Source organism: Mobula birostris, chromosome 4, assembly GCF_030028105.1.
Source record: "Mobula birostris isolate sMobBir1 chromosome 4, sMobBir1.hap1, whole genome shotgun sequence".
NCBI lineage: Eukaryota > Metazoa > Chordata > Chondrichthyes > Myliobatiformes > Myliobatidae > Mobula > Mobula birostris.
The window spans coordinates 10,556,485-10,700,663 of record NC_092373.1 but is presented as its reverse complement, the minus strand read 5'-3'; the positions used below and the strand labels follow the sequence as shown (position 1 = coordinate 10,700,663).

The 144,179-nt window shown below is 44.6% G+C and overlaps 4 protein-coding genes and 1 pseudogene across 4 annotated transcripts in view; 4 read left to right on the top strand and 1 right to left on the bottom strand.

Moving 5' to 3' along the window:
• Nucleotides 1-14,389, bottom strand: part of LOC140196982 (extracellular calcium-sensing receptor-like) — a 25,690-nt gene extending 11,301 nt beyond the window's left edge. Inside the window, exon 1 of the mRNA XM_072256917.1 lies at nt 14,286-14,389. Coding sequence (XP_072113018.1) covers nt 14,286-14,389 — 104 coding nt within the window. The remainder of the gene's footprint in view (nt 1-14,285) is intronic.
• An 11,134-nt stretch (nt 14,390-25,523) lies between these two features.
• On the top strand, nt 25,524-32,172 carry LOC140195838 (extracellular calcium-sensing receptor-like). Its single transcript, XM_072254475.1, has 5 exons — nt 25,524-25,793; nt 26,504-27,337; nt 27,911-28,138; nt 31,056-31,179; nt 31,265-32,172. The coding sequence occupies exons 1-5, from the start codon at nt 25,539-25,541 to the stop codon at nt 32,170-32,172; spliced, it is 2,349 nt and encodes a 782-aa protein (XP_072110576.1). The 5' UTR covers nt 25,524-25,538.
• Nucleotides 32,173-38,863: 6,691 nt separating this feature from the next.
• On the top strand, nt 38,864-74,405 carry LOC140196981 (extracellular calcium-sensing receptor-like). Its single transcript, XM_072256915.1, has 7 exons — nt 38,864-39,064; nt 56,032-56,249; nt 61,222-61,513; nt 63,354-64,187; nt 66,724-66,951; nt 73,291-73,414; nt 73,498-74,405. Exons 1-7 carry the CDS (start codon nt 38,864-38,866, stop codon nt 74,403-74,405), a joined length of 2,805 nt encoding a protein of 934 aa, XP_072113016.1.
• A 2,438-nt stretch (nt 74,406-76,843) lies between these two features.
• LOC140196980 (extracellular calcium-sensing receptor-like) lies at nt 76,844-104,488 on the top strand (annotated as a pseudogene).
• A 22,743-nt stretch (nt 104,489-127,231) lies between these two features.
• Nucleotides 127,232-142,835, top strand: LOC140196979 (extracellular calcium-sensing receptor-like). Its single transcript, XM_072256914.1, has 5 exons — nt 127,232-127,516; nt 129,205-130,038; nt 131,489-131,836; nt 141,721-141,844; nt 141,928-142,835. The coding sequence occupies exons 1-5, from the start codon at nt 127,259-127,261 to the stop codon at nt 142,833-142,835; spliced, it is 2,472 nt and encodes an 823-aa protein (XP_072113015.1). The 5' UTR covers nt 127,232-127,258.
• The last annotated feature ends 1,344 nt before the right edge of the window (nt 142,836-144,179 follow it).

The window sequence follows — 144,179 nt, the reverse complement described above, 5'->3', positions numbered from 1 at the left end:
AACTTACACTTATCTGGGTTGAACTCCATCTGTCGCTCTCAGCCCAGTTTTGCATCCTATCGATGTCCCGCTGTAACATCTGACAGCCCTCCACACTATCCACAACACACCAAACCTTTGTGCCATCAACAAATTTACTCCCTCCACTTCCTCATCCAGGTCATTTATAAAAATGACAAAGGGTCGAGGTCCCAGAACAGATCCCTGAGGCACACCACCGGGTCATCGACCTCCATGAAGAATATGACCCGTCTGCACCCACTCTTTGCCTTCTGTGGGCAAGCCAGTTCTGGATGCACAAAGCAGTGTTCCCTTGGATCCCATTCTTCCTTACGTTCTCAACTAGCCTTGCATGAGGTCCCTTAAGTAATGCTTGCTCTAATGCATAAACACTGCACGTACTGCTCTACCTTCATCAATGTGATTAGTCACATCCTCAAACAATTCAGTCTGGCTGGTAAGGTACGACCTGCCTTAATCGGTAACTCCTGAAAAAGAAAATGTATATGCGTAAGCTTAATTATTACCAAATATTTCTGAACGCTGTTTCTGACTGTATGAATATATTTTGCTCTTAAACCAAAACCGTGAAATAGTGAAAGATCCTCGGCCAACAGTAGAAGTGATGCAGACCACTGGCTGTCAATTATGATGATGGTGCAGTTGTTACGCAAAATTTTCAAGGTATCTATTTTGGTTTCATAGCACACTTCATGGCGAATAGTGAGGAGCGCAAAAGAGATGGGAGATGAAAATACGTGTTAAATGGGTCGATTAGTTAATGCCTCCTGTTGAAATAAACAATTATAATATATGCAAGCCATACAAGCGAAGAGTTTCATAGTACATCAGTGGCTGTGCCATGAATAAACTCAATGACTAATTAGTATACCAATTTACAATTGTAGGCAAACTAACCATAGAATTTGGATGAAATGCATGACAAACAACAGCCGTAGGGAAATGTTGGAATATGTAATCAAAGGTAGAGAAATATACATCAAGAAATGTAATGTGTTAACAGAGACTTATAAATGGGAATTCATTTCACGATTTGTATTAGTTTTCTTACAGGTTGTGGATATTAGAATTAATGAGGAAGATGTGTTGTTTCTTTTCGATTTTCAGAAGAATTTCAGTAAAGCTCCCTGCATGGAGTTGTTCCACAACGTTATAACATACAGAATTAAGGATAGTACACTGTCACCGAGTCCATGACTGAACAAAAGACAAAATGCAAAAAAAAAAGTATAGTTACATCTTTCACGGAATTTGTCAAGCTGCGAACGGTGCGGCAGTGAATTGTGCTTGGACTACATTACTTCGGGATCTATATCAATGAAGTGAAGCCACATATCATGCTTCTGGTTCTGGTGTTGAGACAGATTTATGTGGTGTTGCGAGTAGGTGGCGGGGGGATGTCATTTGACTTCAAAGAGATCCGCACAAAAATCAGGGTGTAGGTACCGATATGCCGAATAAATCCAACATGAACAAGTGAGGCCATTCAAATTAATGCAAAAGGAAAATTTGATCTTAGGGTCAAAGATATTTTACTGTGGTTACAATAGGCAGAAGTGAGTATTATGATTGGTTCGGGATTATTAAGGAGTATAGGATTTATCTGAGTATAGCAGAAATTTAATTTAAACGAGAAACAATGTTCAGATCATTATGTATGTTACAGAAATAATCATTTTCAGTTTAAAAGGGACATTTAGGCGGGCTGCTAAGACATATGTTTTGTAAAGTGGCAAAGACATATTTTGGCATGAGCCAAACGTTGTACATTGGAGTTATATTCATTGATCTGCATCAACCCTAGGAAACTAAGGGATTAAGTAATTTGCACCAGTGGAAGAGAGAATTTTGCAAACCACTCTGATATTGACACTTGGCACATAAATTGCTGATCTATTGAAAGTTGAAAATTGTGTACTTAGCGTCGGCCCTTGCAAGACGTATCTTGCCTGTCCGGCTCGCTGTCCTCCGAAGTAGACTATCTGTGTGAATCTCCGTGTCCCAGCAAAGACATTTGAACCTTCAAATGTGTCTTTTAAATTACAACTTGGTCTATTATGACTATCACGCCAAACGAACCATGTGCCAGACATAACATATTGAAGTAAACGATGTCGTTGTGCCTATAAATAATCTATTGAAGCTCTTTTTGTACCCTTGACCATAATAAATATGAATGTGATGTGCTTTGAGTTTGGAATATTCTACAGAGTGGGTCTGCATTAGAATGCCTGTTTGTTGTAATGAATAAATACTTCCATATCTCCAGTCTCCTTGTTGTTTCAATCGCAGTCACAACATTACAGGTTCGTCCGGGATACGCTCGGAACATAATTGTATGGCTCGCAACTTCAGTAGTCTAAGTGGTGGCGGGGTGGGCAGTATTCTGATTTCTAACACCTCATTCTCGGATCTGCTTGGGCCAATAGCCATGCGATTGCGAAGTAACAAAGAACCAGGCAGAGAGCACAAGAGGTAGATGCGAACGTACAGTTTGGCTCCTGTTGTGTTTGTACATTTGTGCATAGGACCAGCTACCAGAAGTTCTGGGTACTTTGTCGAGAGAAGACTACCAATTGCGCAAGTTTTTCGGGAGCCAAATGGGTGCGCGTATACTCGTTCGATGGGCAATGAAATGAGTGTAGTGTGGCTAGTGAGAATGTGGTTGTGTGGATTACATTGTTAGAGGATTTGAGTGCACCTGGTGGGTGAACAACATTGCAAGGCTATACATGTAAGCGTGTCCTACTGCGTGTGGGGAAACCTTAGAATCAGAACACAAGGTAGACCACGGTGCAGAAAATTCAACTTGATTCCTTTTATTAAATATTTATCCCATTTATGGAGAAACTGAAATATCCCTGCATTATTGATTCTACGGTTTTCCCACACAGAGTAAGACACTAATACATCAAAAATGTGGGCTTAATTGTTAAGAGGGGAGAGCTCATAGAATATAGACAGTACTTCCTGAACACGATAAGGATGACCAGGAAATGGAGAAAGCGGGTTGGTTACGACCTGTAACCCGGAGTAACACTGTCGGTGGTCGAAAAAACGGTCAAAGAAGAAAGATGTATAAAGTTTATGTATATTTGCAAGAGAGAACGAAGTGCCAGGAATGACATAGTACAGAAATACTGGAGCTACAGAACGAAATGGAAGAATACAGAGTCAATGTAGAAGCAGAAGCACCTAGGAAGTGGGAGGGAGAGAGTGAGAGACGGGTGAGTAATTGAAGAACAAGTTGTAAAAATCAAAAACGAATTAGTTAAATTAGTTAAGGTTGTGTGTAGACTGAAAGGGAAATTGAATAAGGCCGAAAGGTAGATTGAAGGAGGTAGCAAGCATGGGAATGACGAAGGTGATGAGATGAGTAGGGAAGCATTGAAGCAGGACGTTGTCAAGCAAAGTAAGCAGAAGCAGGAGAAATTACTGTAAATCTGCCTATAGGATTGACACATTTTCTCCAGGCCAGCCATTCAAATCATCACCTCCATCCACAAGCCCTTCACTGCAGAGGAAAATCAGAACATTCCACTCGAACTGCCTTCACTTACAGTTGTGTGCGCCAATGCAGAAACTTGTCGTAAGTTAGAAGAGGGACTCGAAATCCAACAGTGCGCCCAAAGGCATATACACAATGATTATAGTTTTATGTCGAAGAAATACTGTATGTTGGAAATTATGAACCCAGAGACTCAGGGTGGAACATGGGCAACTAGTGGAAATATTTAACAAATAGGAGAAATATTTCTTGGAGAAATATAAGCAAATTAAGCAAGAGTCTTTTAAGAGACTCCTGTACATGTACACGGAGCTTAGAAAAATAGATGGTTATGGGTAACATGAGGTAATTTATAAAGTAAGTACATGTCCAGCATAGCAGTGTGGGCCGTAGGAGGGAGTAACTGGGGAATCGTAATTTCAGTTGTTTCGAAAGCCGATGATCCTGCCATAGATTGTACAGAGCGAAAATACTGGTCCTATGACGAATCCTCCGGGTTGGACAGTCCAGAGTGTAATGATATATTCTTTCTGAAAATGTTCAAGGAAGTGCTGAGACCCACCCCATAGTGGGTCTTAGATTTGGGTATAACTGTGGAATCCACCTGCTTCACATGGGTTCCTTGGACCGCTGAAAGAGGATGAAACAACGGAAAGAAACTTAATCAAGTTACTCTTTTAGATATTCTTGTGCAGTTATTTTCAGTCATTTTGAATAATTGTGTGCCTGCTATGTTGCTTAATTCATAATGATTATATATCCGGTACGTAAATGTAATTCGTCAATACAACACATGACACATAAGTGCCTCTCGTAAAAGTAAACACTAATTTAGACTCGCATTTCTGACTCTCTGCATTTTGCTGTAAATTAGTTTTAAGCTTTCGTGTTACAAAACACAATATCGGCAACGAGGAAGCTTAACCAAACCGAGACGACTACCTATCTGAAGAACCGCAGCGAGACAATCCAGGTAAAAAAGAAAACGCAGTGCAGCTCTGGTCTCATCGGAAGAGAAATAGAGAAACGAATAAGTTAAAAATACAGCAAATCACGAGTTAACAAACAATGACAGCATGCACTGTTTGTTAACACTGATAGCAATCAAAGATATTTTTTAAATATCAGAAATTGCTGGCTGCATCGGAACGATCGACGCGTTTCATTGCACAAAACTAATTGAATGCTGTATACAGAAACAAACTGAGCAATATTTTAAAACAAATGGAATGGGGAATGAGAAAAAAAGTACTAATTTTGCTGAGTGTGCTAGATTTAACAGTTTGCTTAGGTGTTGGAATGCTCCAACCAAAGTGACCGAAATGGGCTTTGCTGATATCACGAAAATAATGCAGGAACTTTTGGAACCGGAACGATTAAAATACTTTACACTTTATTGTCGCCAAACAATTGATACTAGAGCGTGCAATCATCACAGAGATATTTGATTCTGCGCTTCGTGCTCGCTGGAGTACCAATCGATAGCAAATAGTAAAAATTTAAATTATAAATGATAAATAGAAAATAGAAAAGAGAAAGTAAGGTAGTGCAAAAAACCGAGAGGCAGGTCCGGATATTTGGAGGGTGCGGCCCAGATCCGGGTCAGGATCCGTTCAGCAGTCTTATCACAGTTGGAAAGAAGCTGTTCCCAAATCTGGCCTTACGAGTCTTCAAGTTCCTGAGCCTTCTCCCGGAGGGAAGAGGGACGAAAAATGTATTGGCTGGGTGGGTCGTGTGCTTGATTATCCTGGCAGCACTGCTCCGACAGCGTACGGTGTAAAGTGAGTCCAAGGACGGAAGATTGGATTGTGTGATGTGCTGCGCTGTGTTCACGATCTTCTGCAGCTTCTTCCGGTCTTGGACAGGACAACTTCCATACCAAGTTGTGATGCACCCTAGAAGAATGCTTTGAATTGTGCATCTATAAAAATTAGTGAGGGTTTTAGGGGACAGGCCAAATTTCTTTAGCTTTCTTAGGAAATAAAGGCGCTGGTGGGCCTCCTTGGCAGTGGACTCTGCTTGGTTGGACTAAGTCAGCTCATTTGTGATATTGACCCCGAGGAACATAAAACTTTTGACCTGTTCCACTTGCGCACCACCAATGTAAATGGGGTTGTGCGGTCCGCTACTCCTACTGAAGCCAACAACCAATTCCTTCGTCTTGCTGACGTTGAGGGATAGGTTATTGTCTTCGCATCATGCCAGCAGGTTCTTAACTTCGTCTCTGCATTCAAACTCATCATTACCCGAGATAGGCCTACAATTATGGTGTGATCAGCAAACCTATATATTGAGTTCGATGTAAACTTGGCGACGCAATCATGGGTGTACAGTGAGTACAGCAGGGTGCTGAGTACACAGCCTTGTGGGGCACCGGTGCTCAGAGAGATTGTGGAGGAGAGCGTATCCCCTATTTTTACAGCCTGGGTCCTGTCTGTGCGGATTGCTAATTGAGGATAATAAGTGGAAACAATAGGAAGAGGACTCGGTTTCATGGCACGTGGCTGAATTAAAGGGATAGTCTGAGGATTGTCAGTGCGGTTATTGTCCGAACGGCGCACAGAATGATAGATTAGTTCGTAGAATCTTACACAAGAGCATTTAAGACATCTCCGTCCTGGAGCACAACTTATGTTTAAAAGAGCAATTGAAACAGCTGTTGAAATGCACAAAAAAGGGGAACAGCTGAGCTCCAGTCAAGCGTGTAAGTGAGCATGAACAAATTTTCAAGTCTAAACAGAAATAGACCTTATCGAACAAATTATCCTTCCGTTGTGACAGGGGATCATATTTAACGGACAAATGTCCGTTAAAGGCAAGACTTGCAGAAAATTCAACAAAGTAAAACATATACAAGGAGTACGTCGGATATACAAAAATAAATGGATGGCCCAGGGAAGAGGCGAAGATAACAAGTCAAGGTGTAGTTGCAATAAGCGCACTGATCTGCAAGCTGTTTATGAAAAATCTGATAATCATGAAAGTGGCTGTTACACACCAAAGAAAACTTGTCTAAAATCTCTTAGCACTTTAGCGTAATGTGATGCGTCAATTATCAAACTTACAAACATGAAAGCAAATAGTGAAAAGACAACTGCCAATATTGACAAAAAGATATCTACTAAATAGTTCCGTACTATTCTTGTCTAGTGTGACCTCCTGGCAGCACCTGCAGTATTTCACTCCCCCTCCACAACATCAGCTTCTTTTGCTGACATGTAGACATACCACTTTTAATTACTTTAAGACTACAAACCAATTAGAATATAAGACCATAAAACCACCAGATATAGGAGCTGAGTTAGTTTTGAGCCATCAAGTCTGGTCCGCCATTTCATCATGGCAAGGGAAGAGATTGATGAGCCTCTGGCTAGGATCTTTATGTCCTCGTTGTCCACGGGAATGGTACCGGAGGATTGGAGGGAGGCGAATGTTGTCTCCTTGTTCAAAAAAGGTAGTAGGGATAGTCCGGGTAATTATAGACCAGTGAGACTTACGTCTGTGGTGGGAAAGCTGTTGGAAAAAATTCGTAGAGATAGGACCTATAGGCATTTAGAGAATCATGGTCTGATCAGGGACAGTCAGCATGGCTTTGTGAAGGGCAGATCGTGTCTAACAAGCCCGAGAGAGTTCTTTGAGGAGGTGACCAGGCATATAGATGAGGATAGTGCAGTGGATTTTAGTAAGGCAGTTGACAAGGTTCCACACGGTAGGTTTATTCAGAAAGTCAGAAGGCATGGGATTCAGGGAAGAAAGAGTTCCCTCTGCCCCCTCTCCCAGCTGCCTACTACCTCCCTTATGGATCCGCCTCCTTCTACTACTCATTGTGTTTTCCCCTATTCCTTCTTCACCTTTCCTGCCTATCATCTCCCTGCTTCCCTTCCCCCACTCCGTTATCTTTCCGCTAACTAGTTTTTCACCTGGAACCTACCAGCCTTCTCCTTCCCACCCTCCTCCCCACCTTCTTTATAGGGCTTTTGCCCCTTCCCTCTTCAGTCCTGACGAAGTGTTCCGGCCCGAGATTTTGACTGATCGTTTCCACGGATGCTACCCGACCTGCTGAGTTTCTCCAGCGTGTTGTGAGTGTTGCTTAGACCCCAGCATCTGCAGAGTATTTCGTGTTTAGAAAGTGTACTTGATCATCGCCGGTGTCTCCCACCACGTAGTTTTGCCTGATCTATTTGGACTGAGCATAAGGATGACCATGATTATCGGTGCTAGGCAAAATAAGATCTTTTCACTGACTTTTATGTATAAATCTTCAATTAAACATTTCCTGAGATGGCTTAACACTGTGCTGCCGCACAGACAGAAATGTTGAATCTAGATGATATTAGCTGAGTATGTACCATGCTAACATGGATCGGTTAACCGGAAGTGTCTGGATCCATAAGACCATAAGACAAAGGAGCAGAAGTCGGCCATTCGGCCCATCGAGTCTGCTTCGTCATTTTATCAGGAGCAGATCCATTCTCCCATTTAGTCCCACTCCCCCGCCTTCTCACCATCACCTTTGATGCCCTGGTTACTCAGATACCTATCAATCTCTGTCTTAAATACACCCAATGACTTGGTCTCCACTGCTGCCCGTGGCAACAGATTCCATAGATTCACCACCCTCTGGCTAAAAAAAATTCTTCGCATCTCTGTTCTGAATGGGCGCCCTTCAATCCTTAAGTTATGCCCTCTCGTACTAGACTTCCCCATTTTGAGAAACAACTTTGCTACATTCACTCTGTCCATGCCTTTCAACCTTCGAAATGTTTCTATGAGGTCCCCCCTCATTCTTCTAAACTCCAAGGAATATAGTCCAAGAGCGGATAAAAGGTACTCATATGTAAACCCGCTCATTTCCAGAATTATTCTAGTGAATCCTCTCTGTACCTTCTCCAACGTCAGCACATCCTTTCTGAAATTAGGAACCCAAAGCTGCCCACACTACTCCAAGTGAGGTCTTACCAGCGCCTTATAGAGCCTTAACATCACATCCCTGCTCCTATACTCTATTCCTCTAGAAATGAATGCCAACATTGCATTCGCCTTCTTCACCACCGACTCAACCGGGAGGTTAACCTTAAGGGTATCCTGAACGAGGACTCCCAAGTCCCGTTGCATCTCAGAACTTTGAATTCTCTTCCCATTTAAATAATAATCTGCCCGTTTATTTCTTCTGCCAAAGCGCAAAACCATACACTTTCCAACATTGTATTTCATTTGCCACTTCTTTGCCTATTCTTCCAAATCTATCCAAGTCTTTCTGCAGACTCTTCGTTTCCTTAGCACTACCGGCCCCTCCACCTATCTTTGTACCATCAGCAAACTTAGCCACAAAGCCATCTATTCCATAACCCAAATCGTTGATGTACAACGTAAAAAGGAGTGGCCCCAACACGGATCCCTGTGGAACATCACTGGTAACCGGCAGCCAACCAGAGTAGGATCCCTTTATTCCCACTCTCTATTTCCTGCGAATCAGCCAACGCTCTATCCACGTATGTAACTTTCCCGTAATTCCATGGGCTCTTATTTTGTTAAGTAGCCTCATGTGTGGTACCTTGATAAAGGCCTTCTGAAAATCCAAATATACAACATCTCCCTTGTCTAGCCTACTTGTAGTTTCCTCAAAAAATTGTAATATGTTTGTCAGGCAGGATTTTCCTTTAAGGAAACCATGCTGAGTTTTGCCTATCTTGTCATATGCCTCCAGGTACTCCGTCACCTCATCCTTGACAATGGACTCCAACAACTTCCCAACCACCGATGTCAAGCTAACAGGTCTATAATTTCCTTTTTGCTGCCTTGCCACATTCTTAAAAAGCGGACTGAGATTTGCAATCTTCCAGTCCTCCGGAACCATGCCAGACTCTATCGACTTTTGAAAGATCATTGCTATTGCCTCGGCAATCTCCACAGCTACTTCCTTCAGACACGAGGGTGCATTCCATATTGTCTGGGAGATTGATCTGCCCTTAGACTATTCAGCTTCCTGAGTACTTTCTCTGTCGTAATTGTAACTGCGCACACTTCTCTTCCCTGCCATGCTTGAGTGTCCGGTATACTGCTGATGTCTTCCTCAGTGAAGACTGATGCAAAATACTCGTTCAGTTCCTCTGCCATTTCCTTATCTCCCATTACAATTTCTCCAGCATCATTTTCTATCGGTCCTATACCTACTCTCACTCGTCTTTTACTCTTTATACACATGAAAAAGCTTTTAATATCCTTTTTGATATTATTTACTAGTTTCCGTTCACGTTCATCTTTTCCCTCTTAATGACCTTCTTAGTTTCCTTCTGTACGCTTTTAAATACTTTCCAATCCTCTGTTTTCCAATAATTTTTGCTTCCTTGTATGCCCTCTCCGTTGCTTTAACTTTGGCTTTGATTTCTCTTGTCAGCCACGGTGTTATCCTTTTTCTATTCGAAAATTTCTTCTTTTTTTGAATATACCTGTCTTGCACCTTCCTCACCTCGCATAAACTCCAGCCACTGCTGCTGTGCTGTCCTTCCCGCCAGAGTCCCTTTCCAGTCAACTTTGGCCAGTTCCTCTCTCAGGCCACTATAATCTCCTTAACTCCACTAAAATACCAAAACATTGGGTTTCTGCTTCTCTTTTTCAGATTTCACAGTGAACTGAATCCTGTTATGATCACTGCCTCCTAAGGGTTCCTTCACCTCAATCTCTCTAATCACCTCCAGCTCATTACACAACACCTGATCCAATACAGCCGATCCCCTAGTGGGCTCAACAACAAGCTGTTCTAAAAAGTCATCTCGCAGACGTTCTACAAATTCTCTCTCTTGACATCCACTGCTGACCTGATTTTCTCAGTCCACTCGCATGTTAAAATCCCCCACAATTATCATAACACTGCCCTTCTCACAAGCTTTTTCTACTTACTGTTGAAATGATCAATGCTCTATCGTTCTATGACGCAATCACTCTCTATCCGTTGACACCTACCTTGTGGTGTTTGCAGAACAGCTTCGCTACTGAGGTTCCGTAGAGGCTTGTTTTTGGGTTAGGCTGATGCATCCTCAACAGTTTTCCATAGTCGCTGTATGTTAACACACATCCCGCCGATGTAGTGGTGGCAGAGATATTCGGAAAAGTGACAGGTGACGATCCACCTTTTTTTTGTCATATTGCTTTACTGGTACCGGCACATTTCTAAAAGCAATGTGTATAATCCTGAACTAATGTAAATCGGAGGTAAATTTATTGTGCCAATAGATATCAGGGTCAATTTTAATATCACCAACATATGCCGTGATTTTTTAAAAAAAAACTTATGGCAGCAGTACAATTCAGTACATAATAATGAGAAAAATAACTGTAAATTGTATTAAGTATATTCAGCTCATATATGTCCTGTGTGATGGGGATCCTTCAAGACGGACGCAGCTTCTCCGCCATCCTGCTCCACTGCTGTTCAAAGTCTTTAGCGCTGTTGAAAAGGGCCATGAATAGTGAATGATGTTTCTCCACCATTTCTTTTGGCTGGCACATGATGATCATTTTTACGTGTGGCGAGGTACTTTGAAATACTTTGCATTGAATGCCATCCATAGAGATAACCTTATCACAGAACACCGCAGTAGTAGATGGGGAACCAACAACAGAATGCAGGATTTAGTGGTATATTTAGAGAGAAAGTGCAATGCAGGTAGATAGCTATGTGCATGGTCGGAACGAGGTAGGCTGCAAATCGATCTTATTGCACTACAGAACCATTCAATACCCTTCTAGCAATGGGGGTAGAAGCTGTCCATCACCCTGGGTGTACACAAATCCAGATGTTCATTGATGAAATAGTTGTAAATACACTGTCAGGAACCTTCACGGTGATTTAGTCTGTAGCAGAGAATAAAGAGAAACCGTTATTTGTTGATTTCGATTAGATTTGCTACCGTTCGTTGATGCTACATAGACTAATGTTGTATTCAAATCAAGTGTGGTTGCTGCCAGGTTGTTTTAAGACTGCAGTTTGTGTTGGATCAAGGCTGTGGTGAGTTCCGAATGTGGTGAGCCCCATGCAAATCAGTTGTTAACGGATTACAGGAGAATAATTACCTGAATGAAACACAGCCAAGAAGGGCAACACCTGATAGATGTTTACAAAATTTTACGAGAGATAGTTATCATAGATAGTCAGCACCTTTTCCGCAGGGCAGTGATTCCATAAATTCCTGAGCATGAATACAAGATGAAAGAGGATAAGTTTAATGGAGACCTGAGGGCACGCCTTTTGCACAGAAAGTAGTAGCTGTCTGGAACGGGATTTCGGAGTTAGTCATAGAACCAAATACGATACAGACATAGAAAAGGTTATTAGGTGAAGCATATGCATATTCAAGGATGGCAGAAATGGCTGATTAACATTTTAGTCTTGATCAAACATTATTTTCAGTGCAAATTTCAGAAATGGATTATTAACACAGAACAGGTATGACAGCACAGTACGGGAAATTCGGCACAGGATGTTGGATATTGTGCCAACCTTTTAACCTACTCCAAGTTCACTCTAAACTTATAGCAGTCTAAACTTATACCTGTATAGCAGTCAATTTTTTTCTGTTATTCATTTGCTTATATTGGACTTTCTTCAATGCCTCCTGTTTTCATGTCGGGGCTCTGTTCAAAGCTCATTTTCAACGGCACATCAATCTACCACGTTCCTCACTATGCTTGGTCCAACTAGAACACCTAAAATAGCTTTCTGGGAATACAGCAGCAAAACTCAAGAACAGCTCCAATCCTACTGTGTGAGACCGGTAAATGGCTCAGATGCACGATATGTTGGACTCCGACCTCACAATATACTCCGTTATGATCTGAAAGCTTATTATTTACCTGTTCTGCACTTTTCTGATTTGCATCACTGACGACTTGCCGTCAGTCCAGATGGAGTTGCTAACTGCTACGTTCTTTAGTTTGTTTCAACAGGTAGATAAAATGGGAAAGGATGGGAAACATGAATGGTAACATTTCTAAGAGTTTGATCAGCCAGGTTTGCAGGTCGGAAATACAACAAACCGGAGATAAATGGAATGAGATAGAGATAAGCCATGAAATGTGCCAAATGGGGACATTTGAAAAGTGTATCATGGGCAGCATGGAGGAGCTCGGCAGAAAGGCCTCCATTAATGCTATATTAATCTATAACTCCGAAAACTACTGTATATATCGTATGAACTTAACCATTACCGAAATAGTACTAGTTCCCAAAGCCGTTTGTGACTATATGAATAAATGCTGTTCTTAAACCAAAACTAAGTAAAATTGTGAACGATGCTTCGACCACACATATTAAAGTGGAAGTTTTGTTGACAACTGATGATCGATTATGTAATAATGTAACTGTTCTGCAAAGTATTAATAGAATCTATGTTGGTTTAATCTTGCTTAGAGCAGAGTTCAAGTGATAACTGAATATAATAGATGGTGGGTGCAAATACGTTCTGTAGTAATGAACTATTCTAATATATAGAAGTCGTACAAGACAAGCTTATCAGCTTTTTAAGGACAATTGTATCACAGTAAATTAGCGTGAGTAACATGAGTAAACTAATTTATCGACACGCTGGATCGGGGCCCAACCAATCCTTCTGGGATAGGGTCTTTTCCTCTCGAGGATCCCGCGGCGCATTTTTGGGAACGTATTTTCCCAGAGACTCCAGTTCGTTCCCTCACTGATTCCCCTCTAAGTTTCCCGACCCCCCTTTCCGCTGGGACACCCGGGAACTCTCCCTCCACATTCCCGCTTGAAGTGCCCCTCTTCCCCGCAGTTATAGTACACGCCTCGCCTCGCCGGACCCCGGCCTCCGCCTGGTCTCAGTGCCATCCCTCGCTTCTGGGAGGGGCCTTCTCCGCTAGTCCCCTCCCGCAGAGAGACCCCACCTGCCACGACCCCCTTTTATGTCTCGCGCGTGTAACTGGCCCCGGTCATTTCACCTCAAGAGTCTACTACCGAGGACTGTACCTTGTTAACAGAGCCCTCTTCCGCTTCCAATTCGTACTCCTCCTCCCTTACCTCTCTGAGCAACAGAACAAAAGATGTGTGTGTGTGTGGCGGGGATGGGGGGGGGGGGTGTGGACGCGCTCTACGAGACTGCCGGAGGTTCTTAGCGATCGCATCATGTCTCTGCGCGCCCCTGACTACCTGGTCGATCCTTATCCGATCCACCTCAGCGGCCGAAATGACTCCCCGGCGCCTCAAGCAATTTAGCTCATGCTCAAGTCGAAGAAGATACTCAGAAAGCTTTTCCCCTTTCTCCTGACGCAGATTCTGAATCCCCCCTAAAAGACCCACCCGGCTTTCAGTCAGCCTAAACGCCCCACTTAATACGCAGGCATGAGTAACCGGTATATCCGTGATCTCATACCAAAGTTCGATCTTATCCGCGCCCATCCATTCTAATTTAACTCGGGCGACTTACCCCTTATCCTGACAGAATTCAAATCCGCGAGACGAGGCCCAAAATGTAACGGCCCTTTGCCCCCACTGACTCCCGTTGCCTAGGCTGAATCGCCGTCGACCCTGCCAAACAGTGCAAATGCTTTGGCGCCGATAAGGTGTGAGTCGCTCAATGATCAGCCAACACACAAATATGAAACAATATACAAAGTGGGAATAAAGAATTATACTTTATAGCTAATTTTGGTGATGGGTTAGTAGCAACAACTAAATGATAAGGCGCCACATAAGTAACTTATCAGTCTTGTGCACATAATATATTAATACGTTGGAACTCACGCCTCCGATTCCATCCACAACGTCCTTCCGAGATTCCAGCCACCCTCCGAACCCCCGAGGTCCGGTATCCGCCGCCCTAGAACCGCTGTCCGTTCCTCACACATCCGTCCTCTCCGCTCGCCTCCTAGAAAAGCCCGCGCTCCTCAACTCAGCACACATATACAAGATAACAGAACATGACTTCCATTAGCTGACAAATAAATACAGTTTCCATTATCACATTGTATAACCCAAACATTGCTGTTACAGAGAACCCCTTGCTCAGCAGTTAACAGTAAGAGAAGCCATTTTGGTAATAAGCAATTAACAGTTAACTGTCTGTCTAGTTTTACTGAGAGCCCTACAGTATTGATGAACTTTTTCTTCAATTATGATGACGTATTCTTTTTTTCTGGGATATGCTCTCTTTCAAGCTTAGTGGTGTCTACTTCTTATCAAAATTGCATATGCTTGTCTGGAGTGCTGATTCTTCTTTTGGTTGATGAAATTATATTTTTAAAGTTTTAACTGACTATTATGTAGATCTTTAATATCTGTTATTCCTCTCCCAACTTCTGTCCCAGGCCATGTTAATCTACGTGCATTGCAATGTGTATAATTTTTTTTGAACTTTGTCATTTCAGTTATTATTTTTCTTTATAAGCTTTCCTGTTAATATAATTATTTCTTTACGTATTTACGCATTTTGTTGTCTATTACACACAAGTTATCCGTCATGGTCTGTGTGTTTTCCAATGATTCTCTGGTGTTTCTTTGTATTTACTCTGAAGTGACCTCAAGAAGCATAATCTCAGTATAGGATGACATAAATATACTTTGATGTTAATATTACTTTGAAATTTGAATTTGGGATGTTAACTCCTATGAATCTCTCCATGCTCTGAAGCTCAGCATCGTTGAAATAAAGGAGCAAGTGCACCATCGCAATTCCTGAAGTCAACAACCATCGTTTTTATTTTCAGCATATCTTGGAAGTTTTTTTTTTAATCATAACACCATGTAAGCACACTGTTTCGTTCTCGTACACTGCCTAATCATTTGTGTAATATTGCACCCTCCAGTGGTGTCATCGGCAAATGTTTCACTGGATTTCAAGCAGAATATGCCCACAGAGTCATGAATTTACAGGGAGTAGAATCGGGGGCAAAGGACGTAGCTTTTTCGAGGGAGCAGTATTAAGACAATTCGCAATAGAGACTTTGTTGCCTCTCGGACAGAATTCCTGGTCAATAAAAGACTCCCGCTCTGGTTCCTCAATACATCATTATTGGCTGATTTTTTCAACTCTTCCCAAGTGCGAGTCGTGTGTGAAATTATCAGTGATACTTGTATTCTGCTGGGGAAGCAAAAGAGTGCAAATGCTGGAATCTGGATGGGATCAGGTGTCTAATGACAAAATTGCATATCTGGATTCAATTATTAACAGTACAGAACCTTCGAACTCTCCGGGGTTCCTTTGGATTTCATTAGAAAGTCTCGGCCCGCTGCTGGGAGAGCACATTGCCCTTCTTCTGCTGGAAGCAATTCATCTTCTCTGAGAATTCCCCCAGCTGCTTCTCTGTGAATACATGTGTCCCTATACACCATGTCGTCTTCGGAGATTAAATGTATTGCAATAGTAGCTGAAGTGGTAAGCCACTTTGGGACGTCTTCGGATCTTGAGAGAGACAATATAAATCCAGGCTCTTCCCTCTGATCGTGAAAGGTCCCTTCAGCAGGACATGTCTCCGTTTCTGTTTATCCTGTTATTGGTCGCGAAGCCACAGACACATGGAATAATCTGCAAGCGTCGAGCAAAAGTCAGTTTACCTGTTTTGTCCAAAGATGGAGACATCACCATCGGCGGGATATTCACAATACATCTGGATCCGATTCACGACTTCCATACATTTACATTTTCTCCGAAAAGCACTCTGTGCAAAACGTGAGTTAACTTGTTGAAAACTGGCAATTCTTCAACGCTCTTTCTTGTAGAATTCGCTATAAACCATTGAGTAGATAACTAAATTCGAGAGCTAATTATCGTCTAACAAGCTTGCGTCCACTTGTCACCGTCTTTGCAGCGTGTTGCAGCGTGGTGGAATGGTAATTTTAACATTGTACATCAACGTGAAATGATGGGCGTCGTGTTCTCTTGTGTATTGCCAAAATATGTATTTGTTATTCAGCACTTTGATCACCACTTTGTCATTAAAACAATATCGTGGCACTATGCAGGTTTGCAGGGAATAGTCTATAGATATCTTGCTCTATGATACTGTTGTCGCGTAAAACATTAGTGGTTCTGGTATTCAGCTTAGATATCGCAGCAAAAAAAAAAAGAAAAAAGAACGATAAGACATTTCCCAAGGGTGTAGGCGTTAGTTGGCCTATTGCTCATGTGTGTGTAATCAGGTGGCAAGGGCCTTTCATCGTGCTGTAGCTAGAAATTAAAAGTACAACAATTGAATTAAATAGTTTGACGGCTGGAGGTTCATGTTTTGTGGAAAAAAAGTTTTTGTTGAATTACCACAACGGCAGATGAGGATTTGTGTCATCAGCTAAATAAGGACATTCCCTTCTATGCCGATACCACGAAACTGCATCGGTAGTTCTGCGACGATCAATGGTTGTCCATTTTGATGTTATATATTGTTAGGTGTTGGGTGTACTGTGAAAGATATTTTTGTATTCTTTGGAGAGATATGATAAGTGGCGGCAGCAATTACGTGAGATGCTGAAAATTGCAGTAAAAAAAACAATGAACTGCTGGAAAGCTGGGAAAAAACTTTGAGAAACAAAAAAGAACCACTGAGGAAACAATTGGAAAACTGCAGATAGATTATGAAATTAAACTGGGACAGAATATAAATACAGACTGTATAGTTACATTGGTAGAATAAGGTGGATGAAGTGAACGGATGTCCCTAGGAAGACAAGGAGCTTGAATTAATATTGGATAGTTTGGAACTACATGAGTCCTAGGAAGTCTACTTTCTGTCGACCCTCTCTGTAGAGCAGATGTCCAGCACGCCAAAGGTGATTCTATGGATTGGTTGGGACGTGAGACATCAGTACAAATGTCGTATCTGAAGAGATAGCGATGAGCAACCTAATGGGTGTCAAGGTGGACAAGTCCATTCGTCTGAATAAAATGAATCCCAGGCTATCGAAAGTAATGGCGGAGATTATAGTAGACACGGTGGTACTAACTAATGAAACAGTGAAATCCACGCTTCCGTTTATAACAGAATTCATGACAAAGGGTGGGTAACTACACTTCATTTAATTTAATTATTGTTGTCGAGAAGATGCTTGAATACTTAACGAAGAAATAGCGAGACATCTGGATAGAAGCGGTTTCATCAGGCGGACGCAGCATAGATCCACGAAGGGTAGATGCAGTTTGAGAAACTTCCTGGAGTTAGACCATGAGACGATAAGATATAGGAGCAGAAGTGGGCCGTTCGGCCCATTGAGTCTTCTCCGCCATTCAATTATGGACTGATCTAATTCTTCCAGTCATCCCGACTCCTCTGCTTTCACCCCATACCCTTTGATGCCTGGGCTAATCTGGAACCTATCTATCTCAGTCTTAAATACACCCAATGACCTGGCGTTCACATCAGCTCTTGGCAACAAATTCCACAGACTTAACACACTCTGACTAAAGCAATATCTCCGCATCTAGTTTCAAAATCCTGAAGTCATGCCCTCTTGTCTTTGAATTCCCTACCATCGGAAATAACTTTGTCAGAAGAAGAGAGGCTGTATTGGATCTGGTATTGGGAAATGGACCTGATCAAGTGTCAGATCTCTCAGTGCGAGAGCATTTTGGAGAAGGGGATCACAATTCTAACTCCTTTAGCATGACATCGGGGAGGGATAGGAACAGAAAAGCATTTAATTGGAGTAAGGGGACATATGAGGCTCTCAGGCAGGAACTTGGAAGCGTATTCTCAGGGAAATGTACGGAAGACATGTGACAAATGTTCAGGTGATAGTTGCGTGGCTTCTGCTTAGGTACGTTCCAATGAGACAGGGAAATGATGGTAGGGTATAGGAACCGTGGTGTACAAAGGCTGTTGTAAATCTACTCATGAAGAAAAGAAGAGCTTATGAAAGGTTCCAAAAAAATAAAAAGGACAGGTAATGATGAAGATCTCGAAGATTTTAAGGTTAGCAGGAAGAAGCTTAAGAATGAAATTAGGTGAGCCAGAAGGGGTCACAAGAATGCCTTGGCGGGTAGTATTAAAGAAAACCGCACGGCATTCTCCAAGTATGTGAAGAGCAAAAGGACAAGACGTGAGAGAATCGGACCAATCATGTGTGACAGTGGAAAAGTGTGTATGGAACCAGAGGAGATAGCAGAGGTACTTAATCAGTATTCGCTGCGGAAAAGGTTCTTGGCGACATGGTTATTTCTTCAGCGGTTTGAACGGGGCACGACTGTGCAAGTGCGTGGAGGTTGGCCGGTGAGAGCAGCTGGAAGAGTTTAAAAAGGAAGACAGATTGATAGTACGGGCATGGGAGGTGCCGTCGACGGAGTAGTGGGACACAGAGTAGGGAGGTTTTGGCTCAACAGGGTTCAGGCGATAAGGGGTCGAGGCCAGGTGTGTTATCTGTTTAAAATAAAGACAGAAAAACGTTGAGAAGCAGAAACTCAAAGGTAGTCATTTCAGGATTACAGCCTGTGACACGTGACAGTGAGTATAGGAATAGGATGAGGTGGAGGATAAATGCCTGCTCAGGGATTGGAGCAGGGGGCAAGGATTCAGCCTTCTGGATCATTCGGGCCTCTTCTGGGGCAGGTGTGACTTATACAAAAACAACTGGTTGCACTTGAATCCGAGGGGGCCAATATCCTGGTGGAAAGGTTTGCTAAGGCTATTAGGGAAAGTTTAAACTAGAATTGCTGGGGGGTGGGAACCGAACTGATGTGACAGAGGAAAATAGGATTGGCTCACAAATAGAGATATATTGGAGACAGTACGAAAGGGACGATAACCGGGTGATAGAGGAGGGACGCGCTCAGTCCGACGGTTTGAGATGTGTCTATTTTAATGCGAGGAGTATCATGAATAAAGCGTAAACACAAAATAATCTGCAGATACAAGGGTCAAACCGTCTCAACTTCAACACTCCTCTCTCCTGTTCTAACCTCACTCGTTCTGAACGCATTGCCCTCCACTCTCTCCGCACTAATCCCAAGCTCACCATCAAACCCGCAGACAAAGGTGATGCCGAGTAGTCTGGCGAACGGACCTCTACCTCACTGAGGCCAAACGGCAGCTGTCTGACACCGCATCTCACTTGCGCCTGGAACAGGACCCCACCAAAAAACATCAAACCACTGTCTCCTGCACCATCAGCGCCCTTATCAACTCCAGAGACCTTCCATCCTCAGCCAATAAACTCATAATTCCCACACCCCGCACTGGCCGGTTTTACCTCGTCCCCACGATCCACAAGCTTAACTGTCCCGGTAGACCCCTAGTCTCTGCCTGCTTCTGCCCCACTGAACTTGTATCTGCCTACCTGGACTCCATTTTGTCATAGTTCACTACCTCCTCACTTACTTCCGGGATACATCCCATGCCCTCCACCTCTTCAATAATTTCCAGTTCCCCCGTTCCGACCTCTTCATTTTCACTAGGTATGTCCAATCCTTATACACTTCCATTCCCCATCAAGACGGCCTCGAAGCCCTCCGCTACTCTCTGGACAATAGACCTCACCAGTTCCCCACCACCACCACCCTCCTCCAGTTGGCAGAACTGGTACCCACACTTAATAACTTCCCACTTTCTTCAGACCAGGGTTGTAACTATGGGCACTCGCATGGGCCCCAGCTATGCCTGCCTCTTCGTTGGGTATGTGGAACAGTCTATGATCCCTTATTCCGTTTATTAGATTAGGATCCCTTTATTCCCACTCTCTGTTTTCTACCGACCAGCCTATGTTACACCCAGTTCTTTGAAAATATATCGAGTGCAGTGGATGGAGAGCAATAAGTATATGTTGTCTGCGGATTTGTCAGTGGATTTCCAGAAGGCACTCCATAACGTGCCACATACACGAATATTCCACAATTAAGGATTAGAGTGGAAATATACGTAATGGAAGTGAGATAGCTTTTCTACAAGGCGGTCATTGCTGTATGGTGTGAGGCAGATGTCGTTGCACAGCCCGCAACTGTTCTTGAAACACATTAACGAATTTTAAGTGGAGACCGGGTGCAGCGTATCTATGTTTGGTGATGAAAAAAAGGTTGCTGATATAAATAGAGCAGAAACGCAACTTATGCAAAGATTGGTTCATTTCTGCTTCGATTTCTTATGTTCTTATGTTTTAATGGGTAAATAAGTCAGTGTACTGATGTGCAGCGAAAAGTTTCATTTTGCATGCCGTTCATGCAAGTCATTTCATTCAAGATGCATTATGTGGTACAAGGAAAACAGTAAATGTTCACGGAAGAATATGCGACCGTTACAGAGAAAGAGCGGTGAGGGAATTCAGTTGGGTGTAAATCCCTGACCCAGTAAGTTGGGATGCCAAGAGTTCTTCTAGTGTACAAATGCCTGTTCAGTCTTCTCTTAATATTGGAATAGAAGTTCTTCTTGAGCCTGTTAGTGCGTATATTCAGACGTTTATATCTCCTGCTCAACGAGAGGAAGAGTATTGTCTCCTTTGCAGCGGCAGCAGAAGAATAGGCTGAAGCCATGGAGAGGAAGGTGTCTTTTGTGACTGCTAATGTGTGTCCGCATCTCCTGCATATTCTTGCTGTCAGATGTAAATTATTTGTCACGCCAAGCGAGGATGTATCCAGAAGGGACACTTTCGAAATAATTAGTAATTGTCAAACGGGACCGCCGAATTATGTCACTCTCTTAATATAATTAACATTCATCTTAACGCTGCAGGTAATAGAAACTTTGTTCGAGTCCTAGTAAGATAGAAAAATAAACGTTCATGTCAGACAAAGCTATCATTTCGGCCCATTGTGTCTACGCCGACTGATTAGGTGCATTTGGTCATTTTCCACCTGCCATTTACACATGTAAATGACTATCAACGCTTACATTTGTTATGAAAGGCAGTTTCAACTACACGGGACGATGAACCGCCTGGTATTTGCGTATACTTGAATTTTAAGATTATGCTATTTTACCATAGCGAAAACAACTTCTTAGAGCGTGCGTCACGATTTAAACGTTAGATATACATTAAAAAAAATCTTTTTCTTGTGCATATAAGTCTAGCAAGACGGAATCTGGAGCATTACATTCACTTCCAGTGGTCGCATTATGGGAAGGATATAGAACATAGAACATAGAACACAGAATAGTAAAGCACAGTACAGGCCCTTCGGCCCACATTGTTGTGCCGACCCTCAAACCCTATACCCATATAATCGTCCACCTTAAATTCCTCCATATACCTGTCTAGTAGTCTCTTCAATTTCACTAGTGTATCTGCCTCCACCACTGACTCAGGCAATGTATTCCAAGCACCAACCACTCTATGACTTCCTCTAATATCCCCCTTGAATTCCCACCCCTAACCTTAAAGCCATGTCCCCTTGTATTGAGCAGTGGTGCCCAGGGGAAGAGGCACTGGCTATCCACTCTATCTATTCTTCTTAATATCTTGTACACCTCTATCATGTCTCCTCTCATCCTCCTGCTCTCTAAAGCCCTAGCTCCCTTAATCTCTGATCATAATGCATACTTTCTAAACCAGGCAGCATCCTGGTAAATCTCCTCTGTACCCTTTCCAATGCTTCCACATCCTTCCTATAGTGACGTGACCAGAACTGGACAAAGTACTCCAAGTGTGGCCTAACCAGAGTTTTACAGAGCTGCATCATTACCTCGCGACTCTTAACCTCTATCCCTCGATTTATGAAAGCTAACACCATATAAGCTTTCTTAACTATGCTATCAGCCTGTGAAGCAACTTTCAGGGATCTGTGGACATGTAAACCCAGATCCCTCTGCTCCTCCACACTACCAAGTATCCTGCCATTTACTTTGGCTCTGCTTTGGAGTTTGTCCTTCCAAAATGTACCACCTCACACTTCTCTGGGTTGAACTCCATCTGCCACTTCTTAGCCCACTTCTGCAACCTATCAATGTCTCTCTGAAACCCTAGACAATCTTCTACACTATCTACAACACCACCACCCTTCGTGCCGTCTACAAACTTCCCAACCCACCCTTCTACCCCCACATCCAGGCCGTTAATAAAAATCACGGAAAGTAGAGGTCCTGGAACAGATCCTTGTGGGACACAACTAGTCACAACCCTCCAGTCCGAATATACTCCTTCCACCACGACCGTCTGCCTTCTGCAGGCAAGCCAATTCTGAATCCACCTGGCCAAACATCCTCTGATCCCATACTTTCTGACTTACTGAATAAGACTACCGTGTGGAACCTTGTCAAATTCCTTACTAAAATCCATATAGATCACATCCACTGCAGTATCCTCATCTATATGCGTGGTCAATTCCTCAAAGAACTCGATCAGGCTTGTTAGACACGATCTGCCCTTCAAAGCCATGCTGACCGTCCCGGATCAGAAAATAATTCTCCAAATGCCCATAGATCCTATCTCTAAGAATCTTTTTCAACAGCTTTCCCACCACAGACGTGAGGCTCATTGGTCTATAATTACCCGGACTATTCCTACCTCCTTTTTTGAACAAGGGGACAACTTTCGCCTCCCTTCGATTCTCCGGTACCATTCCGGTAGACAACGAGGACATGAAGGTCCTAGCCAGAGGCTCAGCAATCTCTTCCCTCGCCTTGTGGAGCAGCCTGGGGAATATTCCATCGGGCCCTTGGGACTTATCTGTCCTAATGTATTTTAACAATTCCAACACCTCCTCTGCCTTAATATCAACATGCTCCAGAACATCAACTTCACTCATATTGTCCTCATCGTCATCAAGTTCCCTCTCATTGGTGAATATCGAAGAGAAGTATTCATTGAGGACCTCGCTCACTTCCACAACCTCCAGGCCGTTCTTCCCACCTTTATCTCTAATCGGTCCTACCTTCATTCCTGTCATCCTTTTGTTCTTCACATAATTGAAGAATGCCTTGGGGGTTTCCTTTACTCTACTCGCCAAGGCCTTCTCATGCACCCTTCTTGCTCTTCTCAGCCCCTTCTTAAGCTCCTTTCTTGCTACTCTATATTGCTCAATAGACCAATCTGATCTTTGCTTCCATAACCTCATGTGAGCTGCCTTTTTCCACCTGACTAGATTTTCCACCTCAATTGTCACCCATGGTTCCCTCACCCTACCATTCTTTATCTTGCTCACCGGGACAAATTTATCCCTAACATCCTGCAGAGTTCTCTGAACAACGACCACATGTCCATAGTACAGTTCCCTGCAAAAACATCATCCCAATTCACACCCGCAAGTTCTAGCCTTATAGCCTCATAATTTGCCCTTCCCCAATTAAAATTTTTCCTGTTTTCTCTGATTCTATCCGTTTCCATGATAATCCTAAAGGCCAGGGAGCGGTGGTCACTGTCCCCCAGATGCTCACCCACTGAGAGATCTGTGACCTGACCCGGTTCGTTACCAAATACTAGATCTAGAATAGCATTCCCCCTAGTCGGCCTGTCAACATACTGTGTTAGGAATCCGTTCTAGACACACTTAACAACATCTGCCCCCTCTAAACCCTTGGAACTAATCAGGTGCCAATCAATATTAGGGAAGTTAAAGTCATCCATGATAACAACACTGTTATTTTTGCACCTTTCCAAAATCTGCTTCCCAATCTGCTCCTCGGTATCTCTGCTGATACCAGGGGGCCTATAGAATACTACCAAATGTGTAACTGCTCCCTTCCTGTTCCCCACTTCCACCCATACTGACTGAAAAGAGGATCCTGCTACATTACGCACCCTTTCTGTAGCTGTAATAGTATCCCTGTCCAGAAATGCCACCCCCTCCTCCCCTCCCCCCCCAAACCATTTTAAAGCACTGAAATCCAGGAATATTGAGAATCCATTCCTGCCCTGCTGCCAGCCAAGTCTCTGCCATGGCCACTACATCACAATATCATATATGTATCCAAGCCCTCAGTTCATCACCTTTGTTCCTGATGCTGCTTGCGTTGAGGCACACACACTTCAGCCCTTCTACCTTACTACCTTTACACTCTTTATTCTGCTTCTTTTTCCTCAAAGCCTCTCCATATGTTAGATCTGGCTTTACTCCATGCACTTATTTCACTGGTCTATCGCTGCGGGTACCATCCCCCTTGCAAATTATTTTAAACCCTCCCGAACCATGCTCGCAAACCTCTCTGCAAGGATATTGCTCCCCCTCGAGTTCAGGTGCAAACCATCCAATCTGTACAGGTGCCACTTTCTCCAGAAGAGATCCCAATGATCCAAAAATCTAAAACCCTGCTCCCTGCACCAACTCCTCAGCCACACATTCAACTGCCATCTCCTCCAATTCTTACCATCACTGTCACGTAGCCCTGGTAGCAATCCTGAGAACGCCACCCTTGAGGTCCTGTTCTTCAGCATTCTGCCTAGTTCCCGAAACTCACACTTTCGGACCTCATCCCTCTTCCTGCCTATGTCGTTGGTGCCGACATGTATCATGACTTCTGGTTGCTTTCCCTCTTGTACCAGGATGTCGTGCACCCGGTCACAGACATCCCGGACCCTGGCACCCGGGAGGCAACAAACTGTGCGGGTGTATTTCTCAGGTCCACAAAATCTCCTGTCTGCACCCCGGACTATAGAGTCTCCAGTGACGAAAACTCTCCTCAATTCCGTCCCACCGTTTTGCACCGCAGGGTCAGACTGAGTGCTGGAGGCCCTGCCACCGTGGCTCACATCTGGTCGGTTGTCCTCTCCAACAGTAGCCAGGACGGTAAACTTATTATTCAGGGGAATGGCTACAGGGTGCTCTGCACTACCTGTCCAATCACCTTCGCTTTCCCCACTCTGACTGTCACCCAACCACCTTCAGAAATAGTGAAGCAGAGGTTTACCGGGATACTGCATAGGTTAAAGTGTCTGTAATAGAAGGAAATGATGGAAAAGCCTGTGTTGTTTCCTCCACGGTGGGGCGGAGGCTGACATGACACCTGCTAGAAGTTTAGAAGATAATCAACTAGCCGAAAAGACTCAATGTGTAAAATGGCTTAATTGCACTGCTGAGTGTAATGGGCACGTGCTCTCGAACATTTATCCCACAGTTTTGGCTTTGAAAGCTTCCGACTGGCGCAGACGATGATTTTTGCCATTGAAGAAATAAATCGGAATGGGAATCTCTTGCCGGGGATCGCACTGGGGTATGAAATCCTCGATGACTGCTCATCCCCCACGATCGCGTCTGAAGCAGCGCTAGAGTTGATCAACGGAGAAGATTCAATTGAATATCCGGAATGTAGAGGCTCCTCTAAGGTCGCTGCCATTATTGGCTGCGATAAATCTACACACTCCATCGTAACCGCAAGAGCAGTCGGATTATTTGGGGTTCCGCTGGTAATGTATCAAATAGCTGACAGCATTTTTAATCTTGCGGTGAAGTCACTTTGTTAGCCCAAACATGAGCATGCTATTCTCATGTCAGGACAGAAAGGAAATGGGGATCTGACATAATTTCAACTAATCGTAAAAACACAGTAAAATGATACTTTATACCTTTCGATTTTATAATAGTCAAAATCCGCCAGACTTTGATTATGCTTTATTCATAATAATATATTCTACTTACATAATTCTAGACTTTGTTAAATTTTGTTTTACTGAATCACAGAGCACAGAACATAGAACAACATAAGCCTAAACTATAAGATAAAGAGTATCTATTGACTACTCAACGTTCATATTCATCAGTTCTCTGAAAGCCTCTTAAACGCTTCTGCCATCAGCACCAACTCTGGCAATGTATTTCAGGCCACCATCACTTTCTCCGTATAAGGTTGGCCATCGCATTGCATTCGTATTTACCCAACTCAACTTAAGTGAGTGTCTTGTGGTGTAATAAGTAAGTAGTTTATGAAAAATTGTATATTATGCCAGTAATTTCCGGTTAATGATTTTATATATTTTTTCTATATTTCATGCTGTATTCTAAAAATTACAGTTACGTGGTAGATAAAGGCTATCGGAATGAAACACTATTGGTGCATCAGTCACTGATAGTTAAAAGTCAGATCCAGGTACTGATTAATTTATCTCCTTCTCTACAGATTAGTTACTACTCCACCTGCTCCTGTCTCAGCGATAAGAGAGAATACCCCACGTTTTTGAGAACCGTTCCCAGCGACCAGTACCAGTCCAAACTCCTTGCTGAATTGGTGAGAACATTTGGCTGGACATGGATTGGAACGATCAGAAGTAATACCGATTACGGTAACTTCGGAATGCAAGGATTTGTGGAACATGTGGAAAAGTCTGGGGTTTGCATTGCCTACTCTGAGTCTTTTTACAGGACCGACCCGCCAGAAAAAATCAGTAAAATTGTCCAGGTGATTAAACAGGCGTCTACTAAAGTAGTCGTGGCCTTTGTCCAAGGTGGTGATATGAGAATTTTGTTGAACGAGATTTGGCGTCAAAATGTAACCGGTATTCAGTGGATTGGAAGTGAAGGGTGGGTGACAAGAAATCTTCTTCCGCCTGCAGAAAGGGCAATTTATCTCGCCGGGACTATAGGTCCGGCCACACGCAGGACAGAGATAGATGATCTCAGAGCTTTTCTTCATAACGTCCATCCTTCTAATTTTCCTGGCAATATTCTGGTAACTGAGTTTTGGGAAACTTTATTCACCTGTTCTTTTACTACAGACGACGGGACAAGCCCGGGAAATTCCTCAGATGCTATTCGGCAATGCTCAGGGAAGGAGAAAATGGATAACATAGAAAATAACTATCTTCCGGCGATAATGGACGGGAGCTCTTACCACGTGTACAAAGCTGTATACTCCATCGCTCACGCACTCCGCGATATGTTAACCTGCGAAGAAGGAAACGGACCCTTTACGAATAACACCTGTGCGCAACTTTCAAACTTCCAGCCGTGGCAGGTAGGGCTGTACTTCCTTTGCTAAACCAAGAGCCTCAATAACAACAGGGACAGGTATGCTTACAGATGAAGCTGATATTCTTCCATTATTCTGTGCATTCAACCACTGTCCATTATACTTTAGTCACCATTTCCGTTTATAACCGCTAAACCTTCGTTCTCAGAAAATATTACACATTTGTATATCATAAATTTTCCGATACATCCAGGTGCTTCAGAGTTGTACCGATTACACAACCTACACAAAGATCAATCCAACCAGTCTGTCCCACGTAGCCCTCCATTTTTCTGTCATCCATGCACTAATCAAGGAATAGTTTAGATGTCCCTGTCAGCGCGTGCAATGCACCTACAATATTTTGTGTAAAAAAATGATTGCCAACGATGCCCCCTATGCCGTCCTCCAATCTCCTCAAAATTTTGTACTCACGTATTAGTTATTTGCAACCGGACCTGAACTGAGCACAATTTTCCAAGTGTGGTCTGATGACAGTTTTATTGTACGCCTGTGCTTACATTCAACGAATCTACGATCCGGTTAATAATAAGCTTCCCTTGCTTTATTTCACCCTAGTTACTGCACTACCTGCGCACAGTGAATTTCACAGCCAAGACGGGTGAAACCGTATACTTTGATGTAAATGGAGACCCAGTGCCAAGATACGAATTCGTGAACTTGCAAACGAATTTGAAGGGTAGAGTTGACATTATAAACATTGGGTATTATGATGGCACGGCTCCGCCAGGTCACGAACTGATGATTAATATCGGGGATATCATGTGGAGCACGGAGGGAAATACGGTAAGGCCCTTCATTTACAATTAATTTACTTTGGGAAACGGAAATTAGTTGCATGCTTGTGATATGGGTGATATTGGCAATAGATGCGATTATTGCAAATAATACTCTTGCATTACAAGGGATGACGTTATTCAAACATATAATATATAACCTTAACGCAGATGTAGAAATGGTTTGTGCAGTGGGAGCCTCAAACAGCGCGTTGCCACACGAGCTATGAGGCTGATCATTTTAAAATGATGTTATTGGACATTTTTTTTCTCTGTGGCTGGTGAATTTCCTGCATTTTCTGCCCCTGAAGGATCCTGGAGGTCAAGTCAAGTATATTCAAGATTACGTCATATAGGTATTTGAATGGAATCGAAGGTGGTGGCGAAGTGGCAGATCGTATATCTGCCGTGATCTGTCTGAGCATGAAGAGCAATGTGACAATATCTTCTTTCATTGAGTCCTTGCGAGACAACACGTTCTACTCCTCCCGCTATGACAATTACATATCTTTAAGACAGTGCTGCTGAATAAAATCTTGTTTTATATTTTAGCCATATAATTCCTGTATAGAATTGGAACAGACTTTTAATTCTCTGTTCTTAATTTGGTCGCAGTTCCACGAAAATACATCCATTGCTATTCCAACTGCTGCTTAGGGTTTAAAAAGGCTTCAGAAGCAATTTTATTTCAAAGTTTATCTGGGATGAATGGTAAAGCTTTGGGACGTGACGGTGTGCTGTATGTGGGTGGTGGGTGGGATGGATGGAGATCCTCGTTTACAAACAGAGTAAGCGATGCTCCTGATTCAATGTACGAAATAGTTCAAAAGGGAAGTCGAGTTTAATGTCATATGCAAGGCTGCAGGACGGAACGACATCCCAGGATGGGTACCCAGAGTATGCTTGGCACAACTGGCAGGCCTGTTTACAGACGTTTTTAATCCTTCCCTCTCCCAGTGTAAAGTGTCGCCGTGTTTCAAAACATCAGCATTGTTCTGGTACCTAAAAAAAATCAAAGTAACATGCCTGAATGACTAGCGTCCTGTCGCACTAACCTCAATAACAAGCACTAGTTTTGAGAGGCTGGTCAGAGACATCATCTCCAGCATGCTACCAACAACACTGGACCCCACACAATTCGGCTACCGACACAGCCGATCGACAGTTGACGCAATAGCCACAGATGTGCACACCGTCCTTACACATCTGGAGAAGAAGGACCGTTATGTGAGAATGCTGTTCTGGGACTACAGTTTAGCATTCAACTCTGGGCTCGACCACAAGCTCAGAGACCTCGGCCTTCACACTGCCTTGTGTAGCTGTATCCTGGACTTCCTGTCAGATTGCTAGAAGGTGGTAAGAGCGGTCCCAACACAGGTGCGTCTCAGGGCTGTGTCTCAAGCCTCCTCCTTCACTCTCTGTATCCCCATGACTGTGTCGCCACCCACAGCTCCAAACTGCTAATTAAATTGGCTACATTGGTTGGGCTGATGTCAAATCATAACGAAGCAGCCTACAGAGAAGAAGTTATCACCCTTAGATACTGATCTCATAGAAACGTAGAAAACCTACAAAGCTGGGCCCAACATGTCCTTACATTACAAATTACCTATTTGCCTGAGCTCCATGCAACTGTCTAGGAGTCTCTTAAAAGACCCTATCGTATCCACCTCCAGCACCGTCGCCGGCAGATCATTCAACGCACTCACCACCCTCTGCGGAAAAAAACATCCCCCTTCATCTCCTCTGTAACTACTTTCAAGCACCTTAAAACTGTGCCCTCTTGTGCTCGTCATTTCATCCCTGGGAAAAAAAACTCCGACTATCCACACGATCAATGCCTTTCATTATCTTATACACCTCTATCAGGTCACCTCTCATCCTCCGTCGCTCCAAGGAACAAAAGCCGAGTTAACGTAACCTATTCGCAGAAGGCATTGTTCCCAAACCAGGCAACATCCTTGTAAATCTCATCTGCACCGTTTCTCCGTTTCTATGGTTTCCACATCTTTCCTATAGTGTCAAGAAAACAAATTCTTCCTCAATGTTGCAAAACAGGAGTTGGTTGTGAACTACAGGAGGAATGGAGGCAGGCTAACTCTTATTCACATCAATAGGTCTGGGGTTGAGCGGGTGAACAGCTTTAAGTTCCTCGGCATACACATCACCGAGGTTCTCACATAGTCTTTACATACCGGCTATGTGGGGGAAGAAAAACAGAACAGCCCCACTTTCAGCTCAGACATTTGAAGAAGTCTGGTATGAGTCCCAAAATTCTGAGAACTTTCTACAGGGACACAATTGAGGGCATCCTGGCTGGTGGTATCACTGCCTGGTATGGGAAGTGTACGTCCCTGAATCCCAGGATTCTGCAGGGAATGGTGTGGGCAGCCCAGAGCATCTGTAGATGTAAAGCTCCCATAATTCAGGATATTTACAGAGACGGGTGCATAAATATACCAGCATGATCAGTGGCGTGCCCAGTCACCTCAACCACAAACTGCTCCAGCTGCCACCAACCGGGAAACGGTACCGCAGCATAAAAGCCAGGACCGATCGGCTCCAGGACAGATTCTTCCACCGGACCATCAGACTGATTAACTCACACAATTATATTTCTGTGCTATATTGACTTTTATGTTTTACATACTATTCATTGCAAATTACTCTAAATTGCACATTGCACATTTAGACGGAGATCTAACATAAAGGTTTTTACATCTTACGTATGTGAAGGATGTAAGAAATAAAGTCAATTCAATTCAATTCAAATTCATTTTTAAAAGTATTTGAAGAAAATACAGGTCGGATTCGGGGAGTCTTTGTGGACTGAGAACAATATTGGAAAAGTTCAAACTCCATCATGCGCATGGAGATATTAACGACCAATAAAGCAAATACAGTCAGGATGTTTTCTGTTGTTTCAGATCCCCCGAGCAATTTGTTCAGAACCCTGCCTTCCTGGGACAAGAAGAGTCAGCCGGAAAGGGCAGCCGATATGTTGTTTTGACTGTACAGATTGTGCAGATGGTGAAATTAGCAACGTCACTGGTAAGTGTTGAGATGCACAGCAATATCTCTCAATTCACCATTTCTGTGCTCACACGGGTTGTCTCATAAAATAATTAATTTCCAGATGCCACAGATTGCATCAAGTGCCCCTCGGAATACTGGCCCAATCAAGCAAAAACCCAATGTGTCCTCAAGAATGTTGAGTTCCTTTCCTTTCGAGAACTTCTAGGGTTTGTATTAGTGACGCTTGCTCTTGTGGGAATGTGTCTTACATCGGCCACAGCTGCAATTTTTTACAGGTATCGAGACACTCCCATGGTCAAAGCGAACAACTCCGAGCTCAGCTTCCTGCTCCTCTTCGCCCTCCTGCTTTGCTTCATTTGCTCGCTCACCTTCATTGGAGAACCGTCCGGCTGGTCTTGCATATTGCGCCGCACAGCTTTCGGAGTTGTGTTCGCTCTCTGTATTTCCTGCATTTTGGGCAAAACCATTCTTGTATTGGTTGCATTTAAAGCAACTTTTCCGAATAGTAGTGTGATGAAATGGTTTGGGCCGGCGCAGCAACGTCTGGGCGTCTTCCTCCTTACATTTTTCCAAGGTTTAGTTTGCATTGTCTGGCTAAGTGTGTCACCTCCCTACCCCCTGAAAAACATGAACTATTACAGGAACATCATTATTCTGGAATGTGACGTCGGCGCATGGACCGCCTTTTACGTAGTCTCGGCCTATATTGCTCTGTTGTCTGTCCTGTGTTTAGTGCTTGCATTCTTTGCTCGGAAACTCCCGGACAATTTCAACGACGCCAAGTACATCACCTTCAGCATGCTGATCTTTTCCGCTGTTTGGATAACTTTTATTCCGGCCTATGTGAGCTCTCCAGGAAAGTACACTGTGGCTGTTGAAGTGTTTGCTATCTGGGCATCGAGCTTCGGTCTGCTTGTGTGTATATTTGCACCGAAATGCTACATTATCTTACTGAAACCGGACATTAATACAAAGAAACATATGATGGCTAAAGGGACATCACAGTAACTACTAGTGTACATTCATATTCATTTCGTACTTAGGTGTGTGTAGTTATGGATCAGTAAACGTAGTTTTGATTATTTAATTTCGTGTATCAGCAGGTTACATCTGTGACAATTGAAATTCAGTGTTTTAAAATCATTTAAGACATTCTCCAAAAAGGTTAGATTGCACAGTTGGAATGCCTTAATATGGACCTCGACCACATTAATCGTTGCCACGTTTATTTCCACAGTAATGTGATGTCCGTTTTATTCTTATGGTGTCTTGATGATTAAACTTTAGCCGTCGAAACTTCTCCTCCAACGGGTTCTGATCTCAAATTTACACTAAACACATTCCATCCATTGCAATACCTATAAAATGCTAAAGGGACTCAACACATCAGGCATAATCTATAGAAGTGAATAAACAGTCGACGTTTCGGGCCACGAATCTTCTTCAGTTCTCAACATCCATACGATTAAGGGTTTGGAACTGGGAAAAATTAAAGACTGCATCTTTGACCCGACAGACTGAGCGGTGACTGGGGCGATCAACAAAGAATGTGTATTTACATAACTTGACTGACCCCGTAGCCCTTACATTCGCCTATTCTTGTCACACTAAGCTTGTATCCGCATGACTTGACTCTATTGTATCCCCACTGGTTCGATCGCTTTTCACCTACATACGCGATCACCGAGACAGTTTTCACTTACCTGACTCGGATAGACTTATTTTCACATGGGTATCTAGTCCTTATACACTACTGTCGCCCACTCAGAATGTCTTAAGGGTCTACTTTTTTACTCAACAACAGACCGACCAGTTCCTCTCCACCACCCTAATGAACAGGTCCACGTATTCAAAATGTTCTCTTTGTCCTAATTTCTCTGAACCAAACTTGTAGCCATGGGTATTGAGGCAGGCCTCACGTATGACTTCCTCTTTTTTGGCCACGTAGCAGAGGTCAACCTTCAAGACTTCCCTGGCAATGCTCCTGTTTGTTTGTTTGTTTGTTTTTACGCTGTGATGATGTGAGTTCTTTCATGTTCCTGTTGCTGTTTTGTGCGTGGCTGGTTTTGGAATTTGCAATTATTGCTGCCATCTACACAAAATACTTTTTTTTGCATGCTGATTAGCCGGTCTTGTTGCAGCATGCGTGTGTTATTTTTCTTTGCACCTGGGGTTTAATGGTTTTCTTTTAATGGTAACCTTGGTTTTCATTGTTTTGTGGTTGTGCGGAGAAGATGAATTTCAGAGTTCTGTGCTGCATGCGTACTTTGACAGTAAATGTACCTTCAACCTTGAACCTTGAACTTAAGCTGATGAATTTTACCCAACTTTGCCTCCAACTTCGACCCTGCTATAAATTTCCTTGCTCAATTTTTGAAAAATCTCACCCCTTTTCTAATCTCTCTGGCTGCATCTCTGGAGACAAGCTGTATGCAATTATCCTTTAAAGACTTATCGACTCCCGCGGCTGCCTTCACTATACTTCTTCACAGCCTCCTTCAAATTTCAAAGTTCAGAATTCATTCATTGTCAAAGAACGTATATGTCAGCATATAAGACCTGAGATTCATTTTCCGTGAGCATATCCAGAAAATCCAAGAGCCATAATCGATCGATGAAACGGCTCTTCCAACAGGGTGGACAAACAGCCAGGGTGTATAGACAACAAACTGTGCAAATACAAAAGAAATAATGATAATAATAACAATAATAATAATAATAATAATAACAACAACAACAGCAACAACAATAAATAAGTAGATAGATAGATAGATAGTTAAATAAATAGATATATAAATAAATACATCAGCAAAATCTTCGAAGCATGAGATGAAGAGTCCTTGAAATTGAGTACATAGATGGTAGGTAAATTTCAATAACAGGGCAAGTGAAGTTGAGAAACGTTATGTCCACGGGTTCAGGAGCTTAATGGTTAAGAGACAGTGACATGGCGGTATGAGTCCTGAGGCTCTTCTAACTTCTTTCTCTTGGTGGAAGCCATACAGTCCATGACCTGAATGGTGTGTGTTTTTGAAGATGGATGGCGCTTTCCTGTGACAGTGCTAGATCGAGATGTGATCATGGTGGGGTGGGCTCTGTCAGTGATTGACTGTACGGTATCGACGATTTGTATTCGACTTTACGTTTAAGGGCATCGATGTTTGCATACCAAGCTGCGATTCAACAAATCAGCATTCTCTCCAACACACATCCAGAGAAGCTTGTCAAATTTTAGATGTCACCCCGATTCTTCGTAAAGTTATAAGGGAGTAGAGGTGCCCTGCTTAAGTTCTTCATAATTGCACTCACGTGCTTGTCTGTTCGTTTGGATATGTCCCAAGTGCGGAGAGAGTGTCCTTGAAGGGGTTCGATTCTTTACAGACTTTAATGCGAACAGTATTTTAAGAGAAGAGAAATAAACGTTAGCCAAACAAGGCTGTTATTTAAAATTCTGCTATGTACATACATCTACTGATGCCATTGGACACATCTTCAGTGATGTTCCTGGAATCATCGGGTGTTTCGGGTCTTTCAACATCATACATCCTCCTCCAGGTGAAACAGGCGTGGCTGATCAGACACCAGCTTCTGTCCAGATGGTTAGATACTTATTACTCCATGGCTCCCCTTTTTTGAGCCACAGCCGTCTTGAGGCCCTCTCTGCCGCAACGGTGGTACTGCGGATGGCTCTCCTCTTCCTCTCTCCCTCGATGCCCAAATTACTGAAGACTCTAGCTAAGGAACGGGCTGCGAATCCCCTGCAACCAAACTCCACTGGGAGACTCCTCGCTCTCCATCCAGCCTGCTGACAGTTGCTGACCAGTCCTGCGTACTTGGAGATCTTCCTTTCAAAGGCCTTTTCCAAATGATCTTCCCATGGGACTGTCAGCTCCAGCAGCAGCACTTGCTTAGTAGACTCTGATATAAGGACAATTTCTGGTCGCAGGCTGCGTTATGGTTGGGAAACTTTAGCTGCCGTTCGAGGTCCACCAACAGCTGCCAGTCCCTTGCAGAGATTAGAATGCCTGCAGATGTTCTTTTTGCGAGTATTGGATGCTCCCCAGCTCTGACAAAGGCAATGGTCTGCTTGGAGGGTCGGAACCGGTCGCCCAGTCATCTCCTGCTCTGATGGCTTCAGCGATGGTCTTCAGGACCTGATCATGTCTCCATCGGTACCGTCCCTTACCAAGTGCTCTTGCGCAGCCGCTGAGGATGTGCTCCAGGGTTCCTCGCTTGGAGCACCGTGGGCACGCAGATGACTCTGCCTTGCCCCAAGTGTGCAGGTTTGATGGGATTGGAAGCACATTTTACACTGCCTGGATGAGAAATTGGATGCAGTGTGGTTCGGCTTTCCAAAGATAAGCCCAGGTCACTTTCCTCTCAACCACAGTCTCCCATCTTGTCCAAACTCCCGGTTGCTTCATTCCCACCGTCTTGCAGGTTCTCTTCTCCTCCACTACTGCTCTCACCTCCTCCTGAACTAGACGACGCATTTCCTTCCCTCTGGTGTCCATTTGGGGAGTTGGAAAGGATCTTAGCCCAGTTCGGCCTCGTGTGACCACTCCCACCAGCTTCCTGTGATGCAGCCTTGCCTCTGCTTCCTGTACAGCTTCCTCTGCCCTCCACTTCCTGCCAGTCTTCACTTGGATCCCTGCTCTAGCCACATTCCCATCACTTGAGATCCTATACTATATCACTTCTCTGGCTCTTGTTACCTTGAATTCTTCTTCCAAGGATTTGAAGGGCAGTTGCAGTTTGTTGCGGTGTCCATAGAGTGCGATGCAACTCAGGCTCTTCGGCAGCCCCAGCCATCCCCTGAGGTGGTCGTTAACCCTCTTCTCTGAAGTTTCGGGTGTCGAGATCGGACCTGCATACACGAGGAGGGGCCACAGGATTCTGGGAAGAATGCCATACTGATACACCCAGGCTTTAAACTTCCCAGGTAGACCAGGCTTGTCCACAGATTTCAGCCAGCCATCTAACTCGGTGCAGGTCACTTGGGTGGATGTTGTGTCCCTTAAATAGCTGTCAAAAACCTTACCTACCTCTTGACTGGATTTTCTGTGATGGTTGGGATGGCTGTTCCTGCGATGCTGAACCGGAAATTTTTCTCCTCCTTCCCTTTCCTCAGCACCATCGACCTTGATTTGGCTGGTTTGAGACGCATCCGGGCCCACTCCACCAGCTTTCTGAGCCCCTGCCGAATCCACCGGCAGCCTGGGACTGATTCTGTGGTGACAGTGACGTCATCCATGAATGCCCTGATAGGTGGCTGTCGTTGAGCGGAATTCATTCTGGGCCCTCTGCACTCTGGTTCAGCAGACTTTGTGAGCACGTTCATGGCTAGGGAGAATAGTGTCTCTGCGATAGTTCACCCTGTGATGATGCCGATCTGCACCTTGTGTCAGCTTGATGTAATTGCTCCTGAAGAGACCCTCATCCTGAATTTGCTGTAATAATCAGCGATAAGTTCTCTGATTCTGCTGGGGACCTGATATTTAGTCAGTGTGAGCTGCACCAGCTTGTGCGGGGTGCAGCAAAATGCTTTTACCAGGTCGATCCACAACACTGACAGGTTGCCTTTGTTCTTTCTGGCCTCCCTGATGAGCTGTGCCACCACACCAGTATGCTTCAGACAGCCCGGCATCCCTGAAATGCCACCCTTCTGGAATGATGTATCAATATAGGTGTTCATTGCTAAGTTGGTGCACAGCCGGTTAGAAACGGCACTGAAGAAGATCTTCGCCTCGACACACTGCAGGTAGATGATGCGAAACTGGTCTATCTGGGTGGCATTTTCCTCGTTCGGGATCCACACCCCTTCAGCCACTCACCACTGTTCTAGAATCTTCCCCCTTCTCCAGGAGATTCTCAGGATCTTTCACAGACGCAGCAGGAGTTTGGGGCAGTTCTTGTACGCTTTGTACGAGGTGCTGCTTGGTCCTGCAGCCGAACTTGCCCTTGCATTGCGGACGACTTCTCTGACTTCCTTTAGCTGCAGCCCTGACATGTCGAACTGCACATCCGCTTCAGGTGGGTCTATTAGGATGTTGCACGCTCCCAACTCCTGCTCTCTTCCAGGATCATTATATATCTTCTTCAGATGTTCGTCTATGTCTTCTTGCGAACAGGCCAGTTTCACACTGCGCTTCTCCCGCAACAACTCTTTCGTGAACATAAAGTGGTTGGAGATAAAGGCAGCACGTTTTCGGGCCCTTTCACGCCGCCGCTTCTGATACGACTCTGCCTGGCGGAGGATCCTGTCAAGCCTTCTGAAACAATAACACCGAAGAACATGAAGTTTTTGACTCTCTCCACTGCTGATCCCCTGATGAAGATTGCCTCTTGGACCTCCAGTTTCTCCCTCCTATGGTCAATAAACACCGTTCCTATTTCTCCGTTTCTTCTTGCCCGTCCCGCCTGTTCTCCGAATGAGGCTTTGCTTTTCAGAACATTAGGGATTTCCTCTTTCATCAGAGAACGGGCTTATGCTTCCACCAGCTCACTTGCATCTTCCCATTACCCGAATATCCGCCCAAATCCCTTCTTCTAGCAGCCTTAACCGGAATCAAGCTCCTCTTGACCCGGTATATTTTTCCCTATACCATCCGGCATCTTCAACAGGGCCCTACCGTGAAATTGATCTTTAACACCGCACCCACCCGCCACCCCCCACCCCCGTCCCCTACTCCCCTTCTGCCTTCCCTCCGGAGCCATTCATGTCCTGACCAATCAAGAGTCTCTCAAACTCTGCCTTAAATATATAGTTAATCACGTTGCCTCCACAGCTGCCTGTAGCAATGAATTGGATGGATTCATTACTTCTGGCTAAATAAATTCCTCCTCATTTCCGTCTTAAAAACAACGACTCTCTATTTAGTGTGTCTACCTTCTGGTCCTGGATACTCGTACCACAGGAAATATCCTTTCCACATCCACTCTGTCGGAATATTTCACCATACGATTGGATTCTATTGTCACCCCTCATGATTCCTAAATCCAGTAAATATAGAAACAGAGCCATAAAACACTCCTCGTATGGTAAGCCGTTTGTTTTTCTAGAGTCATTTTCATAGATCTCCTTTGAACCCTCTGCAGTTTTATAATACCCTTTCTGAGATAAAGAGCCCCAAACTGCAGACAATACTACAAGTAAGGCCTGGTCAGCACTTCATAAATTCTCAAAATTTCATCCTTGCTTTTATGCTCTCGTCCTCTAGAAATGAATGCTAACATTGTATTTGCCTTCCTCGCCACATACCTCCAAATTAACTTTCGAGAACACTATACCAGGACTCCCATGACCTTCAGCACCCCAGTTTTATGTAAATATTATATTCTCTCCAGTTAGAAAATATTGAACTCTTTTGTTTCTCAGTCCAAACTGCATGGTCATGCATTTCTCGACCTTGCATTCCATCTGTGACCTTTTACCAATTCTGCTATCCTGTCCATGTCCGTCTGTAAAGCTATCTGCCGCTGTAACTACGTTCGTATTATCTGTAAGCGTTTCAAAAGAGCTATTTCTATCATTCAAATCTTATACGTATAGCGTAACAAAAAATCGTCCCTAACGCAGAACCCTGTAGAACATCACTATCCACCGACAGCCAATCAGAAATGGCTCCATTTATACTCACTTTTTGCCTCCTGCCAATCAGCCACTGCTTTATCGATGCTAGAATTTTCCTGCAATACCATGAGGTCGCAGCTTTTCAGGCGGCTTCAGGTGAGTCCCCTTGTCAAAGGCCCTCTAAATATTCAGGTACACAACATCAACCGATTCTACTTTGCCTATCCTCCGTCTTCTTTCTTCAAAGAATTCGAAGATATTGGTCAGGAAGGATTTTCCTGCGATAAACCCATGCTGACTACGTCCTACTTTATCATGGTCCTCCAGGTAACCCGAAACCATATCCTTAGCAATCGAATTCAATATCTTCGCAACCAGTGAGGTCAAACTAACTGACATATAATTTCCTTTCTTCTGACTCTTCCCCCTTCTGAGGGGTTGGCTGGCATTTGCAATTGTCTAGTCTTCCGGAAGTATGTCAGTATTTACGATTATTGGAATATTATTACTAATGCCTCCTTAATCTTTAACGCATTCAAAAAACCAGGGGTGGAGAACTCTGATCGAGGTGACCTACCTGCATTCAGAGTGTTCGGTATCAAAGAAATGTAAGCACATTAAGGGAATTTTGTCCCACCATGCTGTTCCGACCCTGTAAACTACTCTGCAGGCTGCCTGGAATTTCCCTAGCGCATAGCATTCTATTTTCCAAAGCTCCATGTACCTATCTAAGAGGCTCTTAAAAGACAAGATTTTATCCGCTTTAACTATCGCCGCCGGCAGTGCATTCAACGCACCCACCACGCTCTGTTCTAAAAACTTACCCCTGGCATTCCCTCGGGACCTATTTCCAGGTATCTTAAAACTATGCCCTTCTCGTTTTAGCGATTTCAGCCCTGGGAAAAAGCGTCTGGCTATCCACACGATCAATGCCCCTCATCATCTTATACACCTCTATCATGTCACCTCTCATCCTCCGTCACTCTAAGGAGAAAAGGCCAAGTGCAATTAACCTATTCTCGTAAGGTACGCCATCCAATAAAGGCAAGGAACATCCTCGTAAATCTTCTCTGCACTCTCCCTATAGCATCCACAACCTTCCTGTAGTGAAGTGACCAGAAATGAGCACTGTACTCCTAATTGGGTCTGACAATATCTTATATAGCCATGACATTACTTCACGGCTCTTGCATTCAATCCCACGTTAGATGAACAAGACAACATTCGCCTTCTTAACAACATCATCAAACTGGCCAAAAGCTTTGAGAGTCCTATCGATACGCACCCCAAGATCACTCAGATCTTCCTCACGGCCAAGAGTTGTACCCTTTATATTACATTCTGTCCTAAAACTGGACCTACCAAAATAAACCAATTCATTCTTCTCTGGGTTGAAGTCCATTTGCCACTTTCCAATCTAGTTCTGCATCCTGTAGATATCCCGATATAACCTCTGACAACCCTCCAGCCTGTGCACAACACCCTCAACTTTTGTGTCATTAACAAACTCAAACCTACCCTTCTACTTCTTCATTCAGGTCATTTATAAAGAGGGGAATTCCCAGAACAGCTCACTACAGAACGCCACTGGTCACAGACCTCCATGCAGAATACAAACCATTTATAACCACCTTTTTTGGTCACGCCAATTCTGGATCCACAAAACAAGGTCACATTGGATCCCTTGTCTCCTTACTTTGTGAGGGAGCTTTGCATGGGGAACCTTAAGAAATTACTTACTGAAATCCGTATACAATACATCCTTTCCTCTACCGTCATCAATTTGCTTTGTTATATACTTACTGATTTCAATCAGGCCCTAGGCAGGACTTGCCCTTGACAGATCCATGTTGACTATCCCTAATCAGATTATGCTTCTGCAAATGCTCGTAAATCCTGCCTAACAGGATCTTCTCCAACAACTTGCCCACCACTAAAGTCAGACCTACGGCTCTAAAATTTCCTGGGCTATCCCTACTCCCTTTCTTGAACAAAGGAACAACATATTCAACCCTCGAATCCTCCGGTACTTCTCCCGCCCCTATTGATGACGCAAAGAGCAACGCAAGAGGCTCAGTAATCTCCTCCCTCGTTGCCCTACAGCAGTCTGGGTATGACTTATCGAACATTTTTTTTAAGTGCTCCAGCACATTCTTTTTCTTAATGTCTATATGCTCAAGCGTTTCGGTCCGCTGTGCGTCATCTCACAACTGCCAAGGTCTTTTTCACTGGTGAATATTGAAACAAAGTATTAATTAAAAACCTCCGCTACCTCCTCCGACTCCATGCACACGTTTCTACTACAGCGCCTGATTGGTCTTATTCACACACCGCTCATCCTCTAGCTCTTCAAATACTTGTCTTAGGACTTTCCTTAGTCCTGCTCACCAAAGCATTGTCATGGCCCGCTCTGGCATTCCTAATTTCATTCTGATGCGCCTTCCCAGCAACCTTATATTATTTTAGACCTCGAAAATTACCTAGTTTATTGAACCTTTCCTAAGCTTTTTCTTTTCTTCTTAACTAGAGTTTGGACATACTTTCTACACCCTGGTTCTATAGCTGCATGATACTTTCGTTACCAATGCAGCATACTGAAGAAACTGCTCTCTAGTAATGGCAACTTCCCACACTTCATGATCCCAAACACCTGTAACTTCCACCATATTGAACAATAATGCAAGGTATTTATTCAGTTCGCCCGCCATTTTCTAGTCCCTCCTTATCCCCTCGCAAGCATCGCTTTCCGAAGTTCAAATATTGCCTCTCTTTTATACTTTGTATATCTGAAGAAACTGTTGGTATTTAGAAAACCTACAGCACAATACAGGCCACCCGGCCCGCAAAGCTGTGCAGAACATGTCCTTCCCTTCGAAATTACCCTGTGTGACCTATAGCCCTCTATTTCTCTAAGTTTCGTAATTTTATACAGGAGTCTCTTAAAAACCTTATCATATCCGCCTCCAACGTCGTCGCCGGCTGCCCATTCCACGCACTTACCACTCTCTGCGTAAAAAGAACGTACCCCTGACATCTCCTCTGTATCTGCTTCCAAGTACCTTAAAACTGTGCCCTGTCGTGCTAGCCATTTCGGTCCTGGTAAATAGCATCTGACTATCAACGCGATCAATGTCGTTCATCACCTTGTACACCTCTATTAGGTCACCTCTTATTCTCCGTCGCTCCAAAGAAATAAGGCCAAGTTCACTCAACCTATTCTCAGAAGGCATGCTCCCGAATCTAGGAAAGATCCTTGTAAATCCGCTCTGCACCCTTTCAATGGTTTCCATATCCTTTCTGTAGTAAGGAGACCAGGACTGAGCACATTACTCCAAGTGTGGTCTGACCAGGGTCCGTATAGTAGCCACATTACCTCCCGTCTCCTAAAATTAATCCCACGATTGAAGGCCAATGCACCGTTTGATTTTTAACCACAGTGTCAACCTGCGCAGTAGCTTTGAGTGTTCTATGGACTCGGATCCCAACATCCCTCTGATCCTCCCCACTGCGAAGAGACTTACGATTAATTTCACCATCAATTTATGATTTACCATCATATTTGACCTACCAAACTGAACGACCTCACACTGATCAGGGTTTTGAACTCTATCTGTCATTTATCAGCCCAGTTTTGTGTCCTATCAATGTACCGCTGTAACCTCTGACAGCCCTTCGCACTATTCACAACAACCCCAACCATTGTGTCATCAGCACGTTTACTAACCTATCCCTCCACTTCCTCATCCAGGTCATTTATAAAAATCACGAAGAGTAGGTGTCCCAGAACAGATCTCTGAGACATACCACTAGTCACAGACCTCCATGCAGAAAATGATCAATCTACAACCATACTTTGTTTCTGCAGGCAAGCTAGTTCTGGATGAACAATGTAATGTCCCTTTGGATCCCATACCTCCTTACCTTCTCAATAAGCCTGGCATGGGGTACCTTATCAAATGCCTTTCTGAAATCCATATACTCTACATCTACTGCTCCACCTTCATCAATGTGATTAGTCACATCCTCAAAAAATTCAATCAGGCTCGTAAGGCATGACCTGCCTTTGACAAAGCCATGCTGACTATTCCTAATCATATTATACCTCTTCAAATGGTCATAAATCTCTCAGGAGCTTCTCCATCAACTTACCAACCACTGAAGGAAGACTCACTGGTCTATAATTCCCTGGGCCATCTCTACTCCATTTCATGAATAAAGAAACAGTATCCGCAACAGTCCAATAATCTGGAACCTCTTCTATTCCCAATTGATGATGCAGAGAGTATCGCCAGACGCTCTGCATCTCATCCTCCGCCTCCCACAGTAGCCTGGGGTACATCTCGTCCGGTCCCGTTGACTTATCTAGCTTGATGCTTTCCAAAACCTCAAGCACATTATTTTTCTTAATATCTACATGTTCAAGCATTACGGTCTGCTGTAAAGTCATCCCTACGATCGCCAATATCCTTTCCTGTAGTGAATACTGAAGCAAAGCATTCAATAAGTACCTCTGCTATCTCCATCGGTTACATACGTCTTTTTCCACTGTCATATTTCATGGGTCCTATTCTCTCACCTCTTTTCTCCGCTGGGCGGATTGGAAGACGGCGAATGCCACGACACTGTTCAGAAACGGATGTAGGGAAAAGGCACATAACTATAGGCCAGGTTGCTTAATATCTGTAGACAGGAAATTTCAGTAAAGAAGAAATAGCGAGGCATCTGGAAAGAAATTGATCCATCGTGGCTTCAGCAAAGGCTGCTCCTCTTTGACAAAGGTACTGGAATTCTTTGAGGATATAATTAGTGAAATGGATAGAGGGGAACGGATGGACGTTGTTTAGTTGGATTTACAGAAGGCGCTGTCTGAGAGAGGGGCATCTGTGTAACTCTCAATGAAGCAGTGGAGGATACCTCAGCAAGTATATTTAAGATAAGGTTGGATAGATATTTGAATAGTAGGAAAATTAAGGGTTATGGGGGAAAAGGCAGGTAGGTGGAGATTAGACTATGACCAGATCAGCCTGGATCTTACTGAATGGCAGAGTAGTATCGACGGGGCAGATGGCCTACACCTGCTCTTATTTCTTATGCTCTTATGCTTTTATGGCAAGGCAGCAGCAAGGTCATAAACCGAGCACAGATTACAAAGGAAGAGACATTTGCTGTCTTGCGGCAAAATAGGGTGGAAGAATTATCAGAGCCTGTGGAAGGTAAGTGTAGAAATTTTAGTGGCACTAGGGAGGTATTTCGATAGTTGGTGAGATGGTAGAGGAATAGAGGCCCGCTAATGTTGTTACCTTGGTTGAGAAGAGCTCTACGAATAATCAATGAAGTTATGGACAGTAAACATAACATCAGTAATGGGTAAGCCAATGGAAGATATTCTAACGGACCAGAGTTATAAGCGTATGTATACATAGAGACCGGTTAGGCATGGTCAACGTGGTTTTCTGTGTGGTAGGTCGTGTTCAACCAATCTTGTAATTTTCAGTAATATAGCAGGAAAGCTGATTAAAGCCAGACAGTGGATGTAGTCTGCATGGACTTCAGCGAGACCATGAACAAGGTTCCGCATGAGAGGTTGGTCAAAAAGGTTCAGCCGTTTCGAATTCATCAGGAGCCATTCGATTGAATTAGACATTAGGCTTTGTTGTAGAAACCAGACAGTGTTGGTAGATGGTCGTAGCTCTGAGTGAGGCCTGTAAATAATGGTATTCCGCAGTGATCGGATTTGGTTTCTTTGTTTGTTATCATCTGTGCCAACGATCTACACGATAACTTGACAAACTGAATCAGCAAATCGGTGGATAACTCGAAGAATCTGGTTCTAGCCTTTAGCGAAGAAGACTATCAAATCTTGTAACAGTATCTGGATCAGCTAGAAACATGGGCTGAAAATGGCATATGGAATTTACTGGAAGTAAGTGATACTTGTTGTTATTTTGGAGCTCACATCAGGTTGGGACTTACATGATGAGCGGTAGGGCACTGAGGATTACGGTAAAACAGCCGGATCTGGGAATACAGATCCATAATTCCTTGAATGTACAGACAAGCGTCAGTAGAGTCATAAAAGCAGACTTTTGGCACATTGGCCTTCATTAATTAAAATACTGAGTACATGAGTTGTGAAATTACGCTGAAGTTGTATACGACCATGCTGGGGCCTGACTTGAAATATTGTGTGCTGGATTGGTCACCTGTGTACGGGAAAGATTTGATAGGAATGCAAGATCGCAGCGAAATTTCACAAACAAGGGAATCTCTGCAGATGCTGGAATTCTGAGTAACGTACACAAAATGATGGACGAACTCAGCAAGCCAGGCAACATCTATGGGAAAACGCACAATCTCCAGGGTATTCGATTATCCCGTCATGCCCTGAACAACCAAGAACCTAATAATCTCTGCCTTAAACACACCGATTCATCACTCTCTGGCTAAAGAAATATCTCCTTATCTCCCTTAGAAAAGGGCGCCTTTCTATTCTGAGTGTGTCAGGGATTTTCACCATTCGATGATACAATCAAGTTATCCCTCATTCATCTGAATTCTAATGAACACAGACCAAGAGCAATTAAACGCTCTTCTTATGACGTGGAATTAATTTTGTGAAGTTCCTTTGAACCCTCTACAATTTACTCAAATCTTTTCCAACAAAAGGGGCCCAAACTCAGACCACGGTGGAACAGCCAGCCAGAAAAGTCTCCCTTCATTGCCACTGTTACCTCCTGGCAATCAGCTACTGCTTTATCCATGCTAGAATATTTCCTGTTATACCATGGGCTCACAACTTCTTGGAAAGCCTCATTTGTGGCAATTTGTCAAAGGCTTTCTGAAAATCCAGGTACACAATATCAACCGATTCTCCTTTGTTTGTTTGTTTGTTTACTTATTTATATATTTATTCATTTGTTTATCCATCTTATTTTTTCAGTGATATCCAACGTATTTGCCAGGCAGGATTTTCCCTAAAGGAAACCATGCTGACCACGTCCCATTTCTAAATGTTTCCAAGTACCTCGAGGACTCATTGTTAACAATCGACTTCAACATCTTCCCAACCAGTTAGGTCACACTAACTGGCCTATCGTTTCACTCCTCCTTCCCCTCTCCCTTCTTGAGGAGTGAAGTGATATTTGTAATTTGCCAGTCTGCTGGAATCATTCCAGAAAAAATGATTCCTAAATGATCATTACTAATGCCTTCATAATCTCTTCATCCACCTCTTTTAAATCTCTGGGATTTACACCATCTTGTCCAGGTGACTTATCTACCTTCAGATATTTTGTTTCCCAAACACTGTCGTTCTAGTAATATTAACATCACACACACAACAGGACACAGTACTCCAAGTGTGGCCAACCAGAGTCTTATAGAGCTGCATCATTACATCGCGACTCTTAAACTCTATCCCTCGACTTATGAAAGCTAACACCAAATAAGCATTCTTAAATACCCTATCTACCTGTGAGGCAACTTTCAGGGATCTGTGCACATGTACGCCCAGATCCCTCTGCTCCTCTACTCTACCAAGTATCCTGCCATTTACTTCGTACTCTGCCTTGGAGTTTGTGCTTCCAAAGTGTACCACCTCACACATCTCCGGGTTGAACTCCATCTGCCACTTCTCAGCCCACTTCTGCATCCTATCAATGTCTCTCTGCAATCTTCGACCATCCTCTACACTATCCACAACACCTCCAACCTTTGTGTCGTCTACAAACTTGCCAACCCACCCTTCTGCCCCCACATCCAGGTCGTTAATAAAAATCAGGAAAAGTAGAGGTCCAAGAACAGATCCTTGTGGGTCACCACTAGTCACAACCCTCAATCTGAATGTACTCCCTCCACCACGACCCTATGCCTTCTGCAGGCAAGCCAATTCTGAATTCACTTGGCCAAACTGCCCTGGATACCATGCCGTCTGACTTTCTGAATAAGCTTACCGTGTGGATCTTTGTCAAATGCTTTACTAAAATCCATGCAGATCACATGCATTGCACTACCCTCATCTATATGTCTGGTCACCTTCTCAAAGAACTCTATCAGGCTTCTTAGAAACGACCTGCCCTTCACAAAGCCATGCTGACTGTCCTCAATCAGACCATGATTCTCTAAACGCCCGCAGATCCTATCTCTAAGCATCTTTTCCAACAGCTTCTCACCACAGACGTAAGGCTCACTGGTCTATAATTACCCGGACTATCCCTACTACCTTTTTTGAACAAGGAGACAACATTCGCCTCTCTCCAATCCTCCGGTACCATTCTCGTGGACAACGAGGACTTAAAGATCCTAGCTAGAGGCTCAGCAATCTCTTCCCTCGGCTCATGAAGCAGCCTGGGGAATATTCCGTCAGGCCCCGGGGACTTATCCGTACAAATGTATTTTAACAACTCCAATACCTCCTCTCCCTTGATATCAGCATGGTCCAGAACATCATCCTCACTCATATTGTCCTCTCCATCATCAAGTTTCCTGCCATTGGTGAATACCGAAGAGAAGTATTCATTGAGGACCTCGCACCCTTCGGCAGCATCGAGAAACATCTTCCCACCTTTATCTCTAATCGGTCCTATCTTCACTCCTGTCATTCTTTTGTTCTTCACGTAATTGAAGAATGCCTTGGCGTTTTCCTTTACCCTACTCGCCAAGGCTTTCTCATGCCCCCTTCTTGCTCTTCTCAGCCCCTTCTTAAGCTCCTTTCTTGCTTCCCTTTGTTCCTGAATATACCCATCTCATCCTTGCTTCCTAAACGTCATGTACGCTGCCTTCTTCCACCTGACTAGATTTTCCACCTGACTTGACATCCATGGTTCCTTCACCCTACCATTCCTAATTTTCCTCACCGGGACAAATTTATCCCTAACAGCCTGCAAGAGGCCACATGTCCATAGTACATTTCCCTGCAAAAACATCATCCCATTTCACACCCGCAAGTTCTAGCCTTATATCCTCATAATTTGCCCTTTCCCAATTAAAAAATTTTCCTGTCCTCTCTGATTCTATCCTTTTCCATGATAATGCTAAAGGTCAGGGAGCGGTGGTCACTGTCCCTCAGATGCTCACCCACTGAGAGATCTGTGACCTGACCCCGGTTCATTACCCGGTAATAGATGTAGTATGGCATTTCTCCTAGTTGGCCTGTCCGCATACTGTGACAGGAAACCGTCCTGGACACACTGAACAAACTGTGCCCCATCTAAACAGTTGTAACTAATCAGATGCCAATCAATATTAGGGAAGTTAAAGTCCCCACGTTAACAACTCTGTTATTTTTACAACTTTACAAAATCTGCCTCCCAATCTGCTCCTCTGTATCTCTGCTGCTACCAGGGGGCATATAGAATACCCCCAGTAGAGTAACTGCTTCCTTCCTGTTCCTGTCTTCCACCCATACTGACTCAAACGAGGATCCTGCTACATTACCCACCCTTTCTGTAGCTGTAATAGTATCCCTGACCAATAATGCCACCCTTCCTCCCCTTTTCCCCCTCTCTATATTTTTTAAAGCACTGAAATCTAGGAATATTGAGAATCCATTCCTGCCCTGATGCCAGCCAAGTCTCTGTAATGGCCACTACATCATAATTCTATGCATGTATCCAAGCTCTCGGTTCATCACCTTTGTTCCTAATGCTTCTTGCATTGAGGTACACACACTTCAGCCCTTCTGCCTTACTACCTTTACACCGTTCATTCTGCTTCTCTTTCCTCAAACCCTCTCTATATGTTAGATCTGGCTTTGCTCCATGCACTTCTTTCACTGCTCTATCGCTACTGGTACCATGCCCCTTGCAAATTAGCTTAAACCCTCCCGAGCCATGCTAGCAAACCTACCTGCAAGGATATTGCTCCCCCTAGCGTTCAGATGCCACCCATCCAATCTGTACAGCTCTCACCTTCCCCAGAAGAGATCCCAATGATCCAAAAATCTAAAATCCTGCTCCCTGCACCAACTCCTCAGCCACGCATTCAATTGCCATCTCCTCCAATTCTTGCCATCACTGTCACGTAGCACTGGCAGCAATCCTGAGAACGCCACCCTTGAGGTCCTGTTCTTCAGCCTTCTGCCTATTTTCCGAAACTCTCACTTCAGAACTTCATCCCTCGTCCTGCCTCTGTCGTTGGTACCAACATGTATCACGACTTCTGGCTGCTTTCCCTCTCGTACCAGGATGTCGTGTACCCGGTCAGAGATATCCGGTACCCTGGCACCCGGGAAGCAACAAACCATGCGTGTGTCCTTTTCACGTCCACAAAATCTCCTGTCTGCTCCCCTGACTATAGAGTCTCCAACTACGACAGCTCTCCTCTTCTTCATCCCACGCTTCTGCACCATAGGGTCAGACTCAGTGCCGGAGGCCCTGCCACCATGGCTCACACCTGGTTGTTGGTCCCAGCCAACAGCATCCAGGACAGTAAACTTATTATGCAGGGGAATGGTTACAGGTGTGCTCTGCACTACCTGTCTGCTCACCTTCGCTTTCTCCCCTCTGACTGTCACCCAACGACCTGCTTCCGACAGCCTAGGTGTGACAACCTCCCTGTAGCTCTCATCTATGACTGCCTCATTCTCCCTTATGAGTCGAAGGTCATTCAGCTGCTGTTCCAGATTCCTTACATAGTCTTCCAGATTGCCGAGCCGTATGCACTTCTGGTAGATGTGACACTGCGAGAGAGGGGCGTTCGCCTAAGACTGCCACATCTCACATGAGACGCACATCACCGTCTCAGGAGGCATTGTAAAGACTAACTGGGAGCAAGCTTGCCCTCCGCCTCTTCTCGTCGAAGCTTTCGAGTCAAAGTCTCAAAGCTCCACTCCTTCACTGGCCCACTCACTCACTGGCCGCGTTCCACGGGCCTCCATAATGCCCTTTACTCCACTGCAGTGTTGCGACATATAGCTTCAGCTTCTTCTTCTCAAATCTCAGGCGGAATACTATCATATTATGCTTTCTTTGGCCAGGGGTCGGCAAAATTTTTGCCTCTGTGTGCCGGACGGTGGGCCAGATAAATACTATAAATAAATTGAAACATGGAAATTATCCATTTAAATACATATAGTTATGTTTTGCCTCAAATTAATGAATAGCACATGCTAGAAAATCGTTTGTGCCTAACCAAGGATGCCAGTTAGAAATCAAAGAACTCAGTTTAGTTTTTCTGTCCCAGCATTGCTGGTGCCCCATCAGTTGTGATGCCAGTTAGCTTCGACACATTACGTTTCATTTCTGACATCATTTTCAGCAAATCTTCAAAAATGTCTCCTCCAGTAACCGTGTTCTTCATAGGAATTCATTGAATAAACTCTTCAAAAATTAGAAAAGTTGAGCTCACTCCTCACACAAACACTGCACATTGAGCAGTGTCTCACAAGTCTGTACTCTCAGTAAGCGCAATTGAAAAAAAATGCAATTCATAGAAACGTAGAAAATAGGTGCAGGAGTAGGCCATTCGGCCCTTGAGCCTGCACCGCCATTTATTATGATAATGGCTGATCATCCAACTCAGAACCCCGCCCCAGCCTTCCCTCTATGCCCCCTGACCCCCGTAGCGACAAGGGCCATATCTAACTCCCTCTTAAATATAGCCAATGAACTGTGAATTCCACAGATTCACCACTCTCTGTGTGAAGAAGTTTTTCCTAATCTCGGTCCTAAAAGGCTTCCCCTCTATCCTCAAACTGTGGCCCCTCGTTCTGGACTTCCCCAACATCGGGAACAATCTTCCTGCATCTAGCCTGTCCAATCCCCTTAGGATCTTATACGTTTCAATCAGATCCCCCCTCAATCTTCTAAATTCCAACGAGTACAAGCCCAGTTCATCCAGTCTTTCTTCATATGAAAGTCCTGCCATCCCAGGAATCAATCTGGTGAACCTTCTTTGTACTCCCTCTATGGCAAGGATGTCTTTCCTCAGATTAGGGGACCAAAACTGCACACAATACTCCAGGTGTGGTCTCACCAAGGCCTTGTACAACTGCAGTAGTACCTCCCTGCTCCTGTACTCGAATCCTCTCGCTATAAATGCCAGCATACCATTCGCCTTTTTCACCGCCTGCTGTACCTGCATGCCCACTTTCAATGACTGGTATATAATGACACCCAGGTCTCGTTGCACCTCCCCTTTTCCTAATCGGCCACCATTCGGATAATAATCTGTTTTCCTATTTTTGCCACCAAAGTGGATAACTTCACATTTATCCACATTAAATTGCATCTGCCATGAATTTGCCCACTCACCCAACCTATCCAAGTCACCCTGCATCCTCTTAGCATCCTCCTCACAGCTAACACTGCCACCCAGCTTCGTGTCATCTGCAAACTTGGAGATGCTGCATTTAATTCCCTCATCCAAGTCATTAAGATATATTGTAAACAACTGGGGTCCCAGCACTGAGCCTTGCGGTACCCCACTAGTCACCGCCTGCCATTCTGAAAAGGTCCCGTTTATTCCCACTCTTTGCTTCCTGTCTGCTAACCAACTCTCCACCCACACCAATACCTTACCCCCAATATCGTGTGCTTTAAGTTTGCACACTAATCTCCTATGTGGGACCTTGTCAAAAGCCTTCTGAAAATCCAAATATACCACATCCACTGGTTCTCCCCTATCCACTCTACTAGTTACATCCTCAAAAAATTCTATGAGATTCGTTGGACATGATTTTCCTTTCACAAATCCACGCTGACTTTGTCCGATCATTTCACCGCTTTCCAAATGTGCTGTTATCACATCCTTGATAACTGACTCCAGCAGTTTCCCCACCACCGACGTTAGGCTAACCGGTCTATAATTCCCCGGTTTCTCTCTCCCTCCTTTTTTTAAAAAGTGGAGTTACATTAGCCACCCTCCAATCCTCAGGAACTAGTCCAGAATCCAACGAGTTTTGAAAAATTATCACTAATGCATCCACTATTTCTTGGGCTACTTCCTTAAGCACTCTGGGATGCAGACCATCTGGCCCTGGGGATTTATCTGCCTTCAATCCCTTCAATTTACCTAACACCACTTCCCTACCAACATGTATTTCGCTCAGTTCCTCCATCTCACTGGACCCTCTGTCCCCTACTATTTCTGGAAGATTATTTATGTCCTCCTTAGTGAAGACTGAACCAAAGTAATTATTCAATTGGTCTGCCATGTCCTTGCTCCCCATAATCAATTCACCTGTTTCTGTCTGCAGGGGACCTACATTTGTCTTTACCAGTCTTTTCCTTTTTACATATCTATAAGAGCTTTTACAGTCCGTTTTTATGTTCCCTGCCAGTTTTCTCTCAAAATCTTTTTTCCCCTTCCTAATTAAACCCTTTGTCCTCCTATGCATCCCTTAAACAACTTTCAAAATCTGCTGATATGTCCTCAACTCGCCGTGTGATCGTTCTTGGTAACAGGCTAATAGATGCAAATAAAGGTTTCTTCTCAGGACAAACAATATCCACCACTGCCAGTAAACACTCTTTGACAAACTCTCCATTTGTAAAAGGCTTAATCTTTTCTGCAATACGTTTTGAGACTTCGGAGCTGGCACGGGTATTTCCTTCATTTTCACTGCTTTTTCGGCAGTCAGCATCTACTTTCCTGCGTTTGCATTCATTGCCATTGGAATTCTTTTCTTTGATTTTATTTCGAAACGCGAGTTATTCAACAAGTATCGTAGCACATGTCAATATCTGGGTATTTAGCGTGGATTTCTTGTTCAAACACAGTCACGCTGTTTTTGTTTACAAATTTGAACGATCCAATCTGAAAACCTGAACGTGCACGGAGATTATCTAATACATATTAACAGGGTAGTCTGCCTTCCCGTCATTCGTTTATACCAGTGATTGGTTTGGAACAAAACGGAATCTGGGGCCAGTGTAACAAGACGCCATGCTTGTCCATCGGTGTGGTCGCGTGAAACACTCAGAATAAGGAAAAACCACTCGCGGGTCGGTCAAAATACCTTTGCAGACCGGATCTGGCCCGTGGGCCGTAGGATGCCTACCCCTATCTTAGGCCATACGACTGTAAGGCATAGCAGGAGGATTAAACAATTTGGCCCATCAGATCAGCTCCGCCATTTATTCTTGGTGGATTTTTTTCCCTCCTCATTCATCTCCATATAGCTTTTGACGATGTGTCCATTCAAAAACCAATCCATCTCCACATGTACATTCAACGACCTGGACTTCACAGCTGCCCGTGGGAAAAAATCTACAAATTTACAACCCTTTGGCTGGGAGGACATTTCTGCCATCTGTTTTCAATGGACACCTCTCTATCCTGAGGCTGTACGCTCTTGTCCAACACTTCCCCATGATGAGAAACATCCTTTTCATATCTACTCGGTCTAGATCGTTCATAATTAGAAAGGTTTCAATGAGGTCACCTCTCCTATCCTTTTAAATTCCAGCGAATACAGTCCCAGAACTATCAAGCGTTCCTCGTATGATAACCCTTTCATCCTCGAAAATATCCTTCTGAATCTCCTCTGAGCTGTATCAAATGCCAGCACATAATTTCTGAGGTGAAGAACCCAGAAGAGTTCAGAATACTGTACCCAAGGTGAGACCTTAGCACTGCCTTACAAAGCCTCAGCATCACATCCCTTTTCTTTTATTTTCGACCTCTTGAAATGAACGCTAACGTTGTATTTGCACTTCCTTCCCAATCTGTGCAATGTAACTGCAGATGTCTAGATTATCTTCCCATTTAGAAAATAGACTGCACGTCTATTTCCTGTACCACAGTGCATGACCTTGCATTGGCCAACATAATGTTTCATTTGCCACTTACTTATGCATTCTCCTAATCTGTATGCGTCCTTCTGCAGCCTTCCTGTTTCCTCAACACTGCTTGCTTCTCCACCAATCTTCGTACCATCTGCAAACTTGGCAACAAATCCATCTAGTCCATCATATTAATCATTGATATTAGAATGAATACAAGCAGTCGCAACACCGACCACTGCGGAACGCCACTATTCACTGGCAGCCAGGATCTTTTTACACCCACTCGTTGCCTCCTACCAATTTCAACATGCCATTATATTTCCTTTAATACCATGGGATCTTATTTTGGTAAGCAGCCTAATGTGTGGCACCTTGTGAAAGGGTTTCTGAATGTCCAAATACACAACATCATCTGCATCCCCTTTATCTATCTTGCTTGTAATCTCAAAGGATTCCAACAGGTTCTTCAAGAAATACTTTACCTGAAGGAAACCATTATGACGTTCTCCTTCCTTGTCCTGTGTCACCAAGTACGCCATAACTTTAACCTTAACAGTTGACTCCAACGTCTTCCCAACCATTGATGTCCGGTTCACTGCTCTATAATGTCCTCTCTGGTGACTTCCCTTGTCAGCCACGGTTGTACTATCTTGCTATTTGAGTATTTATTTATTTTCCCATTGTTTCCAGAAACTCCTACCATTGCTGCTCTTCTGCCATCCCTGCCAGGAGCTCCTTTCAATTGTCCCTATCAAATTTCAAGGTGAACTCAAATCATATTGTGACCTCTGCCTCCTTTGGGTCCTTTTTCGTTAAGCTCCCTAATCACATCCAGATCATTACATAACACCCGATCCAGTATAGTGCATCCCCCAGTACGCTCAAAGACAAAATGCACTAAAAAAAATTTCGGAAAAATTCAACAAACACGCGCTCTTGAGATCCATGAACAACATAATTTTCCCAATTGACCTATACGTTGAAACGTCTATCATAACATTGCCCCTTTGACACGCCTTTCCAATTTCCGATATGGACAGCAGATTATAATTTGTGATCCACATCTCAGCTATTGTTACGAAGCCTGTGTATAACTGCCATCAGGTGCCTTTTACCCTTACAGTTTCTTAACACAAGGATTCAACAGCTTATGATCCTGTATTATATCTTCGTAAGGATTTGATGCCATTTGTTACCATCAGAGGCAAGCCATCCCTTATGCCTACTTCGCTATCCATCCGATAAAACGTGTAACCTTGGACGTTCAGCTCCTAGCTACAACCATCATTCAGCCACGATTCAGCGATAACCGCACATCATACCTGACAATCTGTGTTGGTGCATTAAATTAATCCACCTGACTTCTTATACTTTTTTGCATTGAGGAAACACTTTGCATACTGCATTGGCCTCATTTTTTGATTCTGAATCTCTAATGTACTGATGCTCACCTTGCTGCCTGCAATTTTGTACTATGATCTGCCTGCCCGTGATAGCAGCCTATCTTAGTTGTTTATTTTACCATTTGTCCTTTCCTGTGTCGCTCCACTCCGGTTCATACTCCCTGCCAAATTAGTTTATACCTTTCCCAACAGCCCTTACAAACTAGCCAGAGAAAATTTGTGTCTCCCTCGGACTCAGGTGCAACCCGTCACTTTTGAAATGTCATACCTCCCCCCAATAATCTCTCCTGTCATTTACTTTCGCTCAGAAAGTAAAATCTAACCTATTTAACCGTCTTCTATATTTCAGGACTGGGCAATATCCTTGTGAATGTTCACCGTACTTAGTGAATCTCATTGATAACTTTCCCGTATGTAGGTGACTAAGGATGCACACAATACCCCAAATGTGGCCTCTAGATCATATTTTTGAACTTGAACATAGCATTCTAAATCTTTTTCTCAATATTTGTTTTTAGGAAACCAATGTCCTAAGAGCTGTATGTGTACCCTCAGCTACCTGTGCCAGAGCTTTCAAACAATTATGGATCTGCATTCGCAGACCCTACATTCCACCAGAATCCTCAAGGCCATGCCTGTCATTGCGTAAGTCCTACTCTGGATTGTTCTCCCAATGTTCAAACATATACTACCACTATGCAACCTCCATACGAAGGAAATTTCGATTCCAATTGAATATGTTATCTTGGGGCAAAGCGATTGAAACTTCTTCGCCAACCTCTCATGCGGGAACTTGTCAATATTCTGATAGTGTTCAGGTATTCAACGTCCACTACCTTGCTTTCATCAATGTTCCTTGTACCTTCTCGATTGATCAGATTCGACCTGCCACTGACATAGCGATTTCTACTATGCAGTATCATGCCCTACTTATTGAAATATTTAAGTACATTGTCCCGCAGAACAAAGTAAAATAATTTACCCACGACTGCTGTCAAACTCATTGGACTGTTCTTTGCCGGATTGTTCTTAGAGCCTTTCTTTGTCATGGTCCGGATCAGCTGCCCTTTAAATTTACTTTGTTTGTGTTACGATCTGGACCGTTAACTCCCTGTTTCCGTTTAACTCCTTGTTTTCCCGTGTCCCCCGGGCTTGGTGATTAAAGGCAGTTTACTCTCGATTGAAGCGGCAGTTTATAAGTCTCCGGCTTCAGACGTTCGGCGCGAGAGCGTTAACGAATTCATCGAAGCTAGTGCGAGTCAAAGTAATCTGGCCGGAGCCAACTAGGTTTCTCGCCGGAACAAGCCTAGTCTCATCCCTAAGCAAGTGCCAGCAAGCCGCCTTCCCTTGCAAGAGCGGGTCCGTGAAAGTTAACCCGCCAGGGTGAGTCAAGAGATCATCGCTTCTGGGAGCGTAATTTTGCCCAGTTATAGTACTGTCTATCGTTACGTGGTCTCCGTATCCATCTGGTGCGTCTAAAAGGGGTCCCGGCCCTGTACCCTAGAAGGGTCCTGACCCTGTTTCAAGAAGAGTCCCGATTCCGCCCTGCACCTAAGGAGGATTCCCGACTCTGTTTTATGTCCTGTGTCTGAGTCCGTCCAATTAATAAGAAGAGTCCCGGCTCCATATCCTGTGTCAAAGGAGGAGGACCGGCTCAGTGTTCTTTGTCCTCTGCTTGAGTTCAAGTACCAAGTCCATGTCTGGGTCCCGAGGTTCAAGTGTCAAGTCCATGCTCCGAGGTTCAAGAGTCAAGTCCATGCTCCGAGGTTCAAGTGTCGGGTCCCGACTCCGGGGCTCCGGGGTGTCGGGTCCCGGCTCCGGTGTTTCTGGTGTGAAACACAGTGACGCCGTATCTGTTTATAAATTTGAATGATCCAATCTGGAAACCTGCGCGTGCACGGACAGTATCTAATACATGTTAGTAAGGTAGTCTGCCTTCCGTCATTCGTATATACCAGTGTTTGGTTTGGAGCAAAACTAACGTGGGGCCATTGTAACAAGACGCCGTGCGTGTCTATCAGTATGGTCACGTGAAACAATCAGAATAAGGAAAATTTTCTCGCATACCAGATAAGCGCAGCATCCCAATGTTTGCTTGCGGGCCGGTCAAAATACTCCCGCGGGCCGTAGGTTGCCTACCCCTGATTTAGACCATTCATAAGCAGCAACATTGAATTATCGTTTCGCTTTTCGAGGCTGGTATGACGGGATGACGATATGACATAAAGGTTGTCATTGCGTTTTTGCATTTACGTTTTGGACATCAATAAAAGGCGTCACGGTTTTCATTAACCATAAAATCCCCTATTTTTTTCATTTGCGAAAACTTGCATTGGTTATCCCGACGCTCTAGGACGATCTAGGGTTGTTGAACATGTCTGGCAACGCCGTGAATTTGAAACTGACGGAGATGTAGCAGCAAAATGCTGTCGCTTGGTTTGTAGAAGCTGAGGCCCGGACTTCAAGAAACAACCGCCAAAGACACCAAATTCTACTGCGTGATAGTGTCGTTCAGCTATTCCACTGCTTCGAGAGTGGTGAGTCTGCTTGAACACCTGCCTGAACACGGTAGATACCGATTGGTGAAAATTCACCTTTTACGGAAGTTTTGACTGTCAGAGTCTGTGCTGCCAAACAGTTGCTCTCCTTACCGTGTCTCAATGACGGCAAGACTTCGGAGTTTATGGAGCACATACTGTCTCTCTTGGGAAGTCCCCATCCTTATTTTATTCTTAAACAACTCCTCATGCATCAAGTATCTAATTAAGTTCTCATAGCCCTCGCTAATGCACCGGTGAAGGACTATAGGTAGCTTGCTACCATGGCTAATAGGCTACACTCAGTTAGGAAGCGGATATTATTCCTCCTCTTTCTCCACCTGAATAAGCCCGATGAACAGGGCTTCCAGAACAAGCTACTCCGTAAGTGAGTTTATTGCACTGTGTCCTGACCAAGCTTCCTTTGGTACGAAGACTTGGTTGTGCCGCCTGCCTCAGCCATTCATTCGACTGTTCTATGTTACTGTTCTGACCTTCTCCAGCTCGTGGTACCGGGCTTAATCCGGTGATTACCACCTCGGAGATCCTGCTCTTCAACCATTCTACTAACTCTCTGAACTTCCTGCGAAGGACATCTACCCCTCTCCTACCTATTCCATTGGTGCCAATACGCACGATGACCTCTGGTTGCTCACCCTCCTTTTCAAGAATATTCTGCAACCGCTGAGAGACATCCTGGACTAGAGCACCCGAGAGGCAGCACATTGTCCTGGCGTCTGTTTTGCTGCCGCAGAGTCTCCTATCTGTCCGCCTAACTAGCGAATCTGCTCTGAGTATTGCTCCGCTTGATTTCACCCTACCACAGCACTATTGGTCCAGTGGCCCCACGTTGCCCATTGGAATATCCCCCTCAGCGGAATCCAAAGGGCTATCCCTGTTACTGAGGGCAATGGCCCCCGAGGACGACCCTGTACTGACTTTTGTCTCCCTTTATCTCTCTCGGTATTAACCCATCTACTCCCTAAATTCTGCACTCAGGTGTAACCATGAGCTCAGATGATTCACCTATCAATTGTTCTGTCTTCCGAATGGTTCTCAGTAATTAAGAGCTGGGGTTGGCTGCACTTCTCGCAGGTATAGTTACCAGGGAGACCTTCAAGTTCCATAATCCTCCACATGCTACGGCCGGTGCATTCCACTGACATATCTGCCACGTGTGAATGAATACGGGGACGGTAGACATGACACAACTCATAGCGAGAGCAAGAAAATGGGGAACTGCGCATCCGTTTTAAAGTTGTTGTGGAAAGGCCGAAATATGTTTTATAAGACAATATTATAACAGAGCACCTATGTATGATTATGCAGTCACAGACAAGAGAAAGTCTGCAGGTGCTGGAAATCTGAGCAACAGGAAGGGTCCTGCCGAATGGCCTTGGACTATAATGTCGTCTGCAGTTTTATTCCATAGATGCTGCCTGGCCTGCAGAGATCCTCGAGCAGTTTGTGTGTATTGCATATATAAAGCGGAATCAATTTGTATGTATGAACAAAATGGATCAACAGTTGTACTGGAAAATGATCAGGATGTAACCAACAAGGCAATTAATTGGGAGTCAGTGGTTATGACGTACGAGGATTTCCTAGTATAGTCGGGCGAGGGCAAGGCCTTGTGGGACATCATGTTGACAGCAACCATCACGGTGGTGTTGCTGTCTCTGAGCCTTCATTCGTGCTCAGTATCGGACTACCACTCTAATTCCTCAGTCTCTCATTATTGTCTGAAATATTCAATTCTTTCAGATGGTTGTCTTCTGTAAATACATGAGAAAGCTAACATTCTGTTAGTGAAGCAAGAACGTTCAGATGTTGGAAACTGGTTTGGCTGTTGCCTCGATTCTGATACCTTCTCGAAACAAGGAGGCTGAAACAAGCATATATTAAGTTCTACGTGAGAAAAAATTTTTAAAAACAGTGCAAATAAATATAATACCGAATGCATGGGTTGTAAAGAGACCCTGCAAGTGTAGGTCGTAGAATACGTTCAGAGTAGTGATGCATGAAGTTAGCCTCGGTGGTTCAGGAGCCTGATTGTTGTGGGGTAATAAACATTTGTGAACCTGGTAGCATAGGCCAGAATGTTTCTCTAGCGTATGTCCAGAAAGATGAGATAATAAATCCTAGGTGATGGGGTCATCCAGATTGCGCTGTCGTGTACCAGTATTGCACGTAGGTGTACTCAATGGAGTTTAGGGTTTTACCTGTGATTGACTGAGCTCTGTCCATCGCACTCTATAGCATTTGGCATAGCATTGATATCTACAGCTCTAATTGTTTTCTGCACTTGTTACTTAAATGAGAACTGCCTTCAGTTAGTCATCATGGGAGCAGGTGAGAATATCTAAATTACATACCTGGGATCAATTATAAAGAGCTTGAAACATTCACATTCTCTGGAGTTCCTTCTTATTTCATTTAAAAATATTTACCCCTCCTGGGAGTGCTGATTTCCCGACTTGCAATAGATGTAATTTAATATTTCTGTGAAATTCCCAAGGTGTTAGATGTGCCTACATTAATACTTGTCTCCCTCATGTACCGTGTCAGCTTCGGAGACCTAAAATATTACAACGGTGGCTGCACTTTAAACCACTCTGGTACATCTGCAGATCTTCTTAGAGTCAACATAAATCCAGGATTTTTTACGGACCGTGACATATCTCTGCGAGAGAGCAATGTCTCCGTTTCTGCTTTTTGTATTCCTTGCCGCTACGCCATACACGCATGGAATCATCTGCAATCGTCGAACCAAACACAGTTTGCCTCATTTAGCCAAAGATGGTGATATCATCCTTGGCGGGATATTCTCCATTCACCTGGATCAGAATCACGACTTCCATACATATACTTTTACCCCAAAGAGCACGAGATGCAAAAGGTGAGTTTACCTCGTGTAATCTGACTCTTCGTCAGCGGTCCTTTTCGTACAAGTCGCTAATACCCATTTAATTGATCTTTGAAATCGACAGTAAATTATCTAATAATTTCGTGTACCTTTGCCATAAGCATTTATCTGCTGCTCCATTTTGGCGTTATCGCTTACCATGTGAGAACTCGGCCCACCGACGCATTTTTGATGCCGTTTGAGGGACAGGGTCACGGGTATAAATTATTTTTGTAATCCGTTGACAACCTATAAACAAATTATTTAGTTTCTTCAGATCTGGGTACATAATGGCGGCGGAGTGAGATTGGAGACATTGTGTAGGCTCAGAGGATTGGGTTAATTCAGCATGTAATAACTGGTACAATTAGTTCGGCACAATATCATATTCCTGTTCTGAAGAGTGCAATATCCATGTGTATTTATATTGAAGTAAAATCAAGGAGATCAAATTTCAGAACTATCACGGGAAATTACGGCAGATTGCAAAGTACATTTATATTAGAGTTATTATGTGTCCGCGCACCCATACTTTTAATTGCTATAGTTTGTGTCGATGTGAATTCCAATCAGCACCCCCAGAATCTAACACTACTGAAGGAATCGTCCGAATATTCCTTTGACCTTGCTATTCGAGCACCTGTGAGGTCTACTGTGTCCAGAAATAGTGTTCATCCTGAGCCCTTGTTGAGTGCGTTTATTCCTGTTTACTGTGAAATGAGGGATGACTGATATTTAAAGCTTGTAGATGGAGAAATGATATATAAGCAGTGTGTGTCCCGTGCCGTGATCAGTACGGTGCGTGTCCTTTATCGACAACAAGAAAACGTTAACGTTTTAAATCTTGAGGTAATATCTTGTTGAATGGAGAACCTGAAGACTTTTATCACCTCAGCTTATATTTATCCCACAGTTTTGAATTTGAAAAATTCCGACTGGCGCAGACAATGATATTTGCCATTGACGAAATAAACCAGAATGAGAATCTCCTCCCGGGAATCACACTCGGGTACCAGATACACGACGATTGCTCGTCCTCCGCGATCGCCTCGAACGCAGCGCTCGCTTTGATCAATGGAGAAGAAGAATCAGTTGAATACCTTGAATGCAGAGGGTCCTCCAATGTCGTTGCCATTGTTGGATGCGATATTTCCACAAGCTCCATCGTAACCGCAAGGACAATGGGATCATTTGGAATTCCACTGGTAAATTGTCAAATATTTGCATGCATTTTTATTATGGCGGTACCATCTTCTCATTAGCAAGCACAACAGCATACGTTCCCTTGCCAAGACTGGTTGAAATAGTGACAGGTCTTAATTTAGGATACTAACACAATAAAAAATTTATTTAATATATCAAGTTTTTATCGTTGTTGAAATCCACTGGCTATTCTATTTTATATTATGGATTGTCTGCAGAGATTCGTTTAGGTTGTTATAGACGGGGATGTAATGGGGTTAAGCTCGCACCACCCGTTAAATGTACCCTTGTCTCAAATAACCAGTAGCAAGCATATCCAGCTCCTTACCTTGACGCATGGCTTAGCAACTGGTCTCAGCGCAATCATTGCTACAGGAGATGGGGCACACGCAGAATACTGGAGGCTTAAAACCAGTCGCATCGGACAAATAGGGCTTGTTAGCCGTGTGTATCGGACAAATAGGGCTTGTTAGCCGTGTGTATCGGACAAATAGGGCTTCTTAGCCGTGTGTAGCAGCTCATCCAGGAGAAGGAAAATTCTAAACTCAAACCTCCGCTGCTTTGCGGATATACCCACTCGTGGGAAGGATTCAGGAGTAAACCCGGAGTACAAATTCGGAAATGCAGCCCCTACGGCTATCCTACCTTGACCTCAGCACTACCTGGCAACTCCTGCGAAATCGCTGGAGCCAAACGTTATCGGACTCTGTCGATATCGGTATTAATTTCTACAGTAAGGACATGTTTGGCACAGCTTTTGCGCCGAAGAGCATGTATTGTGCTGTAGGTTTTCTATGTTTCCATGGCACTATGATCCCTTAGATTCATCAGCTGCGTGGCGGGCGTGGTGGTGGGGAGGGGGGGGGGGTGCTGTGGATGCAGGCTGCTGCAAGTGCAACAGCTTGCTATCCATCTCTTACTGCTCTGGTTTGCGTACCAGCTTGCGGATTGCGGAGACAGCCAAATCGCAATATTCATGGTCCAGCCCGTCCAAAGGAGGCCTCACGTTGTGCGCCACTCATAGTAATATTCTGAAAAACGTTTGACTTAGCCTTTGTAAATTTGGTTGCTTTAGAATAAAGCACAGTGTTCAAATAAGAGTGAGACCTCACGGCCGAATAATTTTCTGCCGAACTACTTACATTGTCAATTAAATGCCTATCTAAACGAGTCCCTTTGCCCACATAGTCTATATCACTCCAATCTGTGCACATTCGTGTGCTAAAGAGTCTCTTAAACGCCTGTTGTATTTGCCTACGCCACAATCCTGGCCAGCTTATTGCACGCACCCCCATCCTCTGGGTAAAAAAGAAAATGACAGGCAAATTTTTGATAAGAATAGTCTCATTCAATTAAATGTCCGCAATCCGGCATTAGACATTTTAAAGTAGGAAGGACGATACTGTTAGTCTATGAAGCCCATGCCGCTCGTAAACTTCAATCAGGTCTCTCGTCAGATTCAGCCCTTCAAGGAAAACAACTCCAATTTGTCCAGACTTTCCTTATAGCACATATACAATAATCCAGGTAACAACAATTAAACCTCTTACGCACCTGCTACGAAGTCCTATCTGGTTTCTATAATAGAACGCCACAATTGAATGCAGTATTTCTGATGTGTTTCACGAGAGCTTAATTACCAAAAGCAATAAGTAAATAGTGTCAGGTACGTTGTAAATAATGTCAGTAATCTGGGTTTTGTAGTTTGTCTATTCTTCATGTTTTGGATTCAGTATTAGATTTATGTAGAAACATAAAACAATTAACATGAACCGCTGGAGGTAAATCAGTCACATAGTTAAAAACCGGATGCCGGTGTTCATCAGTTTCTCTTCTCTACAGGTTAGTTACTATTCCACCTGCTCCTGCCTCAGCAATAAGAGACAATATCCTACGTTTCTCAGAACTATCCCCGGCGACCAATACCAGTCCAAACTCCTCGCAGAACTGGTTAGAACCTTTGGCTGGACTTGGATTGGAACCATTAGAAGTAACACCGATTATGGTCACTTCGGAATGCAAGGATTTGTGGAGCATGTGGAAAAGTTTGGAGTTTGCATTGCCTATTCTGAGTCATTTTACAAGACCGACCCGCCTGAAAAGATCAGTAAAATCGTCCAGGTGATTAAACAGGCGTCTACTAAAGTGGTGGTGGCCTTTGTCCAAGGTGGTGATATGCGAATTTTATTGCATGAAATTTGGAGGCAAAATGTAGTTGGCATACAATGGATTGGAAGTGAGGCGTGGATTACAAAATCAATTCTCCCGCCTGAAGAAAGAGGAATTTACCTTACCGGGGCAATCGGTCCGGCTACACGGAGTATAGAGATAGATTATCTCAGAGATTATCTTCATAACGTCCATCCTTCCAAGTTTCCTGATAACATTTTGGTAAGGGAGTTTTGGGAAACTTTATTCACCTGCTCGTTGAACGTCGAAAACAGCACAAGCCCGGGGAACTCTTCAGGTCACGTCCGGCAATGCACTGGTAAGGAGCAGATAAAAGGGATAGAAAATAACTATCTTCCAGCGATAATGGACGGGAGTTCATACCACGTGTATACAGCGGTCTACTCCATCGCTCACGCACTCCATGATCTGGTAAACTGTGTCGAAGGGGAGGGACCTTTTATGAATAACACGTGCGCGCATATTGCAAATTTCGAGCCATGGCAGGTAGGCCTGTACTTCCTTCAGTAAAGTCAGCACTAAATGTCAGCGCGGCAAGGTATGTTTGCAGTTTGCGGCTTATATCTTTCGATCTTTCTGTGCGTGTACTTAACCGCGGAGGACAATGTGTTGCCAACAAATTCTATTTGTGGCGACCAAACCTTTTTTTTTCTAGGAATATCTTTCCAAATGCAGAGTACATCAGTCTACTGGTAAGTGCCGAATAGAGCAGCTAATGTATAGAGATGCAATATTTTCCAATAACAGTGTGATTAGTGCTTGAATCGTTTGTAGAGATATTAGCTGAAGGGTGAAATTTGGCGACGGTACTGATACAAATCTGCTGCTTTCCGGAGAGTAAATCCGCGTAGAAATTTTCCCGTGTTTTTTGCTGGTGGTGAATAGGTACATTCTAACAGACTGTATATAGAACATAGAATAGTACAGCACATTACAAGCCCTTCGGCCCACAATGTCGTCCCAACCTTCAAACCCTGCCTCCCACATAACCCCCTACCTTAAATTCCTACATATACCTGTCTAGTATTCTCTTAAACTTCACGAGTGTATCTGCCTCCACCACTGACACAGGCAGTGCATTCTACGCACCAACCACTCTCTGCATAAAGAACCTTCCTCTACTATCCCGCTTGAGCTTCCCACCCCTTACCTTAAAGCCATGTCCTCTTGTATTGAGCAGCGGTGCCCTGCGGAAAAGGTGCTGACTGTCCACTCTGTCTATTCCTCTTATTATCTTGTACACCTCTATCATGTCTCCTCTCATCCTCCTTCTCTCCAAAGAGTAAAGCCCTAGCTCCCTTAATCTCTGATCATAATGCATACTCTCTAAACCAAGCAGCACCTTAGTAAATCTCCTCTGTACCCTTTCCAATGCTTCCACATCCTTCCTACAGTGAGGCGACCAGAACTGGACAAAGTACTCCAAGTGTGGCCAACCAGAGTTTTACTGAGCTGCATCATTACATCGCGACTCTTAAACTCTATCCCCCGACTTATGAAATCTAACACCCCATAAGCTTTCTTAACTACCCTATCTACCTGTGAGGCATCTTTCAGGGATCTGTGGACATGTATCCCCAGATCCCTCTGCTCCTCCACACTACCAAGTATCCTGCCATTTACTTTGTACTCTGCCTTGGAGTTTGTCCTTCCAAAGTGTACCACCTCACACTTCTCCCGGTTGAACTCCATCTGCCACTTCTCAGCCCACTTCGGTATCCTATCAATGTCTCTCTGCAATCTTCGACAATCCTCTACACTAGCTACATCACTACCAACCTTTTGTATCGTCTGCAAACTTGCCAACCCACCCTTCTATCCCCACATCCAGTTCGTTAATAAAAGTCACGAAAAATAGAGGTCCCAGAACGGATCCTTGTGGGACACTACTAGTCACAACCGTCCAATCTGAATGTATTCCCTCCACTACGACCTTCTGCCTTCCAAAGGCAAGCCAATTCTGAATCCACCTGGCCAAACTTCCCTGGATCCCAAGCCTCCTGACTTTCTGAATAGGTCTACCATGTGGAACCTTGTCAAATGCCTTACTAAAATCCACGTAGGTCACATCCACTGAATTACCCTCATCTATATGCCTGGTCACCGCCTCAAATAACAGTATCAGGCTTGTTGAACACGATCTGCCCTTCACAAAGCCATACTGACTGTACCTGATCAGAGCATGATTCTCGAAATGCCCATAGATCCTATCTCTAAGAATCTTTTGGAACAGCTTTCCCATCACAGACGTAAGGCTCACTGGTCTATAATTACCTGGACTATCCCTACTACCTTTTTTGAACAAGGAGACAACATTCGCCTCCCTCCGGTACCATTCCCGTGGACAACAAGGACATAAAGATCCTAGCCAGAGACCTAGCAATCGCTTCCCTCGCCTCGTGGAGCAGCCTGGGGAATATTCCGTTTAACCCCAGGGACTAATCCGTCCTAACGTATTTTAACAACTCCAACACCTCCTTGCCCTTAAAATCAACATGCTCCAGAACATCAACCTCGCTGTTCGCTTTTCAATTTGCACTTGCGTGCAGGCCTAACGGACGAGCTTGAGTCTCCACGTTCGACCTGCAGTTCTCAATTTTTAATTCAGTGTTTTTACCAGGTGATCCATGACAAGTATAATAATTCCTTAGTCACACTCTTCCCTGCTGACAAATATGCTCGTAATACTTCGATCTGTCTCCAATACAAATGCCGATTAACAAATTGCTGGATGATCTCCGCGGATCAGGTACCATCTGTGGAGGTAAGCAGATGATCGATCCAATTCCAGCTACAAGTGCAACGTGACTCGCTGAGTACCACTGTTACTTCATTTTTCCCTCCGGATCCAATCGACAGTGTTAAATATAAACCTCTTCTTTACGTGGTACTTATGCAGCACATTTCCATCATTTACGTCTACGGGAAGTTTGTATGTCGATATTTACGTGGACCGAATCCACGCGCCCCGTTTAAACAATGGTCACTCTTTTTTTCATCCTTTCACCCCTCCCCAACGCAGTTCCTGCACTACCTACGCAAAGTGAATTTCACAGCGAAGACGGGAGAAACCTCATATTTTGATGAAAATGGTGACCCGGTGCCAAGATACGACTTTGTGAACATACAAACGAATTTCAATGGCAGCGTCGACATTGTAAACGTCGGATATTATGACGGTTCGGCTCCGCAAGGCAACGAACTAATGCTGAATGTCGAGCAAATCATGTTTAGCACGACGGGAAACACGGTATGAGTTCATCTTCCCATGTATATATGCTTGCTAAATGGAAAATATTGCATGCCTAGTGTGTGGGTGATATAGTTGGTTCATCTTGGTAGGTCAAATGTGATGGCAGTATCTAGCATTAATGGTCAGACTCTTGGCAGTGTGGAGGATCGGAGATTCTGGGATCCGAGTCCATAGGACAATCAAAGCTGCTGCGCCGGTTGACTCTATGGTTAAGAAGGCAGACGGTGTATTAACCTTCAACAGCGGGATTGAGTTTAAGAGCTCAAAGTTAACCTTACAGCTGTATAGGGCCCTAGTCAGTTTCCATTTGGAGTATTATCCTCAGTTCTGGTCTACTAGCTACAGGAAGGATGTGGAACCTATAGAAAGGGTGCAGAGGGGATTTGCAAGGATGTTGCCTGGATTTGGAAACATGACTTATGAAAATGGGTAGAATGAACTCAGCCTTTTCTCCTTGGTGAGGCGGAGGATAAGAAGTGATCTGATATAGGTGTATAAGGTGATGAGAGGCATTGATCGTGTGGATAGTCAGAGGCTTTTTCTCCGAGCTGAAATTGCTAGCACGAGAGGGAACAGTTTTAATGTCTTGCAAGTAGTTAGAGGAGATGTCGGGGTAAGTTTTTTTTTACGCAGCGGTTAGTGAGTGCGTGGAATGGCCTGCCGTCGACAGTGGTGGAGTCGGATACAATAGGGTCTTTTAAGAGTCTCCTGGAGCTTAGAAAAATAAAGAGCTAGGGGTAACGCTAGGTAATTTCTACCGTACGTACAGTATTGTGGTCCGAATGGCCTGTATTGTGCTGCAGGTTTTCTATGTTGCTATGTTTCTATTGTAGAAACACATATTGCTGATATGTTGAGGATAGATATTAAAATTCGCTGAATATTTGCATACACTCGTGGTAAGATGCTCTTTACTTGAAACTGAGATGCGTAGCTTTTCCCCCTAAGATCCTAACGGGCTAATTTTATATTAGTGTGCTAGAATGAATCTACATTTAATTTCTCTTCACACTGCAATAATTACGATCGTAAGATCACTGTTGGCTAACACGGTTTTGGCTTTGTAGAGTAATACGGGCGTAGGACCACAGAACAGCGCAACACACGAACAGGACAATTGGCCTATCTGGTCTGTTCTGAACTATTATGCCCCTATAATCGCATTGACTAGCACACAGATCATAGACCTCTAAACATCTCCCATCCATGTACATTTCCAAAATTCTCTTAAATATTGAAATCAAACCTGCATCTAACAATTCCGCTAGTAGGCTTTGTCACACTCTCACCAACTTCTGAGTGAAGAAGATGCCACTCATTCCCCTTAAACATTTCACCTTTCACCTTTAACCCACGATCTCTAGTTCTAGTGTCACCTCTCAGTGCGAAATAAAACCTGCTCGAATTTAACCCATCTCTCCCCGCTCACAATTTTATATAGCTCTATCAAACCTACCCTCACACTTCAACGTTCTAGGGAATTCGTAAGACCATAACACATAGGAGCAGAAGTAGGCCATTCCTCCACTCGACACTGCTCCGCCATTCAATCACGGATTGATCCAATCCTTCCAGTCATCCCCCTCCCCTGCCTTCTCCTCATACCCTTTGATACTCTGTCTAATCAAGGACATATATATCTCTGCCTTAAATGCATATAGTGGCATAGCCTCCACAGCTGCTCGTGGCAACAAATTCCACAGATTAACCACCCTCTGACTAAAGTAATATTTCTGCATCTGTTCTAAATGGTCGTCCTTCAATCCTGAATTAGTGCCCTCTTGTCCAAGGCAACCCTACATGGGAAATAACTTTGCCATATCTAATCTGTTCAGGTCTTTTAACATTCGGAATGTTTCTGAGACCCCCTCCTCCCTCGTTCTCCTAAACTACAGGAAACGCAGCCCAAGAGATGCCTGACGCTACTCATAGGGTAACCCTTTCATTCCTGGAATCATTCTCGTGAATCTTCTCTGAACCATCAACGTCAGTATATCCTAAAATATGGAGCCCAAAACTGCAAACAGTACTCCGTGTGGTCTTATGTCTGCTTTATGGAGCCTCTACATCACATCCCTGCCCTTACATTCTATACCTCTCGAAGTGAATGCCGCCTTCACCACCGACTCATCCTGGAGGTTAACATTTCGAGTGTACTGCACAAGGACTCCCAAGTCCCTTTGCATCTCTGCATTTTGAATTCTCTTTCCATCTAATTAATAGTCTGCCCGTTTATTTCTTCCTCCAAAGTACATGACAATACGCTTTCCAACATTGTATTTCATTTGCCACTTTCCCCATTCACCTAAACTATCTAATCCTTTCTGCAGGCTCTCTTTCCTCAACACTACCCGGTCCTCCACCTATCTTTGTATCATCAGAAAATTTAGATGCAAATCCATAAATCCCACAGTCCACATACAGTGCTACCCTATTCAATATTTCTCAAATTCAAGTCCTGGCAGCATCCTCGTAATTTTTCTCTGTACTCTTTCAATCTTACATCTTTCCTGTAGGAGGCTAACTGAATCTGCCCACAGTACCTCAGAGTAGAACTCATTGGTCTTTTCTGACTTCGACACAACATCCTAACTCCTATACTCAGTACTTTGATTTACAGCCAATGTGCCACACCTTCTATTTGTGATGTTATCCCCCTGTGAGGCCACGTGGAACGAATTATGGATCTGTATTTCCAGATCCCACTGCTCTACCGCACTCCATAATGCCCTACCTCTCACATGTACATCCTACCTTGGTTTGTACCACCAAAATGTAACACCTCACCCCTGCCTCGATTAAATTTTGTTGTCCAGTCAGAAAGTCAAGTCCGACTCTTCGTGAACTTCATGACCTGAGGGTCTACAGGGTTTTCTTGGCAAGATACGGAAGTAGTTTGACAAGATTTTTCTTACCGCGCAGATACTGCTGCTGCCGAGGTTGGGACCCGGCTGGGTTTGAACTCAGGACCAATTGCCTTGAAGTCCAGTGCTGATACCACTACACCACCAGCCAGTCCTATATGAAATTACATCTGCCAATTCCTGCGGCTGTTCCATATCCCGCCGCAAACTTTGATCGTCTACCTTGCTCTCCACTACAGGCACAATCACAATGTCATCCGCAGTTTGCTGATCCACATTACCTCCCATATAAGAAATAGATGATAAGCATTCATGAAACAGCACCGGTCCCTATGGGACACCTATATTCACAGATCACCTGGTTATAGAGTCAATCATTTTTTTTTTTACAACTTTGAGTTCTCCCGTGACGATAATTTACTACCGATCTCGAATCGCGAACGACTGAATCTTCACAAACCTTTCAAGCAGACTTTGTTATGTGCCTTGCTGGAGTCCCTGTAGTCTACATCCCCTGTCTTGCCTTCATCAAGTATCCTGGTATCCTCCTGGAAAAACTCTAGAGATGGCCTGCCACGCATAAATCGATTTGGACTACCTCTAACCATTACCTGTATATCCGAATACTTATATACGGTATCGGGTCCCTTAGAATACCTTCCAGTGACTTACCCTCTACCGATGTCAGCAGTACCTTTTTGTTTTTACATCAGATCTTTAACTCCGGATCCGAAACTTGGCAGTCTCAAGTGCACCTCTCTTCTTTACTTATTATGCAACGTATTTCAAACATTTACGTTTCTGGCAACTTCTGAATGCCTGTTTTTAGGTGCATTGAATCGAAGACAATGTTACAATCTAGCACGAGCGGAAATACAACATGGCCGCCTTCTGCATTAGCGAAATGTAAAATAGTTGCAAGCCTGGGATATATATGACATCCCTGGAATATTAGTGACATTTTAAAAAGAGCAGGGACAATCGCATTCTTTTGCACGCTACAGTACCCGAGGAGAAACTGGATCCTGCATAATATGACGCTTGTTTATAAAAAAAAAAAAAAAAATTAGCTTTGAGAAGAGCGGCCATTGTATGAGCAGGTCAATGATAGGTTGGAGTGTTGAGGCCTTGTTTCTTTGAGGCTTCATCGATGAGATTCGTAGGCCATTAATGAGGGTATTTCTCGTTATTTAATATTTCTTTCTCTCATCCTGCACACCTAAAGTGGTGAAAAATTCAAACAGGATAATGGAATGCCTCTCCCGCGGGATGTGGGAAGGCAGAGAGACCTGAATACTATGATTCAAGTGGCAGATCCCGCTGCAGTTTTAACAAGCCGTGTTACGGATTTGGAGTTGGAACTGGATGAACTAAAGAACATACGGGCAGCTCAGAGGTTGATACACAGTGCCAGCAGGGAGGTAGTTACAAACAAGCTGCAGGACACAGGTAATGAGTGAAAATCAGGCGGGGAGAGAGGTTAGACAGCTAGTGTTGAGTACCCCTTTGGCCATTCTCTGGCCATCAGACTGCATCTGTGGCTCAGAGATGTGTAGATGGGGGCAAGCTGTAGTGTTAGGAAATTTGTTGATTAGGCGATCAGAAGGGGGCTGCATCGTGGAGATCACAGACGGGAGAGACGAAGAGGTACAAAAACACAAACTGACTCGTAGAAAAGACCAAAGATGATATGTGGGGTCATGAATAACTGCGTCTCGAAGCGGCGAGGAATATTAAAACATTGAGGTTAATGCGGAGAACTGTACAATAGCTTGGCGCTGGACAGTCGGCAGGCGAATCGGCGCGGTCGGCCCCCGGTCTGCGGCGTGTAGACTGGGGTCGGCCATCATTCTGTACAGAAGGTCTGAGTTCGTACCGCAGCTCTCCTCGTATGCAGCGAAAAGTTGTTTCCCATGTTCTGAGATTCATGTGATTATTGGACTGTACTTTGATTTCCTTCAGATTTTCGGCGTTTTCTTTTTTGTGGACCATTGATCTGTTCATTTTTTGTGTGTAAGGGGGAGTTGAGTATTTGTGTGTAAGGGGCAGTTCTTTTCTGCGGTTCAGGCGTCGGGGATTGTTCTTTGCAGAGGATCGATCGTTGATTGTTTTTTGGCTGTTTTGCTGCAGGCGATAGGTAATTTTGTGGTCTGCGTGCATCGTTACTTTTCTCGTGGCTGTTGAGGAGGCGGGGGCGTTGCCGATATTTTTTCATTAACATCCATGGTCTTTCTGTATTTATTAGTTACCTGGAGTAGACAAATATCAAAGTTGTATGATTCATGCATACCTTGACAATAACATGAACCTTTAGAAAGGATATCTGGGAAGATAGCTCCCTAGCTCCTTGAGCGCGGAGTCACGCCTAAATAGGGTCACAAAGAAAGCTTTTGGCACACTGGGCTTCATAAATCAATGGATTTAGTGCATGAGTTAGACTCTATTTTGAAATTGTGTAAGATGTTGGTGAGGCCGAATTTGGAGGCATTTTGATCATCTGTACACAGGAAAGAAATGAATAGGTTTAAAAGAGTGAAGAGAAGATTTACAAGGATGGTGCCCGGACTTGATATTCTGCGTATCCGGGAAAATTTGAAAAGGTTCAGGAATTATTTTTAAGAACGGAGAAGACAGAAGGGAGACTTGTTGGAGACATGAAGGAAAAAAAAAACACGAGGCCGAAGAGAGGGGAAATGAAAACGGGGTTATTCTAGTGTGTTTGGATGAGACTACAACTAGATGTCTTGGGTTAAGGGTGATAAGTGGAATGATTAAGGTGAACATGAGGGGGACCTTCTGTGCACAGATGGTGGTTAGGGTGTGGAGCGACCTGTAGCGCAATTGGTGGAAACGGGTTCGATGTCAACTTTCAACACTACTGTACATGGCAGGTTTATGGAGGGCTATGATCCGGGTGAAGGACGATGGGATGAGGCGGATTAATGATTCCGCGCGAAGGGCCTGCTTCTGTGCTTTAGTGGTCTATCTTTCTATTATATGGTCTATTGCATATAGAAGCAATTACATTCAATTGTCGGTAATGCGCGAGATTTATGCAACATAAGGTGCATTTCTGACAGTTTGGTTCTGTTTTTTTTCTTGGAGATTAGAGGAACGATGGATGCATGCTTCTTCTGAGAATGTACTGAACTGGGATCATATATTTCTCCTTATTCATTTATTCCAGGCGAATCATTCCTGATTTTGAAGTCCGAACTTGATCATCTCTGCTATCAGGCGATGCACATTCTGTTCTCAAGAGTCAATGTATCAATTCTAGTATTCCCCTTTTAGGGATTCAAATACGTCACATAATATTGTTCAGGATTATTTCAGTTCGACATTCGGTGGACAGTCAGTTTTCTCTGGTTTCTCAATTTCAGTTTAAGGATTTATGTCAGCTGTTCAGCATGCTCAACAGTTTTATTTACACATACAATGAATACTCTCAGGGCGTTTTCTGTTTCTTCAGATCCCACGAGCTGTTTGCTCAGAACCATGTCTTCCTGGAACAAGAAAAGTCAGCCGGAAAGGGCAGCCAGTATGTTGCTTTAACTGTGCAAAGTGTGCCGATGGAGAGATCAGCAATGCCACTGGTAGGTGCTGAGATGCAAAGCTATGTCCCTCAATTCCGCAGTTCTGTGCTGACATATTTTCATATAAGATAATTATTTTCCAGATTCCACGGATTGTATCAAATGTCCATCGGAATACTGGACTAATCAGGCAAAAACACAATGTGTACTCAAGAAGGTTGAGTTCCTTTCATTTGGAGACGGTCTTGGGTTTATATTAGTAACGCTTGCTCTCGTGGGAGTGTGCTTTACGTTGGTCATCGCTGCCATTTTCTACCGGTATCGGGAAACTGCCATGGTCAAAGCGAATAACTCCGAACTGAGCTTTCTACTTCTCTTCGCCCTGCTGCTTTGCTTCATTTGCTCACTCACCTTCATAGGAAAACCATCCGGTTGGTCGTGCATTTTGCGCCGCACCGCTTTCGGAATTCTGTTCGTTCTCTGCATTTCCTGCATTCTAGGCAAAACCATCCTTGTCGTGGTTGCCTTCAAAGCAAATCAACCCAATAGCCGTGTAATGAACTGGTTCGGACCTGTACAACAACGCGTGGGCGTCTTCCTTCTTACCTTTATGCAAGGTTTAGTTTGTGTTGTCTGGTTAAGTGTGTCACCTCCTTACCCCCTGAAAAACATGAGCCATTACAGAGACATCATTATTCTGGAATGTGACGTGGGCTCATTGACAGCCTTTTACTTTGTCTCGGTTTATATTGCTTTGCTGTCCACTGTGTGTTTACTGCTTGCATTCCTAGCCCGGAAACTCCCAGATAGTTTCAACGACGCCAAGTACATCACCTTCAGCATGCTGATCTTTTCCGCTGTTTGGATAACTTTCATTCCAGCCTATGTGAGCTCTCCAGGAAAGTACACCCTGGCTGTTGAAGTGTTCGCCATTTGGGCATCAAGCTTTGGTCTGCTAGTTTGTATTTTTGTACCTAAATGCTACATCATCTTATTGAAACCGGAGATTAATACAAAGAAACAGATGATGTCTAAAGGACCTTCACATTAACTACCACTGTCTCTTGTATCATAACCTCATCGTCTTGGTAATCCTCGTCCAATAAACGTAGATTTGAATATTTTTGATGCGCCGATAGTTAATCTTTTTTTTAAGAATTGCACTCTTGTGATTCAAATGTACATGAAATCTGCTGTGAATAACCTATATTGGACTGTCAAAAGTTTAACGGAGCATGACCCACGGTAATATGACGCGTGATTTCTATTTATGGTTACTTCCTGTTCAAGTTTACGTGTGGAAACTTCTCAGCCAGTACCAATCTCAAATTTACACAAAACACGTTCTATTACTCAGCCTTATTTGGAACTTGGGGAATTTTAAATATTGCACCAACTTTATTTAAGTTTATTTTTCCAGTCAATTAAGACTCCACACTTCGGTAATTTATTGATAAGGTGCTGTTGTTGAAAGTTAGAAAATACTTATTAAAAGTGTTGACCCTGAGGTAATTCTCAAACGGCTTGGAGTCAGTGGTACATCAGATTACATCTTCGAAAATTATACATATTCATATACGTCTCTGTGGATAATCAATTTGATGCAGGCATTTCGTAGTCGAAGCAAAGAGAACACAGATAACTACCCAATTGTTGGTTTGATTTGAATAGTTGTGATAATGCCAGGATATATGATGAAGTATTAATACCGAAAATACCTATAAAATGATATCGTTGAGCTGAGTCAATGTGGATTTATGAAGAGTGATAATGTTTGTCCAATCGTATAGTGTCGTCGTTGTGTGGCACGGTAAATGGCAGGAGGTTTAGAAGTGGCTGATTATAGTGACATACGATAGCCTTCTGAGTACTGGATACATTGTGTAATAACGAAAGAATATTGTTGAACTCTAGGGTGTGGTAATACTTGATTTATTAAACTTCTTAATTAGAGCTTAGGTACAGTAATTTGTCCGGGAACATGTCACAATATCCTCAAGGGTACTTGTTTGATGTTTCGTATATAAGGAGATTTTGCACTGCTGGAGGAAATGTTATCTTTCCAACGAAAAAGAGTAATGATAAAGGGCATAAATGGAGAAGAAGTACACGCAGTAGCAACGTTGTTAGGTATAGCTTACATACGACCTTTAGATTATGAGAACACTCAGTCCTCTTTTATTGGCATTTAGAAATGCATACATGCATTAAGAAATGATACAATATTTCTCCGGCGTAATATCACAGAAAGCAAGACAGACCAAAGAATAACACTGACAGGACCACAGAATTATAACATATAGTTACAGCAGTGCAAGCAATACCATAATTTGATGAAGAACAGTCCATAGGCACAGTAAAAAAAATAGTGTCAAAGTCCCCGAGTTCATCGACTCCCGAGTCCTCGATAGCGGCGGCAAAAGGGAGAAACTCCCCGCCATAAATCTCCAGGCACCGTCAACTTGTCGATACTTTGGAAGCAACCGACCCTGCGTCCATCCGTCCGAAAACTCCGAGCTTCCGTGCAGCCTCTCTGATACAGCCTCCCGAGCGCCATCCTCTGCCGAGCACCTTCGACCTCTCCCCGGCCGCTGAAACACGCAAAGCCGAGGGCTTTGAGGCCTACAGCTCCAGAGATTCCGGTTACCACATAGTAGCAGCGGTAGCAAAGTAATCATTTCAGAAGTTTTCCAGATGTTCCGTTATGCACACCTTTGGCCTTCTGCTACAGTAGCCCACCCACTTGTTTATTCGATGAGGTATTGTGCATGATTATTTGAATTACTCTGGCCGCTTGTCATCTTGAACCAGTCTGGCTATTTTTCTTTGACTCGCCCCATTAACAAGGCGTTTTCACACACAGAACTACTACTATTCAGAAGATTTTTCACACCATTCCCTCTGCAGAGCTACTAGGACTTGATGTTTCAATCCCTATAGTAAGTTGGCACTCTCGATGTTGGCACTGGGTTTGGAGTGGTGACAAGGAGGGAGGGTAGGTACATCGGGGTCATCAGGTGGGCACCCACCTTCTTTGACGTTTCCTTGATAAGCCCACGACGTTTCCAGAGGGCTTAACGGTGCTACCTGGCGTCCCAGATGCACCCTGCTCAGTTCCATACCCTCCTGTCTTCACCTTGCAGCCGAGTTGTTTTCTTTCCTTTTAATCGAAATCCAATTGCTGCATTCTGCTGCATTTAACAAGGACTTGATTGTTTGTTGAAGGGAGTGACCCCTCACCCCCATCTTCTTCAATAGACTGTTGTAATCTCTTGAGACTGTTTTGCAGGCTATCAGCAGGAGATACTAACTCCACCCCTTCTTGAATCAGCAATCATTCAAAGATCAAAGCCACTCAGATGAAATTACTTTCCCACTCTGATATTCTCAGCTCGAAAGAGGCGTTGGCTTTGGGTAAACATCTGTTCAGTTTCAGTTTTTTTCTCTCATACTGTACCTAGTATAATAAATGGCTGCTGTGAGTTCTTCATGCGGGGTTTGGAGTCCTCGGAGACCCAAAGTCTCCAAGAGAACCACATCTGCGTGAAGTGCATCCGGCTCCCGGTTAATGAAGACCGTGTTATGGATCCGGAGCCGCAGGTGGATGACCTTCGGTTTGTACGGGAAAGTGAGGAGACAATCGACCAGAGTAACAGGGAAATAGTCACCCCGAAATTCCACAAGGCAAGTAGCAGAATGATTCTCAGGAGAAATGGAAATGCAAACAGGCAGTTAGCACAGAGAACTCCTGTGGCCATCCGTTTTGGATACTGCGATGGTCGAACGGGAATGCAACAGAGATCAGATTACTGGCAATGAGCATAGGTCCATGGTGCTGAACGGAAAGTGGGAGAAGACGGTAGCGATAGTGATATAGGACTCAATAGTCAGAGGAACGTGCACGAGATTCTGTGGGCATGAACGGGACAGCTGAATGGTATTCCAGTTGCCAGGGTAAGGGACGTCCAAGTTCCCGTCTACAGCATTTTGTAGAGGACGGGAGAGGGATGTCCTGGTACATGCCTTATTAAAAATAACATAGAAAGGAAAAGCAAAAAGGTCATTCAAAGAAAATGTAGAGAACAAGGTAGAAAGCTGAAGAAGCAGGATCTCCTGGGTAGCAATTACTAGACTGCTGCATGCGCCAATCGCCAGTGAGAGTAAAAGCAGGGTGCTCTGAAAGAATAATGCTTGGCAGAGCATCTGGTGCAGGGAAGAAGGCTTCAGGTTCATGGATAATCGGGATCTCTTCTGGGGAAGTATGACCTGATCAAAAATCACAGGTTGCACCTGAACTCTAGTGGAGTCGATATTCTTGCAGGCAGGTTTGTTAGAGCTGCCGAGGAGGGTACCAGAGTGGGGGAACACAGGATAGGATGGTTGGTAAATGAAGCAAAGATAACATGCAGTCAGACTATCAGGAGGCGCAGAGAGATGATAGACAACTGTCCTTGTGCAGGATACTCCAAAGGTTAATCTCCAGGTTGAGGAGGTGGTGAAGAAGGTAAATGCATTGTTGGCATTCATTTCTAGAGGTATATAGCACATAGAATAGTACACACAGTACAGGCCCTTCGGCCCACAATGTTGAGCCCACCCTCAAACCCTGCCTCCCATATAAACTCCCACCTTAAATTCCTTCATATACCTGTCTAGTATTCTCTTAAACTTCACAAGTGTGTCTGCCTCCACCACTGACTCAGGCAGGGCATTCCACGCCCCAACCACTCTCTGAGTAAAAAAACCTTTCTCTAATATCCCGCTGGAACTTCCCAACCCTTACCTTAAAGCCATGCCCTATTGTATTGAGCAGTGGTGCACTGGGGTCTTGTACACCTCTATCATGTCTCCTCTCATCCTCCTTCTCTCCAAAGAGTAAAGCCCTAGCTCCCTTAATCTCTGATCATAATACATACTCTCTAAACCAGGCAGCATCCTGGTAAATCTCCTCTGTACCCTTTCCAATGCTTCCACATCGTTCCTATAGTGAGACGACCAGAACTGGACACAGTACTCCAAGTGTGGCCTAACCAGAGTTTTATACAGCTGCATCATTACATCGCGACTCTTAAACTCTATCCCTCGACTCATGAAAGCTAACACCTCATAAGCTTTCTTAACTACCCTATCCATCTGTGAGACAACTTTCAGGGATCTGTGGACATGTACCCTGAGATCCCTCTGCTCCTCCACACTACCAAGTATCCTGCCATTTACTTTGTACTCTGCCTTGGGATTTGTCCTTCCAAAGTGTACCACCTCACACTTCTCTGGGTTGAACTGCATCTGCCACTTCTCAGCCCACTTCTGCATCCTATCAATATCTCTCAGCAATCTTCGACAATCGTCTACACTATCTACAACACCACCAACCTTTGTGTCATCTGCAAACTTGCCAATCCATCCTTTTAACCCCATATCCAGGTCGTTAATAAAAATCACGAAAATAAGAGGCCCCAGAACAGACCCTTGTGGGACACCACTAGTCACAATCCTCCAATCTGAATGTACTCCGTCCACCACCACCCTCTGCCTTCTGCAGGCAAGCTAATTCTGAATACCCCTGGGCAAACTTCCCTGGATTCCATGCCTTCTGACTTTCTGAATAAGCCTACCGTGTGAAACCTTGTCAAATGCCTAACTAAAATCCATATAGATCACATCCAGTGCAGTAACCTCATCTATATGCCTGGTCACATCCACAAATAACTCTATCAGGCTTGTTAGACACGAGCTGCCCTTCACAGAGCCATGCTGACTGTCCCTGATCAGACCATGATTCTCTAAATGCCCAGAGATCCTATCTCTAAGAATCTTTTCCAACAGCTTTCCCACCACAGACGTAAGGCTCACTGGTCTATAATTACCCGGACTATACCTACTAACATTTTTGAACAAGGGGACAACATTCGCCTCCCTCCAATCTTCCGATACCATTCCCGTGGACAAAGAGGACATAAAGATCCTAGCCATAGGCTCAGCAATCTCTTCCCTCGCTTCGTGGAGCAGGCTGGGGAATATTCCGTCAGGCCCCGGGGACTTATCCGTCCTAATGTATTTTAACAACTCCAAAATCTGCTTGCCCTTAATATCAACATGCTTCAGAACATCAACCTCACTCTTATTGTCCACACCATCATTAATTTCCCTTTCATTGGTGAATACAGAACAGAAGTAATCATTGAGGACCTTGCTCACTTCCACAATCTCCAGGCACATCTTCCCACCTTTATCTCTAAATGGTCCTACTTCACTCCTGTCATCCTTTTTTTTTCTTCACAAAATTGAAGGATGCCTTGGGGTTTTTCTTTACCCTACTCGCCAAAGTCTTCTCATGCCCCTTTCTTGCTCTTCTCAGCCCCTTCCGAAGCTCCTTTCTTGCTTTCCTATATTCCTCAGTAGACCCATCTGATCCTTGCTTCCTAAACCTGATGTATGCTGCCTTCTTCCACCTGACTAGATTTTCCACCTCACTTGTCATCCATGGTTCGTTCACCCTACCATTCTTTATCTTCCTCACCGGGACAAATTTATCCCTAACATTCTGCAAGAGATCTCTAAACATCGACCACATGTCCATAGTACATTTCCCTGCAAAAACATCATCCCAATTCACACCCACAAGTTCTAGTCTTATAGCCTCATAATTTGCCCTCCCCAATTAAACATTTTCCTGTCCTTTCTGATTCTATCCTTTTCCATGATAATGCTAGATTTATGTAAGTGAGTGGTGATGAATTGCGAGATGCATGATGGAATTGTATATATCGTTTGTGAATGTGTAATAAGGCGGTGTTTTAATGGGGCATTTGAGAATTCACATTTGGGAAGAGATATGTTTTACCTTCTGTCACTAATTAAGGCAGAAAGTGTGGTTTCTTTCATGAGTTTGTACGTTAAAGCAAGAGTTTGGTGAATTATATTTTCCACTCGATTTTGTTTGTGTAAGTAATCAGATTGTATTAAACTGCAGTGGGATACTGTAATGCGTTGAATTGTTTCTGTTTTTTTATTTCTCGGATTTTGCTACATTTATTTTCTTAAATTCATTGTTCCTTTATTATGAATGTGTGATATTTTTGTTTATTTTACTCACCTGGTCCTGCATTGCCACCAGGAATTCTACTGTTTCTGGGAAGAGATTTCGAACTCTGAGCCAGGCCTTCGACACCAGATTGTCGAAATCTAGTCTGCCCAGAGAATGAGGATATCCTCCATTGTGGGTCATGCTATGGTATTGGTTAACCTTTTCAATAACGATGATGTTTCATTTTTCTGGGTTGTGCTCTCTTTCAAGTTCAGTAGTGTCTATTTGTTATCAGAAATGGATATGCTTCTGTGGAGTGCTGAATCTTGTTTTCGTTGATGAAATTATATCTTTAAAAGTTTTAATTGACTATCGTGTAGAGTTATAATATCTGTTATTCCTCCCCCCACTTCTGTCGCAGGCCGTGTTAATCTGCGTGCATTGGAATGAACATAATTTTTTTTTGAACTTTGTCATTCCAGTTCTTGTTTTTTTTTGGATATGTTCCTGTTAATATAATTATTTCTTAATGTATTTACACGTTTTGTTGTTTTTTTACACATTAGTTTTCTGTCTTGTTCTATGCGTTTTCCAATGATTCTACCGTGTTTCTTTGTATTTAATCTGAATTGACCTCAAGATACATAATCTCAGTATATGATGACAAAAATGTACTTTGATAATATTACTTTGAAATTTGAACTTTGCGATGTTAAATCCTATGAAGCTCTCAATCCTCAGAAGCTCAACATCGTTGAAATGAAGTACAGCACGTGCACCACCGCAATTCCTGAAGTCAACGACCACCGTTACATTTTCTGCATACTTTGGAAGATTTTTATCTTAACACCATATAAGCTCACTATCTCGTTCTTGTACACCGCCTCAACATTATGTGTAATATTGCACCCTCCAGTGTGTCATCGTCAAACGTGTCACTGGATTTCGAGCAGAATACGCCCACGGAGTCATGAATTTACAGGGAGTATATTCGGGGGCAAAGGACACAGCTTTTCGCGGGACCAATGTTAAGATAATTCGCGATGGAGATGTTGTGCCTCTCGGATAGAATTCTTTGTTAGTAACAGACTCCCGCTCTCGTACCTTAATACATCATTATTGGCTGATATTCTCAACTCTTTCCAAGTGCTAGCCGTGTGTGAAATTATCAGTGATACTCGTATTCTGTTGGGGAAACAAAAGAGTGCAAATGCTGGAATCTGAATCGGATGATGTGTCTAATGATGAAATTGCATATCTGGTTTCAATTATTAACAGTACAGAACCTTGAACCTGTCCGGGGTTCCTTTGGATTTCATTAGAAAATCTTTACACGCTGCTGAGAGAGCACGGTTGCCTTCATCTGCTGGACGTAATTCTTCTTCTCTGAGAATTCCCCCAGCTGCTTCTCTGTGAATACACGTGTCCCTATACACCATGTCGTCTTCGGAGACTAAATGTATTGCAATAGTAACTGAAGTGGTAAACCACTTTGGGACGTCTTCGGATCTTGAGGGAGACAATATAAATCCAGGCTCTTCCCTCTGATCGTGAAAGGTCCCTTCAGCAGGATATGTCTCCGTTTCTGTTTATCCTGTTATTGGTCGCGAAGCCACAAACACATGGAATAATCTGCAAGCGTCGAGCAAAAGTCAGTTTACCTGTTTTGTCCAAAGATGGAGACATCACCATCGGCGGGATATTCACAATACATCTGGATCCGATTCACGACTTCCATACATTTACCTTTTCCCCGAAAAGCACCCTGTGCAAAACGTGAGTTAACTTCTTGAAAACTGGCAATTCTTCAACCCTCTATCTTGTAGAATTCGCTATTAACCATTCAGTAGATAATTGAATTCGATAGCTAATTATCGTCGAATAAGTTTACATACACTTGTCACCGTCTTTTAGTTCCTGTGTTGCAGCTTGGTGGAATGGTAATTTTAATATTGTACATCAACGTGAAATGATGGGAGCAGCGCTCGCTTGTGTATTTCCAGAAATATTTATTTGTTATTCAGTACTTTGATCACCACTTTGCCATTAAAAGAATATCCTGGCACTATGCAGGTTTGCAGGGAATAGTCTATAGATATTTTGCTCTATGATACTGTTGTCGCGTAGAACGTTAGTGGTTCTGGTATTCAGCCTGGATATCGCAGCAAAAAAAAGATAGGACATTTCCCAAGGGTGTACGGGTTAGTTGCTCTATTGCTCACATATGTGGAGTCTGGGGCAAAGGCCTTTTATCGACCTGTATCTACAAATTAAAAGTACAACAATTAAATTAAATAGTTTGACGGCTGGAGGTGCACCTTTTCTGGAAAAAAGTTTTCGTTGAATTACCACAACGGCAGATGAGCATTTTTGTCATCTGATTAATGAGGGCATTCACTTCTATGCCGATACAAGGTATCCGGCATAGTTGGTTCTGCGACAGGCAATTGTTGTTCATTTTGATGTTATACATTGTTACTCTTGGGTGTTACTGTGAAAGAGATTTTTGTAATCTTTGGAGAGATACAAAAGTGGCGGCGGCAATTACGTGAAATGCTGAAATCTAGAGTTTAAAACAACAAAGAACTGCTGGAAATCTTGGAAAAACTTTGAAAAGCAAAAAAGAACTACTGAGGAAACAATTGGAAAACTGAAGATAGATTGTGAAATTAAACTGGGACGGTATACAAATACAGACTGTATAATTACATAGAGAATAAGGTAGATAAAGTAAACGGATGTCCCTTGGAAGACAAGAAGCGTGAATTACTATTGGTAATTTGGAAATTTTTGAGTCCCAGAAAGTCTATTTTCTGTCGACCTTCTCTGTAGAGCACACGTCCAGCACGCCAAAAGCGATGTTATGAATTGGTTGGGACATGAGCCCTCGGTACAAGTGTTTTATCCGAACAGATAGCGATGAGCAGCTTAATGGGTGTCAAGGTGGACAAGTCCATTCGTCTGAATGAAATGAGTCCCAGGCTACTGAAAGTAATGACGGAGATTATAGTAGACACGGTGGTACTAACTAATGAAGCTGAAATCCACGCTTCCGTTTATAACAGAATTCATTACAAAGGGTGGGTAACTACACGCCATTTAATTTAGTTATTGTTGTCGAGAAGATGCTTGAATCCTCAACAAAGAAATAGCGAGATATCTAGATATAAGTGGTTTCAACAGACGGAAGCTACGTAGATTCATGAAGGGTAGATGCAGTTTGACAAACCTACTGGAGTTAGACCATGAGACCATAATATATAGGAGCAGAAGTCGGCCATTCAGCCCATCGAGTCTTCTCCGCCATTCAATCATGGGCTGATCCAATTCTTCCAGTCATTGCGCCACCTCTGCTTTCACCTCATCCCCTTGATGTCTGGGCTAATCAAGAACATATCTATCTCTGCCTTAAATAAACCCGATGACTTGGAGTCCACATCCGCTCGTGGCAACAAATTCTCCACAGCTTTACCACACTCTGACGAAAGTAATTTTTCCACATCTCAGTTCCAAAATCCTGAAATCGTGCCCTCTTGTCCTAGAATCCCCTACCATCGGAAATAACTTTGCCAGAAAAAAAGAGGCCGTATTAGATCTGGTATTTGGAAATGAACTTGGTCAGATGTCAGATCTCTCATTGGGAGAGCATTTTGGAGATAGTATTCACATTTCTATCTCCTTTACCACAGCATTGGGGAGGGATAGGAACAGACACGTCAGACAAGCAACACACATCAAAGTTGCTGATGAACGCAGCAGGCCAGGCAGCATCTCTAGGAAGAGGTACAGTCGACGTTTCAGGCCGAGACCCTTCGTCAGGACTAACTGAAGGAAGAGCTAGTAAGAGATTTGAAAGTGGGAGGGGGAGGGGGAGATCCAAAATGGTAGGAGAAGACAGAAGGGGGAGAGATGGAGCCAAGAGCCAGAGAGGTGATTGGCAAAGGGGATACGAGAGGATCATGGGACAGGAGGTCCGGGGAGAAAGACGGGGGGGGGGGGGAACAGAGGATGGGCAAGGGGTATAGTCAGAGGGGGAAAAAGGAGAATGAGAGAAAAAATGTGTGTATAAAAATAAATAACAGATGGGGTACGAGGGGCAGGTGGGGCATTAGCGGAAGTTAGGGAAGTCGATGTTCATGCCATCAGGTTGGAGGCTAACCAGACGGAATATAAGGTGTTGTTCCTCCAACCTGAGTGTGACTTCATTTTTACAGTAGAGGATGCCGTGGATAGACATGTCAGAATGGGAATGGGATGTGGAAAGCATTTAATTGGAGTAAGGAGAAATATGAGGCAGGAACTTGGAAGCATAAACTGGGAAGAGATGTTCTCAGGGAAATGTACGGAAGAAATGTGAGAAATGGTCAGGTGATACTTGCGTGGACGTCTGCTTAGGTAAGTTCCAATGATACAGGGAAATAACGCTAGGGTATAGGAACCGTGGTGTAAACTGGCTGTTGCAAATCCAGTCAAGAAGAAAAAAAATAGCTTAGGAAATGTTGAAAAAAAAACAGGTAGTGACGGAGATCTCGGAGAATTTAAGGCTAGCAGGAAGAAGCTTACTTTGAAATTAGGAGAGCCATAAGGGGTGAAGAGAATGCCTTGACGGGTAGCATTAAAGAAAACCGCAAAGTATTCTACAAGTATGCGAAGAGCAAGAGGATAAGAGGTAAGAGAATAGGACCAATCAAGTGTGACAGCAGAAAAATGTATATGGGAACAGCGGAGATAGCAGAGGTACCTAATGAGTATTTTTCTTCAGTATTCACTACGGAAATGCATCTTGTCGACTTGGTTATTTCTTCAGCTGTTTGAACGGGACACGACTGCGCAAGCGCGTGGAGGTCGGCCAGTCAGAACAGCGGGAAGAGCTTAAAAGCGAGCTGAGTTGAAATGGTGACGGTCATTTCTTCAGCGGTTTGAAATGGACACGACTGTGAAAGAGTGTGGAGGTCGGCCAGTGACAACAGACGGAAGAGTTTAAGAGGAAGACAGATTTCAAGTGCGGGCGTCGAAGGTGCGGGCAACGGAGTAGTGGGGGACAGAGGAAGAAGGTTTTGGCTCAACGGGGCTCAGGCGGTAAGGGGTAGAGGCCAGGTAGGTTATCCGTTTAAAGTGAAGGCAGAAAGTATATGCGTCAGGCCGGTTTTCTGTGCTTGCTGTCAGATGTGGGAGTTCCAAGAGACTCCCAGCCTCGCGGACGACCAAATATGCACCAGGTGTGTCGAGCTGCAGCTCCTTAGAGACCACGCCAGGGAACTGGAGCTGCAGTTCGATGATCTTCGTCTGGTCAGGGAGAGTGATTGGGTGATAAAGAGGAGCTATAGGCAAGTATTCACCACGGGACCACAGGAGGCAGAGAGACGGGTAACAATCAGGAGAGGGAAAGGCAAAAAGCAGATAATAGAGTTTGCACCAGAGGCTGTCTCCGAATTAATAATAAGTATTCCTGCTTGAGTAATGTTGCGGGCGGGGGGGGGGGGAGTGATCAGCCTACCTTGGGGAAGCAACAGTGGTCGTACCTCTAATAGGTAGGAAAAGGGAGAGGTTCTGAAAAATACTACAGAGAGTTTGGAAAGAAGTTAAGAAGCAGGAGCTCAGAGGTAGTAATCTCCGGATTGTGCCTGTGCCCTGTGACAGTGAGTATAGGAATAGAATGAGGTGGAGGATAAATGCGTGGCTGAGGAATTGGAGCAAGGTCAGGGATTCAGATTTCTGGATCATTGGGACCTCTTTGGGGTAGGTGTGCCATGTGCAAAAAGGACGGGTTGCATTTGAATCGGGGGGGGGGGGGCAATATCCTGGCAGGAAGGTTTGCTAAGGCTATTGCGGAAAGTTTAAACTAGAATTGCTGGGGAGTGGGAATCGAACTGAAGAGACAGCGGAAAATGAGGTTGGCTAACAAATAGAGAAAGCTTGGAGACAGTGCGAAAGAGAGATTAACCAGTTGATAGAGTAGGGACGCGCTCAGTCCAATTTTTGAGATGTGTCTGTTTTAATGCGAGGAGTATCATGAATGAAGCGGATGAGCTTTGAGCGTGGATCAGCACTTGGAGCTATGACGCTGTGGCTATTGCAGAGACGTGGGTGGTGCAGGGGCAGGAAAGGCTACTTCAGGTACCAGGCTTTAGATTTTTCGGAAAGGATAGGAAGGAAAGCAAAAGAGGTGGGGCGTGACACTGTAGATCAAAGTTTGTGTCAAGGATACAGAAAAGGAAGAGGTCATGGAGCGGTTTCCTACAGAGTCTCTGTGGGTGGAAGTTAAGAATAGGAAGGGGTCAATAATTCTCCTGGGTGTTTTTATATAGACCACCCAATAGTAACAGGGACATCGAGAAGCAGATAGGTAGACAGATTCTGGAAAGGACTAATAATATCAGGGTTGTTCTATTGGGTGATTTTAATTTCCCAAACATTGATTGGCATCTCCGAGCGTGAGGCGTTTAGATGGGGTAGAGATTGTTTAGTGTTTTCAGGAAGGTTTCTTGACACAATATGTAGATACGCCAACAAGAGGAAAGGCTGTACTTGATCTGGTATTGGGGAATTAAACTGGTCAGGTGTCAGGTCTCTGAGTGGGAGAGCATTTTGGAGGATAGTGTTCACAATTCTATCTCCTTTACCACAGCATTGAAGGGGGATGGGAACAAACACGTTAGGGAAAGGTTTAATTTCATGAAGGAGAAATATGAGGCTATCAGGCAGGAACTTGGAAGCATAGATTGGAAACCGATTTTCTCAGGGAAACGTCCAGAAGAAATGTTGCTAATGTTCACTGGATATTCGTGTGGAGTTCTGAATAGGTACGTTTCAATGAGACATGGAAAGATGGTAGGGTACACGATCCGTGGTGTACAAGGTCTGTTGTAAACCTAGTCAAGATGAAAAGAAGTGCTTTTGAAGTTTCAAAAAACTAGGTAATGATAGGAATCTAGAAAATTATAAGTCTCGCAGGAAAGATCTTAAGAATGGAATTAGGCGAGCCAGAAGGGGCTATAAGAAGGCATTTCCAGACAGGATTATGGAAAATACCAAGGCATTCTACAAGTATGTGAAGAGCAAGAGGATAAGACGTGAAAAATAGGACCAATCAAGTGTAGCAGTGGAAAGGTGTGTATGGAACCGGAGGAAATAGTGCAGGTGCTTAATGAATGCATTGCTTCAGTATTCACTACGGAAAACGATCTTGGCGTTTGTAAGGATGACCTGAGTGGACGGAAAAGCTTGAGAATGTAGATATTAAGCAAGATGTGCTGGACCTTCTGGGAAAGCAACAGGTTGGATAGGTCGCCGGGACCGGACAGGATATTCCACAAGATACTCTGGGAAGCAAGGGAGAAGATTGCTGAGCCTCAGTTAATGATCTTTGCATCATCGCTGAAGACGGGAGAGGTTCCGGAGGATTGGAGGAATGCGTATGCTGTTCCCTCATTCACGAAAGGGAGTAAGGATAGTCCAGGAAATTATAGGCGAGTGAGTCTTACTTCAGTGGCTGGTAAATTGAAAGAGAAGATCCTGAGAGGCAGGATTTATGAACATTTGGAGAGGCATAATATGATTAGGAATAGTCAACATGGCTTTGTCAAAGGTACGTCGTGCCTTACGAACCCGACTGAGTTTTCTGAGGATGTGGCAAACACATCGATGAAGGTAGAGCCGTAGATGTAGTGTATATGGATTTTAGCAAGGCATTTGATAAGGTACCCTATTCAAGGCTTATTGAGAAAGTACGGAGGCATGGAATCCAAGGGGACATTGCTTTATGGATGCAGAACTGGCTTGCCTACAGAAGGCAAAGAGTGGTTGTAGACAGGTCATATTCTGCATGGTGTCAGTTGACCAGTGGTGCGCCACAGGGATCTGTTCTGGGACCCCTACTCTTTGTGATTTTTAATAATAACCATATAACCATATAACAATCTCAGCACGGAAACAGGCCATCTCGGACTTCTAGTCCGTGTCGAATTCTTACTCTCACCTCCTCCCACCGACATGCACTCAGCCCATAACCCCCTATTCCTTTCCTGTCCATATAGCTATCCAAGCTGTATATAGCTGTCCATTATAGCTAATTGACCTGGATTAAGAAGCGGAGGGATGTGTTAGTAAATTTGCTGATGACACAAAGGTGGGATGGAAGGTATTGTGGATAGTATGCAGGACTGTCAGCGTTCAGAACGGGGCATTGATAGGATGCAAAACTGGGCTGAGAAGTGACAGATGGAGTTCAACCCAGATAAGTGTGAGAGGTTCATATGATCACAGCATATAGTATTACTAATTAAGACTCTTGGCAGTGTGGAGAATCAGAGGGATCATGGGGTCCGAGTCCATTGGACACTCAAAGTTGCTGCGCAGGATGACTCTGCGGTTAAGAAAGCATAGGGCGCATTGGCCTTCATCTATCGTGGGATTGAGTTTCAGAAGAAAGAGGTAATGTTGCAGCTATATAGGACCCTGGTCAGACCCCACTTGGAGTTCTGTGCTCAGTTTTATAGGAAAGATGTGGAAACCATAGAATGGATGCAGAGGAGATTTACAAGGATGTTGCCTGGATTGGGGAGCATGCTTTATGGAACAGAACTCGGGCTTCTTTCCCTGGAGCGACGGAGGATGGGAGGTGACCCGATAGAGGGGTATAAGATTATAAGGGGCATTAAACGTATGGATATTCAGAATTCTCGCTAGCACGAGAGAACTCAGTTTTAAAGTCCTTGGAAGTAGGTACAGAGGAGATGTCAGGGCTAATTTTTTTACGCAGAGAGTGGTGACTGCGTGGAATGGGCTGCCGGCGACGGTGGTGGCGGATCCGATAGGGTGTTTTAAGAGACTCCTGTACAGGTACATGGAGCTCAGCAAAATATAGGGCAATGGGAAAGTCCTAGGTAATTTCTAAGGCAAGGACACTTTCGGCATAGCTTTGTGAGCCTAAGGGCTTGTATTGTGCTGTAGGTTTTTCTGTTATTTTGATTTCTATCTAATCTGTTCAGGCCTTATAACATTCGGAATGTTTCTATGAGATCCATTCTCATTCTCCTGATCTCCAGGAAATACAGCCCAAGAGTTGCTAGACGTTCTTCATACGGCAACCATATCATTCCTGGAATCATTCTCGTGAATCTTCTCTGAACCCTCTCCAATATCAGTATATCCTTCCGAAATTAAGGAGCCCAAAATTGCACACAATACTCCGTGTGGTCTCACTAGTGCCTTATAGAGCCTTAACAACACATCTCGGCGATTATATTCTATACCTCTAGAAATGAACGTCAACACTGCATTCGCCTTCTTCACAACCGGCTCAATCTGGAGGTTAACCTTTAGGTTATGTTTCACAAAGACTTCCAAGTCTCTTTTTCATTTCCGCATTTTGAATTCCAATCTAAATAATCTTTCCAATCTAAATAATAGTCTACCTGTTCATTTCTTCCACCAAAGTGCATTACCATGCACTTTCCAACATTGTATTTCATTTGCTACTTCCTTGCCGATTCCCCTGAACTATTTAAGTCCCTCTGCGGGCTCTCTGTATCCTCAACACTACCCACTCCTTCAGCTAACTTTGTATCATTGGCAAATATAGCCACAAATCCATTAATGCCGTAGTGCAAATCATTGCCATACATCGTAAAAAGTAGCGGTCCCAATACCGACTCATTTGGTAACCGGCAGCCAGCCTGATCAGGATTCCTTTCTTCACACTCTCTGTTTTCTGCCGACCAACCTCTGCTCCACCCAGTTCTTTAGAAAATATATCGATCGCAGTGGATAGAGAGGAACAAGTATATGTTGTCTACTTGGATTTCGAGAAGGCATTCCATAATAGAAACATAGAAACGTAGAAACCCTACAGCACAATACAGGTCCTTCGGCCCAAAAAGTAGTGCCGAACATGTCCCTACCTCAGAAATTACTAGGCTTACCTACAACCCTCTATTTTCTAAGCTCCCCTGTACCTATCCAAAAGTCCCTTAAAAGACCCTATCATATCCGCCTCTACCACCGTTGCCGGCAGCCCATTCCACACACTCACCACTCTCTGAGTAAAAGACTGACCACTGATATCGCCTCTGTACCTACTTCCCAGAGCCTTCATCCTGTCTCCTCTTGTGGCAACCATTTCAACCCTGCGAAGAGCCTCTCACTGTCCACACGACCAATGCCTCTCATTATCTTATACGCCTCTTACAGGTCACCTCTTATCCTCCGTCGCTCCAAGGAGAAAAGGCCAAGTTCACTCAACTTATTCTCATAAGGCATGCTCCCCAATCCAGGAAACATCCTTGTAAATCTCCTCTGCACGCTTTCTATGGTTTCCACATCCTTCCTGTAGTGAGGCGACCAGAAATAAGACAATATTCCAAGTGGGGTCTGAGCAGGGCCCTATATAGCTGCAACATTACCTCTCGACTCCTAAATTCAATTCCATGATTGATGAAGGTCAATACACCGTATGCCTTCTTAACCACAGAGTCAACCTGCGCAGCTGCTTTGTGCGTCCCATGGACTCGAACCCCAAGATCCCTCTGATCCTCCACACTGCCAGGAGTCTTACAATTAATGTTGTATTCTGCCATCATATTTGAACTACCAAACTGAACAACTTCACACTTATCTAGGTGAAACGCCATCTGTCACCTCTCAGCCCTGTTTTGCATCCTATCGATGTCCCGCTCTAACCTCTGACAGCCCTCCATACTATCCACAACACCTCCAAACTTTGTGTCATCAGCAAACTTACTAATCCATCCCTCTACTTCCTCATCTAGGTCGTTTATAAAAATCACGAAGAGTAAGGGTCCCAGAACAGATCCCTGAGGCACTCCACTGGGGACCGACCTCCATGCAGTATATGACCCGTCTACAACTATTCTCTGCCTTCTGTTTTGGCAAGCCAGTTCTGGATCCACAAACAAATGTCCCCTCGGATCCCATGCCTCCTTACTTTCTCAATAAGTCTTGTGGGGTACCGTATCAAATACCTTGCTGAAGTCCATGTACTCTACATCTACTCCTCTTCCTTCATCAATGAGTTTAATCACATCCTCAAAAAAATCATTCAGGCTCGTGAGGCACAACCTGCACTTGACAAAGCCATGCTGGCCATGCCTCATCATAATATACCTCGCCAAATGTTCATAAATGCTACCTCTCAGGATCTTGTCCACCAACTTACCAACCACTGAGGTAAGACCCACTGGTCTATAATTTCCTGCGCTATCTCTACACCCTTTCTAAAATAAAGTAACAACATCCGCAACCCTCCAATGCTCCGGAACCTCTCCAGCCCCCATTGATGATGCAAAGATCATCGCCAGAGGCTCAGAATTCTCCCCCCTCGCCTCCCACAGTAGCCTACACATAAAAAGAATTCCATAATTAAGGATGAATGGAGAGGAAATAATGTATTGGAATGTATAGAGGACGAGTTAAGCAATAGAATGAAAGGAATTGAGATAGTTTTTCTACATGGCGGTCAGTGCTGTTATGGTATGAGGCAGGTGTCGTTGCACAGCCCGTACCTGTTCTGGAAACACATTATCGAATTGTAAGTGTAGGCCGGGTGCAGTGTATTGATCCGGACAGTATGGTCTGGGTTAATTTTGACAAGGCCCAAGAATCCCTTCATAACAATCGCCTATACAAATTTTGGAACCATAGTTCTATTTAGAATGTATAAATAGCCTATTTGACATTAGTAAATGGGTGATTAACCTTAATTGATGTTTCAGAGATCTAAACTCCATTGCAATAGTTGCGGCTCAAATTTGACCCGGAACAGACTCAATGTACATTAATCGTTAATTAATGTTTCAGAGATCTAAAATCCATTTCAGTAGTTATGGGTCAAATTTGACCCGGAACAGCCTCAATGTACAAATATTTTAGCAGCTGTACAAAAGTATACCTTTTTAAAATATCTTTGCGCATTTTGGATCACTTTAGGAAAGGTTATTAAATTTCGGCTAAAAATGGCAGTTTGGTTGTTTTTACTGCTGTCAAATCGAAAAACGGGTGGAATTTGACCCGAACAGTATGTAAGGCATAAATAGATCGGATAATGTGAGACCGTTACAGAGAAAGAACGGTGAGGGAATTCAATGAGGGGTAATTCCCTGACTCAGCAAGATGTGAGACCAAGAGTTTTTCTAATGTATAAAAAGTCTGTTCAGTCTTCTTTTAACATTGTAATAGAAGTTGTTCTTGAGCATATTGGTGCGTATAGCCAGACTTTTGTATCTTCTGCCCCATGAGAGGAAGGTTATTGTCTCCTTTGCAACGGCAGCAGAAGAATAGGCAGAAGCCATGGAAGCAAGGTGTATTTTGTGATATGCTGAGGTGTGTCCACATCTCTCGGCATATTCTTGCGGTCACATGTAGAGCATTTATCACGCCCAGCCAGGATGTATCCAGAAGGGATACTTCCGAAATAATTAGTAATTGTTATATGCGACTTGCAAAATTGTGTCACTTACCTTATATAATTTGCGTTAAAGTTTAACACTCCTCTTCACGACGCAAGTAATAGAAACTTTGTTCGAGTCATAGTAAGATAAAAAAAATGGGCGTTCATGTCAGACAAATGTGTAATTTCGGTCCATCGTGCCATGCCGACTGATCAGGTGCATTTGGTCAGTTTCCACCAGCCAATTATCCGTATAAATGACTATCAACGTTTGCTTTTGTATCTCTATAAGGCACTTTTTATGAAAGGCAGTTTGAACTGCACAGGACGATGAACGGCCTGGTATTTATATATGCTTGAATTTTAATATTATGTTATTTTACTATAGTGAAAAGAACTCCTTAGAGCGTGCGTCAATATTTAAAGATTAGATATGCATTTTTCTGAATCTTTTTTTCTTGTGCCTTTCAGTCCAGCAAGACGGCATCTTGAGCATTACATTCACTTAGTCATTCCATTATGGGAAGGATATGGAGCCTTTAGAAATGGTGCAGAACAGCTTTACCGGGATTTTGCATAGGTTAAAGTGCCTGTAATAGAAGGGAAGGATGGAAAAGCCTGTGTTGTTTACTCTGAGGTGGGGCGGAGTCTGATAGGAGACGATAGAAGTTTAGAGGATAATGAGAGGCTTAGATATATTTCGCAGTCGGTATCTAGAGTATATGATTGAATTCGGAAGGTGCATACTTATATCACATCCTCTTTATAATGTGCAGCTTCTAGGCAATACATCTAAAAACAAGGCTATGCTGCCATTGGGGAGGGTCCAGAGAAGGTTCACCTGAATGATTCCTGGAATGAGAGGGTTAAGGCATGAGAAGCGTTTGTTCACTGTGTACTTATCCGACTTTGGATGTTTGAGGGGGGTGTTATTGAAACTATTGAAAATGTTAATGGCCTTATTGTACGGACGTGAAGAGTATGTTTCCAATAGTGTAAAATAGATTGGCCAGGGGACACTGCATCTAAATACAAGAAGGTCACATTGAAATGGAGATGATGACACGTTGAGTTACCTAGTGACGTGGTGCTCTTTGCTACAGACGGTCGTGGAGCTATTATATTCGAGGGTAATAGGGGTTCTAGAGGTCACGGAGAGAATGCAGCTGAATCAGCCATAATCAAATGGCTGAAAAGAGTCAATGTGTGAAATGGCTTAATTGCACTGCTGAGTACTATGGTCACGTGATCTCTAACATTGATCCCACAGTTTTGGCTTTGAAAGCTTCCGACTGGCTCAGACGATGATTTTTGCCATTGAAGAAATAAATCCGAATGAGAATCTCTTGCCGGGGATCGCACTGGGGTATGAGATCCACGATGACTGCTCATCTCCAACGATCGCCTCTGAAGCAGCGCTAGAGCTGATCAATGGAGAAGAATCAACTGAATTTCCGGAATGTAGAGGCTCCTCTATGGTCGCTGCCATTATTGGCTGCGATACATCTAGACACTCTATCGTAGCCGCAAGAGCAATCGGATCATTTGGGGTTCCGCTGGTATGGTATCAAATCGTTGACAGCATTTTTAATCTACCGGTGAAGTCACTTTATTAGCACAAACATGAACATGCTATTCTCATGTCAGGACAGAGTACCTTTAGGTTTTATAATAATCTAAATCCGCCAGACTTTGGTTATGCTCTATTCACAATAATATATTCTACTTACTTAATTTTAGCCTTTTTTATGTTTTGTTATACTGGATCACAGAACACAGAACATAGAATAACATAAACCTAAACTATTAACGAAAGAGTTGCTATTGACTACGCAATGTTCATATTCATGAGTTCTCTGCACATTCATGTACCTATCAGAAAGCCTCTTAAATGCTTTTGCCATCAGCAGCAACTCTGGCAATTTACTTCGGGCTGCCATCACTTTCTCCGTAAAAGCTGTGCCCACCGCATTGCATTAGTATTTACCCACCTCACCTTAAGTGAGTGTCTTGTAGTGTAGTAAGTAAGTAGTTTAGAAAAATTGTATAGTATACCAGTAATTTCCGGTTAATGATGTTACATATTTGGTTTATGTTTCATGCTGTATTCTAAGAATTACAGTTCCGTGGTAAATAAAGCCATTCAGAATGAAACACTATTGGTGCATCAGTCACTGATAGTTAAAAGTCTGATCCACGTATTAATTAATTTATCTCCTTCTCTACAGATTAGTTACTACTCCACCTGCTCCTGTCTCAGCGATAAGAGAGAATACCCCACGTTTTTGAGAACCGTTCCCAGCGACCAGTACCAGTCCAAACTCCTTGCTGAATTGGTGAGGACATTTGGCTGGACATGGATTGGAACGATAAGAAGTAATACCGATTACGGTAATTTCGGAATGCAAGGATTTATGGAACATGTGGAAAAGTTTGGGTTTTGCATTGCCTGCTCTGAGTCTTTTTACAGGACCGACCCGCCAGAAAAAATCAGTAAAATTGTCCAGGTGACTAAACAGGCGTCTACTAAAGTAGTCGTGTCCTTTGTCCAAGGTGGTGATATGCGAATTTTGTTGAACGAGATTTGGCGTCAAAATGTAACCGGTATTCAATGGATTAGAAGTGAAGGGTGGGTGACAAGAAATCTTCTTCCGCCTGCAGAAAGGGCAATTTATCTCGCCGGGACAATAGGTCCGGCCACACGCAGGGCAGAGATAGATGATCTCAGAGATTTTCTTCATAATGTCCATCCTTCCAATTTTCCTGGCAACATTCTGGGAAACTTTATTCACCTGCTCTTTTACTACAGACAACGGGACAAGCCCGGGAAATCCCTCAGATGCTATTCGGCAATGCTCAGGGAAGGAGAAAATGGATGGCATAGAAAATAACTATCTTCCGACGATAAAGGACCGGAGCTCTTACCACGTGTACAAAGCTTTGTACTCCATCGCTCACGCACTCCCCGATATGTTAACCTGCGAAGAAGGTAACGGGGCCCTTTACGAATAACACCTGTGCGCAACTTTCAACCTTCCAGCCGTGGCAGGTAGGGCTGTACTTCCTTTGCTAAATCAAGAGTCTCAGTAACAGCATGGACAGGTATGTTTACAGTTGAACCTGATATTGTTCTATTTTCTTGTGCTTTCAACCGCTGTCCATTATACTTCAGTCACCATTTCCGTTTATGGCCGCTAAACCTTCGTTTCACATTTGTATATCATAAATTTTCCTATACAGTCCATATGCTTCGGTGCACGGTGTTGTACCGATCAGACATCGGACAAAAAGATCAATCTGACAATTCGCTCCCACGTAGCCCTCCAATTTTCTGTCAGCCATGCACTCTTCAGGGAATAGTTCAGATGTCCCTGTCAGCGCGTGCCATGCACTTACAATACTTTGTGTAAAAACAAATTTACCAACGACGAGCCATATATCGTCCTCCAATCTCCTCAAAATTTTGCACCCTCGTATTAGTCATTTTAACCGGACTAGGACTGAGCACAATTTTGCAAGTGTGGTCTGATGACAGTTTTATCGTACGATCCGTTTAAAAATAAGCTTCCCTTGCTTTATTCCGTCCTAGTTGCTGCACTACCTGCGCACAGTGAATTTCACAGCCAAGACGGGTGAAACCGTATACTTTGATGTAAATGGAGACCCAGTGCCAAGATACGAGTTCGTGAACTTGCAAACGAATTTGAAGGGTAGAGTTGACATTATAAACATTGGGTATTATGATGGCACGGCTCCGCCAGGTCACGAACTGATGATTAATATCGGCGATATCATGTGCAGCACGGAGGGAAATAGGGTAAGGTCCTTCATTTACAATTAATTTTCTTTTGTGAAACGGAAATTGGTTGCATGCTTGTGATATGGGTGATATTGGCGATAGATGTGATTGTTGCAAATAATGCTCTTGCTTTACAAGGGATGAACTTATTCAAACATACAGTATAAAATATAACCTTAAACGCAGATGTAGATATGGTTTGTGCAGTAGGAGCCTCAAAAAAGGTGGTTCACACACGAGCTATGATGCTGATCATTTGAAAATGACGTGATTGGACATTTTTTGCCGCAGTTGTTGGTGAATCTCCTGGATTTGCTGCCCCCGAAGGATGCCAGAGTTCAAGTACTAGATATTTTAAAGATTACGTCATATAGGTGTTTGAATGGAATCGAACGTGGTGGCGAAGTGGCAGATCGTATATCTGCCGTGATCTGACTGTGCATGAAGTACAATGTGACAATATCTTCTTTCATTGAGTCCTTGCGAGGCAATACGTTCTACTACTCCCGCTATGACAGTTACATATCTTTAAAACAGTGCTGCTGAATGCAACCTTGCCTTGTATCTTAGCTACATAATGCTTGTATAGAATTGGAACGGGCTTTTAATTCTCCGTTCCAAATTTGGTCGCAGATCCACGAAAATTCATTCATTGTTTCTCCAACTGCTACTTATGGTTGAAAAAGGCTTCAGAAGCAATGTTATTTTACAATTTATCTGGGACTAAAGGTAGCGCCATCGGACGTGAAGGTGTATGTGGCTGGTGAGTGGGTTGGATGGAGATCCTCGTTTACAAACAGAGTACGCGATACTCCTGATTCAAGGAACGAAATGGTTGAAAAGGGAAGTCGAGTTTAATGTCATATGCAAGGCTGCAGGACGCAATGGCATCCCAAGACGGGTACCCAGAATATGCTCGGACCAACTGGCAGGCATGTTTACAGACATGTTTAATCCCTCCCTCTCCCAGTGTAGAGTGTCCTCCTGCTTCAAAACATCAGGATTGTTCCCATATCTAAAAAAAATAATCAAAGTAACATGCCTGAATGACTGGTGTCCTATCGCACTCACCTCAATAACAAACATAAGTTTTGAAAGGCTGGTTAAAGACGACATCTGCAGCTTACTACCACCCACACTGGACCCCCTATAACTCGCCTACCGACACATCCGATCGACAGATGACGCAAGCTCTACACACCGTCATTACACATCCGGAGAAGAAGGAAGTTTATGTGTGAATTCTGTTCTTGGATTACAGTTTAGCATTTAGCTCCAGGCTCGACCACAAGCTCAGAGACGTCTGTCTTCACCCTGCCTTGTGTAGCTGTATCCTGGACTTCCTGTCAGATCGCCAGAAGTTGGTAAGAGTGGGCTCAACACAGGTGACTCTCAGGACTGACTTCTGACTGTCCAGACGATCAATGCCTCTCGTCATCTTATACACCTCTATCATGTCACCTCTCATCCTCCATCGCTCCAAGGTAAAAAAGGCCGAGTTCACACAAGCTATTCTCAGAAGGCATTCTCCCCAAACTAGGCAACATCCTTGCAGATCTCCTCTGCACCGTCTCTATGGTTTCCACATCATTCCTATAGTGTCAAGAAAAGAACTTCTTCCTCAATGTCGCAAAAACAAAGGAGCTGGTTGTGGAGTACCGGAGGAATAGAGACAGACTAACGCTTATTGACATCAATTGGTCTGGGGTTGAGAAGGTGAACAGGTTTAAGTTCCTCGGCATACACATAACAAGATTCTGAAGTAGTCTGTACATACAGCTTGTGTTGTGAAAAAAAAAGCACACCAGCTCCTCTTTCACCTCAGTCATTTGAAGAAGTCTGGCATGAGCCCCAAAATCCTTATGTAACACTTACTTTACCAAGTGGCATGATCTCGGGTGATAACCCCCTGCCCGGCCAAGGCCAAACCTTAGCTAGCATTCTTGTTTGGGTGGATCCTGCGTGTTGTATGCCCTGTGTAACATCAGTACCCCCACATAACATTCAGTCCACAATGTGTGGTTAAACGATTAAGATCTTATATTTACGTATAGGGTTAGTAGAGAAACAAAAGGAAAGGAAAACAAAAGGCGGCATTAATCTCATAAACATGTCCAGTGCACAACGTTGGACCTCACGGATTCCCTTTCGCTGATCTTCCTTCGCTCGTCGTCGACCCCTGGGCTCCCGCCCCGAGCCCAGGGCCCAGCGGGTCCGGCAACCGTCTCCTTAAGCCACCTCTTCTCTCTTCATCCTTTTCGCGCCTTCTCCCCGAAGCCTGCGCAAACTAACAGCTTTTATATAGACAGAAAGAATAACGTCTATCCCAATTGAATACCAAATGAATACAAGTCCCATTATCACTAATTATAATTCAAACATACACAAATAGAGAACCACTGTCTCAGCAGTTAACAGCACAGAGAAGCCATTTTATTTACCTTTGCAGTAACATAAAAGAAGAAAGCCTTACACTCTCCCCCCACCAAATTTAGTCATGTCTCATAACTTCTAAATAACTGCCAACCCTTCTTGCAGACACAAAAACTCGAACAGTCACATTGATCCCCAAACAGTAGACCTTACACCCTGTTCCTCGGGCGCTACATCGGCCAATCTGTCTTGGGGTTTCCTAATCCTCCGAGACCTCAATACCCCCCTCACCTAAACCCTTCAGGCTTGGACACTACTGGAGATAGGTCTGGTCTGCTTGCCAAATCCTCTTTCAATCTCTCACTCGTGCCCCCACTGCATCTCGAAGCCTCCTGTCCTGTGTCCAAGCACCCCGTCTCTCCTTCAGGGTCCTGCAGTAACCCTGGCTGCCCAGAGCTAGACCGCACCCCCCCCCCCCTCCGCCATCTGGCTCAGTGGGGGAAGGGCCAAGAGTCTCTTCATCCAACAAGGCGAAGTTAGGAAATGGTAGCATGTACTACACCTCCATCTCATCATCCATCGAATCCGTATCTTCCCCTTTTCCTCGATTTGTAGCTGCTGGCAGGTTCTCTGCCGCTGAGGCACATGCCCTGTACTGCTTTTGCAGCCTCCTCAGCCTCTTCAGCCTCCTGTAATCGAGACAACAGCTTCTTCCTGGACTCCTCCAACTCTCGCCACAGTCTTAGCAGTTCTGACTCACGATTCTTGGCCATCTCAAGCTGGGACGCAATTACTACACCAGCTTCTTCCACCCTGACCTGAAAAGCCGCAGTTAAAGTGTGTTCAGCCTTCAGTTTAGTGTTCACTGAACTTATCTCCAGCCTTTTCTTCCCGATGTCTTCTTCCAGGTCAACTTCCAGTTTTTACACTTCACTTAAACTGTCTATGGTCATCTTCAGGTTCCCTTCAAGCATCCGCTTCCCTCTTCCGAGATCTGTCCTCAATTGCTCCACCTCCACGGAAGTGTAGTCAAACTCCCCTCTCTGGGCTCTCTGTTTTCTGTTTTCCTTAGTCAGACAGCTTTCTTTGTCTTCCCCAACTTGTAAGTCTTCCAGATTGTTCTGTATCACTTTTTCCAATCTCTGCTGGGAATTCTGTCTCTCCGTCTTCATTTCAAACGTGATCTCGTAGAGACAGTCACTCACGAGCTGTGACCTTCGCCAGACCTGGCACATGTCCAGAGAAAGTTTCAACTCTTTAGTTCTCAGCCGCTCCTGCAACATCGTTGCTGCATATTCTTCGGAGGCAGATGCAAATATTAAGAGATCATCCAAATACACCAACATTCCAAACAATTTCACATCCTCCGCCGTCTTCCTCATGCCCCGCTGTAAAATTGCAAGGTCTCCGGATATGCCCTGGGGCATCTTTTCGGACTGGAAGAATCCCAGCGGACTTATAACGGCCGTGTTTTTCTTGTCGGCCTCATTCATCGGGATCTGGCAACATCCACTCCTCAGATCCCGCACATTAAACCACTTCGCACCACTTAGACAGACCAGCGCGTCTTCGACCCTCGGGACCGCATACTGTCAGGCACAGTGCGCCTGTTCAGGGTCCTATAACCCACACACACGCTCGCTACCTGCGTCCTCCACGTCTACAGGGGCCAGTCGCCGCAACCGCTCTCTCACCGTGGTGTCTTCAGCGGTTAACATCCCTCCCCCCCATGGTACGTCAGAGCATCCACTAAGAGGGGCTCACCCGCACATATTTCCCTCAGGCCGTGCCACCATTGGCTCTCGTTTAAAATTCGGTACCGGCCCAATGCTGCTACACAAGCCCTCACAAGCAGCTCGAAACACTGGGTGCACAGACAATGCCTCGAAACAGCTCTCACCCATCTTCTCCTGGCAGGCACGCATGCGCCTCCTCACCAGTGGGGAGTTGGTCCCCTCCAGAATCAAAACGCTGCTCGTCTCAACGCTGTCCGGACATATCAGCACTAAAGATTCATGAACCTCAGACACCCCCACCTTGGCCTCCGGGAAGTCCAGTTTCACTGACTCATAATCGTCTTCTGGATAATCCCCAACACTGATATTCCGAATTTCCAGGTTCCTGAATGGTGACAAGGGTAAATGCTTCAAATACTGGTTGTAAAACGAACTGTACAGCAACTTGACCTGCGCCCCGGTGTCGAGGATGGCTTTAGCATAGCTTCCATATATCCGTAACGACACACGGGCGCATAGTCCCTCTAAGCCTTGAGAAATAGGGTCTTTTCCTTTCGGGAGCTCCTTGGTACATTGCTGGGAACGTTGTCGCCCAGAGACCCCAAGCCGTTCCCCCACTGGGCCTCCACTAATTTTTCCGACAGCTCTCTGATCAGCTGAACAACTGAGGGAGAGGCTGATCCTCTTAAATGAATCAACTGTCACTGCAAGCAATTTAGCTGCCCCCACCCACCAGCCGGAGAAGATACACTGAAAGCTTTCGCCTAATCTCCTAAAACAGGTCTGGAAAGCCCCACAGGTGCTGTATGTTACTTCCAGTCGAATTAAATACATTTCCCAGGCTTAGATAACTGACGGCTGTCACTACGGGATAATTGAACCTTACAGTTCTAACACCATCATTAGCCCGCCTACTCAACCTTTCAACCAATCCCTGTCGCTTTCCCTCAGCCGAGCACTGCCACTCACCTAACAACTGAGAGGTCCGCTCCGCCCACGCCTCCGTCCCTTTAGGGGTAGACATTGTTCCAAAAAACGGGCGGACGCTGCAATAGCTGGAACATTCCAACCACTCTTCACCCTCCCTCCTGACAGCATGGACAGCCCCTGGCCCTGCCTCACCTGGAGCACCAATAGACACTGGCAATTCCACCTCCGTGACGTCAGCGCTAGCCCGCGCTGAAGCAAGGTCTGAACCCGACATTTTGTCAAACTTTTGCGCTGCGGTTTCAACTTCGTCATCAGCTTTAACCATATTCACAATTCGAATTAACAATTCATCCAAGGTACGAATACCCACCCCACTCAACCCGTTACTAACCGCAGTCCCACAGAGGCACAGTAGCAGTGATTTAAACAGGGCAATCACACAGCACCCCACTGAATCAAATCCACGGACGAAGCCCCCAAATGTAACACTCGCTTTGCTAAGTGGCATGGTCTCGGGGTGATAACCCCCTGACCGGTGAAACCTTAGCACTCTGGTTTGGGTGGATGCTGCGTGTTGTGTCCCCTGTGTAATATCAGCACCCCGAAATAACAATCAGTCCGCAATGTGCGGTTAAACGATTAAGATTTTATATTTAAGTATGGGGCTAGTAGAGAAACAGAAGAAAAGGAAAACAAATAAAAGGTGCCAATAATCTGATAAACATGCCCAGTGGACAACGTTGGAGCTCACGGATTTCCTTTCGCTGATCCTCCTTCGCTCGTTGTCGACCCCTGGGCTCCCGCCCCATATCCAGTCCAAGCGGGTCCGGCAACCATCTCCTCAAGCCACATCTTCACTCTTTATCCTCTTCGCGCTTTCTGCCTGAAGCCCGCGCAAACTAACAGCTTTCACACAGACAGAAAGAATAACATCTATCCCAATTGGCTAGCAAATGAATACAAGTACCGTTATCACTAATTATAATCCAAACATACTGCTATAGAGAACGACTGTCTCAGCAGTTAACAGTACAGTGAAGCCATTTTATTCACCTTTGCAGTAACATAAAAGAAGAAAACCTTACACTTAGCACTTTCTACAGGAACGCAATTGAGAGCATCCTTGTTGGCGGCATCACTGCCTGGTTTGTGAACTGTACATTCCTCAGTCCCAGGATTCTGCAGGGAGTGGTGCGGACAGCCCAGAGCATCAGTAGATGTGAACTGTCCACTATCCAGGACGTTTACTGAGACGGAAGCGTATAAAGTACTCGCATGATCAGTGAGGACCCCGGCCACATCAACCACAAACTGTTCCAGCTGCTACCATCCGGGAAACGGTACCCCAACATAAAAGCCAGGACGAACCGGCTCCAGGACAGCTGTTTCCACCGGCCATCAGACTAATTAATTTACGCAATTTTATTTCTGTGCTATATTGACTGTTATGTTGTACATACTATTTATTACTAATTAATATAAATTGCACATTGCACATTTAGACGGAGACGTACGTAACATAAAGATTTTTAATTCTTATGTATGTGAAGGATGCAATAAATAAACTCAATTCAATTTAAATCAAATTCATTTCTAATTTTAAAAGTATTTGAAGAAAATAAAGGTCGGATTCAGGGAACATTTGTGGACTGAGAACAATATCGAAAAAGGTCAAATTCAAACACGCGCATAGACATATTAATGACCAATAAACAAACACAGTCAAGGTGTTTCTTTTGCTTCAGATACCCCGAGCAATTTGTTCAGAACCATGTCATCCTGGAACAAGAAGAGTCAGCCGGAAGGGGCAGCCGATATGTTGTTTTGACTGTACAGATTGCGCGGATGGTGAAATTAGCAACGTCACTGGTAAGTGTTGAGATGCACAGCAATATCTCTCAATTCGCCATTTCTGTGCTCTCACGGGTTGTCTCATAAAATAATTAATTTCCAGATGCCACGGGTTGCATCAAGTGACCCTCGGAATACTGGTCCAATCAAGCAAAAACCCAATGTGTCCTCAAGAATATTGAGTTCCTTTCCTTTCGAGAAGTTCTAGGGTTTGTATTAGTGACGCTTGCTCTTGTGGGAATGTGTCTTACATTGGCCACAGCTGCTATTTTTTACAGGTATCGTGACACTCCCATGGTCAAAGCGAACAACTCCGAGCTCAGCTTCCTGCTCCTCTTCGCCCTCCTGCTTTGCTTCATTTGCTCGCTCACCTTCATTGGAGAACCGTCCGGCTGGTCTTGCATATTGCGCCGCACAGTTTTCGGAGTTGTGTTCGCTCTCTGCATTTCCTGCATCTTGAGTAAAACCATTCTTGTATTGGTTGCATTTAAAGCAACTCTTCCGAACAGTAGTGTGATGAAATGGTTTGGGCCGGCGCAGCAACGTCTGGGCGTCTTCCTCCTTACATTTTTCCAAGGTTTAGTTTGCATTGTCTGGCTAAGTGTGTCACCTCCCTACCCCCTGAAAAACATGAACTATTACAGGAACATCATTATTCTGGAATGTGACGTCGGCGCATGGACCGCCTTTTACGTAGTCTCGGCCTATATTGCTCTGTTGTCTGTCCTGTGTTTAGTGCTTGCATTTTTTGCTCGGAAACTCCCGGACAATTTCAAAGACGCCAAGTACATCACTTCAGCATGCTGATCTTTTCCGCTGTTTGGATAACTTTTATTCCGGCCTATGTGAGCTCTCCAGGAAAGGGTACACTGTGGCTGTTGAAGTGTTTGCTATCTGGGCATCGAGCTTCGGTCTGCTTGTGTGTATATTTGCACCGAAATGTTACATTATCTTACTGAAACCGGACATTAATACAAAGAAACATATGATGGCTAAAAGGACATCACAGTAACTACTTGCTTACGGTCGTATTCATTTTGCGTTTAGGGGTGTGTAATTCTGTATCAGAAAACGTAGTTTTGATTATTTATTTCCGTGTATCAGCAGGATACATCTGTGATAATTGAAATCCAGTGTTTTAAAATCATTCAAGACATTCTCCAAAAAGGTTAGATTGCACAGTTGGAATGCCTTAATATGGAATGCAACCATGTTAATCGTTGCCACATGTTTATTTCCACAGTAATGTGATGTCCGATTTAGTTTTATGCTGTCTAGATGATTAAACTTTAGCCGTTGAATCTTCCCCTCCACTGGTACTGATCTCAAATTTACATTAAACACATTCCATCCATTGCAACACCTATAATAAAATTTTAGAGGGACTCAACACGTCACGCATAATCTATATAAGTGAATAAACAGTCGACGATTCGGGCCACGAACCCTCTTCAGTTCTCAGCATCCATACGATTATTGGTTTGGAACTGGGAAAAATTAAAGACTGGATCTTTGAACCGACCGACAGAGCAGTGAGTGGGGCCATTAACAAAGAATATGTATTTACATCACCTGACTGACCCCGTGGCCCTTTCACTCGCCTGTTCTTGTCATACTAAGCTTGTATCCGCATGTCCCCGATCATACAAATAGCTTTCACTTATCTGACCCGGATCGCCTTATTTTCACATGGGTATCCAGTCCTTATACACTACTGTCCCCTACTCAGAATGTCTTAAAGCTTTCCACCTTTATACGCAACAACAGACCGACTAGTTCCTCTCCACCACCCTATTAATCTAGTCCACACACTCAGCATTTTCTCTTTCGCCCACTTTCTCTAAACCAAACGTGTAGCCATGGGTATTGAGATGGGCCTCAGGTATGACTTCCTTATTTTTGGCCACGTAACAGAGTTCATCATCCAAGACTTCCCTGGAAATGCTCCGTTTTTAATTTCTTTTTCTTTGGTGAAGTGAGGTCTTTCATGTTCTTGTTGCTGTTTGCGCGTGGCTGTTTTTGGAATTTACAATTCTTGCTGCCATCTACACGAAATGGTTTTCATTCAGATCATTTATAAAGAGGGGAATTCTCAGAACAGATCTCGACGAACCATTTACAACCGCCCTTTGCCTTCTTTGGGCAAGCCGATTTTGGATTCACGAAACAAGGTCTCATTGTCTCATTATTTGCTGAAGGAACCTTGCATGGGGAAATTTAACAAATTACTTACTGAAATTCAGATACGCTACATCCTCTCCTCTACCTTCATCAGATTGCTTTGTGAAATCCTCAACGATTTCAATCAGGGCCTAAGGCACGGCCGGCCCTTGACAAAGCCATGCTGACTATCCCTAATCAGATTATGTCTCTCCAAATGCTCATAAATCCTGCCCAACAACATCTTCTCCAACAACTTGCCCACCACTGAAATCAGACTTACGGGTCTATAATTTCCTGGGTTACCTCTACTCCCTTTCTTGAACAAAGGAACAACATATTCAACCTCTGATCCTGCGGTACTTCTCCCACCCTTATTGATGACACAAAGAACATGGCAAGAGGCTCAGTAATAATGCTCCCTCGCTTCCCACGGCAGTCTGGGTATGACTTAATCGAGCAATGTTTTTTAAATGCCCCAGCACATTATTTTACTTAATGTCTATATGCTCAAGCGTTTCGGTCCGCTGTACGCCATCCCGCAACCGCCAAGGTATTTTTCTCTGCTAAATACAAGCAAAATATTCATTAAGTACCTCCGCTACCTGCTCCGACTCCATACACACGTTTCTACTATTGCGCCAGTTTGGTCTTATTCTCAGACCGGTCATCCTGTTGCTCTTCACATACTTGTCTTAGGGCTTTCCTTAGTTCTGCTCACCAAGGCCGTATCGTGGCCCGTTCTCGCATTCCTAATTCCCAAGCTCCTTCCTTGCAACCGTGTAATTTTCTAGAGCTCTAACATTACCTAGTTTCGTGAACCTTTTGTAAGCTGTTCTTCTTAACTAGATTTTCGACATACTTTCTACACCCTGGTTCTTTAGCTCTATGATACTTTCGCTCCCAATGGAACACACTGAAGAAACTGCTGTCTCGTTATGGTAACTTTGCACACTTCATAATCCAAATAACCTGTAACTTCCACCATAATGAAGAATGATGCAATGTATTTATTCAGTTCACCTGCCATTTCTTTGTCCCTCTTTATCCCCTCGCCAGCATCCTTTACCAGAGTTCCAATATCCACTCTTGCCTCTCTTTTGCACGTTATGTATCTGAGAAATCTGTTGGTATTTAGAAACATATAAGCAGAGAAAACTTACAGCACAATACAGGCCCTTCTGCCCACAAAGCTGTGCCTAACATGTCCTTCCCTTGGAAATTACCTTGGGTTACTCATAGCCCTCTATTTCTCCAAGCTCGATGTACCCATCCAGGATCTCTGAAAAGACCCTATCGTATCCGCCTCCAACGCCGTCGCCGGCTGTCCATTCCACGCACTTATCACTCTCTGCGTAAAAAAAAAACAACTTACACCAGAGTTCTTATCTATTACTTCTTCCCAGTATGTTAAAACTGTTGCTTCTTGTGCTTGCTTTTTCAGCCCTGGTAAATAGCCTTTGACTGTCAACGCGATCAATGCCGTTCATCACCTTATAGACCTATATGAGGTCACCACTCATTCTCCGTCGCTCCAAAGAAATAAGGCCGAATTCACTCAACCTATTCTCATTAGGCATGCTCCCCAATCCAGGCAAGATCATTGTAAATCTCCCTTTCTATAGTGTCCACATCCTTTCTGCAGTAAGGCGACCAGAACTGAACACAGTACTCCAAATGGGGTCCAACGAGGGTCCTATATAGCTTCCACATTACCTCTCGTCTCCTAAACTCTGAATCCCACGATTGATTAAGGCCGGTGCACTGTATGGTTTTTAACCACAATGTCAAAATGCGCAGCAGCTCTGAATATTCCATGGACTCTGAACCTCCACACTGTCAAGAGTCTTACGATTTATATCACATTCACCGTCATATTTGACCTACCAAAATGAATTGCCTCGCACTGATCAAACAAAAAGTGGTAAGGTGAACAGTAAAGGTGGCAGGCCGGCAAATCCAGGGCAAAAATCAAAAAGGGCCGCTTTCCAACATAATTGTATAACGGCTAACAGTGTTGTAAAAGCGAGCCTGAAGGCTTTGTGTGTCAATGCAAGGAGCATTCGTAACGAGGTGGATGAATTAAAAGTGCAGATTTTTATTAATGAATATGATATAATTGGGATCACAGAGGCATGGCTCCAGGGTGACCAAGGATGGGAGTTCAACATTCAGGGATATTCAATATTCAGGAGGGATAGACATGAAAGAAAAGGACGTGCGGTAGCATTGCTGGTTAGAGAGGAGATTAACGCAATAGAAAGGAAGGACATTAGCCGGGAGGATGTGGAATCGATATAGGTAGAGCTGAATAACACTAAAGGATAGAAAACGCTGGTGGGAGTTGTGTACAGGCCACCTAACAGTAGTGGTGAGGTTGGGGATGGTATTAAGCAGGAAATTAGAAATGCGTGCAATAAAGGAACAGCAGTTATAATGGGTGACTTCAATCTACATTAGATTGGGTGAACCAAATTGGTAAGAGTGCTGAGGAAGAGGATTTCTTGGAATGTATGCGGGATGGTTTTTTGAACCAACATGTTGAGGAACCAACTAGAGAGAAGGCTATTCTAGACTGGGTATTGAGCAATGAGGAAGGGTTAATTAGCAATCTTGTCGTGAGAGGCCTCTTGGGTAAGAGTGACCATAATATGGTGGAATTCTTCATTAAGATGCAGAGTTACACAGTTAATTCAGAAACATAGGTTCTGAACTTAAAGAAGGGTAACTTTGAAGGTATGAGACGTGAATTAGCTAAGATAGACTGGCAAATGACACTTAAAGGATTGACGGTGGATATGCAATGGCAAGCATTTAAAGATCGCATGGATGAACTACAGCAATTCTTCATCCCAGTTTGGGAAAAGAATAAATCAGGGAAGGTAGTGCACCCGTGGCTGACAAGGGAAATTCGGGATAGTATCAATTCCAAAGAAGAAACATACAAATTATCCAGAAAAAGTGGCTCACCCGAGGGCTGGGGATTAATTGTGACAAAAGGCTTAATTAAGTAAGAGACAAAAATATTATGAGAGAAAGCTGGCAGGGAACATAAAAACTGACTGTAAAACCTCTTATAGATATGTGAAAAGAAAAAAAAAACGGTTAAGACAAATGTAGGTCCTCTACAGACAGAAATAGGTGAATTGATTATTGGGAGCAAGGACATGGCAGACGAATTGAATAACTACTTTGGTTCTGTCTTCACTAAGGAGGACATAAATAACCTTCCGGAAATAGTAGGGGACAGAGGGTCCAGTGAGATGGAGGAACTGAGGGAAATACATGTTAGTAGGGAAGTAGTGTTAGGTAGATTGAAGGGATTAAAGGCAAATAAATCCCCAGGTCTGCATCCCAGAGTGCTTAAGGAAGTAGTCCAAGAAATAGTGGATGCATTAGTGATAATTTTTCAAAACTCGTTAGATTCTGGACTAGTTCCTGAGGATTGGAGGGTGGCTAATATAACCCCACTTTTTAAAAAAGTAGGGAGCGAGAAACCCGGGAATTATAGATCGGTTAGCCTAACATCGGCGGTGAGGAAAATGCTGGAGTCAGTTATCAAAGATGTGATAACAGCACATTTGGAAAGCGGTGAAATCATCAGACAAAGTCAGCATGGATTTGTGAAAGGAAAATCATGTCTGACGAATCTCATAGAATTTTTTGAGGATTTAACTAATAGAGTGGATAGGGGAGAACCAGTGGATGTGGTATATTTGGATTTTGAAAAGGCTTTTGACAAGGTCTCACACAGGAGATTAGTGTGCAAACTTAAAGCACACGGTATTGGGGGTAAGGTATTGATGTGGATAGAGAATTGGTTAGCAGACAGGAAGCAAAGAGCGGGAATAAACACGACCTTTTCAGAATGGCAGGCAGTGACTGGTGGGGTACCGCAAGGCTCAGTGCTGGGACCCCAGTTGTTCACAATATATATTAATGACATAGATGAGGGAATTAAATGCAGCATCTCCAGGTTTGCGGATGACACGAAGCTGGGCGGCAGTGTTAGCTGTGAGGAAGATGCTAAGAGAATGCAGGGTGACTTGAATAGGTTAGGTGAGTGGGCAAGTTCCTGGCAGATGCAATTTAATGTGGATAAATGTGAGCTTGTCCACTTTGGTGGCAAGAACAGGAAAACAGATTATTATCTGAATAGTGGCCGATTAGGAAAAGGGGAGGTGCAACGAAACCGGGGTGTCATTGTACACCAGTCATTGAACGTGGGCATGCAGGTACAGCAGGCAGTGAAAAAGGCGAATGGTATGCTGGCATTCACAGCAAGATGATTCGAGTACAGGATTAGGGAGATACTACTGCAGTTGTACAAGGCCTTGGTGAGACCACAACTGGAGTATTGTGTGCAGTTTTGGTTCCCTAATCTGAGGAAAGACATTCTTGCCATAGAGGGAGTACAAAGAAGGCTAACCAGATTGATTCCTGGGATGGTAGGACTTTCATATGATGAAAGATTGGATGAACTGGGCTTGTACTCGTTGGAATTTAGAAGATTGAGGGGGGATCTGATTGAAACGTGTAAGATCCTAAAGGGATTGGACAGGCTAGATGCAGGAAGATTGTTCCCGATGTTGGGGAAGTCCAGAACGAGGGGCCACAGTTTGAGGATAGAGGGGAAGCCTTTTAGGACTGAGATTAGGAAAAACTTCTTCACACAGAGAGTGGTGAATCTGTGGAATTCTCTGCCACAGGAAACAGTTGAGGCCAGTTCATTGGCTATATTTAAGAGGGAGTTAGATATGGCCTTTGTGGCTAAAGGGTTTGGGGGGTATGGAGAGATGGCAGGTACAGGGTTCTGAGTTGGATGATCAGCCATGATCATACTGAACGGCGGTGCAGGCTCGAAGGGCCGAATGGCCTACTCCTGCACCTATTTTCTATGTTTCTATGTTTCTATGAGGAGTTTGTCGGTCACCCTGGTTGTGTAGGGAAAAGTGCTGGAGAAGCCAAAGGGAAGCTGTCGAACAGGAAGTTTAAACAATTAAAAGAAGTACTGTAACAGTTGGCTCTTTAATTGAGGATTTGATAGAAATCCGACAAAATGCTAAGGCAGAAGGGCACAGCCTAAAATTTAAAAACGAAAGTCGGCATAAAACCGAAGCCGAGCGAGATAGATTACAACAGGAAATCCTGGAATACCCGCAAAAAGTTGATGTCGAGCAAAAGGGCTCAGGACGGTAAATTCTGGAAAATCGGCATAAAGCAGAAGCCGCGCGCGAGGGTTTAGAAGAACGCTAAAGACTCCAAAAAGAGGTAGAAACGCTTTCAAAAAGGGTTACTGATCCACAGGATCAGACAGGTATGGACTTGGTGCATATGAACCAGTTTCAGCTGAAGTGTGAGAAATTACTTAAAGAAAAAATGTAAACTAGAGGAAACAGACGAATTAGCGACGGACGAAGTTAAAGGATTAAGGAAAAAGTGCAGTGATTTAAAGATGGCTGTTAATGTGATGCAGAAATCATCACAGGAAAGGAAGAGTAAGAGTAAAGAGTAACACCAGCGACCATGCAAAGTGCTGAAAGCATATTTAAACTATCCGGCCAACTTGTTGCACAGCGAGGCATAATACGTGTCTTTGGATCTGACAAAGGGGAGGAAGGCAGATATGGTCATATTGATTGGCATGATTTAGCTGATGAAGCTACAAGATACGGTTACAATAGCTACGAAGTTCCCGAAGAACTTCCGCCAACACCTTACCAACGGGAGTCGGTGCTATCGTATGCACGATTGGCACTCCGAGTTACTATTAGAAACGGGCGAGCAGTGGGACCAAATCAACATCAGAATATAACATACACCACATCGTTCGGGGCCCAGCAGCTTAGAGACAGCTTAGAGAGGTAGGTTACAACAGGAAATCCTAGAATATCTGCAAAAAGCTGAAGTCGAGCAAAAGAGGAAATGATATCGTATTTGTAAGTAGGATGCCGTGCACAATTCTGATTTGATGGAGACAGACGTGAGAAGCACAGAGGAACATCTGGAGAAACTTCTGAAATGCCCGGTTCGCTGTCGCATGCTACTGTGCGATCGAGAATCTCCGCAGGGGAAGGCCCCAAATCCTTGGCTTTGCCTGTTGCTGGCGGCCGGGGGTGGGGTCGAAGCACTCGGCACAGATGGTGCTCGGTGCTCGGTGTCGGAGTGCTGGTCGGAGGCTCGAAGTTTTCGGAAGGACTCAGAGTCGGACTGTGGTAGGGTGCTGCATCGGTAGCTCATGGCAGGGAAAGTTTTCTTCATTCTACCGTCTGCATGAGATGATGGGACTTTCGAGAGACATTGAGACTTTTTTTTTACCGTGCCCATGGTCTGTTCTTCATCAAATTGCGGTATTGCTTGCACTGTTGTAACTATATGTTATAATTATGTGATTTTCGTCAGTTTTTCAGTCTTGGTCTGTGTTCCTGTGATCTGATACTGGAGGAACAATGTATCATTTCTTAATACATGCATTACTAAATGACAATAAAATTATTGTAATAAAATAAATGATTATGCGTGTACTCATAACCTAATCTAATCTGATCTAAATTCTGGAATATCAGCATAAAACAGAGGCCGAGCGAGTTAGGTTAGAAGAACACAAAAGACTCCAAAAAGGGGTAGAAACGTTTTCAAAAGGGGTTACTGATCTACAGGATCAGACAGGTATGGCCTTCGTGCATATGAACCAGTTTCAGCTGAAGTGTGAGAAATTACTGAAAGAAAAAAAGTAAACTAGAGTAAACAGACGAATTAGCGAAGGATGAAGTAAAACGATTGAGGAAACAGTGTAGTGATTTAAAGACGGCTATGAATGTGATTCAGAAATCATCACAGGAAATGAAGAGTAAGAGTAAAGAGTTAAGTAATACCAGGGACCATGCAAAGTGCTTAAAGCATATTCAAAAGCCATCGGGCCAACTAGTTGCACAGCGAGGCATAATACATGCCTTTGTATCTGAAAAAGGTGAGGAAAGTGAATATGGTGACATTGATCAGCATGATCTAGCAGATGAAGCTACTAGATACGGTTGCAATATGTACGAAGCACCATTTTCCGAGGAACTCCCACCAATACCCAACCAACGAGAGTTGTTGCCTTCGTATGCACGATTAGCACCCTGAGTTATGACCAGAAATGGAGGAGCAGAAGGACAAAATCAACATCAGAATATAACATACACCACATCCTTCGGGGCCCAGCAGCTTGGAGACATTGCCAATGATATTTGGACATGTGTGCTTGGAGACGTTCCTCGAGAGTTTTCCTAAGTGTACGGGGTCTTTCTTTTGTTACATTTAAAATGGCTATTTTGTTAAGTTAATCTGGAGAATGCGGCTTTGTTGTGCTTTAACGCTGAAGAGAGTTTGCGCTAACAGTTTGTTTATTTTAAAATGAGATAACAGGGTTCTATTAGCCAATGGGTGGTTATGTATCGTTTTGTTTGCGGATGCCATGCTGTGTGATATGACTGTGGACTGAGTTTTTGGAGGGGGGGTAGTCGGAGGAGAGACGAGGAAGACCGCGGACGTGTGGAGAGGCTCCGGTCGATCACTCAGGGTGGTCCCGAGCCGTGAGTCGACGGAATTCGGGTGGTCGTCTGAAGTCGAATTGAGCTCCAACGGTAGCGCGCGAAGAACTTGGACTTTGATAAGTGTTGGCGCCTTTTTTTTTCATTACTTTCCTCTCTGTGTCAAATGTATATTAATGTCATAGAATTAGTAATATCTATAAAGTGTATTTGTTAAAATTCACTGGGTGTGCTGGCTGATGATTGATGTTTGTGGTTGATTCGGGCGGCAACCGACCCTGTGGGGAGTGTTGAGGCGGGTGCTGGGCTGGATTTCCCCTAGACATACACGAGCCAATATAACTGAACGTTACAAGTGGGGGCTACCGTCCTGAATTTGGACTTTTCGGGAAAGTTGTACTTGTCATTGTGATAAGTGGTGTGAAGATGGATCGAGATAAGATTGTAAGTTGGTGTGAATTGGAGGAGGTACCGGTGAATCATGCATGTGTGGTAAGCGGGGTCGATTATCGCATTCCGGCAGAGGTACTGGTGCGAGGGTTGAGTTTGATTAAAGGTATCGGGCAGGTAGAAGTTGTAGCTAGAAGAGGTGGGAAAGAACTGGAGGCTAGCTGGATGTTGGTGCGGACGAGTGCCGACGTCATGACGTTGGAACTACCAGCGACAGTCCATGCCCCGGGGGAGGCGGGGCCGTGGGGTCTCCACACTCTCCCCGAGGACGCAAGTGAGGAGGTGCCGGAGGAGGAGGAGCTAGATGAGGACCCAAGGAAGGTGCAGGTAGCCAGGGTTGGAGGTGTGGAGTGGGAAGGTTTGGCCAGGCCCGGCCCCCATGGGCGGGATGAGACTGCCGAGTTAACGGCTGCTATTACCTCCCTGGCGAGAAGGGTTGAGGGGCACCGCCCGAAGCTGAGAATTTTCTCGGGAGCCAAGCCCACCCCGGAAGTGGAGGATGACTATGATACGTGGGTTGAAGATACATCCCAATTGTTAGAGGTGTGGCCAGTTTCGGATGAGGAAAAGAGACAGCGATTGGTGGAAAGCTTAAGGGGCGGGGCGGCCCGGGTGGTCCGCGATCTGAGAGCGGCACGCCCATTGGCTTCCCTATCGGAGTGTTTGGACGCTTTGGAGGAAGTGTTTGGACTGTCAGGGGATCCTTGGCGGCATTTAGTGGAGTTTCAACGGATGGGGCAGAGAAGAGGGGAAACGCTCTCAGACTGGAAGGAAAGCTTACGGGGTTGCTGCGACGAGGGGCAGTGTTGGAGGACGAAGTGGCGGCGTTAAGGATGAGCCGGATCTGTAGCGGTTCCCGGGAGGATGACAGAGTGGCTTGGAGTGTACGGCAGTCATTTAAGCAGAGCCCCCCTCCATCATTCGGACAGCTGATCCGAGAGGTACGGGCCGAGGAGTGTGCTTTGGGCCGACCAGGGAGCGCGGACCCTCAGGGACGGTCTTCAGCGGTTCAGGAGGTGGTAGTCGGGGTGAGACCAGAGAAATCCAAGGGGTCTCCGGGGGGCCGTATCGTGAGGAGAGAGGCGGCGAGTAGTGGGTGCTATAACTGTGGGAGAGAGGGGCAATTCCGCCGGGAATGTGAGTGGCCGGGGGCGTGCTACCGCTGTGGGGAAGCTGGCCACTTGCGGAAGGATTGTGAGAGACGAGATGCGCCGAGGGGGGAGGGCCCCCGGGCCACTAAGAAGGGAGAGGTGTCGGGAAACTTAGGAGAGGCTCAGTGAGGGAACGGACTGGAGTCTCGGGAGGAACACGTTCCCAGAAAACCGCTATGGAACCCCAGAAAGAACACGCCCAAATTCCTGATGGACTGGTGGGACCCCGTTCCAGCGTGTCCCTACGGGTAGAGGGAATTTTTGCGAAAGCCATCCTTGATACCGGGTCGCAGGTTACCTTACTGTACCGGTCGTTCTACAAAAAATATCTGAAACATTTGGCAGTCACTCCGTTTAACGCATTGGAGATTTGGGGCATAAGTGATGGTGATTACCCGTACGATGGATACTTGTTAGTGAGATTGGAATTTTCGGAGGGCGATGTGGGAGTATCGGAAGCCTTTGAGACGCTGGTGTTGGTTTGTCCGGACCCGGTGGAGACCGGTGGTGCTGCCCTGTTGGTGGGGACTTACTCCCCTCTGGTGCGACGGCTCTTGGGAGACTGTAAGAAGAAGAGGGGGGAGAACTTTTTAGAGACCCTCTCGGTACACCCCGTGTTCCGAGCGGTGTACGAAGGAGTGAGTGACCCCCAGGGGCTGGATCCTGAGTACAAACGAGGGACGCTGTGGTGCAGTCAGGCGAGGCCTAAGGTGATACGGCCAGGGGAGGCGGCATTAGTGATGGGGACCCCCAGATTCCCCGGATTACCGCCGGGCGAGGCCCTGCTAGTAGACGCCCCCGACGACCTGGAAAGGGAGTCCCGGTTCCCGGCTGGGGCGCTGGTGAGACCTGAATTGCAGAGGCCCTCAGCTGTGCAGGCACTGCGGATGGGGTTGATGGTAAGGAACAAAACGGAGATCACCTTTAAGCGCGGGATGCCCCTCGCGCACTTGTTCCCGGTGACGGTGATGCCCAGCGCCCCCGTGAAGCCCACTGGAGGGAAACTATTAGGAAACGGGGGGCGGCTGAGCGAGGAGGCCTTTAATTTTGAAAACTCCCCTGTACCGCTGGAGTATAAGAGCAGGCTGGTGGAGAAGATGCTGAAGTTAGTGGATGTCTTTTCTCAGGGCGAGTTTGATGTAGGATGTTCCAAGAGCACTCGGCACACTATTCGGGTGACAAATGACACCCCGTTTAGGGAGAGGTCGCGGCGGTTGGCCCCAGCAGAGGTGGAAGATGTGCGGCAGCACTTGCGGCAGTTGAAGGACGCAGGGATTATCGCGGAGTTCCGAAGCCCCTATGCGTTCCCCATAGTGGTGGCAAGGAAGAAAAATGGGAAGGTACGCATGTGCGTGGACTATAGGACCCTGAACCGGCTCACTGTTCCCGACCAATATACGGTCCCGAGGGTGGAAGATGCCTTGGCCTGTCTGAGTTCTGCACAGTGGTTCAGTGTATTGGATTTGCGGAGTGGGTATTACCAGATTCCGATGAGCGAGACTGATAAGGAGAAGACAGCCTTTATCAGCCCCCTAGGGTTTTTCCAGTTCGAACGAATGCCCCAAGGCATCTCGGGGGCCCCAGCCACCTTCCAGCGGCTCATGGAGCGGACAATGGGGGACATGAACCTGCTGGAGGTATTGGTGTACCTGAACGACCTGATAGTGTTTGGATCTACGTTGGAGGAACATGAGGAGCGGCTGCTGAAGGTGCTGAGTCGGCTGAAGGAGGAAGGATTAAAACTTTCCCTGGATAAATGTCAGTTCTGCAAGACGTCAGTCAGTTATGTTGGGCACATAATCTCGCGAAATGGAGTGGCCACCGATCCGGATAAGATAGCCGCAGTCACCACCTGGCCGAGACCTCAGAAGGTGAGCTCCTTACGCTCGTTTTTGGGGTTTTGCGGATATTACCGGTGGTTCGTGAAAGGATATGCGAAAATGTGTCATCCATTGAACCAGCTGCTGTGTGGCTATCCACCTGTGGGGAGGAGGAGGAAGGGAGACTGAGGTTTGGAGGTAAGAGGATACTTGAATCCGGGGGAGTCTTTTGGATTGAGATGGGATGCTCAAAGTGAGGAGGCGTTCCAATCTCTCAAAAGGGCGCTGACGCAGACTCCAGTGTTGGCATTTGCTGATCCCCGGAAGCCATATGTTCTACACACTGATGCCAGTCACGACGGTCTGGGGGCTGTTCTGTACCAGGAACAGGGAAACGGATTGAGGTCGGTAGCGTTTGTCAGTCGGAGTTTGTCGCCATCTGAGAGAAACTATCCCACTCACAAGCTGGAGTTCTTGGCGTTGAAATGGGCGGTGGTGGACAAGTTGAGTGACTACCTATATGGGGCCCAGTTTGAGGTGAGAACTGATAGCAACCCCCTCACTTATATCCTGACCTCGGCGAAGCTGGATGCTACTGGGCACCGGTGGTTAGCAGACTTGTCTGCGTATGAGTTCAGCCTGAAGTACCGCCCGGGGAGTCGGAACATCGATGCAGATGCCCTGTCTCGTCGGGCGCACGACGAATCGGGCACGGCCGAGGAGTGGAAGAGTGTCCCCGCCCAGGGAGTAAAGGCCATGTGTCAAGTTGGGAGCGACGGGGAAGTAGGAGCACAGATGGGAACGGATCGGGCAGTAGATCAACTGGGGGCTGACGATGACGCGCTGCCCACTGTTTACTGTAATGTGACTGATCTGAGGAACAGGGAGCTGCCGGAGTTGAGTCCCTAGGAAGTAGAGGCGGCTCAGCGTGATGACCCAAGCATTGGCACTATCTGGTACGCGGTTAGCCGGGGTGATATGGGGCAGGTGGAGAAGGCGAAACATGCCTCCGTTCCCCTACTACTGAAGGAGTGGCCCCGGTTGAAGCTGAAGAACCACGTCCTGTACGGGGTCACGTCGCCTCCGGACCACCCCCGGCGCTGGCAGCTGGTCATGCCTGAGAAGTATCGGAAGACTGTGCTCCAGTCTCTGCATGATGATTCCGGGCACTTAGGGATAGAGAAGACCTATGGATTAGTCAAGGACCGGTTTTACTGGCCCCGGATGAGGGGGGAGGTGGAAGAATACTGTAAGACCTGTAGCCGTTGCGTCAGGAGGAAGACCTTGCCTGCGCAGGCGGCCCCGTTATCCCACTTGCAGAGTGCGGGACCCATGGACCTGGTGTGTATGGATTTCCTGTCTATTGAGCCAGACACCAGCAATACCGCGAATGTCTTGGTCCTCACGGATCACTATACTAGATATGCGCAGGCTTTTCCTACTAAGGATCAGAAAGCGACTACAGTGGCGAAGGTGTTATGGGAGAAGTACTTTGTTCATTATGGCCTTCCCCAGCGGATCCACAGTGATCAGGGACGGGACTTCGAGAGCAGGCTTATACATGAATTGCTGGATATGCTTGGGGTTGAAAAGTCCAGAACCACCCCCTATCACCCGCAGGGTGATCCTCAACTAGAGAGGTTTAACCGGACCCTGCTGTACATGCTGGGCACCTTGGAGATTGGACAGAAGAGTAAGTGGAGTCGGCACATTGCCCATTAAGTTCATTGTTACAATTGTACTCGCAGTGATGCTACGGGTACTCGCCCTACTATCTGATGTTCGGACGGGAAGCGAGGTTGCTCATTGATCTGTGTTTTGGGACTGAACCGTGGGAAATACCTTCGAAGCCATGTCTGAAGTACGTGTCCGATATGAGGAGAGAGTTGAAAAGGGCGTACGAGTTGGCTGAGGCGGCAGCCACCAAGCAGAACCAGCGGAATAAAAGGAGGTATAATCAGAAGGTAAAGTACGGCCAACTATTGCCGGGAGACCGAGTCCTTATCTGGAATTTAGGACTACAGGGTAAGCACAAGTTGGCGGACCGTTGGGCAGCCACACCCTATGTGGTGGAGAGTCAGATGCCGAATCTCCCGGTTTACCGGGTGAGACCTGAGGGCGGGCAGGGGCCTGTCAAGGTACTTCATCGGAACCACCTATTGCCTCTGGGTCGAGAGGTGAAGATGGACTCAGAGCCCGAATGGGAGTTTACTCCTATTACGAGGACTCTGGGAGGGCACGGGGCGCGGGAAGAGCCCACTGCGAAGAAAACGGGGCCGGTCCCTACCTCGAGAAGGGATACGTCATCGGAAGATGATGAGTCGGACGTGTGGTACCTGCTTCCGTTCGCTGATTCCCCGGTGCCGGGAGAAGAGACTCTTGTCCCTTCCATCACTGAGTCAGGGGAAGCGAGGGAGGGTGTTGCAGAGCCGCCTGCATTACAGCCGGGATTGGGGGAGGATAGGGTGGAGGCAGAACCCGAGCCAGAGGGCTCACAGGGGCAGAGGGATCCCGGTGAAGGGGAAGGTCCGACAGATAGGCTCGAGGGGTCAACTGGGGTGTCTGAACAGGGAGAGTCAGCAGAGGAAGTACAGAGGCCTCAGAGGAGTAGGCATCCCCCGGAAAGACTCACTTATATAGCGCCGGGAGAGCAGGGTGTTATCTCTACTGCCCTGCAAAGTTATGTCACTGCTTTATGCACCTGGGTTGAGTTTTGTGTTTTACAAGGAGCACTGGTGAACTCTGTTAACGTCATGAGGGCATGACTTTTTGTGGTGGGGGGAGAGGTACGGGGTCTTTCTTTTGTTACATTTATAATGGCGATTTTGTTATGTTAATCTGGGGAATGCGGCTTTGTTGTGCTTTAACGCTGAAGAGAGTTTGCGCTAACAGTTTGTTTTACTTTAAAATGAGATAACAGGGTTCTATTAGCCAATGAGTGGTTATGTATCGTTTTGTTTTCGGATGCCATGCTGTATGATATGACTGTGGACTGAGTTTTGGGGGGGAGTCGGAGGAGAGACGAGGAAGACCGCGGACGTGTGGAGAGGCTCCGGTCGATCACTCAGGGTGGTCCCGAGCCGTGAGTCGTGGGAATTCGGGTGGTCGTCCGAATTGAGCTCCAACGGTAGCGCGCGAAGAACTTGGACTTTGATAAGTGTTGGCGCCTTTTTTTTTCATTACTTTCCCCTCTGTATCAAATGTATATTAATGTCATAGAATTAGTAATATCTATAAAGTGTATTTTTAAAAATTCACTGGGTGTGCTGGCTGATGATTGATGTTTGTGATTGATTCGGGCGGCAACCAACCCTGTGGGGAGTGTTGAGGCGGGTGCTGGGCTGGATTTCCCCTAGACATACACGAGCCAATATAACTGAACGTTACATATTAAAGCCAAGAATATAATACATGGCCTACATGACTCTGACGAAAAGAAACTGTTTATTATATGTTTACATCCGAATATACACTCCTCTTTGGAAAATATACAACAGCATTGTGGGGGATCAAGTGAGGAACTGAAAAAAACGCGCTAATGACTCTTATGGGTGTTAACGGAGGAGACCATGTAGACATGCAAGCCAAATGTTACAAGAGGAGAGGTGAACACCCCACTGCATTGGCATCTCGTTTATGTGCTGTGTTCTAAGATGTTTATGGGACAGCATTAGAGCTGGACCATTTAGGATCAGAGGCCTCCATTAGGTGTTTGAGGATACTGGTTTCTCCCTGTACCGATGAATCTAAAAAGACACTGGAAATGTTTGATCCTTCTGAACCCACACATATTCAGGCGTGGATACTGGGGAAAATGTGTAGAGCGTGGGAAAAGGAGAAACAAATACTAAAGCCGAAGCCGTGCGAGATAAGTTACAACAGGAAGTCCTAGAATATCCGCAAAAAGCTGACGTCGAGCAAAAGGGGTCAGGACAGTAAATTCTGGAATATTGGCATGAAGCAGAACCCGATCGTGTGTCACAAGGGGTGCTGGGAACGGACCTAACTGCAAGACACAGACACTGAAGTGCATAGAGTAGAGACGTGACAGGATTCAGGCAAGTAGCAGGGACAAGAACTCTGAGTTGGGCGAAGGAATGCGGGACCAGGACTACGAATCATGGACTAGGAGACAAGGCTTGGACTCCGAGCCCGAGACTGGACAAGGACCCAGAACCTGGGACTTGTCTCGGGATCGGACCCCAGAACCAAGCAAGGACATGACATGGCTTTGGGCTGGGGCATTGAGTCTTGAGCTTGGCTTGGGTTCCTCGAGGCTTGGGGTCTTGGGTCTTGAGCTTTGCTTGGGATCCTCAAGGCTTAGGTTCTTGGAGCTTGGCTTGGAATCCTGAGGCTTGGGGCCTTGGGTCTTGAGCTTGGCTTGGGATCCTCGAGGCTTGGGGGCCTTGGGTCTTGAGCTTGGCTGCAGGCTGGGGTCTTGGGTCTTGAGCTTGGCTAGATATCCTCAACGCTTGGGATCTTGGAGCTTGGCTTGGGATCCTCGAGGCTTGGGTTCTTGGAGCTTGACTGCGGGATCGTCGAGGCTAGCGTTCTTGGTGCTTGGCTGCGGGATCGTCGAGGCTTGGGTTCTTGGAGCTTGGCTGCGGAATCCTCGATGCTAGGGGTCTTGGAGGTTGGCTTGGGTTCTTGAAGTTTGGCTTGGAATCCTCGAGGCTTGGGTTCTTGGAGCTTGGCTGCGGGATCGTCGATACTTGGGTCCTTTGAGCTTGGCTGCGGGATCGTCGAGTCTAGGATTATTGGAACTTGGCTGCGGGATCGTCGAGGCTTGGGTTGCTTGGAGCTTGGCTGCGGGATCGTCGAGGCTTTGGTTCTTGGAGCTTGGCTGCGGGATCTTCGAGGTTAGGGTTCTTGGAGCTTGGCTGCGGGATCGTCGAGGCTTGGGTTCTTGGAGCTTGGCTGCGAGATCGTCGAGGCTTGGGTTCTTGGAGCTTGGCTGCGGGATCGTCGTCTTGAAATGCAGAGGCTGATAACTTGGAGTCTGGAGCTGAGAGACCGACTGGGAACTGAACATCAACATAGAGCCGGGACTTGTCCTTCGAAAAGCCGCGACTCATCGTTAACACGACACCAACATGAGACAGGACAGTACATAAACATAGAACCGGGACTTATCCTGATATAACCCGGGACTCAACTTCATCTCCACACCAAGGTGGGACAGGTCCCTCCGTCAGGTAACGGCAGAACGGCCGGACTTACCCAACAGAGGCAAGGACAAGACAAGACAGGTCCCCCCACAGGACAACGGCAAGACGGCCTGACTTACCCCACAGAGGCGAGAACAAGTAGATACAAACACCAAAGAACAACAGACAGTTCTATCTCTGCTCCGGGGTAGCTCCAAGTCTCAGTTCAGCCAGCAACATCAGCTGGCTACAGAAACAGCCAGATCCCTACCTAGCTCGGAGTGGCTGGCAGCCACTCAGCTGGCCCGGGAAACAGCCGAATCCATACCTCAGACAGCTCCGACTACTGACAGCAAGGCTCCATGAGGGGATGGTTCCCCAACGCGGCCTGAAGATGGCAATTGGCTGCTCTAGCCTTCCACCGGCAGGTTGCTCCTCGGGGGACTGACAAGGCAAACCAGCAGCCCACATTCAACCTCAACTTAATTGCAAGCCCAAAGTTGGGAATCAGGTGCCTATGATTAACTTGAACGATGGACAGCTGGAAGGCCGGAGTCCAGAGTCCACGAACCGGACCATGAACTGGAATGCAGACTTCACGGACCAGACCATGACAGCGTGATAGTTCAGAAGAACGCAAAAGACTCCAAAGAGAGGTAGAAACGTTTTCAAAAAGGGTTACTGATCCACAGGATCAGACAGGTATAGACTTGGTGCATATGAACCAGTTTCAGCTGAAGTGTGAGAAATTACTGAAACAAAAAATGTCAGCTCGAGGAAAGAGAGGAGAAGATGGCGGCGCGACGCAGCGAGCAGCGGCCACTCCGGTGATGAATATCTGTTATCTATCAAGTAGAGTGCCGTGCACAATTCTGATTTGATGCGACGTGAGGTCACGGAGGAACATCTAGTGAAACTTCTGAAATGCCTGTTTCGCTGCCGCTGCTGCTGTGATATCCGAAATCTCCGGAGGGGAAGGCCCCGAGTCCTCGGCTTTGCTTTTTGCACGATGGCCGAGGCAGGATCGAAGCGCGCGGCAGAGATGGTGCTCGGTGCTCGGTGTCGGACGGACTCAGAGTCGGCTGTGGTCGGGTGCTTCCAGGGTGCTGCACCGCCAAGTTTGTGGCGCTGGAGGCTCATGGCAGGGCGAGTTTCTCCCTTCTACCGTCTGCGTGAGATGATGGGGCTATCGGGACTTTGAGACTTTTTTTTACCCTACCCATGTTCTGCTCTTTATCTAATTACGGTATTGCTTTGCACTGTTGTAACTATACGTTATAATTATGTGGTTTTCGTCAGTTTTAATCTTGGTCTGTCCTGTGTTTCTGTGATATCATACTGGAGGAACATTGTATCATTACTTAATGCAGGCGTTTCTAAATGACAATAAACGATGACTGAGTGTCCTCATAATCCAGTCTAACCTAATAACCTCTCTAATGGGAAGGTGATGCCTATAAAAAGACAGGCACCTGCCTGGAGCAATGAGGGTAGGGAACCTACACCGAGTGACTGTCTGCCACGCTGTCAAGGGGCAAGGAAGGGTAGAGGAAATGGAACAGGGAGAACTGAAGGTGTTGAAATTAAATGCTACAACTGTGGTTAAGAGGGATACAAAAGAGGGAATGCTGAGACGGGAAAGAGCAGAGCAATACGGTTTGTCCTTGGAGTGGCCAGAAAGATCAAGTCCACAAAATAACAAGGTGGAGAGTTTACGTTCGAGGGAACTGTACCACGAGTCTCACTGACGATGTTAGGTCTCTCGAACATGAGCGTGTGACACGATGCGGGATGAAACCGGTAGATCTCAAATGAGTGGTGGAGGCAGAAGTCGAACGGTTACCTATTTATGGGACACTGCAGGATCCCGAACCACTGTCAGCACCACTAATATAAATAACTTAAAGTCGGAGATTCAAGGTAAAATTATCCTGAGTAAATTCATAGGACATTCACAAGTGGGAATTGTGAGTGTACCAATAGAAGTAAGGAGAGTAGACAGAGGATTGTAACATTGAATAGTGCTGGTGGAAATATCCATGGAGTGATTATGTAGCCAAATCGGGGCTTGGCTTTAACCCAGTTACTTGTACGATTTGGCAGATGCCAACTGGCATGAATAATATACACAACATTCAAATCTCGGCAGGAGAATATCAGAATAGAATATGGAGAATGAAGGATTAAACCGGCGGGATGAGCAACAATCAGAAGGCGCTGCAAATTATTGCACAGAAGTCAGGGTCATTTGTAAAGGCCCAAACATGACTGCGGAAAAATGGCTGGCAGTGTTTGCTTACAAGGTCCATACCCCACCACAGAAGATGTAGGTAAGGTAATACAGAGTTTGGTACCACAAGGGATACTGATGCCAGTAGCCTCCATTAACAGCCGGTCCATATGGCCAGTGAGGATATCAGATGGTAGTTGGAGATTGACAATAGACTATCGAGAGCTAAATGAAGTAACTCGGTTAACAGCCCCAACTGTAGCAACTAACCCGGAGACAGTGGCCAAACAGAATGAAACGGCACATTTGTTCACGGCCTTAGACATAAAGGGTGGAATTTGGTCTGTCAGATGGGTGTCTTGTGTAAATACATCGGAACGCCAAGATCGTACTAGTGATGCAAGAGCATTCAGATGTTGGAATCTGGATTGGCTGTTGCCTTGATTCTGTGCCTTCTAGAACCAAGGACACCGGAAAAGCATATACTAGGTTCAAGGTGCAAAAGAAGAAAAAGAGTGCACATAAATATAATACCGAAACCATGGTTTGAAAAGAGTTCTGGCAAGTGTAGGTCGTAGAATATGTTCAGAGTAGTGATGCATGGACTTAGCCTCGGTGGTTCAGGTGCCTGAATGTTGTGGGGTAATAAATGTTCGTGAGCATGGTAGCACGGGACCGAATGTTTCTCCAGCGTATGTCCGTAAAGAGGAGGTAACATGTCCTGGGTGGTGGGGTCACCTAGATGGCGCTCTCATGTGCCAGTATTGCACGTAGATGTATTCGATGGAGTTTAGGGTTTTACCTGTGATTGACTGAGCTCTGTCCATCTCTCTCTATAGCATTTTACATTGCGTTGATGTCTACAACTATAAATTGTTTTCGGCAGTTGTTACTTAAATTAGAATTGATTTCATTTAGTCATCATGGGATCAGGAGAGAATGTCTAAATAACAGACCTGGGATTAATTATTAACAGCACGAAACATTCGCATTCTCTGGAGTTCCTTCTTATTTTCTTTGAAAGTCTTTACCTCCTGCTGGGAGTGCAGATTTATCGACTTCCAATAGATGCAGTTTAATATTTCTGTGAAATTCCCAAGGTGTTAGTTGTGCCTACATTAACACTTGTCTCCCTCATGTACCGTGTCATCATCGAAGACCTAAAATATTACAATAGTAGCTGCATTTTCAAACCGCTCTGGAACATCTGCAGATCTTCTTGTATTCAATATAAACCCAGGATTTTCTACGGAACGTGACACAATTCTGCCAGAGAAAAATGTCTCCATTTCTGCTGTTTGTATTCCTCGCCGCTACAACAGAAACACTCGGAATCCTCTGCAATCGTCGAACCAAACACAGTTTGCCTCATTTAGCCAAGGATGGTGATATCATCCTTGGCGGGATATTCTCCATTCACCTCGATCAGATTCCCGACTTCCATACATATACTTTCACCCCAAAGAGCACGAGATGCAAAACGTGAGTTTACCTCTTGTAATCGGACTCTTCATCAGCAGTCCTTTTAGTATTGTTACATGTTCGAGGAGATCAGTTTTTTTTAGTGAGAATGATGTAATGGTCTTTTGGAAGTCACCTGATGTGATTTTCCCACCGATGTGAGGTCACGTGATGACATGTTCCCCGTGACTATATAAGGGTCGACTCAGGTGACGCAGGAGGGTTTTTGAGTTTGTAGTTTTCCAGGTAGAACGTGCTGTGCCTCCGTTTCTGTTGCGTGTTTGTTTTTGTGACCCAGTTTCATTTCTAAAACGGTTGTGCGTTCTGTTGAAAGATTAGATATTTGGACTGGAAATTTGTGGCTGGATGTGCCAATTTACTCAATTCCAACAGTTGAAGGGAGAGTGAAGAATTTATCGAAGGATCGAGAGAAGTCCGCATCGTTTGGCAGTTTAATAAAAAATCGACCTTATTGAGTCTTCGTTGGAGGAGTACCTGCATGGAGATAACGCTTGGCAGAAAGAGCAAGGAGTTCATGTGAAAAGGTGGTCTCTCTCTCTAAAGGAATGTAAGATCAGTTGATTTAAACTGTTTGTTTTCGGCATCGTGAATCCTGTGGACAGAACCGGCAGTAAAGTTGCGTCTGTGAAGAAATCCTTCTCCAGAGAAGTCTCTCCCAATTGAATGTGTAAAACTGTTGGACTTTCGAAGTTATAGCTTTAGGAACTATATCTGACTGTATCGCTTTAAGAACTGTTTTCGCATTTAACGCTTAAGAACCAGAGCCGAGTGGCGAGTTGGTGAACGGCTGCATACCTGTTAACTTCCGGTTAAAGTTTTCGTTTGTTTGTTTTTACCTTATCGTTTACCCGTGTTTAATAAATGTTTGGTTGTTTTTATATAGCCTGTCTCGATTGATATTTATTGTTGCCGGTTACGTAACAGTACAAATCGCTAATACCCATTGAATTGATCTTTGAAATCGTCAGCAAATTATAATCTAATAATTTTGCGTACTTTTGCCATTCGGATTTATCAGCTGCTCCATTTTGGCGTAGTCGCCTATCATGTGAGAACTCGGCTCACCGACGTATATTTGACGTCGATTGACGAACAGGTCACTGTAATCCGTTGACCAAATTATTTAGCTTCTTCAGAGCTAGGTACATAATGGCAGAGGGGCCAGAGGGTTGGTTTAATTCGGCATGTAATAACCAGTACAATTAGTTCGACATGATATCATATTCCTGTTCCACACGATCATATTGCTGTTCTGAAGTGTGCAATGTACATGTGTACTTATATTGAAGTAAAATCAGGCAGCTCTAATTTCAGAACTATCGCGGGAAATTACGGCAGATTGCAAACTACATTTATATTAGAGTTATTATGTGTCCGCCCACCCATACTTTTAATTGCTATAGTTTGGGTCGATGTGAATTCCAATCAGCGCCCCCAGAATACAAAACCACTGAAGGAAGCATCCGAACATTTCTTTGATCTAGTTATTCGAGTGCCTGTGAGGTCGACTGTAACGAGAAATATGGTTCATCTTGAGCCCCTCCTTGTGGGGTGTGTTGACTCCTGTTTAATGTGAAATGAGGCATGTCTGATATTTACAGCAAGTAGGTGGCGAAATGATAGGGATAAAATGTGCGTCCCGTGCCGAGATCAGTGTGGTGTGCGTCTTTTATCGACAACAAGAAAACGTTTACATTTTAAATCTTGACGCAATATCTTGTTGAAATGCGACCCTGAAGACTCTCATCACTTCATCTTACGTTTATTCCACAGTTTTGAATTTGAACAATTCCGACTGGTGCAGACAATGATTTTTGCCATTGACGAAATAAACCAGAATGAGAATCTCCTCCCGGGAATCACACTCGGGTATCAGATCCACGACGATTGCTCGTCCTTCGCGATCGCCTCGAACGCAGCGCTCGCTTTGATCAATGGCGAAGAAGAATCAGTTGAATACCTTGAATGCAGAGGCTCTTCCAACGTCGTTGCCATTGTTGGATGCGATATTTCTACAAGCTCCATCGTAACCGCAAGGACAATGGGATCATTTGGAATTCCACTGGTAATGTGTCAAATAGTTGAATGCATTTTTATTATGCCCGGTACCATCTTCTCATTAGCAAGGGCAAAAGCATACGGTCTCAAGTCAGAACTGAGTTGAAATAGTGAGAAGTCTTAATTTAGGATACTACAAAATAAGAAAAGTTATTTCGTATATTGGGATTTTATCCTCGTTGAAATTCACTGGCTATACTATTTTATGTTATGGATTCTCAGCAGAGTTCGGTTTCGGTTGTTATAGACGGGGAGGTATTGGAGTTAAGCTCGCACCACGCATTAAATGTATCTGTATCTCAAATAACCTCTAGCAAACACCCCCAGCTCCTAACTGTGACGTATGGCTTAGCAACTCGTAACAGAGATAGGGAAAACGCGGGTTACGGGAAACATCAAACCAGTCGGATCGGGCAGATAGAGCTCGTTAGCCGTGTGTAGCAGCTCATCTAGGAGAAGGAAAACTCAAACGTCCGCTGCCTGGAGGTTATACCCACTCATGGGAAGGCTTCAGGAGTAAACCAGGAGGACAAATCTGGAAATAGAGCCCCTAAGACTGTCCTGCCGTGACCTCAGCACTAACCGGCATCCTGAGAAATCTCTGGTGCCAAAGTGTATCGGACTCTATCGGTATCGGTATTAATTTCTAATGTAAGGACATGTACGACACAGCTCTGTGCGCCGAAGGGCCTGTATTGTGCTGTAGGGTTTCTGTGTTTCTATGTTTCTATGCTCCCATAGATTCATCAGCGTGGAAGGCATGGTGCGGTGGGAGGAGGCTGCTGAAAGTGCCACAGTTCGCTCTCTATATCTTACTGCTCTGGTTTGCGTAATAGGTTGAAGATTGCGGAGACAGCCAAAACGTTGTGCGCCATTCATAGTAATAATCTAAAAAAACATTCAACTTAGCCTTTGTAAATTTGGTTGCTTTAGAAGACAGCACACGGAGTTCAGCTAAGAATCAAAACCCTCGGCCCAATAATGTTCTGCCGAGCTACTTTCATTGTCAATTAAGTGACTATCTAAACTTGTCCCTTTGTCCACATTGTCTAGATCACTCTATTCTATGCGCATTCGCGAGTCTCTTTATCGGTTGTCGTATTTACCTAAGCCACAATCCTGGCCAGCGCATAGCACGCACCCTCATTCTCTGGGTAAAAAAGAAAATGACCGGCAAATTTATATTAAGCATAGTCCCACTCAACTTATATGTCTGCAATCCGGCATTACGAATTTGAAAGTAGGAAGGAAGATACTGTTAGTCTATTATGTCCACGCTTCTCATAAACTTCAATTAGGACTCTCCTCAGATTCAGCTCTTCACGGAAAACAACCACATTTGTACAGATATTCCTTATAGCGCATATCCCATAACCCAGGCAATAACCATTAAACTTCTTATACACCTCCTACGAAGCCTCGTCTAGGTTCTATAATAGAACGTCAGAAATTAATGCAATGATTCTGATGTGTCTAACGGGAGCTTTATTACCAAAGCAATAAGTAAATAGTGTATGGTACGTTGTAAATTATGTCAGGAATCCAGGTTATGTATTTTGTCTATTCTTCATGTTTTGTTTTCAGTATTAGAGCTATGTAGATACATAACACAATTAACGTGAACCTCTAGAGTTATATCAGTCTAATACAGTTAAAAACTGGATCCAGGTTTTCATCAGTTTCTCTTTTCTACAGGTTAGTTACTATTCTACCTGCTCCTGCCTCAGCGATAAGAAAGAATATCCCACGTTTTTCAGAACTATCCCCGGCGATCAATACCAGTCCAAACTCCTCGCCGAACTGGTGAGAACCTTTGGCTGGACTTGGATTGGAACCATTAGAAGTAACACCGATTATGGCCATTTCGGAATGCAAGGATTTGTGGAACATGTGGAAAAGTTCGGGGTTTGCATTGCCTACTCTGAATCATTTTACAGGACCGACCCGCCTGAAAAAATCAGTAAAATCGTCCAGGTGATTAAACAGGCGTCTACTAAAGTGGTAGTTGCTTTTGTCCACAGTGCTGATATGCGAATTTTATTGAATGAAATTTGGCGGCAAAATGTAGCCGGCATACAATGGATTGGAAGTGAGGCGTGGATTACCAAAAATTTACTCCCACCTAAAGAAAGAGGAATTTATCTTACCGGGGCAATCGGTCCGGCTACACGGAGTATAGAGATAGATCATCTCAGAGATTATCTTCATAACGTCAATCCTTCCAAGTTTCCTGGTAACATTTTGGTAAGGGAGTTTTGGGAAACTTTATTCACCTGCTCGTTGAACGTCGAAAACAGCACAAGCCCGGGGAACTCTTCAGGTCACGTCCGGCAATGCACTGGTAAGGAGCAGATAAAAGGGATAGAAAATAACTATCTTCCAGCGATAATGGACGGGAGTTCATACCACGTGTATACAGCGGTCTACTCCATCGCTCACGCACTCCATGATCTGTTAACCTGTGTCGAAGGGAATGGACCCTTTATGAATAACACGTGTTCGCATATTGCAAATTTCGAGTCTTGGCAGGTAGGCCTGCATTTCATTTTGCAAAGTCAACACGTAAATGTCAGCGCGGCAAGGTATGTTTGCAGTCTGCGGCTCATATCCTTCGATCTTTCTGAGCGTGTAATCAACTGCGGAGGACTATGTGTTGCCAACAAATTCTATTTGTGGCGACCACACCTTTTTTTTCTCAGGGTATGTTTCCAAATGCAGAGCACGTCAGTATATTGGTAAGTGCCGAATAGAGCAGCTAATGTATAGAGATGCAGTATTTCCCAATAACAGTGTTATTCGTGCTTGGATCGTTTGCGGAGATATTTGCTGAAGGATAAAATTTGACGAGTGTACTGTTACAAATCTCTTCCTTTCGGAGAGTAAATGCGCGTGGAAATTTTCCCGTGCTTTCGCTGGTGGTGAAGAGGCACAATCTAACATTCGAAAACGGCTGTTCGCCTTTTAATTCGCTCTCGCGTGCAGGCCTAGAGGACGAGTTTAAGTCTTTACCTTCGAGCTATAGCTCCCAATTTTTACCAGGTTATCCACGGCAAGTATAATAATTCCGTAGTGCGCTGGCCTTTATAAATCAGAGCACTGAGTATAGTGGTTGGGATGTAATGTTGAAATTGTATAAGGCATTGGTGAGGCCAAATTTGGAGTATTGTGTACAGTTCTGATCAGCGAATTATAGGAAATATGTCAATAAAATTTAGAGAGTACAGAGGAGATTTACTAAAATGTTTCCTGGGTTTCATCTCCTAAGTTACAGAGAAATATTGAACAAGTTAGATCTTTATTCTTTGGAGCCTAGAATGTTGAGGGCGGACTTGATAGAGGTATTTAAAATTATGAGAGGGTTACATAGAGTCGACGTGGATAGGCTTTTTCCATTGAGAGTGGAGGAGATTCAAACAAGAGGATATGAATTGAGAGTTAAAGGGCAAAAGTTTAGGGGTAACCTGAGGGGGAACTTCTTCACTCAGAGAGTGGTAGCTGTGTGGAACGAGCTTCCAGCAGAAGTGGTTGAGGCAGGTTCGATGTTGTCATTTAAAGTTAAGTTGGATAGATATATGGACAGGAAAGGAATGGAGGGTTATGGGCTGAGTGCTGGTCGGTGGGACTAGGTGATAGTAAGCGTTCGGCACGGACTAGAAGAGCCGAGATCGCCTGCTTCCGTGCTGTAATAGTGATATAGTTATATGTTTATATGGTAGTCACCCTCATCGCTCCTGACAAATTTGCTCGTTATATTTCGACGTGTATCCAATTCAATGACGATTAACAAATTGCTGGAGGAACTCCGCGGGTCAGGTACTATCTGTGGAGGTAAACGGATGGTCGATTCAATTCCAGTTACAAGTGGGGCGTGACCCGCTAAAGACCACTTCCCGTACTTTCTGTTACTTCACTTTTCACTCCGGATTCAATCATCACCAGTGTGAAATATAAACCTTTTCTTTACGTGGTACTAATGCAGCACGTTTCCATCATTGACGTCTACGGGAAGTTTGTATGTCTTGATTTACATGGACCGAACCCCGCGCCCCGTTTAAACAATGGTCACTCTTTTTTCACCTCTTACCCCACCCCGCCCCAGTTCCTGCACTACCTACGCACGGTTAATTTCACAGCGAAGACGGGAGAAACCTTATATTTTGATGAAAATGGTGACCCGGTGCCAAGGTACGACTTCGTGAACATACAAACGAATTTCAAGGGCAGCGTCGACATTGTAAATGTCGGATATTATGACGGTTCGGCTCTGCCAGGCCACGAACTAACGCTGAATGTCGAGGAAATCATGTTTAGCACGACTGGAAATACGGTATGGGTTTCTTTTCCCATGTATATATGCTTGCGAAATAGAAAATATTTGCATGCCTGGGATATGGGTGATATAGTTGTTTCAGTTTGGTAGGTCAAATATGATGGCAGTATTAATGGTAAGACTCTTGGCAGTGTAGAGGATCAGAGCGATTTTGGGATCCGAGTCCGTAGGACATTCAAAGCTGCTGCGCCGGTTGACTCAGTGGTTAAGAAGGCAGACGGTGTATTAGCCTTCACCAACCGTGGGATTGAGTTTCAGAGCTGAAAGGTAATGTTACAGCTATATAAGACCCTGGTCAGACTCCACTTGGAGTACTATGCTCAGTTCCGGTCAACTCGCTACAGGAAGGATGTGGAAACTATAGAAAGGGTGCAGAGGAGATCTACAAGAATGTTGCTTGGATTACGGAGCATGCCTTATGAGAATAGGTTGCGTGTACTCGGCCGTTTCTCCTTGGTGAGGCGGAGGGTAAGTACTGATCTGATAGAGGTGTATAAGATGATGAGAGATATTGATCGTGTGGGTAGTCATAAGATTTCTCCCAGGCCGAAATGGCTAACACGAAAAGGTACAGTTATAAGGTGTTTGCAAGTAAAGAGGAGATGTCAGGGATAAGTTTTTTATGCAGAGCGTAGTGAGTGCGTGGAATGGCCTGCCGCCGACGGTGGTGGAGTCGGATACGATCTCCTGGAGCTTAGAAAAATAAAGTACTATGGGTAACACTATGTAATTTCTACAGTACGTATATGTGCGGAACAGCATTGTGGGCCGAAGGGCCTGTATTGTCCTGTAGGTTTTCTATGTTTCCATGTTCCTATTGTAGAAACATATATTGCTGATATGCTGAGGATAGATGCTGAAATTCGCTGAATATTTGCATATACTCGTGGTAAGACGCTTTTCATTTCAAACTGAGATGCATAGCTTTTCCTTTTCTGATATGTTTGTGAATATCTGGCATTTTCTTCCATTGATGGTGCTGAGGGCCAGATTAATGATTATTCTTAAGATGTAGTTAGATATATATTTGGAAGGATTTCAGTATGAAGCAGAACTGGTTAAAAAATGGGATTTCAGGCCGGGGAGATCGGCTATGTGCAATCTGAATGGTGCGACACGCGCAAAGATATTAATGGGCAAATCTTATATTACATTGTGCTAGAGTGACTCTACATTCTACTTCTCTTCACACAGCAATAATTAGTAACGTGAAAACATTGTTGTTTAACACAATTTTGGCTTTGTAGAGTTTAGGGGCATAAGGCCACAGAACAGTGCAACACAGTGACAGGACAAATGGACTATCTGGTCTGTTTTGAACAATAATGCCACCTAATCGCATTAAGCAGCACACAGATTATAGACCTCCAATAATTTCCCATCAATGTACATTTCCAAAATTCTCTTAAATCTTGAAATCAAACCTGCATCCAACAATTCCGCTGGTACGCTTTGCCAAAACTCTCACCAATTTCTGAGTGAAGAAAACGCCACTCATATCCCCCTTAAACATTTCACCTTACACCCTTAACGCATGATCTCTTGTTCTAGTGTCACATCCTAGTGCGAAATAAAACCTGCTCGAATCTAATCAAGAACTATTATATCAGTGCTTTAAATGCATACAATGCTTTAAATCCACAGCCGCTCGTGGCAACAAATTCTACAGATTAACCACCTTCTGATTAAAGTAATTTCTTCGCATCTCTGTTCTAAATGGTCGTCCTTCAATCCTGAATCAGTGCCCCCTTGTGCAAGGCGCCCCCTACCATGGGGAATAACTGTTCCATATCTAATCTGTTCAGGCCTTTTAATATTCGGAATGTTTCTATGAGACTCCCCTCATTTCGTAAACTCCAGGAACTACGGCCCAGGAGATGTCAGACACTCTTCATACAGTAAAGCTTTCATTCCTGGAATCATTCTCGTGAATCTTCTCTGAACAGTCTCCAATGTCAGTATATCATTTCTAAAATATGGAGCCCAAGAATGCCCACAGTACTCCGTGTGGTCTCAGGACTGCCTTATGGAGCCTCAATATCACATCCCTGCTCTTACATTCTATACCTCTAGAAATGAATGCCTTCTTCAGCACCGACTCAACCTCGATGTTAACCTTTCGGGTATCCTGCACAAGGATTCCAAAGGCCCTTTGCATCTCTGCGTTTTGTATTCTCTTCCCATCTAAGTAATAGTCTGCCCGTTTATTTCTTTCACCATAGTGCATGCCCTGACGCTTTCCAACATTGTATTTCATTTGCCACTTCTTTCCTCATTCACCTAAACTGTCTAAGTCTCTCTGCAGGTTCTCTTTCCTCAATACCACCCGCTCCTCCACCTATCTTTGTATCATCGGGATATTTAGCCACAAATCTATTAATCCCATAGTTCACCTACAGTGCTACCCTATTCAATATTTCTCTAAAATTCAATTCCAGGTAACATCCTCGTAAGTTTTCCCTGTACTCTTTCAATCTTATATCTTTCCTGTAGGGAGCTCACTAAATCTGCCCAGGATACCCCAAATTACTCAGTAATTTGATTTCGAGCCAATGTGCCACGCCTTCTACTTATGGTCCTATCGACCTCTGCGGCCACGAATTATAGATCTGTATTTCCAGATTCCACTGTTCTAGCGCACTCCATAGTGCCCTACTTGTCACGTGTAAGTCCTACCCTGGTTTGTACTCCCATAATGTAACACCTCACCCTTGTTTCCATTAAATGTTGTTGTTCAGTCAGAAAGTCGAGTCTGACTCCTCATGAACTCATGAACCCGAGAATTCATTAGGTTTTTGTGGCAGGATACTAAGTAGTTTGAAGGTTTTTCTTCCGCGCAGGAACCGCTGCTTCCTAGGTCGATACCCGGCTGTGTTTGAACGCAGGAACATCTGCCTTGAAGTCCAGTGCTGATGCCACTACACCACCAGCCGGTCCTATATGAAATTACATCTGCCATTTTTCTGACAATTTCTGCGGCTTTTCCATATTCCGCGTAAGCTTTGACCGTCTACCTTGTTGTCCACTACAGGCACAATCCCGATGTCATCCGCAGTTTGCTGATCCACATGAACTTCCATATGGTTGAAATAAATGTTAAGGATTCAGGAAACAGCACCGGTCCCTATGGGACATCAGTATTCACAGACGACCGGGTTATAGAAACATAGAAACATAGAAAATAGGTGCAGGAGTAGGCCATTCGGCCCTTCGAGCCTGCACCGCCATTTATTATGATCATGGCTGATCATCCAACTCAGAACCCCGCCCCAGCCTTCCCTCCATACCCCCTGACCCCCGTAGCCACAACGGCCATATCTAATTCCCTCTTAAATATAGCCAATGAACTGGCCTCAACTGTTTCCTGTGGCACAGAATTCCACAGATTCACCACTCTCTGTGTGAAGAAGTTTTTCCTAATCTCGGTCCTAAAAGGCTTCCCCTCTATCCTCAAACTGTGGCCCCTCGTTCTGGACTTCCCCAACATCGGGAACAATCTTCCTGCATCTAGCCTGTCCAATCCCTTTAGGATCTTATACATTTCAATCAGGTCCCCCCTCAATCTTCTAAATTCCAACGAGTACAAGCCCAGTTCATCCAGTCTTTCTTCATATGAAAGTCCTGCCATCCCAGGAATCAATCTGGTGAACCTTCTTTGTACTCCCTCTATGGCAAGGATGTCTTTCCTCAGATTAGGGGACCAAAACTGCACACAATACTCCAGGTGTGGTCTCACAAAGGCCTTGTACAACTGCAGTAGTACCTCCCTGCTCCTGTACTTGAATCCTCTCGCTATAAATGCCATCATACTATTCGCCTTTTTCACCGCCTGCTGTACCTGCATGCCCACTTTCAATGACTGGTGTATAATGATACCCAGGTCTCATTGCACCTCCCCTTTTCCTAATCGGCCACCATTCAGATAATAATCTGTTTTCCTATTTTTGCCACCAAAGTGGATAACTTCACATTTATCCACATTAAATTGCATCTGCCATGAATTTCCCCACTCACCCAACCTATCCAAGTCACCCTGCATCCTCTTAGCATCCTCCTCACAGCTAACACTGCCACCCAGCTTCGTGTCATCTGCAAACTTGGAGATGCTGCATTTAATTCCCTCATCCAAGTCATTAATATATATTGTTAACAACTGGGATCCCAGCACTGAGCCTTGCGGTACCCCACTAGTCATCGCCTGCCATTCTGAAAACGTCCCGTTTATTCCCACTCTTTGCTTCCTGTCTGCTAACCAATTCTCCACCCACACCAATATCTTACCCCCAATACCATGTGCTTTAAGTTTGCACACTAATCTCCTGTGTGGGACCTTGTCAAAAGCCTTTTGAAAATCCAAATATACCACATCGACTGGTTCTCCCCTATCCACTCTACTAGTTACATCCTCAAAAAATTCTATGAGATTCGTCAGACATGATTTTCCTTTCACAAATCCATGCTGACTTTGTCCGATCATTTCACCGCTTTCCAAATGTGCTGTTATCACATCCTTGATAACTGACTCCAGCAGTTTCCCCACCACCGACGTTAGGCTAACCGGTCTATAATTTCCCCGGTTTCTCTCTCCCTCCTTTTTTGAAAAGTGGAGTTACATTAGCCACTCTCCAATCCTCAGGAACTAGTCCAGAATCTAACGAGTTTTGAAAAATTATCACTAATGCATCCACTATTTCTTGGGCTACTTTCTTAAGCACTCTAGGATGCAGACCATCTGGCCCTGGGGATTTATCTGCCTTCAATCCCTTCAATTTACCTAACACCACATCCCTACTAACATGTATTTCGGTCAGTTCCTCCATCTCACTGGATCCTCTGTCCCCTACTATTTCTGGAAGATTATTTATGTCCTCCTTAGTGAAGACAGAAACAAAATAATTATTCAATTGGTCTATCATGTCCTTGCTCCCCATAATCAATTCACCTGTTTTTGTCTGCAGGGGACCTACATTTGTCTTTACCAGTCTTTTCCTTTTTACATATCTATAAAAGCTTTTACAGTCCGTTTTTATGTTCCCTGCCAGTTTTCTCTCATAATCTTTTTTCCCCTTCCTACTTAAGCCCTCTGTCCTCCTCTGCTGAACTCTGAATTTCTCCCAGTCCTCAGGTGAGCCACTTTCTCTGGCTAATTTGTATGCTTCTTCTTTGGAATTGATACTATCCCTAATTTCTCTTGTCAGCCACGGGTGCACTACCTTCCTTGATTTATTCTTTTGCCAAACTGGGATGAACAATTGTTGTAGTTCATCCATGCAACCTTTAAATGCTTGCCATTGCATATCCTCCGTCAATCCTTAAAGTGTCATTTGCCAGTCTATCTTAGCTAATTCACGTCTCATACCTTCAAAGTGACTCCTCTTTAAGTTCAGAACCTTTGTTTCTGAATTAACTATGTCACTCTCCATCTTAATGAAGAATTCCACCATATTATGGTCACTCTTACCCAAGGGGCCTCTCACGACAAGATTGCTAATTAACCCTTCCTCATTGCTCAAAACCCAGTCCAGAATAGCCTGCTCTCTAGTTGGTTCCTCGACATGTTGGTTCAAAAAACCATCCCGCATACATTCCAAGAAATCCTCTTCCTCAGCACCTTTACCAATTTGGTTCACCCGATCTACGTGTAGATTGAAGTCACCCATTATAACTGCTGTTCCTTTATTGCACACATTTCTAATTTCCTGTTTAATACCATCTCCGACCTCACTACTACTGTTAGGTTGCCTGTACACAACTCCCACCAGCGTCTTCTGCCCCTTAGTGTTACGCAGCTCTACCCATATCGATTCCACATCTTCCCGGCTTATGTCCTTCCTTTCTATTGCGTTAATCTCTTCTTTAACCAGCAACGCCACCCCACCTCCCCTTCCTTCATGTCTATCCCTCCTGAATATTGAATATTCCTGAACGTTGAGCTCCCATCCCTGGTCACCCTGGAGCCATGTCTCTGTGATCCCAACTATATCATAATCATTAATAACAATCTGCACTTTCAATTCATCCACCTTATTACGAATGCTCCTTGCATTGACACACAAAGCCTTCAGGCGCTCTTTTACAACTCTCTTAGCCCTTATATAATTATGCTCAAAAGTGGCCCTTTTTAATGCTTGCCCTGGATTTGTCGGCCTGCCACTTTTACTTTTCTCCTTAGTACTTTTTGCTTCTACCCTCACTTTACACCCCTCTGTCTCTCTGCACTGGTTCCCATCCCCCTGTTGTGAACTAACCTCCTCACGCCTAGCCTCTTTAATTTGATTCCCACCCCCCAACCATTCTAGTTCAAAGTCATCTCAGTAGCCCCTGCTGATCTCCCTGCCAGGATATTAGTCCCCCTAGGATTCAAGTGTAACCCGTCCTTTTTGTACAGGTCACGCCTGCGCCAAAAGAGGTCCCAATGATCCAAAAACATGAATCCCTGCCCCCTGCTCCAATCCCTCAGCCACGCATTTATCCTCCACCTCATCGCATTCCTACTTTCACTGTCGCGTGGCACAGGCAGTAATCCCGAGATTACTACCTTTGCGGTCCTTTTTCTCAACTCCCCTCCTAGCTCCCTATATTCTCCTTTCAGGACCTTATCCCTTTTCCTACCTATGTCGTTGGTACCTATATGTACCACGACCTCTGGCTCCTCACCCTCCCACTTCAGGATATCTTGGACACGATCAGAAATATCCCGGACCCTGGCACCAGGGAGGCAAACTACCATCCGGGTCTCTGGACTGCGTCCACAAAATCGCCTATAGAGACAATCATTTATTTCAACGCTATGGCTTCTCCCGTGACGATAATTTATTACCGATCTCGAATGCCGAACGACCGAATCTTCACCAACCTTTCAAGCGGACCTTGTTATTTGCCTTGCTGAAATCCTTGCAGACAACATCCCCTGTCTTGCCTTCCTGGTAACTTCCTGAAAAATTCTAGAGATGGCCTGCCACGCATAAATCGAAGTTGACTCCCTCTAACCATTACCTGTATATCAGAATACTTATATACGGTTTCGGGTCTCTTAGAATACCTTCCAATGACTTACTTTCCACTGATGTCAGCCTTACCTTTTTGTTTTTACATCAGATATCGTACTCCTGACTGCAAACTTTGCAGTCTCAGGTGCACCTCTCTTCTTTGCCTGGTGCTTATTAAGCAACATATTTCAAACATTTACATTTCTGGCAAACTCTGAATGCCTGTTTTGACCTGCATTGAATCGAAGACTCGGTTAAAATCTAGCACGAGCCAAAATAAAGTTTGGTCTTCTTCTACGTAAGCGAAATGTAAAATAGGTGCAAGCCTTGCATATATATGACATCCCTGGAATATTGGTGACATTTAAAAAGAGAGCAGGTATATTCGTATTCTTTTGCCGGCTGTAGTGCCCGAAGAGAAACTGGATTGTGTATAATGTTGCACTTGTTTAGAGAAACTCGGCTTAAGAATAGCGGCCGTTGTATGAACAGGTCAGTGTTAGGTTTCGGTGTTGAGGCCTTCGTTCTTTGAGGCTTCGCCGGTGAGTGGCGTAGGCCATTAATGGAGGGTAATTTTCGTTATTTACTTTTTTCTTTCATCCTGCACACTTAAAGCGCTGGAAAAGTCAAACAGGATAATGGAATGCCGCTCCTGTGGGATGTGGGAACGCAGAGAGATCTGAATACTATGATTCAAGAGGCGGATCCCGCTGTAGTTTTAACAGGCCGTGTTACGAAGTTGGAGCTGGAACCGGATGAACTACGGATCAGACGAGAAGCTCAGAGGTTGATATACAATGCCAGCAGGGAGGTAGTTACAGCAAGGTGCGGGACACAGATAATGAGTGAAAATCAGGCGGGGAGAGAGGTTATATGCGTACCCCTTTGGCTATTGTCTGGCTATCAGACTGGTTCTGTGGCTCAGAGGTGTTGAGGTGGGGTCGAGCTGTAGTGTTAAGAAATTTATTGATTACGGGATCAGAAGAGATGTATCGTGGAGATCAGAGACGGGAGGGACGAAAAGGTGCAAAAACACAAACCGACTCCTAGAAAAGACCAGAAATGATACACGGGATCACGACTGACTTCTGTGGAAGCGGCGAGGAATATTAAAGTATTGAGGTTAATGCAGAAGACTGTACGATGGCTTGGCGTCACACAGTCGGCAGGCGAATCGGATCGGTCGGTCCCAGGTGCGCGGCGTTAAAACCCAGGTCGATCATGATTTTTTACATAAGCTCTGAGTTCGTACCGCTGCTCTCCTCGTATGCAACGAAAATTTGTTTTCCATGTTCTGAGATTCATATGATTATTGGACTGTACATTGCTTTCCTTCAGATTTTCGGCGTTTTTATTTTTGTGGACCATTGGCGGGTGGGTGATCCGTTCATTTTGTTGTTTGTAAGTGAGAGCTGGGGATTTGGTGCTACGGTCGCAGTTCCTTTCTGCGAGTGAGGCATCGGGAATTATTCTGTGCAGAGGATCGCTGATTGTTTTGTGGCTCCTTTGCTGCAGGCGGTGGAGACGTTTGTGGTCTGCGTGCATCGTTACTTTTTTCATGGCTGCTGACGAGGTGAGGCCGTAGTTGATGCTATTTTTCCAATAACATCCATGGTCTTTCTGTATTTAATAGCTACCCCGGAGTAGACAAATATCAAAGTTGTATGACTTATGCACACATTGACAATAAAATGAACCTTTAGAAAGGAGATCTGGGAATCTGGGAAGATAGATCCCTAGCTCCTTGAGCGTGAAGTCACGCGTAAATAGGGTCACAAAGAAAGCCTTTGGCACACTGGGCTTCATAAATCAATATATTTAGTGCGTAAGTTTGATTCTATTTAAAAATTGTGAAAGATGTTGGTGTGGCCGAATTTGGAATATTGTGTGCATTATAATCATCTGCACACAGTATAGAAATGAATAGGTTTAAGAGAGTGAAGAAAAGTTTTACAAGTATGCTCCGCGGACTTGAGAATCTGCGTATTCGGGAAAATTTGAAAAGGTTCAGACATTATTTCCTGGAACAGAGAAGACTGAAAGGAGTGTTGCTGGATATATAAAGAAAAAAACCTATGAGGCCGAAGTGAGAGGGGAAATAAAAGCAGGCTTATTTCAATGAATTTGGGTGAGACTACAACTGGATGTCTTGGGTTCAAGATGATAAGTGGAATGATTAAGGTGAACATGAAGGGGACCTTCTGCGCAGAGATGGTGGTTAGGGTGTGGAGCGACCTGCAGCGCAATTGGTGGATGCGGGTTCGATATCAACTTTTAAGTGAAAAATGACGAGATACTTTACATGGGTGGCAGGTTTATGGAGGGCTATGATCCGGGTGATGGTCGATGGGATGAGGCAGATCAATGACTCCGCACGAAGGACCTACTACTGTGCTTTAGAGGTCTATCTTTATATTTCATGTTATATTGCAGATAAAGCAATTTTATTCTATGTCGATAATTCCCGAGGTTTATGCAATGTAAGGTGCATTTCTGACAGGTTGGTTCTGTTTCTCTCGGGGATTAGTAGAACTATAGATGCATCCTTCTTTTGGGAATGTATTGAACTGTGATCGTATACTGCTCCTTACTCATTTATTCCAGGCGAATCATTCCTGATTTTGAAGTCCGAACTTGAACACCTCTGCTATCAGGCGATGCACATTCTGTTCTCAAGACTCAAAGTATCCATTCTAATATTCATCTTTTATGGATTCACATATCTCACATATCATATTCTCCAGAATTATCTCAGTTCGATATTCACTGGACAGTTAGCTTTCTCTGGCTTGTCAATCTCATTTGTAAGGATTTATGTCAGCTGTTCAGCATGCTCAGCAGTTTTATTGACACATACAATGAATACTCTCAGGATGTTTTCGGTTTCTTCAGATCCCACGAGCTGTTTGCTCAGAACCATGTCTTCCTGGAACAAGAAAAGTCAGTCGGAAAGGGCAGCCAGTATGTTGCTTTAACTGTGCAAAGTGTGCCGATGGAGAGATCAGCAATGCCACTGGTAAGTGCTGAGATGCAAAGCTATGTCCCTCAATTCCGCAGTTCTGTACTGACATAATTTCATATATGATAATTATTTTCCAGATTCCACAGATTGCATCAAATGTCCATCGGAATACTGGACTAATCAGGCAAAAACACAATGTGTACTCAAGAAGGTTGAGTTCCTTTCATTTGGAGACGGTCTTGGGTTTATATTAGCGACGCTTGCTCTCGTGGGAGTGTGCTTTACGTTGGTCATTGCTGCCATTTTCTACCGGTATCGGGAAACTGCCATGGTCAAAGCGAATAACTCCGAACTGAGCTTTCTACTTCTCTTCGCCCTGCTGCTTTGCTTCATTTGCTCACTCACCTTCATAGGAAAGCCATCCAGTTGGTCGTGCATTTTGCGCCGCACCGCTTTCGGAATTCTGTTCGTTCTCTGCATTTCCTGCATCCTAGGCAAAACCATCCTTGTCGTGGTTGCTTTCAAAGCAAATCAACCCAATAGCCGTGTAATGAACTGGTTCGGACCTGTAAAACAACGCGTGGGCGTCTTCCTTCTTACCTTTATGCAAGGTTTAGTTTGTGCTGTCTGGTTAACTGTGTCACCTCCCTACCCCCTGAAAAACATGAGCCATTACAGAGACATCATTATTCTGGAATGTGACGTGGGCTCATTGACAGCCTTTTACTTTGTCTCGGTTTATATTGCTTTGTTGTCCACTGTGTGTTTGGTGTTTGCATTCCTTGCCCGGAAACTCCCAGATAGTTTTAATGACGCCAAATACATCACCTTCAGCATGCTGATCTTTTCGGCTGTTTGGATAACTTTCATTCCAGCCTATGTGAGCTCTCCAGGGAAGTACACCGTGGCTGTTGAAGTGTTCGCTATTTGGGCATCAAGCTTCGGTCTGCTAGTTTGTATTTTTGTACCTAAATGCTACATCATCTTATTGAAACCGGAGATTAATACAAAGAAACAGATGATGTCTAAAGGGACTTCACATTAACTACCCATGCTGAGCTCGTCAATTTCATGGACATTACTTCAAACTTTTACCCAGCCCTCAAATTCACTTTGTCTACCTTGGACACTTCTCTCCCCTTTCTCGATCTCTCGGTCTCCATCTCTGGAGACAGATTCTCCACTGACATCTTCTACAAGCCCATTGGCTCTCATAACTACCTTGACTGTACCTCTTCCCACCCTGCTACATGCAAAAATGCCATTCCCTATTCCCAGTTCCTCCGTCTCCGCCGCATCTGCTCCCAGGATGAGACTGTCGTTCCAGGACATCTCAAATGTCCTCTTTCTTTAAGGATCATGGTTTCCCTTCTGCCGACATCAGTGATGCTCTCAACAGCATTTCCTCCATTTCTCGCACTTCCGCCCTCAGCCCAACCTCCCGCAACAGGGACAGAGTTCCCCTTGTCCTCACCTACCACCCCACCAGCCACCGGATCCAGCACATTATTCTCCGCAGCTTCCGCCATTTTGAACAGGACCCCACCACTAAGTACATCTTTCCCTCTCCACCCCTCTCCGCTTTCCGCAGGGATCGGTACCTCCACGACTCCCTGATCCACAAGTACCTCCCCACGGATCTCCCACCCGTAAGCGTAAGTGCTACACCTGTCCGTACACATCCTCTCTTGCCACAATTCAGGGCCACAAACAGTCCTTCCAGGAGAAGCAACACTTCACTTGTGAGTAAGATTGGGGTCATCTATTGCATCCGGTGCAAGTTAGGAAGGAAGTTGAGAAGCAAGACCTCAAAGGCAGTGTTCTCGGGGTTACTGCCTGTGCCATGCGACAGTGAGTATAAGAATAGAGTGAGGTGGAGGGTAAATGCGCGGCTGAGGGATTGCAGTAGGGGGCAGGAATTCAGATTTCTGGATGATTGGGACAGCCGTAACCTTTAGAAAAAGGAAGGGTTTCACTTGAATCCCTTTATTCCCACTCTTTGTTTTCTCCCAAACAGCCAATGGTCCACCCTCTCGGAATGGGGACCCCTGCTTTTTACGATGTATGCCAATGATTTAGACAATGGGATTAATGTATTTATGGCTAAATTTGCGGGTGATACAAAGATCGGTGGGATAGCGGGTAGAGTTGAAGAAACAGAGAAACTGCAGACAGACTTAGATTAGGGATATGGGGAAAGAAGTGGCCGATGACATACATTGTTGCAAAGTGTATGATCATGCACTTAGGTGGAAGAAATAAACGAGCATACTATTATTTAGATCGGGAGAGCAGTCAAAATGCAGAGATGCAAATGCACTTGAGAGTCCGTGTGCAGGATACCCGAAAGAGTACTCTCCAGGTTGAGTTGGTGGTGAAGAAGGCAAAT

Bases quoted from the DNA above. Each gene is read 5' to 3' on its own strand.
- LOC140195838 (XM_072254475.1), top strand. From the start codon at position 25,539: ATGATTTTTGCCATTGAAGAAATAAATCGGAATGGGAATCTCTTGCCG. The intron at 28,139-31,055 runs GTAAGGCCCTTC...CTGTTGTTTCAG, and splicing joins GGAGCACGGAGGGAAATACG to ATCCCCCGAGCAATTTGTTC. The intron at 31,180-31,264 runs GTAAGTGTTGAG...ATTAATTTCCAG, and splicing joins TGAAATTAGCAACGTCACTG to ATGCCACAGATTGCATCAAG.
- LOC140196981 (XM_072256915.1), top strand. From the start codon at position 38,864: ATGAGGTCGCAGCTTTTCAGGCGGCTTCAGGTGAGTCCCCTTGTCAAA. The intron at 56,250-61,221 runs GTGAGTCAAGAG...TTTATCCCACAG, and splicing joins GTGAAAGTTAACCCGCCAGG to TTTTGAATTTGAAAAATTCC. The intron at 64,188-66,723 runs GTAGGCCTGTAC...TCCCCAACGCAG, and splicing joins CAAATTTCGAGCCATGGCAG to TTCCTGCACTACCTACGCAA.
- LOC140196979 (XM_072256914.1), top strand. From the start codon at position 127,259: ATGATTTTTGCCATTGACGAAATAAACCAGAATGAGAATCTCCTCCCG. The intron at 130,039-131,488 runs GTAGGCCTGCAT...GTACTAATGCAG, and splicing joins CAAATTTCGAGTCTTGGCAG to CACGTTTCCATCATTGACGT. The intron at 131,837-141,720 runs GTATGGGTTTCT...CGGTTTCTTCAG, and splicing joins TTAGCACGACTGGAAATACG to ATCCCACGAGCTGTTTGCTC.